The following is a 121896-nucleotide window of genomic DNA, read 5'->3' as shown; positions in this document are numbered from 1 at the left end:
AAGTTGCTGACAGAGGAAACATTTGGAGCAGAACAGTCCTGCCACACTGCAGGCTCATTCAAACGTTCTATCAGCTGCAAAGCCTGCAAGGGTTAGTTCACACTATATAAAACGTACCACATTGTGCCAATGTCATCTTCATGGAGGTAACAGTGGTGGGTTGGCTGTCTAGGAAATGGTTCATGGGTTTCAATCGTGTTCACTTTCTGACCAGGCCAAAGCAACCCAAGTTCAAAGTTTAATCGTAAAATGATAACCTTAGAGCCACCCTATCCAGCCACACTGAAGATGTATGATTTTGCGGTAGGCTTCAGCCTCTACAGTTGCGTTTTAAAAAACAAAATTGGGTGAGTGGGAAAAAAATATTTTAACACCATTTTAATATCATTACAGGTTGTCATGAAGTTAATTTTAAACATAACTGCTTTTTTAATTTCCAGGTTTGCCCAAGACTTTGCATTAGCATTCATTTTTAGTGGCAAAGGTAAATTATTGCATCAACACTGATTTATTATCACTCTGGGAAATAATGCTTATTAAATTCTTTTTAATTACAAATACAGCTCTAAATCTTAGAAAAACACGTCTTATAAAATGCACAGCTGTTAAATCAAAACACATAAAGTGTTCAGTGATTATATGGAAAAAATGCTGTATTGTGAGAGCTTCCTTTTTATCAAATGCTAAATTCATTAATAAGTTTTGGGTCAAACTCAATGTAAATATAGGATTCCTATCTCTATGTTAAAAAATCAAAAGGCTCCAAGGATATATTTTTCTTTTAAAAGTTGTCCTTTTAATTTCCTGTAAGAGTAAATAAACTATGGCTACGACTATGATTTAAATTTTATTTCTCGCCCACATGAAAAGTTTCTGTACACAAATTCTAACAGCAGTATCAGAGAACATTTTGGTTCTAGGTCCTGGTATCTAATACAACTTGAAATATCTGCCATAAAAATCATAAAAATGTGCAAATGAAGCATATGTTTTCTCAAAGTGTCACTTTATTTTGATCACTGGGTTATCATTATTTCCTTAGAATGGCTAAATATTTTACTGATAATACAATGGATTCTTCCTTAATTTTTAAACCAAGTCACTATTTTTAAGGATATGGATGAGTAGATGAGTCTTGCTAGTAAAGATAGATTTTCCTAGGTAAGCTATTTTTCTTTATAAGCCATCAAACTGAATACAACAAACATTTAAAGATTTGTCACACAAAGTAGTAAAGTAGCCTTGGATTTTAAAGGGGTTTTTAAATTTTATACTACTTACTTTTCATTGTAATAACTTATGTGATAATCCAACCTTTTTCTAACTAAATGATAACAGCTTAAAATTAAAACTGTTTGTCAAAAGGTTTTCAGACTTTTAGACAAGAATTTTAATTCTGAATCAATTTTGATGATAAGGAAAATATTGTCATACTTTGAACCTTTTTCATTCAGTGAGTTTATAAAGCAAAGTAATCTTATAAAAACAAGCCCAAAATTGTATCCCTAATTTTTAAGAGAAGGTTATAGAGTATGTTTAATGAAGGGGAGATTACATTCAGCCTAAAGTGCTGAATCATGGACATTCACAGCTTGATTGAGCATGAATAACTCACCTAAGCCCTTCAAAACATTTATTTTACCTGATTTTTTTTCCCTGGACTCAAAAATTGTGAAGCGTAAATTCAGTAAATAGTCCAAACCTCAGTATTTTTTTAAAAAAATGCTTTTTATAAAAATATACTGAATACAAATCCTCAGACTGGAAAACAAAGGAAGAAACCCATTATGAATAGTTAAAACATTCTGGGTTTTTTTTAATAAATATATATACATAGAATCTTACTCTATAGTTAGTAGGTACCCAATTTCTTTTCTGTGAAAAGTGAAAAATGGATATAAAATAGAATTTTTCATAGCAGAAACAGCTTTTAGATATTTTTATAAAGGCACAAAAGCTTAAAATCTTCAGCATTTGCCTAGTCATGCTTCATATTTATAATATACATAAAAATTAAATATATGTCTAAGGTTTAAAGATATTATTATGATTCTGCTGTGTACTCTGAAGATTTCCTATAAGTACTTACAGATCATAGTGGTGTTGTTTCTCAGTGACTTACAGTGTAAGCAGAGTAGAATCATTGATAACAGCTTAATGGACAAACGATAGATTTTTAAGGAAGAAAAAAAGTGTTGCAGTTGAACTTTCTACTTTTTAAATAAATAATTCAGTCATTCTCAAAATGCTAATTTGCTTCTTTCCCATTTAAACACGGGACCACTGATAGTTTTCAACTGGAGGTCTCAAAGTAAATGAACCATTGAGAAATTCTCAACTTTGATAGGTAGCCACAATCCAAAATTTTAAAATACTGGAAACACAGATGTTAACCAGTTTTCAACAGCTCATCAGAAAGCCACTGAGTAGAAACAAATGATGATTACACCTTGTCCAAAAGGATTTACGTTTTTCTTTCTATACATGCCAATACTTTAAAAGACAATTTGGAGAATAATAAAAAACATCTTTACTAAATTTGTGAAAAGTTGCATTATAAAGCATAACTGAGGACTTTTTTATATCCCTGCAGAGTACTACAACTATCCACGGTCAAAAAATCATGTCTGGTGAAAGGAAACTCATTTCATTTATTCAGATTAAATTTTATCCACAGTAATGTTCAGTTCCATTGGCATGAGCAGTCTATAGGCTCCTGAAGGACGTACATAATTTCAGTGCCATTTCCTGAGCAGCGCAGTGGCACAGTCAGATTACGTGTTCCAATTTCTCGACAACATTTACAGAATCTTAAATGGCTATCAATATTGACATTGAAAATTGTTGCAGACGGGCATTTTCCATCACAAGAAGCCACGTTTATCTATGAGTAAAATAAGAACTGAAATTAGACATCTTAAATTTTGTTGCAAAAATATTACATTTCAAACTACTTCGTGATTAAAACCCATTTTTACATTTGAGAAGGACTCTGGTCTAAAAAATTGTTTTAACTTCTAAAATTCATTCATTCTAAGTTTAGCCACGTTTAAAATATTTTTTTTAATTAAAATGTTCTTTATTGTTTAATCATGTGTTCTGTCTCAAGCTTGAGCAAACTGTGCTGTGCATACCAAAATCAAACCCGCAGTTTAAAAATTAGCAACTTCGAAACAGCACAGTTGAATCCATGTCCTTTCCATGTTCACTGATGAAAAGTTAAATTCTTCTAAGGAAAATGAAGGGAAGTCTATCTTTCTCCTTGAAGGTTCAAGAGGAAAAGCATAGCAGTGGAAAAGCTTTCCCCATTCTTATTCCTATTGCTTGTGACTGAGGGCTTTGTTATCACTCTAAGAAATATATCCAAAAAGTAGATGCAGTAACAAATCAGCAAGGGCACAGAATGGCTAGAAAACTATATGTGCTCTAGACTGAAGTCACTTTCTCTCGCTACTACATTATCTGAGGAATTCTCTTATCTGATAATCTGACAGAAAAAAAAATTGTAATTTTAAATTAAAACAAGCAGTGTTAATAGCTGGGAAATTGAGAACAGCTATACTAGATCTAGTTCTTTCTGTGATAGTTTTAGATCTGATTTCTTATGCAGGTGGGGTATATGAAAGATGCTTTGATACACTCTCTTCCAAGCAGCCTGTGATGAAACGTGCCATATCCATACAAACTAGACCAAAAAGTTACTCTGACAGCTTTTGAATTTCCTGAAATTTAACGGGGGTAAAAAAATACTTTGTCCTAAGCACTAATAATTCCAGTTATTAATTAAAGAAATGTAATCATACTCTGCCCTTTCCAAAGTTTGACAGCATTAATCTGGCTAAAGAACGTGTATGTAGTTCCAAACCAGTCACAGCAGATACCACCATCGGATTGGCCAAAATCACGCAACTGAAAAAGAGTGCCAGTAGGGGAGCTGGAGAGGAAAGGAACTGGAGCTAAGGGTATGAATAGGAATTCTGAGGACATGAAAATCTGGAGGTACTTCTGGGCGAAGGGTAAGGGAATCTGGACTGTGCAAAGGGTGTGCAGCCATCAAGGAAATTAGGAGTAAGAAGATACTGGGAGAAGGGGGTTGTAATACAAATAGAAGTGGGATGGTGGTGAGTCTTTTTCAAAGGTGGTTAGAGAGGGAAAGAAATATGTTCTACAATAGAAAGTCATAAAAAGGAAGGGTTCATTTGTTGTGTCATTCAAGACATAACCTGGCCAACATTCTTATTGCTCCTCTCTGAACATTGTAGTTCTGCAGCAACACAGAAGCACCACAGCTCCACAGAGTACTCTCATTAGTACTGCAGCACTGAATTGTAAGATACTCTAGAATGAGTTTGTTTCCACTGCCTATCCATTTCCCTAAATGTTGTAGCTCTTAGTTAGCCTTTCTGTCAGCTGGAAAGCAGAGATTTTCAAAAAACTGGATGACAGGGCAAGGATCTTTTCAACTAGCTTAAAAAACTTTGAGGTTTGACAAAATCTTTCATTTTAATATACTTTATTTAGTTAATATCATGTCTTTATTTTGTCATATTGCTGTCCTTTAACCTAAATTGTACTACAGTTACTAAAGCAACTGTGAAGCTCTCCAGCATCTTCTCTTAACTGGAGAATTACTGTAATTTCATCTATATATTTATACTCACTCTTTACCAACCCTTCTTCTAAAACTAAATAAATACACCACACACTCCTCCTATTAAAATTTGAACATATCACTGTTGAACTTCTATCAGGATGTCTTTTAATATGTGATGATATTTTGCCTCTTCTCTAATGATTGTTTAGGTACTTCAATAGAATCTTACCAGAGGCCTTTTGGAAGCCTTGAGCTACTTCGTCAAATGTTTCTCTTTTAAGTGCTACATGAGAAATACATTTGCTACTTGGAAATATCCATGGTTTTGTAGATGGGGCTACACAAAAGCTGAGAAATAAGATGTCTTAAGTAGACACATAAATAAATGGGATCAAGAATTTATGATATGGAGACCCATGCTATGTGCAGGAGAAGACACATAGAGTGTAAAGGTCTTCAAAGAGGAATGGAGCAGTGTTTCCATCACGTTGTAAGTTGAAACATTCTAGTCCTCTTTTAGAGTGGGATGTTTTTTTGTGCCAGAGAGTTCAATGCTTTCATTAGTCACAAGCAATTATGGTGTGTATTTTTCATTTGAAGCCAGATGTTTTTCCAGTAGGAGGGCTCAGTGTTTCAGTCATAGGAACAGCTAGTTTTACTGCATTTATGAGTAGGATAACATTCCTAAGGTGAAAGGTCTGCTTTTCAGAAGACAGTAGTTTTTTTTGTTGCTTGTTGTTCATTCTAACCAATTTCTTAGTACTTGATTTGGCATGCCACAGGCCCAGCATCAAAACAGCTCTTTTATGCTTACCGGGCTTTGACTTATACAGTCATTTTTTCTTATGGTTGTCCTGATTGTCATTTTCTGGCAAATTCTTTCTTCCTTTTTGCCTGATAAAATACAGAAAATGCATACTGAATCAATACACCTTCGGACTGCATTTGCTACTACAAAAAGTAAAACTATTAACATAATTTAAATAATTATACTTTGTTTTCCTTAATGTACACACAGAAACTATTACTTCCATATCTCTTTTTAAATCTTATATATTATTAAATAGTTCTTGTGCAGAATTATTTGTTTTATAGCTGGCACATATGAGCCATCAAGTGGACCAAATAAGCTATACAGATTTTAGAAATATTAAAATAGGAATATAATTTTAAATTGCACATATGGCAAGACAAATATAAGCAATGAGGAAAAAAGATGTCTCAAATACTTTTGAATAGTATTAGAATTAATTCTGTTTTATTGGGAATGTTGAATGCAAATAGGATTTCAATTCTGCATTTTAGAAAATTTTCAGAACTTAACATTGAGAAGGTGAAGCTGTGAATGTGATTACACTGATGCTATTTTGCAGGTTTAAAAATTAAATATAATTATATAATTTCTATATATTTTTGAAAAATATGTCCTTCAAGGAAGCTTTGAAAGAGAGAGATGCACCCATTTGCTAAATATGGTGCACTTTTTATCACTAGATTTGAAGCATTTAGCACTGACTCAGCATACAGAGCTAGGATTAGGGAAATACTGAATTTTTAGGTACAATCTGGGAGATATTGACAGGAGTTGTTTCCTTCTATTTGAAAAATAAAACCGTAGAGTGCAAAGCCATTTTTAACATATTAAAAATTAAAAATATAATTTTTCATGCTGCACTCCATATCAGACTGTTATTACTATCTGTGTAACAGAAGTTAATTAGATCTCCTATTTCACTTCCCATCAAAATCATGTATCAGTTTTGCTGTGGAACCATTCTGGATATCCAGCATATAAAATAATAAGCACTATTCAGCAGAGTTTCTCAGCCTTCCACACATGCCTTCATGGTTGGGTGTACACAAAAAGAACAACTCTTCTGTTACCCAGAAGTTTGTGAGCACTTTTCTATGATAACTGAGCTCTGAGTAACCAAGATATTCTGTAACCACAGCTCCACTGAGTATTTAAAAATTAGGTTTGCTGCAGAGTACAGCTAGATTTTAATCTGTGCATTCAGAATAAAATAAGATTATGTTACTGAATTAGCAAATTGCTGTATGATTGAAGTTGTTAGCCTGTAATATCTTGCTTTTTCTTCCTCAGAGACACTTAAGAAAAAGTTCTGTGGTATTTCCATTAGAAAGTGTTTGCCAGCATGAGTACATGTAGACAATGCAATCTTTGTATTGCTACAAGTCATGTAGACATACCTATGACATTTCAGCATATAAAGTGCTGATGTCTAATGAAGACTGATGCTATACTTCTCTCTCCCCAACCCTGAACTGTAAAGATCTGCATTCAATATCAGATGTGCTTTGTTACTCATTCCTTATTTCGCAATGAGTTTCTGTGACTTACCTATCCTAAAAAGTTAAGAATTATGAGTGTAATGCAACAGTTTTGTAACATTCTGTATTTTCTGGTGTAAAAAGTATATATTACCAAGTGGTTGCAATTGTATGTTTCCGCCCTACCCTCAACATTTTCCTAACTTTGTAAAGCATATTATTTGTGACAAAGAAGAAATACAGCATAAATCCACATCTGCAAAGGTGAGACCAGACAATAACACGCACTCTTGTTCTATTTTAAGACAAAAAAAAAAATCCATCAATAATTTCAGAAACCTAGGATCAGATTTAGAATCTCTTGGTAACCGTACTCAGAATTATGATTTTTTTTCAGTAACATTTTATAGTACCACTAGCCACTACAGTAAATTCATGTGCTAAAACAAATTTCAGCAAGAGCAGGAGGAATAAGCATAAATGGATGAACCTAATTCTGACAGGTGCTGAGCAGTGAACCTTAACTGGGCTTTACAAAACCACTGATTTGGGAGACCAACAGAGGATCAGCACCTCTCAGTATCAGACCCAGAACCATTAACTGCATGGCAACATTTAATGATGATGACAGCTATGACATATATATCAAGTACTGCTTACAATATTATCAAAAAAAGGAAAATACAGTATTAAAAATAATACCTGGTTCACAATTAATACTATCAGTAGGCACTACTGGATTAATGGCAAAGGGTAATAGACCCAATCCAGAACCTGGCAGAATCATTAGGAATAGAAGATTCTCATGAAATAAAAACATTTCTGTATAAATGACATTTCATTAATTCTTACACTGCCAACTGCAATTTTTCTTTTAATAAAAGATGATAAGCTTTCCTATTAGTCTTCTACAATTTAGAAACTCCGCAGTTGCTTCAAGTCTCACTAAAGATGACCTAAACTTTATTACACTCCTGATTAACACGAAACTGGAATGATGCTTACTTTTAAACCAAACTTTTGCAATGAGTCTCTCTATGGCAAGGTAAGAATTAAATATTTGCACTCACTTTGCATGCATCAAATCAAGGTCTTTCAGAAAAGTTATTTGTCCCCATTAAAACCCCAACGTGTTGCAAGCTCTATTTATAAGTACTCTTCTTAACTGCTTCACCACAGGGCACATGCTTTTAGTTAAAAATAAAACAAAATAAAAATCAAATAGCATATAATTGTTTGAATTATATCTGGGGTTTTTAGCAGCCACCTCAGCAAGTATTTCTGAAGTATAACAATGCCTTTCCTGAGGCCACAGAATATGGCCAAAATTATAAATCTTCCTGATCAAAAGAAAACAAATACTCAATAATTTTTAAGACTAAGTTTCTAAAAAAAACCAACCTAATTTTGAGGGGAAGTTAAATATTTTTCAACACAGCTTATCTCATGAGAGAAAGAATATTGTCATTAAGACTGTAGCACAATTTGGTGTGTTATTTCTCTATGGTGGTTCTCATTAAAAAATGTACTATATTGTATTAAAATACCCTTTATTTTCTACATTTTGTATACAATAGAATATCAATATTTACTGTTCACTTTATAAGACTAGCATAACTTGACATTGCTCTGTATTAGATAAATATCAATATTCTCTTTTTTCACCAAATTATATAAAATACATTGCACTTCAGTCTTATGTAATAACTGTACAATATATGGTTGTGTCTGTGACTTGCTAGTCAATATTAAGTAAACACTTGTCTACAAAAATTCCAAAAACCAATTTTCTTATATATTTTACTCTAATGCTGAAGTCAAAAATGGCCGAAAAAGAGGGGGAGGATTTTCTGAAGTGTTGAACATGTTCTTGCTCTACACAATTAATTTTATACAGCAAGGGGTTTTTATATATAAATAATTATATATCTAGGTAATAAAACTTTTCTTAGTCAAAACTGTAGCAAAAATCTGTTTGTTATCAATCAATTTTTAAAATTGCATAAATTATGAAGTCTTTATGTCAGCCTGAGTCACATTTCATCATATTTTAAAGTTACATAGTCAGAAAATGTGTACGTATTCCCAGTTACTAAGAAGTTGATTTTATATAGGAGTCACTATCTTCAGTATTACTATAACTTTTCCTCATTTGGGATTTTTAAAAAAGTATTCCAGTATTTTGGCCCTAGAAAATACATATTAGGGATACAGAATAAATCAATAGGTTTGAAGACATATTGCAAAATGTTACTGAATTAGGAATCAATTTTAGGGGGGAAAAATCCTTATTTTTTATGGTGAAAATCATATAGGTAATATTTTAGAGCCATCTTAGCAATAAAGAGAATTTGTTCATTATTTTAATTGAGATAACTTTTAATCTCCCTTGGATTATATTTGGAGAGATTTGGTTATACTCCAGAACAATAATGTTAAAAATCACCAAGTCAGCAGCCAAATGAAGCAATACCTTTTAATAAGAGTAGTTAGGGAACTACAACAATTTTTATGTGATTTGCAGGGGGACTGCATGCTTTTTCCTTCTTTATGTCCCAGCAACTGAGGTTAAAAAACAAGCCCTCCAAAATCAAAGCAAAACTAGCACATATTGCAGCCTTCAACACTTACAGGTCTTGCAGCAGCCATCATTATACGTCTGCACAATTCCTCCATTCTAGGAAAATAAAAGGGGAATATAGCAAAAAACACTGTGCCTGATGAAAAGGTAAGACATTCCATGTTTTAAAGATGCTCATCTAATAAAAAGTAGCATCACTGAAATGAAGATAATTACACGGATATGTATCAGCTGAAGCTTTGGTTCACAAATTCTTTACAACCTTTGAAATTGAAACCAAACTCATCACTGCTGAAAGTTCAGTAGTGTTCAGTTGGCATATGATCTAGTCTCCTTTGAATAAATCACTTAGTTTCTGTAAGCATGTTTTTATATCACCCACTACTGTCTATTTCCCCATCACTGAAACTTATTAGGATAGTTTAAAAAAATTCATGTGTGTAGCACAGAACTGCATATCAAGCAGTTAACAGAACAGACGAAAGACATTTTTTAGCTTCTATCTTTTCATGCGAGCATACATTATTTATATCATTGAAGAAAAATCACTGAATAAGTTGTTCAAGAACTTTGGAGCACTTAAACTCAGACACTTAAATCCACATTCCTGAATGATCCTGAGATGCCTGTCAGAAGAGCTTTCTTCTCAGCTACTGGTTCAAGTCTGTGTTCAACATCTCTGAAAAACAGGTCAGACTAACTCAAGAAGTTAATTATAGGGCTCCATTCTTTAAAATCTTAACCATTATTACTAAGGAAAGATCTTAATAGATGGTGTCAAAATGGTTCCAAGGAAGAAACTCAAGCATAAAGTCAAAGTAGTACAGACGCTAATTTTAGATAGTGTACCTTCTTCAGGATTTTTTTAAACAAATGCAATGGATAAGTAGGACTTGTGCTAAATTCATAATCTGTAGTCAGATTAATGGTCAATAATGGTACTTACCCTCTCTACATATATATTTATTATTATTCATAGTTTATATTAAATATATGGTGTACTGCAATGCAAGAATTAAAAGTATTATAAAGTTAGAGAAGTATTAAATTAGAAATTAAACTGTAAACAAATATGCAGTGTATGTGAAGAACAGATGTTCTTCAAAGCAGTTTATATGGGCGTGCCACATTTACATTTTTAGATATATGATGTAGGTAGATACCCTTTCATGTATGATATTTTTTATTATGTTATAAAAAGTTTATTTTAAAAGATAATAAAGTTTTTATATACTCTGTCATCTTCCTAATCTTTGCACAACTTAAGGAATTTTTAATATAGCCAACTTTTATATGCAGCATTTCTGGATTGCTTGGTCTGATTTATTTAGTCTATGTGCACTATGAACTTGGCTAAGTGTTATTCTGAACTAAAGTAGGACACCGTGGTTAGCACTTTATATAGTGGTATGTTAAGCATGATTCCAATTCCACAATATTTTAAAAGCAGTCATCAAGACCCAAACCAAATTTTTATACTGCTCACAGATACTTTGTCAGTTGAAAAGCAAACAGGAGCATAGGAAATAATTGCAAATTGCTAGTTTACATGTTTTTACTTACCACTTTTTTAATTTAAAGGAACTACATGACCTATGCATGCCTTGTCAAGTGTAAGCCAAACTCCAGAGCAGTTATTGTCACTTACCTCACCCTAAGTACAAACCTTTGTACAGTCAGTGTCATTAAACGGGGGGCAGACAACACTCGATCCCAGTATGATAGCCCCTGCAGCAGTCTTAGCACATTTGTAGTTGGTGCAGTTGGAGCTCCAGGTGCTTCCTTCCTGAATATATGAACCAAAGCCATTGTCAGGAAAGCCAAAACATTTCAGCTTTATCTACAACTTCAAATGTCTCTAAAACTGGTGCCCTCATGCTGTAGTACCTACTGAAGTGGAAAGTCTTGCATACCACTCAGAGGTGACAAGGGGAAAGGCCATCCTCTAACTACCAGTGGCTACTCCTCCCTGGAGCCATGGCTCTATTCTCCAGCACGCTGCTCAGCATGGGTGTCCTAATGCAGAATTAAAGGTATCTGTGCCAGTTAGTTTCTTTTGCTCTGAAAGCAGTGGAAAGTATGAACCAAGTTATGGTCACATCCAAATTTCCAAGTATGGGAATGCTGACACACATCATCAAGATCCTAAACCCCAGTGCTTCAATTTGCACTCTTCCTTTCTGTAGTAACCAGAATAAGAAGAGTGGCCCTGAGAAGAGGGGGACATAGGAGTCCTGGTGTGGACTCTGAAGCTCCAAACACATCTAAATCACAGTATATGACTTAGAGTTACAATTTGAACCCTTCCCTGCACTTGGAGCATATCCAATCTTAAATAAATTATGACATTTACTTATCTTTATAGAAAATGTGTCCAAAGACACTTACCTCATACACAATAAGTGTTCCATTCTCTGTATGAAAAGAGCAGGACACATTTTGACACATACCACAACAAGTATGGTGACTGAAGGAAGGAATATATATTTGATGCTGGAAAGAAAGGAAAGAAAAAAAAACAAGCAAGTATTTTTAAACATATAGGATACAGAAATTCTTTGATTTCTAAAACTAAAAATACCAAGAAAAACAATATACAGATGAATGGATGGATGGATGGATGGATGGATGGATGGATGGATGGATGGAAGGATGGTCAGATAGATACATTTACATATGCTGATAGAACCTGCCTCTAAAAATAATCCTGTAGACACAAGGTACACATCATCACTGTTAAGTTCTCATATTCTTGCTGAGTTAACAGGACTAGCAAAAGTTTTCACTAAAACTTTTATCCTAATTGTGCAGCCATGCTCACAAATTGCATCATTCCTGTATTTTAAGAATACTCACAGCTTCACATCGCTGGGAACAGTTCATCATTGTGAAATGCATGGCATTGTATCCTGTGTTCTGATCTTTTTCTTGTAAACACTGTACAGTGTAACAAAGGTCTCCATCGAGGTACTGAATTACTGACTGTCCAGGATTCAGTACTGTGACCTCTTGGAAGATGCACACATCATCCTTCTCTAAAATGAAAAGAAATAAATGGTACCAAAAAATCATCAAACAAATTAAAAGAATCTCTGATAAGACAAAAGTAGGGCAAAGTCCTATGCAAAAGTATTCTAACTTTTAGACTTGACTGTTTGTGGTTTAAATTACCAAAAAAGAGGGGGAGGAAGTATAATTCAACTTAAGAAAATTCTACAAAATGCAAAACTGCCTAAAATTGATAGTGTTCCTACAATGGAAGTAAAAAAAAATGTGTTGTTCTTACTTTTAAAGAGTTCTAATATTTGACATTCAACTATTCTGCACATTGCAAAATGTAGCCTTTTTGTCAATTAAACTAGTATGTCTCCAATTACCTCTAGGCCAGTAATCTGCTCAAGCTGTACCATAAATGTGTGCTTTGCTCCTTGAGACAATTTAGCCTGGGCTACTGTCAGGACTGCAGCATACCTCCAGCACCCCCATGCACAGTGCAGCTGAAATCTAGCTTACCATAGGGTAGCTGGGTGAGAGAAGGGAGCAGAGGTCTGATCTTAAGACTGGCTTCCTACTCTTGTGCTGGCTAAACAGGTTTGTTGCTCTAGTGTGAGATGTTGTCTCATTTGTGCTTGAAAGTGGACTAGGAGCAGTTGCACTGCTCACACACAGCTGCACTTCACAACATGCTTTCCATATGCCCCTTACCAGAGAGACTGTACCTGACTCTGAAAGCACGGGCAGTTTTACAACACTCCTACATCCCACAAGAATTGACACAAAATGGATGGGCTAGCAGACAAAGCCTCATATCCAGAAAAGACAGTATAATAGCATAACTAGGTAGACACACATTAAATCAAGACAAAGGAGCATTTACATTTGAGAAGGTCAGTATGATCCTATTTCTGCTTTCTTTTCATGCCCTTTCTGCTGAAAACTAAAACACAACAACAAGGAATATGAAAAAGTTACCACAAATGTAGTGAGTGCATCCACAAGCACTGGAAACACTATTATCTATTTTTTTAACTTCTCCCTGAGTATAAAAAGATAAAAGTTTGCAAAGTCATGTACAATTAAAGTAGTGCTAAAGCAGACAATTTTTCTCTAAAAATGTAAAATATTACTTTCATCGTTTCCACCCCTGGTTTCATAAAAGAGAAAAAGGTACTCAAGAAACAGCAGCACACTCAGAGTTATTCAATGTATTTATCTCTTTAAACAGAAAAAAACACTTCATTTTCTCTACAAGTGCATAAGAACAGCTGAGTAAATAAAAAACATTTTTTTCTTGAGATACAAAGTTATTTCAATAATACCCATATTAGTAAAAGATTGCCTTCTAAGAATTTACTTCCAAAAAACAAATGAAATTCAAATTTAAAACCCCTGATTAGACTTTATGTTATGCAGTCTTCACATATGGACATTTGATATGGAAAATATCATCACTATGGTTATAATAGGAGTTTGAATATTCATTCGTAACTATTTTCCAGATCACAGTCCCTATTACAACAAACTACACTAGGAGGAAATATTTATGAATTCTCCAAGCAGCTAAATTCAATAATGTTATATCAATGTCATCTAAAGCATAAATAATTAATGAAAAACCAATTTCTCCAGATGATATATATGGTAATAAAACTCATTCCTCATTAATTATTTAAAAAAATGGGAACTATTTCTGTAGAAAACCTTACCAGCATATTGTTTCGTGTCAACATTGAACAGGACAATATTACAGTTGCTTTTCTTCTTTTGACATCTTACAACACAGAAAGTGAAATTTCTCCACAGAATAGTTGACACTTGTTTGAATCATGTTCTTGAGCTGGGGACTGGGAGGCTGTACCACCCTGTCCATGGTCAGTCTCATCACCCTTTGCAACTAATTGAAACAAGGAATATAAAGGGAAGAGCAACAGGGCTGAACACCATTAATAAAAATATCTTAAAAATGCCGCTTACCAATTTACAGGTCAGCATAGTAGTGTTTTCACAATTACATTCTGAGGAGAAAAAAAAAACATGTTAATCAGTTAGATAACTGTTAGCTTTAGTTAACAGCTGTGACTAAGGAATAAAGCAATAATTACCACAGTGCCATTCTGGACAACATTGCCCGAGTATTTTTTCCTTCACGGGTGTCATGTCATCTGTGCAAATCATAGGAGGTTCAGAACAAAGATTTTCATCACAAACTAAATGAGGGGAAAAGATATGTATGAGAATTTACTTAAATTTACTTCATATTTTCCAGCTTACATATCTTTTGATATACTATTTTTTAAATAATGTTATGTTACATAAATTTTACTGTGTTTTTTAAGTAACTGAATTACATTTGGAACTAAAAAAATAAACAAAGATTTACAAAAGTGATTTTAGTTTCCTTAGAACATGTTTAAATTTTCAGAAACATCACACAGGATTCATTTAATATTCTTCCTACTTCAGAATCACTCAACATTATAACCAGTACCAAAGACAATTAAAATCATAGTCTTTGGAAAACACGGGGTTTTTTCTTCTCAGATACAAATGTGCTGTAAAGCACACTCCCATGAGATAACAGGGAGCAAATGCCATCCTAGGATGACCCTAACAAGAAAATGCCTGCCTCTCTTATCAGAAGTGGCTTACTGGGACTTTGAAAGAAGATCATACACTAAGATGTAGATCAAACCTGCCAGAATTTGGCAAAAAACAATGCCAAAGGCTTCTGCAGAAACTTTCACCTGGGCAAAAGTGCTAGGAAAAGGAAAGGACCAAAATACAGAAAGAAATGAAGTAAAAATTACTAAATTCCAAACTTTGTGGAAAACAATTTAATTAATTGAAGCTACCCTGCAAGAGTGCAATAGGACAAGACGGCAGCAGCATAAGAGTCAATTTAAATTAAGCAGTTACACTTGTAGACATTATTTAAGAACATATAGCACAATTTATGTGTTTTATGAGGCTATGAAATGGACAAGGTTACACTGCAAATATTTTTCTTCTGGCTGTTCATTGTTTGAAAAGTAATCAACCCGGCAGTTTTTGGGACCCTTGGTCTACTCCTTCCCCTGAAAGCTAAAAGTGCAAAGAAACTGCCTAAGCATTAATGAATAGTACAACAGAGGTACAACAACAGGAAAGTTGTTTTATTAAATCTGTTTTAATATATGAACAATTGTATACTTACACTCCAAGCATGGGATTCAGTTCTACGTTAATATATCAGTATTTAGATCATCATGAAAATAACTATATTCTGTCTGGTGAACTAAATAACCTCTCCAGACTCCACTGACTAGTCTCATTAGACCACCACTGAGCATACCAAGAACTTTGAATCTACCTCAAATACAGACACCTTCAGTCAGATCTCTTTGTCTATATCTGAAGCCCACCCTAAATGCTGAATCAAAAAAATCTACACACACACACACAGAGTCTGTCATTTTAACTAAATTTGGCAACATATGGAACTGACAACAGTTACACTCACCACAGTAGTAATGAGGACAACAGTAATGTATGGTGTTAAGGTCTACAGTGAGAATTTCCCCTTCATCACACAGAGGAACAGGCTCAATACAGGATTCACAAACTAAATATAAAAAAAAAAATCAGACATTTACAAAGTTGTAAATACTAAAAAGTTAGCACATGTGAATTCATTTAATAGACTAAATAACAAGTAATATTGTGTTTATTACTCATATAACAGAACTTTCATGGACTTTATATAAAAATTTAACAAAATTCAACTACGATGTTCAAAATTATGTTGGAAAGAAAAGATTCTCAAACTCAAAAATAATTATGCTCCAATCAGCCTGATCCATGTGAAGTCTCACTGACCTCTCCAAGAATTCCTGGCTTAAGTTACTTGGTTTGGAATTATTGTCTGGTTTCGTAATTTTTGACTATTCCTTAGTTCTTACCACAGAGATGTGAGAAACAACAGGGATCTTCCTGTTTTGCTTCAACAATAAATTGATCTTCTCTGCAGTCCAGCTGGGAAGCATTGAAACAAACTGAAGGATCACATTCTATAGGATGAGAAACAAACACTATTATAAAAGCAGTCACTGAAAAAATACTAAAAAGATAAAGAAAATGTATTCTTGATCTGCTTAGTAAAATAAAACACCCCGAATTGACTGTAAATCAGAAATGACACAAAACACAAACACAAAAAAAATATTGGAGAATGAGGACAAAAACCATATCTCATTGCCTGGTGCTATTTACGGTGTCCCATTCTGTTAACAGTCAAAACAACTTGTAATGTAAATTTTTTTTCAACATACAATGCAAGTATGGAAGACTTCCCAGTAACTGTGGTTTTGTATTTCCCTTACCACATCGGTACTGTGGACAGCAGGACAGGGGATGGTAGCCTACCACTAATTTTTCAGTGGGTTTGCATGTTGGAATAATGGCATCACACAATGACATGTTACATTCTGTGGAATAAAAAAAACCCAATCAATTTTAGTGTATTTAGACAGACACAATGCAAGTTCTATAGCTCAAGATATTTATACCTTCTAGTACAGCGATCCACTTAATATGAGCAGCCCAAGCCAGCTTAAAGTGCACTCCATACCATCATGTAGACCTTTGAGCTCAACACAAGCAAGCAGCTATATCCCTCCTAAAAGAGGTATTTACTTGCTCTGCTACATAAAGCCAGCTAAAATGTCCCACTGATTTCCCCTAAGCAAATTGACAATACAGCATTGGTTACAGGTATCTAATGAGCAAAAGCACCACATCAGCTGGACCATTTGTTCTCCTTTTCCTTGAAGATGTTAAGAAGAAATAAGTACATTTTGCTTAATGTTTTAGGAGCAATAAGTTTACTTTTTTTTCCTAACAACCATGGCTAGACAGAATATTAGTATGCAGTGATCAGCTCACAGAAAACCCATCTGGAAAACAGCAGTAGATCAGAGGATACTGCTTGTCACACCAAAGCACTAGTAAGGAAAGCAAACAGGGTCTGATGACTGCCCCAATTACCAAGGTACTTCTATCATCAAACATATATCAATTTATTATTGATATATATATATATATTATTGATATATATTATAAATTCCATGCAAGAGCTTAAAAAATAATTTTTAACAGAAGTTTTGTTTAACTGGTAAACTTCTAAGAAAAAATTTATTTCAATGAGTCAATTCTTATATAGAAAAGAAGCCTGACTTCCTGGTCCAGCCAGCCACAAGTACCTGAAAATGACTTCTGAAAAATGTTACCTTGAATCCTGCCTAAAGTTTGTCAGCTGCCAGTGAATGTTAAGCACTTACCTTACACTTCTGTTACTGAAAACAAGTGTGGTACATACCACAAACTTTCTTGGGACAGCAAGCTCTCTCTTCAATGACACTGACAATAACTTCTCCTTGTCTTTCACAGACTGGTGGTGGATCCTCATTGCATTCAGGTTCTACAGCAACAATGCTTCCATTTTCTAAACATCCATGCATACAACAGCCTCTCATGGACCCATTCCAGATCTCCCCAGCAGAGCGGGGTTGTCCTTTACTATCTGTACATGCTGGAAGAATAAACCCATTACATCCCTTCAACAAGTAGACAGCTCCCATTTTCTGTAAGCAACTATGAATTGCATAAAACTATTGCATAAAATAATACATCTGTCAAGCATTATGATAAAGGAATCCAAGGAAGGATGATGACCTTAAAAGCCCAAAGAAACAAATGCTTCACTAGGGATGAAAACGGGTGAAGGTAAGGGACAGAACCTGCCCATACTATTCCTCCCTGAGTACTAGAGGAAGAAAAGCTTGAGAGGTATGGAAGAATGACCGTCATTTTTCCCCAACAGAAGCGCATCAGCACTGGGTCTTAAATTGAACTGAACTGAAAGCACAAACTGCTTTAGCCTGAGACACAGCTAGGTTCTATTTAATGGATCTCTACCAGATTCACACTTACTGAGGACTGGCACAGAACTTAAAGTCTTACACTGAACTGTGGTTAATATCATCATATCTGCAAAACTACTCTGCTCTGATGTACTTACTACATTTTTCTTCTGGTATACAGAGGTCAGAGTCTGTTCTATGCAGAATGGTGCCATTTTTACACACACAGTCTTCCCTCAAATAGGAGCAGGGAGAATCTTCATAGAACCATTTATTTAAGCATGTCTTGGCTTCACAGGGTTGCACACAAGGCTGGTATTCCTTGCCCTCAGGACAACTCAATGCTGCAAGGAATAAAAACAGTGTTTCTGTTATTCTTCCAGTATTTCATTGTATAAATTGGTAGTAAGAACAAATGATTGTATCACAGAAAGTAGGCATTTATACTTTTAACAGTACTTTAGGTAAGCAACTCATTCAATTGAGATTAAACTCATTCATGACACTTTGACTAAAAGAATACATCTTAAGAACTTGTACCCCGATTTACCCACACTGTGATAAAATGAGATAGCACTTACAATAATAATAGAAGCTAATACATTTTTAACTCATCACTAAACACTAAATCACTAAAAAGCCTCATCACTAAAGACATATGGTGTATAGAATATAGATATATGCTTACAACAGTAATCAGCTGTTCTCCATTTAATGCAGATGTTGTGCTTGTTGCACAAAGCTACATATGCAGAAAGTGCATCACATTCATAATTCCAAAAATAAGTACTGTTGATCCACATCTTCTCACAAAATTCCTGTGGTGACACCTAGGAACATATTGCAATTGGGAACTAAAAAGTATAAGGACTTCATGTAATTAAAATAAATCATTAATTACAAGAAATAATACAGCCTCAAGGGGAAAAAAATCACTAGCAGTGCCTAAATTAAAAAACTCCTTTTTTTCTCAGAACACTCATTCTACAAAACTTAAACAACCAGAATTTTTTATGCTCATCAGTAAACACAGAACACAGTCCTAAGGAGATTTTCACACTACTTGCAAGAACTTTTCAGTATAGCCCTGTCAACTAAAATCAACAATCTCAGCTAAACATTTCTGCTATACCTTCCATAAAATCCTGCTGTGAATGAATTATTTATTACTCTCTTTCTATATCTGTAGGATCTGATAGCCTATGTTACTGAGTCTAAATGCAGGTGATGCAACCTTTCTTACTTCTGTTGTTTCCTTTTGCATAAGTTTGTAACATGGTGGAAAAGTCAGATTTTGTTTCAGTCTGCCTATTCACTACTGTGCTGCACTGGTGCTACTCTCCCTTCTTGATTCCAAACTGCTTACCATTGCTCCCTGCCACTAAGTTTCTGCAGCAAATATAGCTCCTTCCTTTCAGAAGAACTCCCTCTCTTTTTTTCTATCTGGGAAAAGTGAGGAGTGGTCTTGGGAATTTGAAGGAAGGGGTTCAGCTGCCTGCAATACTTGTAACAGCATTTGTCTGTGATGAAACCAAAGTGTAACCAACACAAACTAAGGGCAGAAAGGCAGAACAGCAAGAAGTGAATCAGGAATCTGAACATATCTCTGAGAATAAAGATACACTTGAGTAATTAATCCTTTTTATTTTTAATTAAGTGGGGAAAGTCAGTCCCCAGAGATTTGGGATTTCCTCATTTTCTGTTCTGGGAAGCAGCTGTGCTACACTACCCACCTCTAGTGGCAGGCTGCATGCTACAGCTCTATCTCCATTAGAAAGTACAGTTTTCAGAAAAAAATTATAATGATTTCTGTAAAAAATGCTACCAAATTGTCAACATAATAGTTACTGAGTCAGAATTTGTTTAACTGGAAATTTCTATAGTCAGATAAGTCTCAGACTGCATGAGTCACTGTTGTATGCAGCAGAAACATGAGGTTTTCAGTTCCAGTGACCCCAAGCAAGAATTTAATAAAAACAACTCTTTTGGAACGTATTTGTCTTGACATGATGATCTGGTGCTTCTCCTTTGAGAATTTCCTGTTAATTATTTAAAAATAAATAATTTTTAAAACAGCATAATAGCACAGGGATCAATATAAATGCGTGTTTACATTGGACAATGTGACAAAAGTACTAAAGGCAACTTGATGGAGGTATTAAAGCCACCCATTCAGTTGTTCAACTGAAATATGAAAATAAGCAGAACACAAAAAATGTGCATATATCTCTCACTCTTTTCTTAATTATACAACTTTTATTTCAATTGCACCTGCAACTTTTCTGATCTTCGTACTCACTTTTTTGTGACAAGGGATGAAAATGCTTCTGTTTAACAGTTCCATACAGTATGTGCAGTTATCTTCAGTACAGTTTCTTACTGGCCTCCTGGTTGTTACATCAAGTGATTTCTCAACTTCCCAACTCTTAATGAACATTTCAATTTCCTCCATATTTGTAATTATGCTCATGTTTTGCATTTTCAGGTCATCACTAGGATCTCCATTACACACCCCTGGAGACAGAGCATCATATTCAAAGCACAAAAAAACATGCCATATGCCTACTTTTGGGAAAGAAAAGTGCACTTAATAAGGTAAGATTAATATTGCATCAGGCTGACCTGTGCAACTTAGTCACCTGAGTTTATAAATGAAAGCAGTGGTATGTCCACTGTAGTTCCAACCTTCTGCTTGTGACTTTAGTTCTCACCTCAATGGCTAAGTAAAACAAGCAGATCATGCAGTACAGCTAATTATACCTTTCCCAACAATTAATTAACTTTTGAGAAAAACTGCTACCAAAGTGTGGTGTTGAGTGTAGCAAATTCACTGATATGGCACTAGATTCTGATCTCATTCTACTGAACAGTGGTCAACTCCTTGTGAGTAACTGTAGATGGCTTTCAAGTTAACTGCTTGTCACTGATGATTTGACATGTGTTGAAACTTAACTGAACATTCTAAATGCAAGAAGTTGTGAAAAGAATCTTTTGATGAACAAATTGCTTTCTCAAGAGAAAATATGGTTCTTACTCTATTTATTAATACAAAACCACTGGAAAAAAACCCCCACCCAGACCCCTGACATTCACTGGCTATCTGAATTCATTATTGGATGTATTCTGTTGATTCATCAATTAAAATATATGATTCCTATAAGCACATAATAAGTGACTAATGCCAAAACTTTAATCTTTATACTAGTGGTTTACATCTCAGGAACTGATCAGGTAAAGTCCTCTATCTTGCTTCCACTTTCCTTCTGCACCGTTAACCACACACTAAGCCCTTGCCTTTGTGCTTCCAGCCCTGCAGTCTGATGCTCTCCAGGGTCCCTTAACTATTCTTAACTCTTCTGCTTCTTCCTGCAAATCACTAACTGCTGGAGTTAGAATTTGTAGGGTCATATTACAGAATTACAGAATCAATAGAGCTTTTAAAAATAAAGCTGATGTACCAAATAGTTACACAATTTTTTCCATTATGAAAGGAAGAGGATTGAAGAATCCCCATCAGGAATAAACAGCAGAGAATAGGAAAGGAGAGCTAAAGAAGGTTTCAGTTTTTCCTGCAAAATATCAAGTAAAGTAGAACTTTAAAGCGAAGTTTGGATCTGTCTGCAAAGTCTTCCTCTTTGTATCTTCTCATGGCACAAAGAGCAACTCTTCTATAACTATTCTATAATTCTTCCTACATTTGATCTCATCTCATCCCACTCTTTCAGCATGCATAAAGAGGATGGCATGATACTAGAAAAAGATGCAGGGCCAACATTCATATTCTCTCCCTAGATCTAGGAGAACTTTCCTTTTGTTCAATCAGAATATAGCAATCGATTTTAAAGATTTGATTTGTTTATAATTAAAGCATATCTGAATCGCATTGTTTGCGTTTAAAACTAAAAGTGGTTTAAAAGATCATAAAAAGTTCATTTTCCTTTTCAATGTGGGGTAGACTACATAAAATTACAATGCACCAGAAAAGGAATATTTATGACAGAATTAAAGCAATTCTGAAATACCTGCTTACACTTCTCCATATTATTCATTCAGGCAGAGTTATAAAAAGGCTATCAGGGAAGCCTGAAACATGCTAAATTTACCATCATTGTAATTCAAGTCTGAGACAACTCAGCACAGTTTTGGACCCTAGATCCAACCTCAAGAGGTCTAAATTCAGATTCACTATTCTCAGGAGACTTGAGCCCTTCCCAAGATACATCTTTTTTCAGTATTTGCATAGTAATAAGCTGACATTGCTAAAAACAGACAGTTACTCTTTTCTCCATAATCACTGAAATATACTGTCACTACCTGAACTTCTTTAGCAGCCACTTCTCCATTGAAAATTTTTCCCTTTTCTTTACTTGACTTCAACAATATTCTTAAAAACAGGCAGAAATAAGTAAATTTTTTAAAAGCTATTTAGATACAATGTGCTGATCACTACTTGTTCTAAAAAGTACTTTATTAGCATGTAGTGCTTTCAAACAGAATGATTAATTTATTGTTATTAATTAGCAGTATTTCACAAGCCAACATCACATAGGATTGTCATCATAGCTAGTGAGGGTCACAAGGAGAGTTATAAGGACAGCTGGTCACAGACACAAAAGAGAGTTGCAAATTTCAAATGGGAAGTTATTAAATAAGAAAAAAATTGTGACTGTAGCCTCACCACAAAGTCCTTCTGTCTTCATTGATGTGTTAGAGTGTAATCCATACTGTATATCTATTATACCTGTAACATGAGCCCACTTGATGCTAATACCAGCTGGGGTATTAATGACATACATTGCACCAGTATCTTGAATACTCAGTCCTTCTTTTGAAAATGGTAATGGTTGAATTACAGAATCCACTACTACCTAAAATAAACCAAACACATTTTAGGAATAAAAACAGATTGCAATTATCTATTCTATATGTATTCCTATTTAATAAAGTTATTTTTTTACAGCCTCTACCACATACAACAGTCACAGTGGTTGCAACACAGAGCTTCCCATCAGTGCCATTTCCTATAACTGCAAATGAAGTAGGCATGAGAAAAAAAATCTTTTCTAATTAAGGAAGGAATAAATCTTATTTATCATATATTGTATTATAAAACAAAACCTCATTCCAATTATTCAACGTTATCTGTTCTGACTTGTAATTGACTAGCAGGAAAGGCAGATTTAGTGTTTATCCCATCTTGGAATATTTTTTGTTCAGTTTTAGGGTTTCTGAAAATACAGTCTCAAGTATAACTTCTTTTGCAGCTTCTTTAAAATCTCTAAAGAACTTTTAAGTGTTATTTTTGGTAAATAACAGATAAGTGAAGCATGGTATCAGAAATTTATATTGTTTTGCTCCTAGGATACCATAAATTACTGGGAACTTGAACTGCAAAACTAGTCCTAATCCTGTAATATATAATTTTAATTCCGATTTATTACATTCTACAACAGAATAGCTCTCCAGCTATTTTTTAAGTGTACACACTGTTGATATATACTTACTTTTCTTGCTAAGCGATTGATAAGTATTTTACATGTGGGTGTTGTGACATTTAATTTCTTAAAACAGAGCCCTGAAGTGCTCGCAGGTGGAACCTTGAAAGAAAAGTGACAAATAAGTTTAGTTACTATTGTTTTTCTAATTCTGTACCAGTGCTATTGGGAATTTTTATCAATATATGTAACATTAATGCATTTTATAATTAGTAAAATAAAAAAGTACTTACTAGTTTTCTTATTGAATTTGCACTCTGGAAAACATTAAAAAAAATTAGAAGTTCAATGATAATCAACAGCATTTTTATTTATCAAAAATAAGTTGACTATTTTCTTTGTCTTTGAAGTGCTTCTACAATCAGCTAAATAATTACACTAATTTAATATATTCCTTATAAATAATAAAAAATACACACTTCCCAGCTAAAGTAGTGCACATGCTGAAAGGTCCTTTCAAAAAATATTTCTTAAAGAACTACAGCTATAGACTTTTAAAGCTCATCTGCCTATGTGTTCTACATTCCCACCTCTAGACTGTAACCAAGAAACAGTGAAGAGAGCAATCTAATAGAAAACCGTTAAACCAGTGCACGACTGTTGTACTTAACAGTCTTAAAGTTCAAGTATACAGTTGCCCAGTGAGAGTAAATAAAGAGGGATGGGAAGGAAAAGAGCCTGTCGAAGTTCCTCATCAGTAACTTGTTTATCCACAAACCAAGGATGGAAACAAGCCAGTTGGTCAAGGGCTGCATAAATTAGGACTACAGGAAATGCAAAGGAAATGTATTTATAGGTTCTAAGGATGAGACTGACCTGACCTTAACTGGCAGTCTAAAATAAAGTGGCCAGATCCCCTCTGTAGGCAATGCAGAGTCAGACAACTACAAAGAACAACTCACCACAGTAATCCCAATGTCATTAACACATTCCTAAAATAACTACAAAATATCTTTTTGACTATTCAAAATATTTTAGTATTTTGACCACATGGTAAAGTATAAATTCAAGGCCACAAGAAGACTTGTGCGTGGAGAGCCTGAAAGGAGACATGAAGATTCAGAAGTTATGGCACCTCTTCTAATTTAAATGTAACCTACATTTGAATTTCCTTATAACATAACAATTACTATTTAACCTGTGACAAAATACTTTTATCTAGACAGCATGATTAAGCATGCTCCTTGAAAATTAAATAACTTGCCATTTTTCAATGGGTATGGCTTTTATATCTAAGTTTTAATTGACATATTTTTGCAGAATTTCATACCTATAACAAAAAAATTCAAGAAACTATTACAATTATTGCAGAAATGCAAGAATCTTACCTGATTAGCAGGACATTTTTCAATATGAGCAACAATAATTTCTCCTGGTAACTTGACTAAAATGTAGGAAGCCATATTGCAGAGGGCTATGTTGTTTCCATCAAATGTAATAATACTCAGTTCAGACAGTACAGAACATTGACCTAAAAAAGTCATTTAATGAGGTTAACACAAAACCAAATACAGGACATTTCTAAAACCTTTCAGTTCTAACATTATTTTCTTTCACATATGCATTCATATATATATTGATGACCTTGTTCTGCAGACAGCATATTGAGCCATAAGCAGAACCAAGTGTTTAGGTTACTCAGTGGAAATACCTTAACCTACTGTTGTGTACCCAAGATAGGGGAGAATGTTTAAAATTGCAAAAATTTCACTTAAGCCAATGTTTTACAGGCAAGGTCAATGAATCTGTACAGCATGAGATAAAATATATACATTAAAATGTACATATTTTTGAGATACTGATAACAAGGAACTTTTCTGTGCTATCTTGAAAGAAATATAAAGTGTAATATGGGTTTCATTAACCAATTACCATTGGTTAATTACCATTAATCAAGAACTGCAAGGTTTAAATATGACTTCTCTTTAGCCTTTTTTTTCCCCTTGGCAGACACTCATCTGCCAGTTTCTGCAGTTTCTAAGCATGAGTAAAAACTGCTATTAGAGTAACTGAAATTGAGGGGTTCTGTCTTTCAGAAAACGCTAGCAATTTTTTTTTCTTAACAAAATGTTGAAATCTTAACACTTTTACTGATAGAAAAACTGAAATGTCTCAGCTGGAAAACATTGATGTTCATGCAGCAGATGTAATTTCAATGTTTTCATTCAAAACAAAATATTTTGATTCTCTTGAATGTTATAATACAGTGTGGTTGAATTTCAATTCAAATATACCAAACCATTCAGTATATTTGATTCTGTTTTGCTGATGAATAGCTCTTTTAAATTCATTGCAGCATTCAACCTCATATTCCCATTGGAATAAACCCTTAATTTATTACTTGAAATTTACAGATCAAGACACTATATTTTATTAAAAAATAAAACAGTGACTTACAGGGACATTCCCATTCTGGACAACAACTATCAGTGTTAACTTGAACAGGCATTCCTTGAAAACCACAATCTGGCTTCTGCACATCCTTAGGGCAGTTCCTTGAAAGGTTGTATAACATCCAACCCATATTAACACATACATACTGGCTACATTTGTCAACAGATTCAAGGTATCTTGGCTGTCATATAAGGAAAAAAACCAACCAGAATCAGCTCTAAGTTCATTGCCCTTATGAAGTCGAAACAATTACTCGTCCATCCCCCTGCTCTGAGAGAGTATCAGCATATCTACCTGCCCCTCATCAGTTATTTTGGAATTATTTGCATTTGTGTGGTTGTAACAGGTGGCAGCAATACATGTTCCATCTAACAGCACACCTGTCCTGTTCCATCTAACTTTGGTGGAATACCCTACAAAAAGCATTATCCATTGAGGCTATGCATTATAGTCAGCAATAATCTGAAGCATTTTAAGAAATATAAAATCATGCATTCCCATCAGGTTAAACCATATGTCAAAGAAACAAATGGGAAAAGGAAAGACAGAGTGAGATTATGCAGAAACCCAAAAATTCCATGGATTATGGCTTTTTCTGCATCTCAGTAATATATTTAGCTATCTAGAACAAGCACATAGCTTTAAAGCCTTTTTTTTCAGAGCAATACATCCAAGCTGTAGAATATACCAGGACAGTGTAAGAGCAACAATAAAACTATCGTCTAAGAATAACTGGGTATTTAAAAATATACAAATTAAATAGAAAATAGGAACTATTTAAAATCTCTGGTATTGCATACGTAGCATAACAGAATAGACTGAAAAGTAATATACAATTTAACATACAAGTAAAACTGATCATACCACACACTCAGATGATGTAGACATCAGTGTATGCATCATTGTACCAAAGTAAGCCTTGTCAGCTGCAGCTGTTGTTTCTGAAGAGGAAGGTAGAGCTATTCCACCACTAGAATGAGATAAACCTATTTCAGTTCTCTCTGTGGCCTCTGCTAAACTAAAATAATGTTTAATCGGTTTCTGTGTTGGGATTTTGGACCTATCTGATGTAGTTAGACCTGGGACTCCAGAAAGAGAGATATTTTTTACTGAGGTTGTATTTCTTGAAAAAAGCGAACTCTGGACTGCAGTTAATGGCAAATAAGGCAGGGAAGATTTGTCAGTTGTGGTTGCCTTTATCTTGGTAAAATTTCTTTGCTCATATGAAATCTGACCACTTTGTGAAATTTCCACAGTTCTCTCATATGAGGTTGAGTATTTAACTTCTGAAGCTGTATATGAGGTACTCTTCATCTGTGATAATGGACTTGTAGTACCAGTTGTTTTCATTACAATAATTTTTGGAGTTTCTTTAGTGCTCTGGGAAGCTTGAGTTACTGCAGTTGTAAACAAAGATTTGCGTGTTTCTGTGGTGGTAAGAACTGAAGCTGAAGTCGTATAAAAATCCAAATCAGCAACAAAAGGATCAGTGGTTTTTGTAGTAATCCTAGAGGCTAGAGTAGTGCCTGAAGTAACTAATAAACTGGCTGAAGAGCTAGGTGGTATTTTTGCAAAAATATAAGGTACTTTTGAGGATGTGGCATTCACTGTTGTGTTCATGATCACTGGTGTAGTGGATTGAGTGATGATTCCAGCTGATATGGATGATATATTTCCATCTTCTTCTGAAGAACTTACCGAAGAACTCTGCTTTCCTAGAGAAACATTAGAGAAATGAGTGGTCTTAGGAGGAGGTGAAGGCATAGTGGGCTGGCTTTCTAAAGTGGCTTCAGAAATTTTAGGCATTCGTAAAGAGGGCTTTAAAATGGATGATTTTAGTGCTACTGAAAGGTTGGTAGAAGGGCTTATATTTAAAGTGAATTTAGAAAAATCCACACAAGTCAGAACGTCTATAACTGGAATTTTGACGTTCCTTGTGTATCTAGAGATGAAACTGATGCTTGAGTAGCAGTTGTATTTTGTGTTATTGATGAAGTGTTATCTACTGTGGGAATCAATGAAGAACTTGTAGTCTGAAATGTCACATAAGATGGTAGTGATGTTGATGATGAGGTTGTAAATAAAGATAATGACCTTGTAAGAGAAGGATCTTTAGGACTGAAAGTGCCTGAACTTTGAGCCACAGGGTCAGTTCTCAGTTCTGTATCTGAGCTGCTTGGGTACTCTGTAATTTCTGAAGTGGTTACTGATATAGCATTTAGAGGTAATACCAATGTCCTGAGCGGGAAGACTGTAGACATAATGGATTTCACTGGCTTTTTAGAAGTGGATGACACTTAAATCAGTGTGCATTATATACGTATTTTCTCTTGAGGCTTTATGTTGAGAATATGTTGAACAATACAGGACATAACATATTGCTTCAGGCCTGCCTGCACAATCCAGCCTACATGCAGGATGATGAGAACTGTGTGCCTTGAGCAGATTTGTGTCCTTGAGCAGCAGATATGAGAAAGCTGCTAGAGGTAAACAAGAAGAAAGGATGGTATCCAGGGTGTTAGAAACCAGAGGATGGGAGGGCCTGGTAATGTCAGAGTGTGTGCCTTGGATAGGTGAGCCAATAAAGTTATAGCTATAGTGTGTGATAACGGATGTAACCAATAGAGAGTTAGGATAGAGCGTGTGAACCCTGTAGGACCCTATATACTGTGTGTGAATTTTGCAATAAATGGAGCATTGACTATACCTCCATGAGGAAGTGTCTTTGACTCTGGTGCTCCTTTTTCGCATCTTCTCGTTAAAGCTTTACTTACTATAGACACGTCAAAGATTTTGAATTGAGTTGAGGAATGGAAGCTGCAGAAGGCATTTTATAAACACTTTTGGAGGCAACAGTGACAGCTGCCCTAACTTTGGGCTTTAAGGAGGTAATCAAGGAATGCACTGGTAGAGATACTGTGCATATTACAGAAGGAGTTGAAGAAGTGTTTATAGGGATTTGAGAAGCAACTTGAGGTGCAGATACAGTCATTATTGGCAGAACAGCATAAGTACTGCCCCTTTTTAATGGGGATGCCTGCTTGGGAACAGTCATTGAAATTTGCACTGAAGATAAAAATGGCTTTGGAGAAAAACTAGCTGCAGAACTTGCATTTAATGATATCAGAGAAGTTTTAGACAAGGGCTTTGCTGTTTTGAAATATGAAACTGTGATTAATTGAGGAAAACTTGTCTCAGAGCTAGCAAATCTAGTAGTCATAGGAATTTGAGGACCAGTTGAAGTCAGTGCAGAAAACCATGTTGGGTAAACTGCAGTTTGATCAATGCCAGACCTCATTCTAACAGACAAAGTAGATACAGGAGAAGCAGATGTGCTCAATGTCAACCATGGACCTAGAAGAAATACAGGTCTTGTGAAAGTTGCTCTGCCAGCCAGCAAAGCAGACAAAGACACTTAGAGGATATTTCAGCTCCCTTAAAATTACTTACTGAAGGAGTCTTACTCTTCCCAATCCCTGCAGACAGCTCAGAAGTGACAAAAGGTGGGTTGAAAGTTAAAGTTGTTAATGCTGAGGTAGGGGAACTGTTCCTAGCTGAGTGGTTGGTGTTTCAAGTGAAAATGGAACTACCACTAGGGAGGTGGGTGTTAATAACGCAGAATGTGTTGGAATTGGACTTGCACTAAGCAGGGCTGTTGGAGTTGCTATTATAATAGGTAAAATTAAAGATGTATTAGAACTGACAGTATGTGATGTGACTGCTGATGCTTGAAGAAGAGTTGGAAAACGTGTTGAAGAGATGAGTTTGGAAGGGACAGTAGAGCTGGCAGTGCTGTGAAGTACATCAGAAGGGTTCACTGTACTTGGTAATGAAAATGTTGAATAGGTGGCTGCATTAGATGCTTCCAATAAGTAAAAGTCTGTAATGGACTGTGCTGACATATTCATTCCCCTTAAAGTTGTGTTTGCCTCCATGGTTATTTTGTCTGTCACATCGATACGACTTGGTTCATTCCCCAAAGTAACAAATAAAGGAGGTGTCTGAGGAAATCTCTCCATGGTAGCATCCGTGTGAGAGATTAACCATGAAGGTTTTGTTCCAATTTCTGATCCTGTAGGTGTCACAGGTATGCCTAAAAGGAAAAATCCATGTTTCACTGTCATTTATGGATTACTAGTAAAGCAAAACAGCAACATCTATCTCTACTCAAGTCCCATTTAAATATTAGCAAATCAGAGCTTGCCAATGGTTCCAGGTTGCCTGATGACTTTGAGGAACTCAGCTGACTCAATTCTCAAATTTTCTTTGCAAATGAAGTAGTTAATTTTTTATTATTAGAGAAAATCTTGATTTTGCAGAGCAGTTTTGAAACACCAAGGGAATACCATAGAAAATTCAGTAAATTCAAAACAGTAAGATATTTGGAATAATCTTTTTACTAGTAAATATCAAGCACAATGTATTTAATTCAAAGTTTGTAAAATAAAGACATAGCAATAAAATTTAATTTTAATATTAAAAGAATATTTTACCCTCCAAAATAAGCAAGCAATGTGGTATCATTACACACTAGAACTTATGAAATAGATGTTTTGAGTTTGTTAGTAGTGTCCCGCCATCTGAAAAGAATGTACTTTTTGCCACAGCAGTATTTCTTTCATTTGGGATCTTTCTCTTATATGTGTATAATATACTAGCATTATATACTCAAATACAGTTTTCATAAGTATAACATCATGTCTAAAGGTTATATTTAACCCACAATTAGAGAAATTAAAGAATTCAATTTTAAATATAGTTTGTTTGAATGTAGAAGCTGTATTTTGAGAATGGACTGGGAATGGACGGGGAATTGAGTCTATGTCCCACAGAGACAATCTTCAACAGAAAGATGTGCTGATAAAGCACTTAGTTTTAAAAAAATGAACATTTGATTAAGCCTTCCCTGGGATCTCTAGAGTAAGGCATAAGTTTAGACCAGTATAATAAAATATACTTACAGTCTTCTGGATAAACACATCTATGTGTGACCTCATCGAGGATCATGTTTTTGGGACAGTATGGCATGCATCCTTCAACCCTATAAAATATTTTATAGTCAATTCTGAAGCCACAGTGGAAGTATAAATTAATTTTAAATTATTTTATTTGGCAAAAAAAAAAATCAAATGTCTCCCCTATCAGAGCTCTGAGAACTTTCTAATGTACTGGCAAACAGAATTTTGAGGCATTTTAAGGTCAAAATGTTATTGAACAGCACAGTTCTGTTTCTAAATTGTTAATAGTCAATTCTTTTGAATAGGCTGATGAACACGATAGCTGCTTCCACAACCGGCTGGAAGTTTAGACCTCTAAGCAAAAAGGTTTTCCAAAGAATGATGAATGTTCATTTGAAACATTAAAATATTTAGACTGACTCTATAGAAAGTCTTCTGTTGTGTACTTTCAGCATAGGAGGGTGCAGAGAAGTCCATATATTCTCATATTTTTTCATTTGGGGGAACTTTTTGATAAGAAAAGCATGGCATTAACAACCAGTGTGCCCACATGGAAAACGCTAAGAATACAAACACAGAAAATTAGCAATATTATTAATATTGCAAATCATAAACTGCATATGCCTAGGGAGGTAGTCTGAAATTCAAAATGTCCTTTCTTTTCCAACACATTGTGCCTTCAGTTTTTAGTATTTTTTCTTTTAGTTTGTTCTGGTTCCATAGATGCCAAGGAAGAACCGTGGAGACAGGAAATCTTGTCATTAAGACACAAGCTAATATCACCCGTGTAAAATCACTCGCTTCATGGCAATGACTACCTCTTAGTATACAAGTTCCTTGCTCTTACAGAAGAGGGCGCATTACTCCCTTATTTTACCTACAGTTTTTGATCTCTGTCACATAAACACCAGAAAGATGCAGTCATTTTATCATCATGGGATGCTAGTTTAGGATGTAAATATAAATCCACAGAAGGAATTAGCCTTCATTTAATTTTATAGCTTTCTACTTAACCACTACCAGAAGCTAATCCTCTGGGCTAAATACAAACCTTCTTGTGTTGAAATATTGCATATAAACAGAAATATATACCGTGGGAAACAAGAGGCCTATTGCAAATATTTTTATATGACTTGTGAGAGTTTCTCACAAGAGTGAAACTGAAATCTGGATGAGTAAAAATGAATGGATATTGCAAGTACAGTAATCTTCATAGAGCATATGGTATGCATATTACAAAAACAAAACAGTAGCAATGTGAGCACAATTTTACTTACGGAGGAAGGAATCTACATGCTATTCCTTCAGGATCGCTACATGTCTTAAAACAAGGATTAGCACAAGACTCATATCGCCATTCACAGATCCTTCTATAAGGCACAGAAGCACTAAGTTCTGAGAAAGAAGGAAAGGGTATTATTTATTGATTGTATAGTCAATCAACCATAAATTTACAGCCTTTTCTGTATCATACATTGGGATTTTCAGATAAATGAAAAAATGGAAGCCAAATAGACAAATTCTTCAGAACTTTCAAATAGGTGAGATTTTGTTCAATTTCAAGTATTTTAGAATCATTCAAGCTAAAAGACACTTCAAGCTTCAACAATAAAAACAGCTACTCTTACAGTATATTCTGTTTACAAACCTTAAAAATTAGTTGAACATAGTGAAGATACTGTTGGTTGCAGAAGCAATACAATTACCCAATTCATTTAAAAGAATAAATACCTATACATCACTAATGAAATATTAACATGCATCATTTTCTGACGTGAATTTCGTTTTGAAAGTGTAAACAAATGAAAATGTAGTTCAAAGATAAAGTGACCATCATCTGCAAAAATTAAAAAATAATAGCATTTTGAGATGGAATGGAAGACAAAGAAAGAAAGGAATTAAAAACAGGATAACAAAATTTGTTACTGTTGCTGATGAAAGACAAGTGCTCTGAAGGCAAGCAGAAAAAGAATACTTATCCCTGGGGATTATGCATAATTTACCTTCAATGCTAAAGCTACTGAAATGTTTGAATTCTTCTGAATCATTGTACTTTGCCACTTTAACACTGGATGAAGTGAGAATGATGAAAAAGCCTTTTTTACTGTGCACTTCAAAGGCACTGAGCCCTGGACTCCAGAGACCACGGTGGTGGAAGAAGGTGGCTTGTCTCTGAAAGGAGGCACTTGCCTGCCACTGTTCCAACCCAATGGTTTCATTATCATGTATGTACAGAAAGTAGTTTGGTCTTTCAGCAGATTCCAGGGAAACAAGAGAGAGAGCTTCCAGAGAAGAAAAAAATAATAATTATAGTAAGATTTTCACAGAAAACAACTTACAATTGAGATTAAATTCTATATATTGGCTTTTAAGTGGCTCCTTCTAAACACCCGCTTTTCGCAAAAAAATATTTCAACCTTATGTTACACAAAAGACGGTTAGAAATGCAGTGCAGGGTCTAAAAGAGACTGATCATATAATCCAGAACCACCAGGGAGCTAATCAGTTAGATCAAAACTACATTCAATCTACTGCTAACAACCTTCAAAATTATTCATAAGCAGACAGACTGGAACTTGCTCAAATTGGGAGTTTTTTCTCAAGTTTGGACAAATGTCTGACAACTTAGCAGTACCCAAATTTCACTAGTAAATAACATCAAATTGTATGAACATCCTTGACTTCATCTTGAGGTCAGGGGGTTTTTCACATACAGTCATATCCAGCAATACAGTAAGAAAACCTGTTGCCAAATAAGAGACTTGACCCTCTGTTTGCTCTGCCCATGCCAGAAATCAAAAGTGAAGAAAATTCTCTGAAAATGAAAGAACTTGATTTTTAACTTGAATAAAGTCTTAAAGTGTCTTTAATTTACATGAATACTATCGCATTCCTCATGGACATGAAAACTACCCGTGTACTGCACAGATACAATGAATATTTTACTTCCGCATTACATGGGTTGGAGAATTCACAAGACTAAATTAATTCTTTTGTTCTACGTATTTTTCATTTCAAAATCACATCTAAAAACCCAATTTCCCCACTGAAAAAAATTCAAATGTTTTTAAGCTTATTTCACTTTCCTGTGAAGACAGACCTTTTCTACTTTGAGGGTTTGGGAACTTTTTCAACAAACTAAATTATGCGAGAAAACAATAAAAAATCTGTATTGACTTACTTGACACAAATGGCATATATGTGAAGAAAGGAAAATACATACAGAAGGAAAAATATTTAAACGTATTTATTTTTGGTTGTACAGTCTGGGTAAGTCTTTGATAAGTGAAAAATAGAGCTTAGGAATAGCTAAGAAACTATCTTCTACATTGTATGCTTACTAACAATGCAGAAAACAGACTGATCATTCTAAGTTGCACATTTTCTAGTCCAGTGAAAGTAACTAGTAAGAAGAAATCATAAAGTAGAATTGATTTTACTGGAGACAAAAATATCCTGCATTGACCTTCAGTGTTGATAATTGCTATATACATGTGCAAAATTTTCCAGTTTTCCAGTTATACAAACTAATTATTTTTTCATAAAGGTATTTTATTCACTTGTGCTTTTTTTAATATTTCTAAAACAACCTTTGAGAAGTCAGCTTTAAATCTGGCAGTGACGTTTTCTAATATTAAAAAAAATAAAAATTAAATTCCTCAGTTTTGAAGTTGGCCTCTTCATCCTCACTTATTCCAATAACTAAAAATATCTAGACTATTTTGTGAGATTTAGAAGATGCTGCAAAAATCATTCATATAGTTTGAGATGTGTATATTGCCATTAGCAAAACTGCTGAGAACACTTACATAAATCTTTATCTTTGAAAAGACCCGGAGTTATCATGAAACTGAAAATTACATTTCCATATGCCCCGGTTCTAGGCAGAGGAAATATCCTTCTACTGGATACATTAGCCCCGATAATTGTGTCATTTGTTCCAAAACTTGCCAAAATATAGGGTCCTTCACCAAGACCTAAGGGAAGAAAAATCAAATAGAAACACAAAATCCTCATTGCATAACATACAAAACTTAAGTCTTAATTTTCTGCTTGTTTTCATTTGATAGTGGAAACATGCATAATGCTGTCCTTAACTTTAAGCCTGGTAGGCAGCTAAGCACCACAGAGCTGGTCACTGCCTCCACACCTCCGAAGAGAATCAGGGGGGAAGAACTGAAAAAAACTCATGGGTGGAGATAAAGACAGTTTAATTTGGTTTGGTTTTTGTTTTTAATGAAGGAAAGAAAAAGAAACGAAGGAAAACAATAGCAAGAAAAGTGATGCAAAAAACCCAATTCCTCACCACCACCCAATCAATGCCTAGCTGGGCCCTAAGCAACATATGCCCCCGTGTATTGGGTCTGGCTGAGCCGGAGTTCATTTCCCCATAGCAGCCCTCACAGTGCTGTGCTTTGCATTGGTAGCCAGAAGGGTGTTGATAACACACCAGTGTTTTGGCTGCTGCTGAGCACAGCATCAGCACTGTAACATTCCTTCCTCAATGGAGAGCAAGATCCTGGGAGGGGACCCAAGTAGGCCAGCTGATCCAAACTGACCAAAAGGATATTCCAGACCATATGACGACAGCTCAGATATAAAAGCTAAGGCAAGGAGCGGGAAGGCAAGGATTCATTATCTCCAACAGCTGCCTGCTGAGGAACTGTTATGCGTGCTGAAGCCCTGCTTCTTGGGAGTGGCCGACCATCGCTGCTCATGGAAAGTAGAGAATAAACCATGCTGTCTTTCACTTCGCTTCACTTTTGTGCGCACAAGATTCCACCTTGCTTTTGCTTTAAATAAGCTGCCTTATCCCAACCCACGAGTTGTTTTTCCACCTTACTCTCTCCCCTGTTCGGCTGGGAAGGGGAGTGATAGAGTGGCTGAGCGGGCACCTGGCTTCCAGCCAAGGTCAACCCACCACATCCAGAAAACTTCTCTCCCAGTTTTTATTGCTGAGCACAACATCATATGTTCTACAACATCCCTTTCATCATTTGGTGTCAGCTGTCTCAACTGTGTTGCCTCCAACTTCTTGTGCGTCCCCAGAGTGCACACTGGTGGAGCAGCATGAGAAGCAGCAAAAGCCTTGATGCTGTTTAAGTAGTAACTAAAACACCATTTTCATCATGAATATAAAATATATCATCATATTAACTATACAAAGAAAGTTAGCTCTATCCAAGCCAAAACCAGTACTCCTTCCTACTTTTTCAGAGAATTGTAGAATTGTTAAGGTTGGAAAAGACCTTTAAGATCATTAAGTCCAACTGTCAACCTACCCCTATAACGATGTTCACCATTAAACCATGTCCTCAAACATTTTTGAGTAAGCCAAAATTCCCTGCTACAAAGTAATTATGGAAATTCAGTTATACCTAACAAGATCTACATGCTACTACTCTACTGGGCCAGACAGGAGGAGAAAAGAATCATCTTTATATGATGTTCATGATAGGATGTAAGTCGCTAAAAAAGATAAATTAAAATTCACATTCATATCATTGCATTTAGTCAAGTTTCCCTTTCCTTTCAACATCTTGCTCCCTACAAAACGTGCCCAGTATCCAAATATTAGAGGGGATGACACAGGAGTTCATTTTATTAAATCAGTACCACTCTCACTCTAACGTACTGTTCTTTTTACAGTACAGTACTTGTGAGACTCATGCATCCATCCCATAACATATCAATTTCAATATATTGTAGGTCCCAGTTCTGAAATGTACAGTACAAGCATAAGCTAACATCCTCCTAGAGCTTCTCCCTGACTTCAGTGATATGCTATATGGTGGATTAATCCACCCACACATTGAACAAGGTTATTATTTGAGGTATTAGGGCTTACTAAGATCATTCAACACAGCTGGGCCACTGACCTTTACTTATTAAAAATAGAAGCAATGTTAAAACTGCATACATCAAGTCCAAGAGAAAGCCCATAAATTATTTCAACTGAGTTTTTAAGGCAGGAATATCAAATACTACATACCTTGATTGTAATATTCACAGTCATAAGCTAAAAGAAAAAGAAAAAAGTACATTTTTACAAAGTAGCAAGAGAATCCATGCATATTTGCATCCTAAAAAATTTAAAGTTCACTTTCAGCAGTGGAAGTTTCATCTTCCACAAGATATTTCAGCCAGGGATTTTATTTCCTTAGGCTTTTGTTCAATTACATACAGCTGTATTTAAGTAGATGTGCCAGGACAGCAGACCTGAAGCATGAAATATTCTATAGCCAAGAACCCTTCTTGATGTCAATGAAAAGAAGAATGGACTGGATCTCTTTGCAGCCCTGCACAGAGCACTGGATGTACCCCAGATCTGTTACACAGGTGCCTTTCCAGTAGTCTCTGCACTAGTACACCCTGAGCACAGTCACCCCTCTTCAGTAAGGGGTTGTGTAAGGCTAGCACACCTCAGCAGGTTGTGTAAGGCTAGCACAGCTAACACACAGACAGCCTGAAAAATGTGAAGTACGTTTATTATCCACCTACTTCTGTCATATTTGTATAATTGGGCAGCAAAAAGGCCAAAGGCCTCAGAGATGAGCTCTGGTGCATGGCCAGCCCACATACACACCACAGAGCAAAGGAGATCGCCAGTGGATCGCTGCTCCCTGCTGGCAGCACTTGTGGGCATAAGCTGCAATACTGGTACACAAACACTCGCAGTCCCCACCAAGATTGCAGTTGCATGTATCTGTGTGACAATTTTTGATAAAAGAAGTCACGTCAATCTGTAGGGGGATAAAAAAAGGAAGAAAAAAAGAGGTTATTTAAATGCATGAGCTGTTTGAATTTGTGTTGTAGCATTTTCAGCAGGAGTTATACTTCAGGATTGACTGAAAGAATTACACAAAAAAATAAGGTATTTTCCAAAGTTTGGGCATATTCCTACACAAAAAGTACAGTTTAAATGATCAGCTTATACCTATGTACATGTCAAAAGAAAATTTCAGCCCATGACTACCAACAAACTTGTCTGTCTACACACCTGCTGTTCATCAATTTTGGACAGTATATTGAAGATGGAAGTTCTGCTTTTTTTTATATGGCAAATACTGCCATGTATAGTCATCCTGTCAGTTTTGCATGAAAAATAACAAAGTCACAGCTACGGCTATGATTACCAAGTAATTAAAGTAATAATTTGTAGAGAGGGTTTTGCCCAGGGAAAGAAAGCTTAAGCACACTGGTGACATTTCACAAAAAAATACTTCTGCACTTATCAAAATTTTAATATAAACTTCATTAGATCAGAAATCCATATCCTCATTCTGAAATACTATCACATTATTTCATGGTTTTACATGATACACTATTCCTTGAGTTTAAATCATCATTTTTGTAATGTTAAGCAATGTTTCCAAAACAGTGTTCTTACTCAACACATGGAATGTTCAAAGCAGTGCTTTTCTTCAGTTTAGTCTCTGGTCTAGCTCAGCTGTAAAGCACTCAAATGGCACACGTCAGATTACAGAAATACCATCGCAGCAACAAAGCAGCACTTATCTAACACAGAGGCAGCTTCTCAGCTGGCAGCTGCTAGAAGCTGTCAGGGACTCAATCAAGGTTGACTTTCTGCCTTCAGTGGAGAATGATGCCATTTTGCTTTCATTCTTTTCTTATTTTGAAAACAGGGATACTACTGAGAACATGGGGAACACACACGAGCATTAGCTCCACTGAAAACAACTGCAGTAGCTATGCAGGAATCACTAAACAGCAGATTGGCTCCAAAGACCTCAACCTATCTCTTGTGCCTGCAGGACAGCATCTCTCCATGGGTCAGAAATATCCTGCTGTTGTGACAAACTGGGAGTCTTAGGTCAAAGTTCTTACTGAGCTTAGGAATTATAAGGAAGACCTGTTTTCCTGCAAGTGTTGAGGCTCCTTAGACTCTGCTGAATTCAGTGCTTATCTGGGCAACTGCAATCCATCAGTTGCTGCCAGCCAGAAATGCAAGATTTTTGTCTCCCTGAAAACTGGGTTTTCCAGCCTGAGTTGAACTCTGAGGCCACGTGTCCCACAGGCAGGAGCTTGCCTCCGTGCACAGCAGGATCCTCCATCACCTGCAGAGCAGGAGCAACAGTAATAGTCCTGCTCCAAGCACGTCTGAAACCCACATCTATGTTTTCAGTCCTTTCCATGCCCCCAGTGTCAGTCTCTGCTTGGGCTTTTTCCTTGGCACCCAGTTCTCCACCCCTGTAGCTAGCAGTCTACTGTAGATGCCCTTGATAGGAGGTCACTTTATATTACATTTGCAGGAGCTGTATGTTCACATGCTAATAAATTGGTTTTAAAAACACATGAAAGATGCTTGCTTTACAGGCTGTCCCATACAAGATAGATACGTGTGTGTGAAAATACTTGACTATGTTTTGCACCTGACATACATTTTTTAACGTAATTATGCTAAATTTTTGGCACAATGTTTTCAAATTTTCATCACAACATGGATAAGATATAGAAAATGAATGTTCAAGAGAAAACATCTTTCTTTATGAGTTGTGATATTATAGCTTCTTAAAAACTCTCAAAAGGTCCATTTTTATTTATTACTTGTCACTTCTAAAATACACTCATCACTATGTTCTCAGGCACATGCTCAAAAAATTCTTTACATAGTAACTTAAGTCAACACTAATAAATCTCTTGGGTTAAGCTACTGCAACCTCCTACACAGGCAAATGCCTAACCATGTTGATATCAAACTTCAGTTTTGAAAGTCAGGAGGCTCAGCTGCGACATCTAATATTAAGTATTTAGTGTTAACAGTCATAAAGGAAATAAGAGACTGAGACAAAATGTTATAGCGGTTCTTGCTTACCCAGGTGTAAAGAAGTACCTAAATACCTTTGGGAAGCTAAAATCAGAAATAGGGGAAAATTTATAAAGCATGTCTTGCATTGATAAAAGGTGGATTAAAATGGAACTAAAGATTACCACAAAAGCTGTTGTTGTCCCCATCTTGTCTAGACTGACCTAAGGACATTCTTGTAACTCAAGTTCCAGGCTCAGCCAGGTATTGGGAAAAGCAAGGACACCAAGCCTCAGAGTTTTGATAAAAAGCAAATGATGAGCTGTCCACTAATTAAAAATATCAATAGCTCTGAAGCTGAAATCTTGATTTCTCGTATTTCTTTCTATATTGAACAGGACAATTAACAAAATAACACCATTTGAGATAAGCTGTAGGTACATTACACATGTTTAATTCTACATACTTAACTTTAGAATCCTGGAATATATACAAAAGCCTTAAAAATTTAGCTACCTATATAAACAAAAGGTATGAATAAAATCTAAAGAGAACACAACTTTGATTATTCAGTCTACTAACTCACTCCGAGTTATCGCTATTATGTTTAGGCTCCAGTCTTGAAAGGAATGAGGAACTCTGCACAAACATAGCCCACCCACAAAGAGGTACTTGCAGGGCTTTGCTCTGTATCCTCCCTGACATTCAGACTGAAGGGAAAGGCAATAAGAAATTAATTACTGTAATTTTATTATTTTCATAACAGAATATCTTGGATATTTAATAAACTTACCACATTGCGACAAGGTGCAAAAACATCACTGTATAAAACTGAGCATTCCTTTTTGGCATAGGGGAACTTGCTCTGATGTACATCACATGGTCTCAGCGTTTCATTTGGGCTCTTGCACTTGAAAACAAGCAAAAATGCCACAAATATTTTATAGTTAGGTGTGTTTATCACAGACTCAGATACACTGTAGTATCATATAATTCAATACTTGCATAATCAGAAAACAAAAGTTTAAATACTATCTTCTTCATTGTCCTCTTTCCCTGATTTGTTGTTATAACTGAAAGCGTTTTCACAAAAAAAGAATCTTTGTGTTTTGTTTTGAAATACTAAAATGTTCCTGCTGTCTGCTCAGTGCATCAAGACAAAATGTTTTCTTTGTGACACATTATAATCATTACCAGAGCAACCAACTGTAACATCACAAACAAATACATGGTCCAAATCCATCCTGGGTGGTTTTGCGCTGACTTTAAATGGAATCACACTACGGATGGCTTTAGCCCTGTAAGTTCAAATAAAGAAGCAGCAGTAGGAAGGGAGCAACCCATTAAAAAAAAATAGAGTCAAAGATCATCATGATAACTTAAAATGGCTGAGATACAACTCCCTCACTTAAAGTCTCTTCTCAAAAAGAAAACAAATGAACATAAAAGTATAACAAAACGACACTCAGCTCAGAGAACGTGAGTTCATCCATGCTCTCTTGGTGCAGCAGAGAAGCCTAGGAGGGTGTAATGATGAATCCATAGGCATCACTGGGGTGTTTCAAAGCAGCCTTAGCTGCAGTGAAGTTGTCCACCTACACTACCCTTCTGTGCAGTTGCTCAGACACGACTGTGAGGGGATGGGGTGCCACTCCCAGAAGGGAGAAGTCCTGAAAGCATCCCATGCTTCACAGTGCTAATACAAGCATGATTGCCAGTAATAGAACTAGCTTCTAGGCCTCCAGCTATCAAATACTCCTTTACAGTACAGGATACTACAAAGGCCAAAGGTCCTTTTTGAAAAAATCCCTGAGGCCTACTGCAGGGTCAGATGAAGTGTCTGAGCACAGGCTATCAGGGAGGCCAAGGCTGAACTTAGATCCTAAGTGCTCTGGCAGACACTGAGATCAGGAGATTACACAAGATTTAACAAATATATATATATATATGTGTGTATATATATATATGTATATATGGCCACAAAAAGGCAGGTGCAAGTTTGAGCTGCGTAAGCAAAGGTCATAATACCCTAGAAGTTAATGTGCTATGCAAACACTACACACTTTCTTAAAGCAGCCATTGAACTGATAAAATGGTAAAGAAAAATTCGCACACTTCATACACATTTGTTTATCTATGACCTTCTAGATGAGCAATATAAATACCAACACTACACACTTGCCTTGCTTGCTCACACAATTTAAACATTTTATGTAGAACAAAATACAATCAAAGGGAGATATGGAGGCAGAAAAGCCTCAAAATCATTATTCCAAAGCATTCTTTCATGAGGCAAGAGATATTTGTTCATCTTCCTGCTGTGTCAAGGAGACGACAAATTAAAAACTGGTTCTGACAGACATCCAAAGGGAGTGCTTTATAAACACTGATTTTTCAGGAGGTTCACAAGATTATAAAACTTTACATCATTTCAGTACAAATGAAAAAAATACCTATTCTTCTGTGTTATAAAACCCAGTTGCATCATCCACTCTCTACAGCCCCCTTTCTTCCTCTCAGAAACCAAGTTTCCATACTGGGCTGTCTCTGTTCCTGTTCTGAGCCTTTTCCTTACATCCCTTCACCACCTCTGGTTTGTCAGTTTATTTTCTGTTTAGAAACTGCAACTAAACTAAATCATTTTTTTTCAATGTTCAGAAAGAAACTTTTTTCCAGACCTTTTTTCCCAGCATTCAGGTTCAATTTACTTTCAGTATCCTGGTGCCTCTAACACTAGAGAAATTACATTTGTTTCTAAAATTGGGATGAATCAAAAATAACAGAAGCAATGCACCTAACTTTGTAGAAAACTGAAATCCAGACAACTATAATAATTGTCTTACATAGGGGAAAACATATTCTTCCCTGAAGAGATTTTTTGCTTTCATTTAAATTCAATATGTGTTTGCTATAACATAAGACCTTAACACATTTCACATCGACAGACATAAAAATTAAAGTGTCCTCTTCTGCAGTGACCATAAGTTTAGAAAATCATTTGGTTATACTGTGCTCATTTATAAATTAAAATTATCATCTTTTTTCTCTAATGTTTTACTGGACATGGGACTTACCTGTCCTAATACCCAGCTGTCTCCAAACACCTGTGCATTTCTCACCTCCATGTTGTTTGATGTAGTGAGATCATTTGAAGTATATTTGTCAAAATTTCCACACAAACCTGCCAATTTACCCTGGAAGAGAAGAAGAATTTTTTTTCTTATAAACTGACAGTCAATAATTGGTACAATTACACACATGGAATGTAACGTTTTTTAACTGAAAAAGCTGAATGCAACTCTGACTTATACTTTAAAAATATCTGACACTCTGCTATGCTTACGGTTCCATATTGCAAATATCTTATTAAGATAAATCAGTGGATTTCTTCTTGTTTTCCAGAGCCTGTTCTTACTGTCTGCCTGTGAAAATGGACTGGAATCTAGTAATAACTCTTCTGAAAGCTTAGTACTGCATCCAGTACAAAAGTCAAAAGTTCAGGTGAATTACCTCATGATTGTGAAGTCTGCACTAGTTATTGTCATTAATACTTGCTACTTCTAATTTTAGCTCACAATAGCAAGAATATTTGTAATAACAGTTATAAAAGAGACAGCTGCAGATTTCTGGTGTTGGGCATGTGCTGCTGATGAAAAAAGTATATATACATGCATGCATATATAAATATATAGGAAAATAGAAATTTCTGCACAACAGTAAAAAGTAGGGTTGGATTTCTAAAGTGCTGTGGCTTACTCTAATAAATTCTTTTTTCACAAGGTCTGCTGCAGACATTATCTAACTGAACTGCAGCTTCTGGAAGAAACAGTCACTGGAAACAGAAAGAGCTGGAATTATTTGTGTTCCTGCATGCAACCTGTAGAACTGACCTCCCTGCTAGCTCACTGAAAAACAGAAGATTTTTTTTTTTCTTTTCACTCTGTGTATTTATTGATGATAAATCAGCTTGTAGGTGAAGTAAGTATTTTATGACTATTTTGACAAAAGCCTATAATAATTTTGCTTTAATACCACATTAGATGGTCATTATAGCTTTGACTTACACTTTGAAAAATCTGATACTGTACTCTAGCATAGCATGTTTTCTTTTCTTTTGCTGAAAGAGCCCCATCTTCATACATATGCTCATGTTTGAAACAAAAAAGAAATGTAATTCTGAAATGCACATATAAGGTTATTCTGCCAGGACCCAAAGACTGAATTACAGAGACACCAAGATAGATGATGATGTAGGAATGGAAAAGAGAAGAGTGACTGGAAAGAGACGGAGCCTCATATTCTTCCCTGAATCATGGCTGAACCCTGTCTCAATATACTCATTAGGTTTAAATGTCAGTTTTTGTCAAAATCCTTTCCTGTATTTTGTCTTCTTAAATTAAACCCAAGATATAATTACATCTCTTCATCTCAGAAGCCTCTATCACATCTCAGGGTGCAGTCCCATCATCAATCTAATCCAATCTGTGGTATAAACTTGCCGTCTTCCCCCTCACTAGATATGGAATTAAGAAAACATGCAGTGAACTGGGTAACTCAAAACTAACTCTTCCTTCCAGTCCCCAAAGTATCTCTGAGTCAGAGCTGAATCCCTGCCTATCTCCACAGTTGCAACACGTGGAGCAACAGAGTAAACGTGGATGTAGGAACCACTGTTTCTCTTCAGAAGTCACGTTCTCCATCTCTTCTTACCTGGGAAATGCTAGCACCTGAACACCATGATAAACAGCCATATCACTGAGAAAGCTAGTCTTGAAGAAAAGACAATCACAGTTATTCAATAAGAGATCACATTAGTGATATAGAGAAACTACACAAAATCTCAGGTTTTTATTTTGGCTCACCTTCCACTGAGGTCCAACTTTAACATGCATTGTAGTCTTCTTATCCCACAGAATTGTAATGTCCTGTTCTGGAAAGTGTATCACAGTATAATATCCAGCCTTCCAAAGCTGATATTTAGATTTGTTTTCCTGTCCCCTTAAGGTCTTCTGACAGAAAGGAATATTTATTAAGATCTAATAAAGTAATTCTACCAAGGTACACAGCCAGTTATCTACAAAGTGTATATCGAAGAATACTTGATCTTTAGCATATAGCTGAATCAATAATATTACTAGAAATGTTTTTTAATACTTTGATATTTTGTCTTTTCAATTATTCAAGTTTGCTTTGATTTTGTACTTTGGTTTCTCTTTCAAAACCAAGTGGAAAGAAACTCATAAATGCCAATATGTTTCAACTCCTTGAGACTTTTGAGCAGTCTTCTTTGTAGGACAGATAGAACTTGAAAAAAGCAATGAAAAAAAAAGATGTGTCCTGGGACCTGCTGCTTTATTCAGGCATAGACACTTGTATTATATTAACTCAGACTGAGAGATGCTTTCCAAAAACATGCTCCTCTAGAGCTGTAAATTTGCAATGCTTATCTTAAAGGGCAACCCAAAAAAGAAAGAAATTAACTAACCTGCTTCTCAGAAGGTTCACTAAAATAAATCTCAGTGTCTCCAACAGTGATGAAAACATTCTTTGAGCAAACAATATCATTGTCAAAACACTTTTTGTTTTGAGCAATTATAGATATATTTGAGTTATCTGTGCTCTGCAACATTAAGAAGAAATCATGTTACTTACAGATTCAATTGCATTTCACTCCTGCAGATTTATTCTAGGCTTACCATCACAAAAAGATGGATAATTTGGTATTCCCGCATTTTTTAAATAAATTTTAAAAAGTTATCAAACAAGGAAGTGAATTTTTAAATTCAAAGATGAACCCACAAACAACTCAAACTTTGGAGTTAAACACAAAGAGCCATTATGTTCAGCTGTGACTCCTTTTCCTGAGGACTTCACAAACTCAGAGAATCAGCCTACCTCTAAAATAAGAGTCTAGTTTAGGTTTTTAAAATGTGCTTATACATGGAATTGAATATTTATGGCTCAGTGCGGTTGTCAAAATTGAGACATGCTATAAAAAAAGCTTTATTTTTAAACCAAGGTACATGAGATCAAGCTGTTTTCATATTTTTAAAACCAAGAAACCTACCATCTGTCAGTAGTGGATAGAACAGTTTTTGTACCACCACCCATCAAAATTCACAAAACCATGAGTCATACTCAATGTTCTTGGAGGGGGCAAAGGTTTCTGCTGATATTTTTGTTTGTGGGCTGTTGGTTTTTTCTGCATTTAGAAGATTTGAATACTTTGTTGTCTTTTGATTTACTGGTATTTTAGTACCTAAAATTCAAATCTACTGCCTTCCTAACCCCGTATCTCTTGGCTCTCCAGCCTGTATATTAATTTTGAATTCTAGGCACAAAAAATCACTTTTGTACCTTGACTTAATATGTCTGTTTATTCACCTACAGCTTCTGTGGTTCTGTGGTTCTTCTGTCTCCTACACCTTGGTGCAGGGAAACTGTATTTTCAGAGTTGAAAGCACTACCACAACCAAAACCAAGGTTGACTTACTCTTACTATTTCTTAGTTTGTTTTCCAGTTCATTTCTGTACCAATCCTTACAAATCAACAAGAAGCTGTAACTATAGAAACGACTTGAGGGAGTTAACTTCATAACATTAATATGAGCCAATAACAGTGCTTCTGAATCTGGTTTAATTTTTAATGGAATTCAGTCCTACAGTCATCACAAACCTGAAACAGATATGAAATAAAAAAGCTATATATCTCACCCATCGAGTCATCTAGTCTTATATGGAACACTTGGGTAGTGCTGGGAACAAAGATGTTTAAACTCCTCTTCTTACTCCCATGCTCCTTTAGACACTCTCCGAGACTATGATTTGATGAAACTAATTGCAGGTGCTAATAGCCATGGTGGGCAAGATGGGAATTTCCCCAGTCCTGGGAACTCCTCTTGGCTCCCAGCATTCCTCTTGGAGAGCTCCCCTTGGCCATAATGGGAGGGATCCCTTGCCTTGGTTTGTGCCCACAGCATTTCTCCCCAGAGCTTTGTTCCCTCCTGTGGTCAGTGTACTCCTGAAAGGTGCTGGCTATTTACTCCTAACCACTCCTTGCCTGTCTCACATTTGTACCCTTATTTTTTCTTTTTTCATCAGAATTCAAGAGTAAAAAAAAAAAATCAGCAATTTTTCCTCGGTGAGGAGCACTGCAAACAGAAAATACAAGTGCTATAGGAAGCAGTTTGTATGTTTTTTCTTAATAAAGGTCATAGTGACCAAGCTCTCCGAAGAACACTAAAATAAAACCAAACCCAACCCCAGATGATAGAAAGTGTAGAGGTATTTTTTTGCCACACAGAGGAGGTGCTACAGTTTTACTGTCCTTAGTCTAGCATGGCCCACAAGCCAGAGGTTGCTGCTACTTGGCATAGAAAACACGCTACAGCAGGCATGAGCTAATGCAATGAACACAAGGTGTGGAAGACATCCTGCAAGCTCTGTGTTACTCTAATGCCAGGGGTTAAGAAACAGATGATATTTGTCATCAGTAAGCTTGGAAGACAATAGTTACAGTGAGTAGAGTTAGTCACTAACTGCTTAGTAGTAAGAGGGTGTAGGAAATCAGCTCTCCATGATTTAGCAGGGGAATTCAGTTTAAAAGTATTGGAAGCTTCAAGGTAAAGAAAAGTTCATCTGTTCCATTCTGTTGTAAAGTTGTTTTAGGTTGCAGTCAGAATAAAATTGGTCACTACCTTATTGGGAAATACACTGTGTTTTAATTAAGCCAGGCTTGCTGCTTGAGTCAGTACAATAATTATTCCCCTCCAAGTCAGGTAACAGCCCGGAGCATTTTTGGATTTATTGGAGGTGATGTTGTAAATCAAAAAGGAGACAATCTCATTACTTTTGTAGATAGGATACAAGCTGATACATTTTGTATCTGGCCAAATGAAAAGTGAACAAGGAAACTACCTCCCCACCATGACTCAGTACAGCGAAGGACTTTGCTTGCAGTCTCTGGGTCTCTTTGATGTCTAGGACATTGTGGGCTCTTTTCATTGCAGAATTAATTCCTCTTCAGTTAACCTAATCTCAGCAAAAGGGGACACTCTGAGTTAATAGGGAACACTGTCTTCACTGTAAGAAAAGACACGGAGGACTTGATTTTAAATAAGGATAGTTAAATCAGGCTAATTATCCCACAGTAAAAATACACCTTTTTTGGCAATGAAGGCAAGTCCTTGAAGCAGGAGCGGGTTATTAGTTATGCTAATTGAAGCTGCTGCCTGTGCCTGACAGTCCAGGCCAATCCCTTCAGCTGAACAGCATCAACATACTCAAGTCAGAAGTTTTTATGTAAGGTTGGGATTTGAGCCAAGGGCAAAGCTGAGTTATATTTCAAGTTAACTCTGCAATAGAGAGGAGCCTGGAGCCAGGAAGTGTTTTGCTGACCAAAGCCAGAACAAGGAGTCCTGAAGACATGTGAAGTGCTTCCTTACTTGTAGGACTGCGTGATGGTGTAAAATTACTAGAAATTATGCAGGATGGAAATGCAGAGAGACAGTGGTGGTGGTTCAGTATGAGTAAGCCAGACATTAAGAAAAAAGGGCTGTGCTTTAAATCCTAAGTAATCTGTGCTTCCTCTTTTTCTAATTAAACGTTAGACCTAAACTCAAACACAAAAAACATCATTATGGATTATAGATCTCTTACAGCTCAAAGCTTCCACAAAAATATTTGCTCTACATACATACTCTTGCCATTACTTCCATCACAGTCTTTAAGTTATTCTATAACTGCTGCACATGCAGCCTCCTCTTTCAACAAATCAAAAATAAAGTGCAATTGAAATTGAGTACTTAACTACTGCCAATGCAAAAGAAAGGACTATTAGATAAAGTGAGGATCATTTTTTAATGTTTATATAAGACAGTAAAGTCTTAGGCAAATCTCAAGAGTTCTTAGGGAACGTAATAGTATAAATGATAATGATCGAGTTCCATCTCTCCAATCTGCACTGAATTCACACAGATATGAAAACAAGCGTTTGTCACGACCACTAGAAGAAATGTCTGAGTAGACACTAGGAGCAGGTCTAATGAATAACAAGGTGGGGGTTTTGTTGGTTTTGGGTTTTTTTTCTGCACAGCCTTTTTCCAAGGCAGTCACTCTTTACCTTTTTAGGTAAAATGCACCCAACAGGGGATGTACTACAGTTCATCATGTGAAACCTACTTACGCTGACAGAAACTAGAAATAAAATGGTTTTCCCACTGCAAGAGTATCTTCCCACGTAAATTACCATATCCAGCCTGTTCCAACTTAATGTCAGTTTCTTTGTGATAACATGGAGTTGCCAAGCAACAGAAAAGACAAAGTCACAGCTCCGGGCAGTCAGTCAAAAGCTCATTGTCAGTCCCACTTCTCAGGACATTCTTTTTCTAGACTTTGCTGCACTTTTTTTCCATATTTCTTCCTAGTCAAAAAAGCAAAGCACTGCTTTCCTTTTTCCTCTCTCTTTCTTTTTTTTTCTTTCTTTTTTTTTTTGGCAGTGCTTGGGAATGCTAGAGTTTATTTTTATTATGAACCTTCTATTTCAATATCCTGTTAGAAATTTTCTATCCCTTTTAACCAATAACAGTACTGTACAGTGTGCTTACATAGTCAAAATGCAGCCTGGGAGAGGACAATTTAAAAGTGGTTGTATTTATTTCTTTGAAAGTTTCATTAAAGTCTCTAACTGTTCAGCGTAAAGACTCATTCCGTTCTTAATACCCCAATTTACCCATTGTTTTTGGTTTGTTCCCTACAATATACTAACTTGCAAACTAGGTTGGACATAAAGGCATCTAAGGATATACTGGAAATAGATTAGTCCTATCTTCCTTTTGTTTTAATGACACTTTAGATGTTTTCATATCTAGCCACACAAACAAGTGCGAAAAGCTCTAAAAATACAGAAAAAATATACAGTAATATAAAAAGTAGAATTTGCTTTCTCCTTTGTACATATTTCAGAGAGATACCCTTAGCTCTGTTCAGACCTCATATTTCAGATTTTATGGAAAGTCAGAATTAGTTTGGTTGTTGTTTACTGGGCTCTGAATTTCTTCTGAAGGAACTTAACAATTGAAACTATTACATCTAGTAAGCTTGAACCTAGGAGAAGTAAAACATCTTAACACAGATTTAGTGAGCACTTAGACATAAATATTTAAGTGGTTTTGGAGAGCAGGAAAATGCCTTGGCACCTGACATGTACTTGCTGTTAGTTTCTTGTACCATTATATTGGGGACTTGATCGCCAGATAATCAGTAAAAACACATTAATTATGCAAAACTTATTTTAATTTACACCAAGAAGCATCTCTTATTGAAAGACTTCTTTTGTTTTCCTGCTGCACAAATTTCTCCTGTACCTTTTCAAAATTATAAGTATACATTCATGTAATTTTATTTCATCCCTGCTTTTGCATTCTGTACAAATTTGTATCATCAAATGTTCTTTCCCATAGCTATTAAAACAATGGAGCAATATTACTTGGAGTCAACAGATGGCACTGATACACATTGTCTCAGTTTGGGAAGAAATCCACGTGAAAGTTGGGAAAAATACCACAGGATAGTAGGTGATCCTCTTACAGGAGAGGGAAAAGAGAGGAAATGAATAGTAATAATACTTTTTTTTCCCACTGATGTTATGCATTTCTATACAAGTATTAAAAAAGAAAAAACAAACAAACAAAAAAACACATTTAGGACCTAAGAACCCGATGACTAAATTGCTTATGCACATGCACATAAATTTTCTTTTCCTCTGCATCTACATGGCTGCAGATTATTTTCACTTAAAATAGGGCAAGGAAGCTTGCAATACACTTGTAAGACATGACACATTTTTAGCTTTGTAGCACAGTTGAGTAGAAATGGAGGAGTGCAACATGATTGAGTAGATTCACTGATGAAATTTCAAGGGGAGTGAGATTATTCCAGTTACTGACTCATCCTCAAACAACTTCCAGATGTTTGTTAATGCATCCATGATAACTCTTTCCTATTTCTTTAAAAGCAACTTCTGAAAAGGATGTATCTCCAGCAGAAAAAACTGTCAAAAACTCAAGAAAGATGTATTAAAAGCATGTATACATACATATATGTATGTATACAAGCAATAGGAAAAATATATCATTATATCTTTATTATACATAGGTGGTTTTGTAGAAGATTTTATTGCAATATAGAGTTGTTGGATGTTCTGAGTTTTTGTCAACAATGAAATCCAAATAATTTTTTTAAATCTACGGCTAATAATGAAAATAGATGACAGCAAATATTTTATTCTATCTACTTAAAATAGAACCTTGTTCTAACTCAGGGGTTCTCTAATTTTGAAAAAGTTGATTAATCAGATAGAGATCACTGGAAAGGTTTTGTTTTTCTTTTTTATATTTTAAGAGAACCATACTAAAAGTTTTGAGAAAAGGTCATTTAAAGCAAATTTTCTTCTGTTTCATTTACCTAGCTTTGCCTGCTTGTGTATCAGATTTGGTTTTGCACAGGTCACATTACTTCAATTCCTGTCTAATTAAAAATGAGACCGTCTGCGGATTAAAGATTTGGGAACATTTGAATATTTGTTTCCAAGTAACACATTATGTAACATGAGCTGTTCTGAATTACAAATCAGCAGCACAGTTGGTGGTGTTAGTTTTAATATCTAAACATGTATTTTTATGAAACCTGTTAGTGTTGTTTTATTAATAAGTTCAAGACAAATGCCAATATTTTATCATTGTTGGTTGTAAAGATAAAGTACAAGACAACAGGAAAAAAGGATAAGAGCTCCAGGAAATTATGGCAGGACCTAGAAAGCTAGAACTTGCACAAAGCTTTTATGTTTTTCAGTATAAAAAAAGTTAAATATGTTCATTTACACTGCTAAAGCTTCGTTCCTATACATTCAGAAAAAAAAACAAACCTAAACCTCATGTCCTGATCTAAGTCAAAGTAAATTTAATTCACACTTCGCGTAGCTCACTGACAACAACCAGAGACAGAGGCTATAAACTGCTAGGCAGCATCCACAGGTGACTAGCCTGAGCTTCCCACTGCTTCAAACACAAAACAAAGAGCTTTCATTTTACTACTGCCAACACACCATACAGCTTCCTGAAGCAACAGCACATGATGCTGAGTTTTGTTTATCTTTTACTGTGTTGTATCATCAACAGTCCGCAAAGGTATACCTTCCAGAGGCGCTCCAACTCAGGCAGTCATTCTTACAAGGAACTGCCTTTTCAGGCAGCCATCAGAGTAAAACATTTGAGTCAGTATAGCCAAAGGACTGTTTGATGCTGAACACCAATGCAAAATCGGAAATTCAAGGCAAAAGGTTACTTTCTTCAAGCTCTGTGGTCACTAAATGGCAAGGTCCTCAGAAAGAGGATCCAACTTCTGAGTCACACGATGAACACACCGCCTCCAAATTGCCATTGTCATGGTAAGAAACTTTTCTCCAAGCCTTTCCTGGAAGCCCTCCATGCTAATCTGCACAAATTGAAAGAAGTCTTTCCTTTGTTGGAGAATAAAATTGATTCATTCACAGCATAATTTAATGGTCTGGAGAATCAGGTGGGGGAGACAGAAAGGCATGTAGAGGCAATTGAGTCTGAAATCATTGATCTGAAGAAAATGGAACCAGAGCATAAACCCATTGCCAGCTGTAATCAGATCTTTTGCTCACAGAAGGAATAGAGCAAATAGAAAAACAGGTACAGCAAAAGACAAAGATGGAAAGGGTTTGTTATTGACCCTTAGAGAACTTCCAGAGATCCAAGAAAAAAAGAGGACATCCAGAAAGGTTTCCTCTGAAATGATGGGACTGATGAAAAGCAGACTATTTGTATTCTTCACAATTTATTCACAGTAAATAATATTTTCACTGAAGTGTAGTCTCTCTCTTGTTTGGACACAAATTTTCATACAACTTGTCAAGAAACGCATCATTATTTCTACACAGTTATTGTTGCTATAAATTATATGACAAGTGTTTTAGGCGGACATATTTTGGCACATCACTTACTCATGAAACTATTTGCTGGAATGTGGTTTGAGGATCAGATATGTTAATTGAAAAATTTAAGGCATTCTGATTGTAACCCCATGTAACAGTTTTATTTATATAACTTATTTATTTATTATAAAAGATGAAAATTAGAGTCTGATGTCCAATTTTAAACATTTGTAATTTCAAATTCAACATTATTTACTTTCCCATTAAAATTTTCAGAATCTATTAAAAGAAATCATTTGTCTTAACTATGAAGACTCAGCTTGACAATGTTAATTAACCATGAACCTTCAACTTTAATCCTCCATAGGATGACTAACAGCAAGAAGAATGTATTTATTTTACAAATAGCTTATGAGAGAGACTGTGCAAAATAATATTTAATTCTACAGGTTTGCCAATTTAATGGATCTACAGACTGGCTACCTGGCACAAATGATGTTGAAAAAAAGCTGCACAAAAAATAACAGATATAATAAGGGGAGAAGGGATAAAAGCTACTTCTGAATCCTCAGATATGACAAATGAGTAACTGAAAACTTGTTGCTTTGTGTGTGACTGCTCTAACTTATGCCCAGTCGTCATTTAACAAATTTACCGATCAAGATAAATACGTCAGCAAGGAATGGCTAAAATATCATCAATGCATCAACCAACCTCTGTATTAAGCACTCTAATAAAAGTATCATTAACTAAGAGCTTTGAACTTCAAGTTACAAAATAAGGAGAATGCAAGAAACGAGCTGCTTTGCTGTATTCCTCAGGGCAGACCAGGCATCTACCTCTGGGGACTCCTCATCAATAGGATAATCATTTGGGAAACTGTAGCAGTGGTTCCCAAGATCATGTATGTTTTGTTAAATGAACCTCTGCCTTAACAAATGGGCTCTCTTGTGATGTCTCCTGACCCAAAAGAGTTACACCTGCAATTCTAATTAGCATAATGGTTCAATTAGTTGATCAAATAGATCAAACAGTTGTTGCTTTTGTAATCATCCAACAAACTTTGGCTTTAAAAGAGCCTTCATGGTTGCATGAAAAAGATTAAAAAGATGACTTTAAAATTGTCAAACGCCCAATGTCAGGTGCAAAGTGAAAATATTTTTATCGCATCCTTTATGTTAACACTTATCTATAGAATGGGAATACTTGAGGAGGAGGGCTTAGTTTTGCTGACTTCCAACTTTCAGGATACAGGAAAAAAATAGTCCATTATTTTCTCTGCTCTAGGACCTTACTGACAACCTACTAAAGTTAGTGGAAATACTGAATTGGGGGTTTTGTGTTTTTTTAAAAGGTAGATAAGCATTGCAGCAGAACATTGCAACAATTCTGTCTGTCATTTGAGGATATTCTGATGGGTAGACTATCCTTCTACACTCTTCCTTGGAGTCTCCCCCAAAGCAGAGAAAGTATAATTCTGCTTCATGGAAGAGAACACATCTGAGGCACTCCAAGGTCACAGACCCTACAAGCATTAATAAGGACACTGAGCTGCAGGATTGAAAGCCACCACAAAACTAGAAAAATGCCAACACTTGTCATAGAAAGACAGCAATTCTTCTTTAAAAGCAGAAATCTATGAAACAGCAATTGGAAGAAACAGACCACAACTACTAATAACACACAGTAAAAGTTTACCAGAAAAATAGCACCATTTTGTTTGAGAAAGAATGTAGCATCATCAAAGACAAAAAATAAGCAAAAAATAGAAGAAAACAAGATATTTAAATACTTTCAATTAAGAAACTGTCTGACTTTAAAATCATCATTCTTATTTAGATTAGATAAAATGAAGTGTTTTCATGATCTACACTGATAAACAAGTTGGTCTGCTAAGACTTTTTCTTTTTTACCTTTGAAATTACTGAGGTTTTAAAATATTAGAAGTAAATATTGATGTCTTCTCTGCGAATGTCATCTATCTATACAGAGACTTCTTGGTGTGTAACGTAACTCCTAATTCCTTGATAAGGATGATGGTATCATTTCATGAGACATTACTGCCCTAGTTTTCTTAATTGCTGCATTAAATCTTCTTGGTAATTTTCTGAGAGATGGATATATCTGTTGAACGAGTTATAAAGGGCTTTTTCATACACCTGCTGTCATCTTAAACAAAAAGGCCTGACAGATGATACTGATGTTGAAAACAAAGTTTGAAGTTTCATAATTGGCTGGAAGTTGATACTTGATTTTTCTCCCACAAGGGCACAAGAGCTCCTTATTAAAACATAATAAAAGGTAAGGGTGAGTTCTTTGCTTGGTACAGTGCAATACAATGGCAAATCAAATAGTTGTTCTAACATTTGGGGAGGCCAATGGCCAAATCAAACAATAAGGGCTGGTGACATGTATGGGAACCACATATTGTCATGCCACTAGGGACATTAGATTCAGATTGTTGCACTCATTTCTACATCTGGGAAGAGCTAGTATACCAACTAATTTATTGTAGCTATAACTTCCCATATTGCACTGCTACAACACCTTTGTTTAGAGTATATAACTTAGCAGAGACAAAGCTGTCCGCTTCTCACAGGAAAAAGGTTAGTAAAAGTGAAAGGACAAATACAAATATTGTATATACAGTGTTGTATATACAATATTACAGCCACTTCAGCTGCTTCAATTTCAAGTGTCTGGCAAGCATTTCACATGTTATCCATAAAAACCAGCCTTGTAACAGCACTGCAAACTACCATTAAATCAATGGAATATGTACTAGCAGCTATCAAATCTACGATGTTCTGTAGTACCTTACAGGCAGGCAACATGAAGCACACAGCACACACAGCCCCATGGCAGGGGGATTGGACTAGATGATCTTTACCCAAATCATTCTATGATTCTGTGATTGTACTAAAAAAAAAAAAAAAAAAAAAAAGAAAAAGTTGGTTTGTAGAACAGGATGCATGATTTAGGTGCTGCCCTGCTGCTGCCCTGGACAGCTGTGCCTGCCAAGATGTTAGGCAAGGCATTTAAAATTTGCAGCTATATATATATATATTTTCCCACCTTTCATCGAGCTTCCCTGTTTGGATAACAGGCTATAAGAGACAGGGCTCTCTTGCATACCTTCTGAACAAATAGTAGCTCAAAGTAGACTCATTATATTACTCATCAGATACTACTATTAAAAATGTATTCACTCGGCCACAATACAGGGGAAGGAGATTAGAGAGAGAGAGAGAGCGAGAGAAATCAAAACCTCTACTCTAGGAATAAAGAAGTGTATTTCAAACAAGAACAACCTCGTTATGCCATCAAGTCTGCATATAAAATGTAGCTTAACCACATCAGTATGTGGTACAACTGTAGAGTAACTGTGTACATGCAAATAAAAGCATATGTGAAATTGCAGAACAGATGACACCGGATTATCACTCAGGCTGCCACTATGAAGATGTCAATTACATCTGTTTCATTTATTTTTCTCACATAAAATTCTATTCCTGCATAATAGTAGCTAGTTCAGTGCCTATCTTCAGGGTAGTGTAGTTACAAGGGGTGTTTTGTGTTCATTGATTAGCATATTTCACTATTGAATTTCATCTTCCATTTTATTATGTAGTGTTTTCTGCCATAAGATCTTCTGAACCTTTTGTTTCAGCTGTTCAGACTGATTCTTTATCATCAGCATACTCTACCTCAACCCTCACACCACCTTTTCAAAATTGTTTCTGAAGATGCTGAATGCAGGTCTGAGCACAGATCCCTGTGTGATGCCACCAGGATTTTTCTGTTCTAAAAAACAAAGGCCACTTATTCCTATCTTTTAACTTCAGACTATTAATTAGTCTAGCAGAGGGCAACAAAGACCATTAAGGGATTGGATCATCTCTCTTACGAGGAAAGGCTGAGGGAGTTGGGCCTGTTCAGCCTCGAGAAGAGATGACTGAGAGGGGACCTTATAAATGTCTACAAGTATCTGAAGGGAGGATGTCAAGTCAGGCTCTTCTTATGGTGCCAAGCAATAGGAAAAGAGGCAACAGGCAGAAAGTGATGCACAGGAAGTTCCACCTGAATATGAGGAAGAACTTTACTGTGCACTGGAATAGATTGTTCAGAGAGGTTATGGAGTCTCCCTCACTAGAGATATTCAAGACCCATCTGGATGCAATCCTGTGCCATGTGCTTTGGAATGACCCTGCTTGAGCAGGGAGGTTGCACCAGACCCTTCCTGTTAGTCCCTTCCAACCTTACCCATTCTGTGATTCTGTGACTTCATGTCTCAAAGAATCCTCATTTTCATCCTATGAGAAACTAGTCTCTAAAAAATACTCATTGAAATCTTTCTCAAAAAGGTCTTTAAGGTAAAATACACACACATTGACTTGACTATCCTCACCCCTATATTTATTGTTTTTGGAATAACTCAGAAGATTGATCATGCATGAATTTCTTCTTTTATCAAAAAAAAAAAGGGGGGGGGATGCAACTCTTCCTCAATTGCAATTTCTCTTTATTATAATTTATATGAACTTCCTTCATATGTAAATCAGACATATTGGTCTGTTCCTGTCAAATTCAGTCATTAAGTCCTTTTAAAATATTTGGTTATATTGCCATCTTCCATTCCTCTGATTCTAGGATTGCACATCACACAGTTCATCAGTTCTGTGTTTTAGTTCCCTCAAAGCTCTTGGGCATCTGCCATATGATCCCATCCTTTGTTTCTTTTTCTTTTTTTTTTCCCCTAAAAATACTTCAAACATTTCACAGTCAAAAATTAGTCCACAGATACATCACCTGTTCCAGATATAATTATGCCATGCCTAATTTATAATAAAGAGTCCTTTAATATAGATCATGAAAGTTTTCCATATACTAAAGAAGAAAGAAAAATTATGAACAAATTTGGCTACATTTGCTGAGTTTGGGGAAAAAATAAAGCTTGAAAAGCTGAAAAAAGCCCAAGAAGTCTTAAAAGTGATCCATGTAGGCAGCATTTTCATCACTTTTGTCATGTTCACCTGAAGAATGGCCCATTGGCAGTGTGCCACATGCCTTAATTATCTGCCTACCAACTTTATTCTCAGATGACAAATGCTCCCCGTGGTTTGTTTCCAGGTAGGTTTTTTTCTCACACAGTAGAGTGGCAGGTGACATTTGATTGTAAAAGCAAAACATTCCAGTATCACACTAAAGTTTTTAAAAGTAGCATGGATTTGTCTTATAAACCTGTCTGAATGGATAGCATAAGAATTAAGAAATGACAAGCCACCTTTCCATCTCATCATACAGGAAAGAAGATTTTACAGGTAAAGTAATCCCTGTTTTTTACATCTTAGTGGAGGAAGGTTTGTACAAAGGTTCATATACCTCTAAGAGTAAGAGCTCTTTTATATGATACACGCCTGGAGTTTGCTCTGAGGTATTATTATCTTTACCAAACCTCTCTTCTTTTTTTCTTTTTAAACAAACTCAAAAATCTGGAACCAATTTATTTTATTTCACAGCTGTGAATACTCTACTAAAGCATATATGAAATAAACTATTTGTAGTAGTCCTTGTTGAAAAACTGGGCTTTTTTTTAAGGCTAGACAGTCAGGAAAAGGAGTATTCTTCTAAACATATTACTGTAACTGAGAATATAGACTCTTCATCTTAAAAATAGCAACAATGATAATAAACAATAGTGAGTTTAGTAACAGAATATATTTCTAAATGTCAGTAATCGTATTTTTAAACAAAGAAGGCTAGCAATGTACTGTAAATGTGTGCTGTGAGGAACATTAGCATGTAGCTGCCAGACAATTTCAATGATTTCATTGTTGAATTATGAAATCATTGAGTTTGATATTATTATTATACACATAAAATCCAGATCTGATGCAGATCACATTCAAGAAGAATTCCAAGCAGCCAGAGGTCATCAATGACCCTCTGCCAAGCGGGGTTTATAGATAATTATTAAATAAATATAGATTATACCTAGTTTGAACAGTTTCTATAGTGTTATTCTTTGCTCATTGTGATGAAAGCAAGGTTGAGGTAGAATAGAGAACATTGGTTTTTATTTTTTCTAAACCACATAGATATGCAAGAACGCAACCATTTACCATTCTCAAACAGCTGAGCACAAAATGTCATTTACAGATTCTTCCTTCACGTCTTTTCCTACACCTGTTTTCTTAATGTTTCTTTCTATAGGTCAACTCCCAGTGTTCAAAATACTTGTCCTTTCATGGAAACTTTCACTTGGACACACCAAAATGTATGAACAATCCTCTTACCTTTAGCAGGTAAGTTTGGCAGTCACTGACATAATCATATTCCAGTCCATCAAAGGTATAATAATGCCGATCTCCATAAATAGTGCATACAGCAGGACAGGGGTAACTGGTGCAATTGAATATGCCTCTCCGGCAAACACTGTAGGGAAAACTAATAATCATTATCTTCTCATAACAGGATTATTTTCTGTATAATTTCCAAAAAAGATTTCTTGGGTTCTTTATTTCAAATCATGCAGAAATTCATGAACGGAAGAAAATTCTTGAAACAGAGAGCTATTCTCTGGATTACTTTTGAAGTTATTGGTGATGCCATGGCAGAAAAGTGTTGAACATTTACCATCAGTCCATATGTACAGTAAAAATGCATAAGAAATAAATTCAAATCTCAAACTTTTCATGGCTTATGTTAATATTTCCATCACTGCCTCCAGTACAGATAAGACACCATGCCACAACATGCTCGTTCATAAAACATGGATATTATTTTTTTTTCTCAAGGAATTTTGCACATATTTGCACATATTCAAAGCAAAATACTGTAAGATTTTAAGTTATCAGACAAGTATGAAATGAGTTTAAGAAATTAATGCTGATATTTTGCAGGAATACTTTTCCTGTCAGCTAATTCAGTGGTTTACACAAATTTGTATGAACGTAGTATTGGCATCCTCTAGTTTTGCTTGTGTAAGTGTAAATGCTCATTTGATTTGCCAATGCAATTTTTAACTGATTGAAAGCTGTCAAGCCGATCTTTTTTATTCCATTATTAAATGTATACTTAACTGAATATAGATATTTTGGCTAGCAAATTATAATTAATGAAAAACTGTTTTGTGTCAGTATGTATCAGGTAAAGCTCCTTAAAAAGATGCTGTGTGCTAGCTCATTTTTCAATTCTAATGGCCTTTTTTTTTAAGTTACTCACCTTCTTCCTATACAGTCACTCGTGGTAACTGGTAACTTACACTGCAAAGAGTCGAGTTCCCAAATAAGCAGACTATTTACTACTGTCATACATTTAATCTCTCTTTTTTCCTCCTTAGTTGTTTTTCATGATATTCTATTCTCCAGAAGCCAAATGTCTTTTCTTTCAGAGATTAACTAATATGTGTGGAATTAAGCATTTGGATTTGACTGCTTTTTAGCTTGGATATCTTCAGCTTACTTTATAGATCTGAAGAAGCACTACCCCCAACGTCTTCCTACTTATCCAAGTCTATTAGTGAGCCTAATAAAAGATATATCCTGTAACAGTCTATAAGAAAGCATATTTTTGATTTAAAAGTATTCAACAAATTTTCTCTATTAGTTTCACTTTGGGTCTAAGAGATCCAGATGATTTGGAAGTATGCAAAATGAATGTCACTCACCAGGTGTAACATGGTGTAGCTATCACTTCTCCTGACAGAAATTCCCTGTCTTTCCAGGTGCATGGACAACTATCAGGAATATAACATTTCCCTCTATGCTCAGCCATCCTTTAAAATAAAAGAATTAGGAAGACAAAGGAGTAAATTCACAAGCAGATCAACATAACTGAATATGTACTGTATTGTCTAAACACCACTAAGGGCAACCGGTCTTCCATCCAGCCAAGGACAATTGTTTCATCAGCAAAAGTTGTCCAGATCAAGTAATCTCCACTTTGCACAGCTGAAGACCTCACTAGGTCCTTCTATCCTTCTATCTGGAAAGGGGTATGTTGGTGTGGGGCAGCAGCTCCCATGCAGGAGCATAGGTGATGTAGGTACTCCCCCCTGAAAACTGCAGAGCACCTGCGTATCATGCAAGCTGCTGAGGCTGCAGCAACTGTCCTGTTCTGAGTGCAGAACAGCAAGCTGGGCTATGGCAGCTGTTGCAGAGTTAGCAGAACTCTGCCATAGCCAAAGAAACACAGTTTACAAAGGGCCATTTTGGAGGTTACCTGCCTACACCAGGGAAGTTGAAACAACTAACAAGGTTACAACAAAACATTACTGACACTCCCAGTGCTGCTCTCTCTTTAGGGGAACAATTCCTGCAGTTGTCATTGCAGTATATGGCGTAAAGTACAGAGATGATTTTCAAAGTACAATCTTGAGATTTTTTCATTTGAAGTGGAAGTTTAAAGGAATACAGAGTTTAAAGTTTTCTTCACCCCATCACTGGTTCAATAAACAATAATCAGCTCTAAGTAAATGAGTCAAGTATCCAGAAAAGTTACTAAGGATAGGAAAACACCAGAGCAGATAGCTTGGGAAAGTAAGAGTCTCTGTCAACGGAAGTTAAATATCTGTCAAGAATAACATGGGTATTGCTGATGCTGCCTAAGGGCAGGAGAAAAATTTAGCCCCATGGGATCCCTTTCCATATACTTCTACAATTCAATTCAGCCTCTTACATCTCCAGCTCAGTGTAAGGGTGACTTTCAGTGTATCTTTGGATGATAAATTTACAGTCATTCTCAGTTCATTTCCTCATGAAAATCTGTGCTGTTCTATTCAATTTTTAAAGCATACAAGAGACTTTGAGTGTTTCTAATTATTTGTCACCTCTTCAGCTACTGACTAAAAGAACAACAAGCTATCATGTAAGAATTTTAACAATAGAAAATGTAAAACATTTTTCATTTAAGAAGACCATTTTTTGCATACTAGAGTCCATCTTGTCATGGGTTTCCAAAGAAAAGGGTTTCAATACTACGCACAATCTCCTCTACTTTACAAGCACTATAAGTACCCAGGATGCTAGAATAAGGTGCCAGACTCCAGAAGAATTCAAGATTCCGTCCCAAAATGTTAGGTCATTCAGTCAAACAACGGGTAGTGGTAGAAATAAGGTGGGAAAGGAGAAACAATGAGAAGAACAGCATCTCAAGATAATAAAAAATTGACATTACAGTAAAATGTCTCATAACGAGGTTGTCATGACTTGTCCACTTAGATTTAATATCAGGAGGTATATGCTTAACATTTTCTTTTATAAAAATAAAACTTCTGAACCTAATTTTAAGATAATCTGGCTTGCCCCTTCCTAGCTAAAAGCCATACTCACTTCTCAGAACCATGAGCCTAAAAGTCATAATGGGTTCAGAAATACCATTTAACAGTGAAAATATTACTAACTGCACTAAATGTTATACATTTAATTTTCCACCTAATAGCAAAATAAGTGTTTATTCTCTTATGTAATAACTTGGGATTTGGCTTGTCAGTACCCCAGTTATAGTTTATAATTCAGAAAATAATCAAGTAACATTTGATTTGAAATGGTATGACTGTGAGAGTAAGGATTTAAATTTGGGTTTTTAACTTTTATTTTAATTTCTTCAAATTTTTAAATGAACTTTCATGTCAATACTGCTAGTTCAAGTTCATGCAAATATCATGGTGATGTTTCAGTAAAAATTTACTAGTTTACTACTTGTACAGATTCATGTAATTTTTTGTGTCAAAAATAATTGTTCATTCTTATAACACTAATGGTCTTGAAAGCTAACTTCTCAGTTGAGGCAGAAGTTGTAGAGGACTACAGAATACCAGACAAGAACAATTAGTGAAATCTGTCCTTCACCAGTGCTTAGTCATCTAAGAACATCACAAGGTGCTGGAAGGGGAATTCTGGCAGTCTCATTACACTCTAATCTGCACACAACTGAGACCATTGGCTACACCGACAGTGAAATAAAATGGAATGTTGAGAAAAAACAGGGAGCAAGCTGGATATCTAATGGGTTAGTGGAGTCATGGTCTCTGCATGGAGAAACAGTGATACTTCAACTGAGGCAGGATTACAGCATGGAGCCTTACACCAGCAAGAAGGAGAAAAGGGCTCTTGAAGACAAAAGAAAGAGTTAGCCTTTTAACTGTTACTGTATGTTTATAGAACAATAGTTTCAAAATTAGAGGTGTGATACCACTGGAATTTAAAATGAAAAAAAAGCTATGCAGAGTTGAACTGTGGAAAAATTTGTATTTGGCTTGTGTTCCAGGTTGCTCCATCAAAGCTTACCCGGGGGGGCAAATGCAGCCACTTGCACAGGGTGGAGAGGGGACACAGGAGAAGTTCATGGCAAGGTTTGCACAAGAGATCCCACAATTCACACCCGCTGCTGGTAATCCAGGCACAGGAGATCTGCAGTCATAGTAGATTTTTCCATCTGGGCATATGTGAACTTCAAATGCAAAATTCAGGTTAGATGAGATCAACTGCTCTTTTACAGTGAAGGTTTTCTATTTGGTATTGTTCAGAAACTATTTATTTTAATGTACAGTGAGCCTACATTACAGTACACATAAGAATGCAATCTGAACAGAAGTTTACACCAAAATCTATATTACAGAGATATAAAATTAATATTTGTTCTAATGGAAAAACAAAGGCCAAAACATAATATTAAGCATCTGGATCTATGAACCCTGGATCTGATACACAGTTCATTCTTAAAGATGGAACAATTATGCCTTAGGTAGAAAGAATCTTTAGAAGTGGCATAATTTTGAGTGTACTGAAATCCCTTTTAAATTTATTAGAAATGCATTAAAAATTTACTTTCTAGAAATCAAGATCTTAAGGCTTCCTAAACGTGAATAGTGAGCCTAATTATAGGTATTCCCATGAGAACACATTGATCTAGAAGTCACACGCAATTATTTATTTTTTTAATTTCCCATGTGACTAGGTAGTACAATTTGTGCTTCAGAAAAAGAAAAAAAAAGAAAAAAAAAAACAGCTTGTGCTCTTTACTGCCTATTTTAAATAAGTTGTGACGTTAAGTATCTCATAATGAAAATACATATGAGGAGAAAACCAAATGACTATTCAATGTCAAAATCTTTCTCTGTGCAACTTCAATATGGGACAAGACTGTAAATGACCTGTGTTTTCTGTAGTGGCTTCAATACATTTCACTGTTCCGTTCAAACACTGACTGGAAAAGAAAAGGAAACCCAGGTTTATTCAAGGGGAAAATGTTTTGTAGCCACCATGTTTAAAAAGATAGTAGAACTCAACCCAATTTAAACAATAGAAATCAAAAGGAGAAAGAATTTTCCAGGTATCTTGTTAAAATAATCAGGTACATAATCCAATTTATATTAGGCTCCCTTTTACTAAGTGTGTAACAAAAATAAATTCTCAATACAGTAAACCTTCATTCTACATGAAAAAAATTCTCAAGTCTCTTAAAGTGGCATCCAAACTGTAATACACGAAAGATAAAACTCTTGGCACTCAAACCTACCAGGAGCCTGTTGGCGTAGAGAGGATTTCTCCAGGCTGGAGGGCTTTGCCCTTGTAATGACAATGACAGGCAGATCTGTTAAAAGAATATTCATGCATTTAGATACAAAAGCAAGATGAAATGGGATTTAAGGGCCATCCATTTATCAAGCTATTATGATAAGCAGGCCTTATAATTCATTACCTCAATCCTTGTATGTAACCTCAATCTTTCTTTGAAAGACAAAAATTTAATGATGACACTCAAACTGCACTGAAGTCAGTGGCAAAACTCCTATCATCTTCAACGAAGCCAGGATTTTCCTCAATCTCTGTATTATTTATTTGCTGTTTCTGTGTATTAATGTAATTTTTCTTCCCAGTTATGGGAGTAGAATGACAACATGTAGTTCCCATTCAAAGCATTGTCAAAATCATGGGATAGAGCAATTCTCATAGCAAAATCCATTAACTCTGTCTGTGATAAGAGCCAGATGGGTTAAAAGTAGCAATTGAATTACCTAGACACCATGCAAAAACATGTGATTAACAAGTTACCTTGCACTCTTTAATAGTTTGAGACAGTCTTTATCCCTATAGTATGAATTTTACTGTGCTTTCCAAAATATATGCTGCAATGAACAGAAATAACTCTGTACAATCTTGAAATTTATATAAATACCCATTCCAGTTTTTAATTCAGTATCTGAACTGAGTAACTACCCATGGTAGTAAGCTATAAAATTTTGGTACACAACATACAAAAACTATTTCCTCTCATTGATCATTTCCTTCCATTTAACTGAAGGGGTTTCCATTGTGAGACATAAAAAAAGACACTCCTAGCCACTCTTTCCATCCTACCCTTTACTTATGGATTGCTGTTACATAGATTCCTTCCAATTTTTTTCTGAAGTGTAAAAAACAAGGTTTTCATGTGAAAATGCTTTCCCATGAAGTAAAAAAGTTTCATCATTCTTCTCTAAAGCAGTTTGATATATCTGCTCTGAAGTGCAGTAGATTAATGTACACACAGCATCAGATGAGGCCCCGCTATTGATTAGTAAAAAAGAATATGAAATCTTCACGTATTGTTTGCTATCTTCTTTAGGCAGTCTACATCTTGAGGGAAACAGCAGAAAAGCTACTTTAAATCTCACTGGAAAGAGGAAAATGTGCCTATACATATATTCTATTTTCTTATGACTTACATTGATACACAAAAGTTGACCGACTCTTCAAAATATTTCCCATCAGGACAATTACATCCTTCTGCACAGTCATCACCACAGATATTTGCCACAGAAAGTGAAGCACAGGAGTGATTACAAAAAGAAGAGCACTGATGATAAAGCATACCACTGTGACACATTACAGCTGGAGGAGAGAGAGGGAGAGAGAAAGGAGAACAGCATACTCTTAATACATGAAAAATAGAAAACAAAGCGGTATCATGGGAGTGTAAAAAAAGCAAAGCAAAATGGTGTCTTGCTGAACTGGGTTTAGTTGAAAGGTAAGAGGAAAATATGCTGTTCTACTGATTCCTCAAGTTAGAAATGGTTAGATTCAGGTGGTTTTGTGTTAAACAATTCTTTGGCTGGAACTGTCTATTTTGTAAGCAGTGGGTGTCTTATATATGTTAAACAGGGCATCTATCTAGTAACTCAGGCTTCCAAGAAAAATAAAATGGTTCAGTTAAGGTTGAGGCATTACTGTATGGCTTAGAAACTGAAACGCAGGAGTTGGACTTTGATAATCCTTGTGGATCCCTTCCAACTCAGGATATTCTATGAGTCTGTGAAATGCCTTGTTTTAAATCATTACTGTATCCTGTTTGGCAATCACTGCCCAACCTCGGGTACCCCTCCCAGCCCAGCTTGCCTTCCCTTAGGGAACAGCCCCACTCCTGCCACTCCCTGACTACTTCAGCCTAATTGGGGCTTCCATATGACTTAGGGATTCAAAGAAGAAGTTTCAATTCTCTCTGTAACCAACAGAAAGGGAAAACGCTCCCTGTGAGCCAGCTCAGGGGCTCCAACTCAGATGCCTAATGTAAAGGCTATTATCATTCTCCCCGAGTACATCGTTATACCATGGCACAATCCTAGTTTCCAGGAAAAAAGATCAAGTACATTTTGTAGAATAGATATTTGTAGAATTTCAGATATTTCTAAAAGATATTCCATTATGGAAATGTTACTCACCACAGTAAGAAATATGAGATCTGAAGTCAACGATGACCCCATGCTTGCCACAGACGTAAGCATAGTGAGCCAAAGCGTTACACAAACAGCTGCTCCCACATTTGCACGCGTCAAAGCGGCACAGTTGGTAGTACAACCCTGGACTGATGTAGGCATGGCAGGGAGCAAAAACATCTTGATTGATGATATCACAGTGAGATGCATACTCAGCTAAGACAAGATGACATTGTTTTAGCCAGATCCATTTTAATTTAACAGTTAGTCAAATGAATAGCACAGAATATTAAAACCAAATATAGCCGGCTGTGCAATAAAAACGTGCATACAATGTCTTTCTGCAAAATTCTATAGTTTAAAACTGATATTGTAAGCAACTCCCTCAACAATAAACTCCACTTAAGATAAAAATAACTATACTAAAACAATTATGCATTCCTCTAATAGTACAGGAAATTTAAATGCCAAAATAATATATTTCAAAAGAGTAGTTAGAAGAGTCCTTCAAAGTTTGGAATATGTTTCTTTGTACTTGACATTTCATTTAGCTTTAAAATCAACAATGGCCATATACTTTTTAGCATGTGGACTCAGGAAGTATTACAAACTAGAGCTCGAGGGCACGCAAATCCCAAGTTGGCCATATATTTTCTAGGACCAGCAAACCCTCCTCTGAACACTGAGGTGCACTACCATCACAAGTGGTGGAATATCTAAGGAACACCACTAGTGTGGATCATATTTAAGCCACTTTGCTGCTAAAATAGTGTCCCTACCCTTCAGACTCTCTGTTCATTTCCACATACACACAATGGCACAAGGATTTCACATTTTATAGAGTCTCTCAGAAAACTAGATCCAAGGACTGAACTTGACTTGGTTGAAAATTAACCAGACAAAAGAAGTAAACACACAAACAATCATTGATTTTTAGTTTCATCAGATCAAGATCATCATAGACCTGGAAAAGATGCTTGTGCTTGTAGCATGGGGCAGATCACGTTATTCTCTACTGCTTTTTCCCAGTGATTGTTACAGAATTGTCGGGAAATTCAGGCTGGAAAGGACCCTCAGAAGGTCATGTTGTCAACCCTCCTGCTCTAAGCAGTTTACATTTATGTCAAACTCCACTTTCACTGAGGCAGCACATAACTGAAGGTGAGGCATAAAGGATCTTGGAAAGAGCTAACTTAGCTGAGACATACTGCTTTAGAAGACAGACAATGTGGAAGGCATAAAAAGTCTTAGAATGCCCCACATTGTTGGAGGTTTAGGGTTATTCTAGGCTTGCTCCCATAGGCTCTAAATATGGATAAATCACACATCTTTAGGAAGGTCTTATGTCTGAAACATTAAAAACATTAGACTACATTCTGTCAGAATTGGCCACTACAGCCTACCCATTGTCTTCATTAATTGAAAAGGACAGCAATGCAAAAAGGAGACAGTGAAAGTTCAACAGAAACCATAGGCATGCCAACCAGCCAAAACTAAATCTTTACTCAAGAATTTGAACAAATCCAAGGCTCTCAGTTTATTGCTTCAGTTTTTCTCAGAGAACATAGATGGAGGATAAGGAAACTTTTAATGCAACAAGCATGGAGAAGCCAAAGACAGGACTTTCAATCTGAACACTTTCTCCTGTACTTTCTTGTTGATCTACAAACATGCATCTACAAATATCTTTCCTCTTGACTGGCATAATTTACATAATTCTGTCTAGCACTCTGCATGTGTATTAGACAGCAGAATTTAGTAATCGCAGCCAGTACACTCAGCACTAAATTATCAACTAGCTTGTACTTATCAAGTACTTGCTTCATTTTACATGCCATATGTATGGGAAGAATTGTCTTTGGAAAATAAAAAAAAAGGAGAGAGAAATGGTGCACATCTAAACCTGAAGTTGAAATACATGTATGTGCAACTTCTCCACAGAGAAAACATAAAATGTCCCATAATAATAAGATACACCTAATTCCAGACTCCCATGTGAAAACATACCATTTTGCTGATTAACGTTACAGGGATCAACCACAGGAATATTGATAGGCACGGAGCAAGCTGAGGAAACTTTCCATGCATTGGCATGAAGTTGTGGGGTCCCTTCAATCATCCCTGCTGGAGACCTGAAAGGAAAAGATCAACACTACAAGCATCCTGCTGGCCTTGGGGACTACATGGGCAAGAATGCAAGAACATTAAAAAGGCTTAGATGCATAGTCACATTGAAAAATCAGCACACCAAAAGAATTTCCACCTGTGAGGTATAAAAGAAGAGAGGGCATGTGAAACTTCTTCCTCAATATTTTAGTCATGTGAAAACAATCTTACACGAAAAGTCTGCCTTCACTTAGGCTTAATTTAAGTACTCTGAAATTAGTTGGAGGAGACATTAATGAGAGGAGATTTGGCCTTTATTCAAGCATGTAAATGGGGTGACCTGTTAGCCAATTTTGGTGTTCTATAGCAGGGCTGTTTGCATTTTGATGCTGGCTTGCACCAAGTATTTCAAAAGCATTTATTATTGCTAGACAAGATTTGTGACATTATAGCTTGAGGAACTTTGGAGGAAATAAGGTAAAAGAATAAGAAAAGTGTGCTCTTCTAATTAAAATATTTCTGTAGTTCAGAATTACATTTTTTTTACATTATAAATTGACGTGGAGGAAAAATATCAAGCAGAAGTAAGTGTGAACTATGTGAGGATGATACAAGTAGTATCACCCACTCTTTTTGCCAGTGCTCATGTATTTGCTCTGAAGATAAGGGAGCATCCAGGAAGGGAAAAGTGCGTTAAAGCAATATCATCAACCCATACTTTCTATAAATAATACAGTAGCTTTCTATAATTACTTAGCAAAACATCTTAGAATGCCTGAATGCATGACTTTCAGATTTTAAAAAGTGACAACCATTTTAGTTAAGAGATTTTTTTATGGGTTAGTTTAATAATGTTTGAGCATGTCAATGAAATTAAATAATCGGATGATTATGTTCAAAAAACTTTTCATTTAGACACAATCTAAATGCACAACATGCAACTTACAGAAAATCATCTCTTAAATTCCCATTGTACGTTCCACATAGCCCTAATGTTCTTCTTTTCCATCTGACATCAACTTGAACATAGATCCTCTCTCCATCTTTAGCAAACAGTATCTTCAAACCAAAACTAGTTTTCAGTTGAACAAAGAAAGAGGATATATTCTGAATTTCAATAGCCCCTGAACACAGCAAAAGAAAAAGAAAAACAAAGTCACTGAAATCTAACATCCAGGTTGCAATGGTTTACTCATTAAACAAAAAAGATTTTGAAAACTCAGAAATAAAATGAGAAACTATGTACAACCTCATCATCAGCCAAATATCCGTACCCACTCTCTATCTGAGCTTATTTCCATTAACAACAGAAATCAGGAATTGCAATTACTGTCAACAATAAAAAATGTCTCATCTTTCTGTACCTGTGAGCCTGTGAGTTATCTAGGAACCACACTTGCTTTTTTTTTTTTTTTAATTTTAGAAGAAAACACTGCAACTGCAAGCCTCTGGTTCATTTCTTAGTCTCCATGGATATTATAAAGTTAATTAACAGGTATCTGTGAAGTGTAATCTTTAGATAGAAGGTTCTCTCTACCTCTATTGATATGACATCAGTATAGCTCCTTACTTGGACTGTATGAGCCCCTATCAAATTCCCAGCTTTCCTTCCCAGCAAATCCATTATGTGAGGAAATGGAAATTTCACAGTCACAGCATTCATTTGCTATCATTGTTGGGCTACTTGCAGCTGTAGGCTAAAAGTGGATCTACCTTCACAAGCAGCCTCTATGCACACACACATACATCCTTAGGTGCATAAACTGAGAAAAGGAAGATAAAATGCTTAAGGATGTTCTTAGTCAATAAGACTTACTGGATACACACAATTATCAAGCATGTGACACCAAAAGATTTGTCATAGATTATATTTGTTGCAGACTGTGGAGACAGAGAAGAAAGTAAGTAGGGACTGATTCAAAAGAAATAAAATGAAATTACCAAAGAAATTAGGAAGCAGAACTATCAACATAACAGAAGGCATAATAAGCTATTTAACTCATTGCCATAGGAAGCCTTGAATGCCAAAAGCAGCACTGTGGTTGTAAAAATTCAACGAAGAAAGAACATAGCTGCAACCAACAGCACAAACTCCCTAAACTCTGTTTTTCTGGAGTCTGGAGAAGGGCTTTAATCCCACTTTACTTTTTCAGAAAGAGACTAAAAATCCAGTAACTGGTTCACTATAATTTACAAAATTTAACAATATTATTTTTACCTTCAGTGCCTAATATTATAACATGTTTTTAAGGCTGATTTATTTTACTATCCTTTTCAAAAGGGTGAAGTAACCTATCTGAAATCACAATATAAGTCAGCACTGATATCCATGTAGATCCCATGAAGCACATGGATTCTATTCCATGCTATTTATTCTAAAAAGCTTTAAACAAGCTAGACCTTAACATCAGCATCTCTTCAACTTCTCTCTTTTTCTTACCTCCTTCTCCCTAAACACAAACAAAATGAGTGGAAATTCTAGGTACTATGCAAGATAAGATGCAAAGAAATAAAGGCATAATGGACTGTTTCACAGATTTTAAAATTACATTTCTATAATTATTACTAAAGTTCTAAGAAGTGATTGTACACTTCATAAGTTAGGTTTGAAGAATTCCCTTTTCATAGACAGATTTTATTTAAAAGTTTTGGAGAATATGAGAGACAGATTGTGAACCATGGTAAAATTCTTCTCTATGCACTTCTTACCATTGACGTTTAAAACTTGATTAGGGACAGTTTGGACTTGACCATATCTTGTGAGAGTTACTTGTTTCCTCACATCATCTTCAAGAACTAGTGTTATAGACTCAATGCAGGTGTGGTCAAAGTTCTAAGTAGAAACAAGTTTCACCATCAGAAACAGGCAGTGAAATTAATACTACCGTGGAAAATAAAACCAAACAAACAGGGGGAAAAAAACATTTGTATAGACAGAACTGTCATTAGGTAAATCAGTTGTAAACTATCACTCAAAGCATTAAACATTTTAGCTACTGTGGCAGTCTAGTAGTAAGTGGACAGAGGTCTCTAAGTACTATTACTGCATTCAACATGCCATACTTGCATGGCCACCCAGGGTACGGCTCATTGGTGGGTTAACCAGTGTTTGAGCCAGAGTCTGATCCCATCTATATCAAGCTGGTGCAATCAGACCACAAATTCAGCAATGCAGGAAAAAAAACTCTTGCATACATGAAGGTGCTTCCCATCTAGAAATGTAGTGATGATCTCTGAATGTAGACCAGAAGGATATAAATTCTCCAGAATTATATTACAATAATTGATAAATATCTATCTACATCATTTTAGCGTGCAATCCAAGAAAAATTTATGAACCTAAATACAGGACAAAAGGTGACATATAATCAGCTTAAACTAACTGTCTTACGCTCCCCAGGGGCCCCTCTGTTTTCATCCAAAAACTTTTCAAGGTGCCTAGAGTTGTGCAAAGTGTTGTTTCCAGTGGCACCCTTGTCTCTCAGTGGCTACCTAACTAACCATTCCATGCTTGAGGCCACCTGAAATGCAGAAACAGTAGTCTCAACATCTATGCAGAAGAAGGAGGTGCTTACAAAAAAGGCAGAGACATCAGCTCATAGTCTAGCTTTTGAAAGGAAACAAGAGACAGCCCCATAGCAGGGCAGCTTCCATGCATTGCTCCCTGCCGATGAGTTCAGACATGCCTGCCCTCAGCACACGGGAGCTGTGAGTCACAGTCTCAGAGGCCCTTCTCCTGAGAGTCTAAGTGACTAACAGCATCATTAAATCCACTCTCACAAATATGTACTTTTTATAAGCACCTTTACTCCCAAAGCATATTGTTGGATGCCTGTCAAAATACTTTCAAACAAATACATGTGGTGGCTTATCTCATTGATAGTTTTCTAAAAGGCACTGTTTCAACAAATTAAATATGTTATAATGTATCAAATAAAAATCTAAAGCTACCAAAAAAAAATCTCTTGCCTAACTAGTAGTGTATTAAACCTGCTCAGTGCTGCTAGCAGAAGCTTTTCCAAAGCCTAAGACTTTTTTGGTACCATAACTGAAGATATTTATAGTTTTTTAATGTGCCTAAATTAATTACTCTTTAGACTTTAACCCTCTAAAGATGCAGTTGATTTTACAAAGGGCAATACAACTTGTAGCAATACAAATACTACCAAAAAAAAAAGCTGATTGTTTCAGTTTACGTTTGCTATTAAACATAACCAGTAGTTTACAGTAGAACTTACACAAAATTACCTGAAATATGGATATATCCATTTGTTTCAACATTTCAAGAAAAATGTGGCTTACCTGCCCACAGGGTGCTTTCTGTAAAGTAATTGTGAATTTGTTTTTCCCACTGCCTTTTACCAAAATGTACTGGCAAATCCCAAGAAAGGTAAAATGACGCCCATCAAATGTTGTGAAATGAGAGCTACCTGTGATGGAGCACTCAGCTTGAAAGAGAAAGAATAAACAAGAATGTTCACTTCCATAAGAATGTATCATTATTCTTTAAATTATGTAAGAGAGATAAAAAATAAACTTTCTCCTTACTTCTAAGAACATAATCCAGGTTAACTTTAATCTGTCTAGCTATAATGGCATTTAAAAACTAAGTATGCTAGAGACATCTACTTCCATCAGATACCATCTCATATTGCACACTCCAATGTGCAGCATCTTTTGGCTCTAACTAGGTGAGATGCCTTTGAGTTACAAGTTCTCTAAAATACAAGAGATTTTTCCCTTTATTACAATTCAGAAATATCCTAGAATCTTCCTCTCAGCATCTTTTTCCACGACTGAGCGTGAAAGAGGACAAGCTTCTTTCTCCATCCTTCTAGGTACTATGGCACTGCTTGTTACCACAGGTATGAAGAAGCTGCAGGTGTCTCTCATAAGGGGACATTTTTTTTTTCTAGCTCAAATCAGGAATGCACTGCTGAAGCAAGTCTCCAGCTCAACCCCCCTTACTGCACTTCTATTTATGCCACAGGGAAGCATCAAAGCACGTGAACTAGATTTACTTTGGCTGCAGCTACTGCAGGAGGTGCTCTGTGGGAGCACATTTAACCTGCTTCTGCTACTAACATCAATTCAGTACCAGGCTAGAGTAGTCATAATTAACCCCCCCCACCATGCACACACAACACACACGAGACATATGAAGTCGTTCTCGATGTCAACTGTTTTACACTACAGATCCATACTGTCAAGCCTTGCTTAGCAATTGTTAAGTCTTACTACTTCATACAGAGAGGGATCCTTAATTTGTAAAAAAAATATCTTTTTCACACATTTCATAGTATAATCTTGTCTAAGACACAGAACTGTCAAGGGAGTTTCATTCCCTCACTGCTGCATGTTCCTCTGTGTAACTCATTAGAGAGAATGCTATCTTTAAAGATAAGAATCATTATCCAAACATAAACTGCTGTTACAAGAGAGAAAATGCAGCACACTGAGCATCAGAATGATACTTTTCTTATTACTTGCATTAAAGTTGCACCTAGAAGTGAGGAGATCCTTATACCTGGCCTAGGTACTGCACATGCAGTAGAAATATACCACCTGTGACAAAGAACATTGAGCATACCACAGGAGATAGAAAACAAGAAGTGGATGTAGCACATTGAGGTAGGGCTCCAAGTGGGAAAAAGTAGGATAAGTATGGTCAGGCTTCCCTTTAGTCGGCCCGCTGCTACTCTCAATATCCATCTGCTTAATCTTCCTTCTTAAAGTAGCAGCCCAAACCCTTGTATCACATTTGGTTCTGTTGTCTTCTGAAAAGTTTATCCTTTTTGTTGTGAGGAGAGAAAAGTATAATGAAATACAAATACCTGGGCAATCATGATCGGTGCAGTTCCAAATGCCACCAACACAAATACTAAAAAGAAAAATCACAAAACAGAATTTCAGTGTTCTGATCTTTAGCAAAAGAAGTAGTTTGAGTTAATATGCCTTGAATTCCCACTTTCCATAGAATAGCCTGCTTATTTTAGTGATATACAGGGCTCAGACTGTAAAACATAGATACTATTATTTAAAATGGAAATGTGACTATGATGTTAAACTATGGACAGCAGTCACAGAGAGATGAAGCACAAAGGCTTTCACATACCAGTTGCTACATTCTTGTTCAATTTTTGAGCCTACAGGGAAAGCAGTTCCATGATAAGTACAAGGACAATTCGACAAAGAGATACAAGTTCCATTTTCCATAATGAGACCTATTGGGAGAGAAGTGAATAAATGAGATAAAAAACAAACTAACAAACTCCAGATCACTGCTCTTCCCCTATCTGACATTTAAATCTGCCAGAAGGTGATCTCACCAGTCTTAGACAAGAACCAGCAAAAACAGTCGCCCAGCGAGTGCAGAGAGCTCAGAGTGATGACCTCAGAGTGAAGTTCTCTAAAAAGCAGTTGTCACTGTGAATCGTTGCTTTATGAAAAATGTCTGCTTTAAGCATGTAAAACTGTACAGGCTCAAAAATTAAAAGATTCTGAAATCTCATTATCTTTAGTCCTTCTAAATAGGACTGTTCATAGTCTAGTCAATAATTTTTGTTGAGTACAGATCTCAGAAAGTTTCATGTCTTGTACTAAGCAAGACAAATTCTGTTTAAGCAAAATTTCTATAGATTTTGGAATAATTCAAATAAAGTGGACTAAATCTATGCAACATCTTATTGTAGGAAGCATTAGTAATGGCTCCAGATTGTAACTGATATTGCAAGCTGACACATCTTTGTATTCTAGAGAAATGTTTAGCATGCAATGAAAGGAAGAATTACAGTGACAATAATAACAGCTAGGGCAGAATTTACAATATTCGTATTTTCAGGATTCAATTTTAAGCACGGTCTATTTAGACTTTATGATGATGTTGGGTACCAGATTTACATTATTTTTTCATGTAACATTGACAGTATTTACCATCTGGACAGTAACAGCCATCTAAACAGTGCAAGTTGCTGCCAAGACAATCTTTTTCAAATGTGCAGGTTGGTGGACAACAACTGATACAGTCACGGTGAACAAAGCTGTCTTCACATTTCTCAGCTAGAAAAAAACCCCATGGTATATTGAACATTAGTGCAATTTTTTCTTTCCATGCTGGAAAACCCCCCTCTGTCAAAGAAACAGTTGTGCAGTGCTTCTGGTATAGGTAGTTAATCAGATAAAGTACAATGGATGTTTTGGAGGAGTTTTAACTGATTACCTATGGTGAACCTCTCAACAGTATTTAAGCCTTTCTTTATCAAATTCTTATACCACCCCTCCAAAATAAGTTAGAATTTCTGTGACAGAGGAATATGTGCTCATATCTCAGCTAGCTCAAAGCCCTGTGCAGGAGTTGCATAACTGAGCTGCAGTTGATGGGTGGTGGTGATAATTAGAAGGAGCTGGATTAACTAAGTTAATTCTGTTATAGGGCCAGTAGAGGCTGAAAGGTCTTCTGGGACAAGGAGCAATAACAGATCTCCACAGATGTTTGTTCTTCGTCCTAGAATATTATCAGCACACATGACTTTTCTAGTAATCTGCACAAACAAGAATTTTGTATGGATGTAAATCATATCACAATGGAGTTAAAATATTCTTCTAGCAAGTCATTGACTTCATTGTTTGCCACCAATAGTGAAACTGGTGATCAACTTCAGTATCAGGTCTGAGTCCTATAGTGACAAATGTTAGCAAGGTGGAATTATTTTAAATTAATACATGTGATATCTCAAAATTCACATAGTATGCTTTATTAAAGAGTCTTACTACAGGCAGGAAAGTCATCCCTCCAGTCCCGCACCGGGGACCCAGCGTGAGAGCATGCTCTAGCGTACTCTGTCACTGCCCTGCAGTATGTTTCATCATCATCCACTCTGAAATGATAAAATAACAGAGTAATCACGGAACTCAAATCCCATCTACAAATTTCTGCCATGGGACATTGCACAGGATATTTCACACATAGCTGACACCACTCAGTCATAATGGTACACAGCGAAAATATAAAAAGGAACGAGCTGTACTGAATACACTGTTGTGTTTTTATCATTTGATCTCACAAAAAGTTGTTTCATTTTAATATTACAACAATGAGCAAAAACACTAATCTATTATAAAAACAAAAAAATAAAAAATGCTGTTTATGATGAAAGAGAAACAGGACCTCTTCTTGAAGACAATGGACAACTCAACAGTCTCAAGATCCCCATGTCAGGCTCTCTCCCTCTTGCATGATGTAGAAACTCTGACCTACACTGACAAAAGACATTCTGATCCAGGAACTTCAAATTTCCAATTACCTGTAAGATGGTTGACTTAGGTGAGAACCCTGTTGGTGGACTCCTGACCTTGTGCTGAAGTGCTCAGAACCAGAAGCATTATCCACTGAATACTGTGCACAGGCTCAGGTATTTACAACACAACACAACACAACAAAGTCAATATCTCTGCCTTAGTCTGTACAGAAGAAGTTTACAGTGCACTTTTACTAGGATCAGGTAAAGAGACATTCATTAAGGTTTAGGTAAGTTCAGAATGTATTCAGATGTAAGTCCAATACAGTGAAATATCACCAACCTTTTGTTACTGTGAAAGTCCAACAACTCACATCACTTACTGTGGGGGATTTGATGCCAAAATAGACTAGTCATAACATGACATTTCTGTTATAAGCATGACTGAGACAGATCAACTGAGTTTGCCTGTCAGCATACAAGATCATGATTCCAAAATTAATGGTCTTAAGAATATGTTATATTGTGTTTGTATTCTGCTTTCAACACATCTGTTATCAAATCAAACAGCACTATACTCTTTGTTACAGTAATCAGTCTCTCCAGCTCTCCTTATCTAATCCAATTAAATGGGTCTTAGTAGAAAGAATACTTGGCATATACTATGGCCCCACAAAAAACTTCATAAACTGACTAAGCCACAAGAAGAGAGGTCTCTTTTACAAACAAAATAAGCCTAAATTAATGAGACACAGAAACTTCAAGGTTTTTAACATCCACACAGTTGACATCAACACACAGCAGCATTTTGACAAAAAAATCCAATCCCTCTTAACATCACCGCACTGATTCAATATCCTATTTAAAATTTGAAAATTTGCTTTTCATTATTCTTCAAAAGCCACAGTAAACTCCTGAGTTACAAAGAAACCATATAGAAGGAACTCTTCTCCAAGTGAAATCAATGTACGGATCATAAACATTAGGAAGGACACTTTGGATATTTGCCTACAAATACAAAGTCTTCCATCTTGAATCTATGGTACCTCAGAATCCATCAAAAATGAACTAACAAGTTGTAATGGATTATACTGAGACATCTTTATGTTTAGACTTGTGATCCTTTCTGTATGTTTTTGATTAAATTGTTAATACTCTGAGAGGGTCATAATAGTATCTCGTAAAAATCCTGCTATTTATGACAATTACTTCTTAATTTGAAAACCTTACTGCAAAGGAAGTGGTACACTGCTCAGTTACCTATTCAATTACTGGACTACAAATTTAACTTGAATGACACAACCTAATCACGAGTCTGGAGAGCTAAGGGAAAAATAACAGGTTGCATACAATGCTAGCAGCTGAGGGGGTGTGACTCCCACCAAAGCAAATGCGAGTTGAATTTCTTTTGACAACTCTGAATTTACATATGTAAAACCATTTTGTTAAAATTCTACTTGTTTGAACCATAGTGATTACTCATAAAAAACAGTCCAACTGCATCAGACAGATGGTCCAGCTCCTCCAGTATTGTTGTTATGTCTCAGTAGTATCATCATGTATTTTTGTTTTGGGCCCTCCAGATACAGATTTCAGGTTTTTTGTGATTAGCAGTTCATCTTTTGTCATTAGTTATTCTCCATGGATTTATCTTCCATTTATTTGTCTAGTATTCCTTGAATACATGTAAGCCCTTAGCAATTAAAATATCCCTTGGCGGGCTGGTTCTGTGCCCTTTGTTTCCACACTAAATCACCCCCTGAGAAAGCCCATCTCTTTCTTTTTGAACTTGGTTCTTCTTAACTGCCCTCAGCGTTGTTCCATTCTGGTCTCACGCAAAAGCATTGGCATTCATTTCACGTGTCAAAACTAAATATACAAGAACTCCAGCCTTACCTGCAAAGATCATTCATACAGCTTGAAATATAAGAATACGGATCTATACTTTCATGACAGCTGAGAAAAGGAAACTGTAGGAATATTTGGCACTTGAGGAATATGTCCTGTGCATTAAGAAGAATCGGTAAACGACAGTTAGCCAATACTTTCTGTACAGGCATAATTCTCTTTAGCTTTGTTTCCCTAATATAGGATCCTTTATATCCCCATTAAACTTTGAGAATCTTGCAGTCTCAGTTTATTATTTTATCTCTTTTATTACTCTTCCTAAAATTTGCCCTCTCTGCCTAGGCATGCTGCTCCTAAACTATCTGGGATGAAAGAGTGTGAAATGAGAAAAAGAAGCATTTTGTGTCACTGCAGGAGCTGACCATGCTATTTTGCAGTATTTCACAATTGCCAAAATAATGAGGTGTAAGATGCCAGGACTGGAAACTGAACCCAAGTTTAATGTAGTAATGAAGAGCTCTGCCAGCAGACTGGTGCCACTTGGCACATCCTGTCTGAGCCTTTGTACTTTTAAGCTAAATATATGAAGAACTCCCTACCAACAGCCCTGATCTGAGTCTTTGCTTTCTCAAAGCCTCAATGCATTTAAGCTTTTTTCAACATGGTGTATATTGCTAGATTCTTGTACCATCACTAGGCAGCAAATATTAAGAATATATGTATATGTATATGTATGTATATATATAAAGTATGATTAATTTACCTCAGTGGATTCTCCATTAGCTGAGCAAGGACTGAAAAAATCTGAGGCAGTAGGTACACAAGCTACATCACCTGAGGATTGCACAGCCCAACTATTTGCAAATTCAGCAATGTCTTCTGTATAATCACCTACTGCATGAAAACATTGGGAGAACAACAATGAAAAAGTTGTCAACACAAATACAAAAGACGTCTTTGAAATTTCTAATCATTTTTCAATGTGTTCATAATCTCAATTACAAATGTTTTCAGAGTATGAATGGTGAAGAAAAACGTTATTTTTCTTTTTTTATTTCAGATTGCATTTTATAATACATTTACATAAAAACATTAAAAAACATGACAAGGTGTTGGTTTGGGTTTTTGTAAGTGCCATTACCGATAATTTTATAACAAATATATAAATTGTATATTTGTTATAAAACAAATATACAAGTATATTTGTATAACAAATATAACTTGTATAACTTGTATAACAAATATACAAGTGTAATGCATTGAATACTTAAGAAAAAATACATTTCTTTGAAACATTTAAGGCTTTCATCATGTTTCACAGAGGTTAGTTAGTGCTATTATCTCCCTCCTTTTCCCTTGTTGCAGAAAAGCCCTACAACAAACATACCACAACACACCCAGCTCTCCTCACAGCATAAGCATAGGAGAACTAATAAACAAGATGCATGACTAGAAGTCATGGCAACAGGTTAAGATACATGGACATACAAGAAGGTTGGCAGCAAAGAAACAGACCCAAATTTCCCATATATTTGCAGCAAGAACTAAATATTGCATTTTCTCTACATTCTTTATTATGTTAAAAAGGGTATATTGCCTCCACCTTGAAGAACCTTATAGTAATTAGTATCTGTGCTATGGTTATTTATGTCTATGAATGGTTAGGAGCTAGGATATTGAAATGAAATCAGCTAGAGGGTTTTTTTCACAGAGCTGTACTACTAGCTGTACTTCTAGCACAAGAAGTACAGAGTTGGACACTGCAGTGTGGAAAGCCAGAAAACATACTAATCAGATATGTATCCTTAGATCTCCACAAATAAACAAAGATAAGATCCTAACCAGCTGTTTTACTTAAGAGTCAGAGAGCCTTAAAATATTTCTCCCTCTCTGTCAGAGTAGTTCTTTATGCAGAAAACCCTTCCCAAACATAAAAAGTTGGAGTTTGATCTAGAGGTAAATCTATTGACATAGCTCTGCTTCTACAAACACATTAAAATTATTTTATTTACATTTTGACATGGCTTGAAAAAAACTTCTAAGTCTTCAAGAAATACCACAAAATAAAATCATGGTCTTTGAAATAATTCTGTACACAGATACAGTCTTGCAATACAAAGATGGCATTAAAAATTAAGATAAGGAAACAGAAAAGGAGTTTGTTTTTAAACCATTCTTTGAAATGGAGCATTACGTGCCTTTCAGCAACTTATTTATTACGTATAAAGATCATTTGAACTCTGGAAGACTCAGGATAGATGTAAGAGCTTCCTTAATACTACTAGGGGAAGTAGTTTAGCTGGAAGAGATAAATCATCATAGCAAATGATTGATAAGATTTAGAAACTCTTAGAAAAATGTTGCAGCTTGGAATTAATTTGAATTAGCAATGTATTCTTTTGCAAACCTCAGGACTTCATGCTTTGTATTTGCAGAGGCAAGGCACCGTGTGATACAACTGGCTCAAGATTAATATGATTCATGTGGCTCTCAATTGTACGCTACAATAATGCTATCATTTCTGATACAGAAAAAAGCAAGAAGAAATGATCATGGCAGAGAAATGTAGCTCTGAAAATGAAGTAAGGTAAGAACTACAAGTCTTTTACAACAGATAATATATTTAAAGATCCTGAAATTACTATTTTTAGAGATCATGTGAATTCATTAATTCCACCAAATACCATTTTTCTCTATTATTAAACATCACCAGTTTAAACTGGTTATTAAACATACCATAGTCTGGTGTGCAGAAGTTAATACACAAAACTTATTGCTCTGATTGCAGAAGAAGTATGAGAAATTTATACTGGGCAGCTTTCTAAAGATTATGCAAAGATATGTACACTGAGTCTTCCTTCACTAAGAAAGTTAAAAAGCTCCACTATCAATCATAAAAAATGGTGAAAAAAGTTAATGAGACAAATTTTGAGACTTAAGAACAAGGAAAGCCATGGGACTAGGTTCTCCTTGCAGTTAATGGTAACAGTAAAATAGTCATATCTTGTTTTTATAAGAGACTGAGAAAAATATTAGTCATATTCTCAAACTTGTTCTTTTTCTTTTTTCTCACATTAGTTGCAAGTAGGAAAAAAGTCCCTATGGAGTATTCCCTACATGGACTACAGAATACGAGTTTAACTCATCTCTGCCTCAGACACAGCATTGGGCAGCTCCTCATTCTACAGCTTAGTTGGAGGACCATAGGACACCACATCAACAAGGAGATACAAGGAACTCCCTGGCAACAGTTTGGAAATTTACAGATTTCAACTAGTATTTTTATGATGCTGATATAAAAGAATGACTTGAGATGGCGCTTTTCCCTTCATCTTTAAACACATATAAAACCACAAACATTTGTTTATTCATTTATTATTTGAAGGCACTTTCATCAGCTAAGATAAACATAGCCCAAGTGCTCTGTTGAGCAAGAAAATGCTTAAATGCACAAATAAATTATTTTCTGAACTAGAACCTTTTCCATTTGAATTTTGAATGACAAGGAGAAGCAAAAGTAGAGCAGATACACTATTTTACTGAAATAACTGAAAGAAGACTCTGCCTTTTTACATCATTATATTTAAACAGCATTATATTCAAAGTTAACATAGAAGTTGTTCACACAAGTTAAGGGTAAGCTATTTACTTACTATTTTGCAGTATCAGGTCATCATGTATATTGCCATTAAAATTTCCACAAAGACCACAAGGTTTTCTCTTATGATCTTCTGTCAGCTTAATATAAATACCAGAGTTTCCATCCCAAGCAAGAGAAAAACCAAAGGTAGTCTTCACCAGAATATAGTCAGCCAGTCTCTCAAGAAAAGCATTTCCAACTGTCTGAGGCAACATTAATCTGGAAAAAAATAGTCTGCTTCAAAGATCTCAGATGAGATGAGGTTCTTGCTAGAAAAATACCACATAAAACATCACCACCTAACTCACTAAACCCTTTTTCTCTGGTGTATGCAGTCACTCCATTCAATTCTTCATTGTGTTTTTATTATCTTTTCTTCTGTTTACTTCTCTATATCAACCATCAAAAATAAATGCTTTACTGCTGTATACACCTATCAGTTGTACCAATGACAAGCCTGAAAGAATAGTGAATCTTCACTTTCAAAGCCCAGTTCAGCACACTGAGGAATACTTGACTTCACGAGCATGCTGCATTGGGCAAGGAGCTGTATGATGCTATGACCTTCTGGGCACTGGGTCATCACTGGGTTAGTCATCTGCAAATGGAGAAACTTACAGTACAGAAAATACTATTGACAAAAAAGTTGTATCTCTTCCTCCCTTGATCAAAGACCACTGGACAACAATAAGCACAGATCTAATGCTAGTCTTCCAAAGTTGTTTTTGTTGGGTTGAACAGTATCACTGTAGCTATCAGTCTCAGACACTAATATGCACAAAAACACCTTAGCTCTCTGCATTTTCTGTAATTTATCAACTAGTAAAATAAACTTTTGATAGCCTTGAGCTCATCTTTTTACTTATTAAAAAAAAAGAAAAAAACAAGGTAAATTTTGGGGTTTGATGTGCCTCAGAGAAGTTTTGTGAAGTTTGTGCCTCAAAGGGGCTTAGAATCTTTGTTTTAACCAATTCAGACTCATCTGGAAGAAGATCATGTCTTGTACTAGCTATAGCTATCAAGAATAAACAATGACTGTCTTGTTCAAAATGGTATCAGGATGCACCAAGGATTAGCTAGGGCTGCCTGACACAGACTTTATCTGAACAAAGTATTAATGAATAATTGTTAGGTTACAGCTGAGAAGCTGAACACAAGGTTAATGCGGGGAGTGTGTTCTATTCTCTCCCAGGTATTACATCAGTACTGTTACATGTGCTCACACTAGAACTCTGTCAGCCCCAATATAAAACAGCAAGGGATCAATACAGACATAGATCGAATTATTTTATCTGGATGGTGTAAAAAGCATCAATTTCTCTAGCTCCACATCCTTTTTTTGCAATAAAATACTAAACCTCACCATTAGAACACTTACCTGATTCCATTTTTTCTTACTTCATGGCCTGAAATAATTATTTCTTCCTGGTTTGAAAAAAATAAGCTGATGGACCTCTGACAAGTATATACAGAACCATAACAGTGGGGACTGTTATGAACCTTAGATGGGAAAAATATGCACACAATAAGAATAACTGTTTGTTCTTAATAATTTCACAGCATTTTTCATAAATTCATATATGATATTTTACATTTCTATGCTCCAGTTACTGAAAGAGCTTTACAAATAAATACCTAGAATATTAAAAAGTCACAATTACAAAGATATGCAAAACCAGGAGTTCATGCTAGCCAATACTACTGAGAAATACAGCAACCATTTAATACCACAAAGCATCATAGGACAGTGACTTAAATACTGGACGAAATAGGTATTTTACGCTAATGAACTTCAGGTACACTGTAGTAAGCTAGCTTATAGCTGCCAAAGTAGGAGTTCCTTATTTGCAAACACCCCTCTTGTTCTGTTTCTAGACATCTGGTCTATAAGACAGGACTACAAACCAGTACAAAACTTCAGCATAATACCAGCACTCTCCCTGCCAGCTGAGACTCGTACCAACTGAACTACAACATGCCTTCCTGAACCACTCAGGATATTTTGAGATTTTGGAGTGCTCCCACAGACTACTGCAGGTATTTAATTTACATGGATCTGTTAAAATCCATTTTGCACTGGCTTTCCAGCCCTGATAATGGAGAAAGGTAGACTTTTCTGAAGTGCACTTCTCCCCATTATACATATATAGTATAGTGAGGAAGGGGATTGGTTTTATATCAGTTTCTCTATCTTGAATACAGTACTCTGGGGGCTTGAAAACAGTGTGGTTTTGCTTGAGCAAAACTTCGGTAGCTTTTATTAATCTCTGTGGGGTTGAGCCTCCCGAACCTGCGGGATGTACTATAGTGCTTCAAAAGCCTGTGAGTTTATTTTAGACACCACTGAAGAGACAAGGGAATGTGTTTTGAATCTTAGATGCCTATTATTACCTAAATGAAAATGTAGATAGAGTTTAGATAACTCAAATATGACTTACATTACTGTGTGTGTCACCATCCTTTGAGAAGGATGGGAATTGCATTACCAGTTTACTTGACAGTACTGTGAAGCTAAATAAATTCGTAATTGGGAACATTTTACCAATGTAGCAATGGAAGAAGTAAAAATACCTTTTGTAGAAAATATCTGTGTGTCACATACAGTGCTAACACATACTTGAATTAATCTTCCTTAACTGACACTTAATCCTGGAAGTAAGAACCAATTACTGCTTCTTTGAGTGAAATAAACCAAACCCGGAAAAGCATTAAGTGTTTTTACATGTATAAAAATAATCATAATTAAAGACAACATAAACGTTACTAGTACTGACAGATGGCTTCTCTGTAAACCCAGCCTAAGACAGAAACACAATCAAGGAAAATCCAAATAATTTTTGTGGTTTTTTCTCCTCTTGAGAGGTGGATTATTGAAGCCAGAAGGACCTCAATGTGAGGATTTGGCAAGGTTTTTGGCTCTTCATTGCCCAGTCTGTAGAGACTGCAGTCTCACATTACTTACGAATTTGCTGAGTAAACATTTTCAGTTTTTAGTAAAACATGACATTTGTTCCAGCAATTGAATGGAAGCTTCTCTCTTTCCAGAGCAACTGGAATCCACTGAAATATTGATTCTAGATTTTAATATAATATTGGACTTTGCTACAGCAATTTCTGAAAACTCCTAACAGTTCACAACTGCATATAGAATCCAAAGAATTAAAATTATATTGTGGAAGGTAGGTGTAACAGCATCTCTCTATATCTTCAGTAAATAGAAATGGCAGTTTAAATGGTAGATTTATCTTCACTAAGTGCTGTTATCTGAGGGAAGAGGAGATCATCTGTTTATAAATGAAAAAAGTCCTCAGAGCAGAAGTCAGCATGTAGATCTACCCTCATCCCTGCAAGCACTGTACCCACCAAGGCTCAGAATTAGGACCCCTCTTGTCCCCTTTTCCCTGCCCAGTCAGCACTAAATTCCAACCATTGTGTATGAAGTAATATAATGAGCTTGTATCCTCTCCCCACAGTAACTAACAGCCTGACAAACAGGGCATCTTTCTTCAAACAGGGTATAGGTTTGAACTCTCCCTGATCCAAAGTCATTAACTACGGATACCCAGCAACTTGAAGAAATTACTAAAAAGAGTGCCTTCCATACACAGGTCAAGATGAAGGCTTTTGAGCTGTTAATCTTCTCGGCATGACTTAGAGGTAATCCAAAATTAGAACGCAAATCCCCAGAGGGGACAGGATGGGAGAGCAAATCCCATCGGCCAGGGAGGCAGATCCTCACAGTGTGTCAGAGGCTGTGAATTGGGGCCCAGTATGCTCAGGTGCCTGGCAAGTGATAGCTGTTTGCACTTTACTCAGCAAATCAGTTTTTCTTACAATCTGATAGCTTCAGTTCATTGAAGTTTCCAAGGTTTGCTTTGAGATCCATAGTATCTCCAAGAAAGGAGACATCAAAAATCTCATTAAGGATAGGAGGAGTAAGAAATACTATTTTTAATATCCTGACTCTGTTGATTATAATTTCACCAGTATTTTGAGTTACTGTACATATGTTTAAACATTTCCAGAAAATAATTTTACGTCTAAGTAAGCAATGAGCAGTTCGGTACATTTGCTGTTTCTCTACTTATTTTACTTACTCATTTACTTCTATATTTACTTACATACTTACTTCTAGTGTATGTTCACATACTTACCCAAACAGTGTACTGGGGTTCTGGAGTACTGCAATCTTTTGCAAAAATATAGGAGCAATTTCCTGGGAAGTAGTAGTAGATGCCATCAAATGTTTCAAAATTATACTGTCCCCACGACTTGCAAATCCCATCTCGGTCCTTACCAGTGTTAGGTACTGGAGAGAGCACAGTGAGTTTACAACAAGCACTTTCATAAAAAATTGACAGGTGTCACAGGCATCTATGAAAGTAGGAGCTTGGAAAGGAAATAAGAGCTTAAAAGGAAATACATAGCAAGTACAAAAGATAAACTTATTTCTTCAACTTTAAATAAAGTCAGTACTTTTTCTTAATCTTTAGTCTGTAGTTTTAACCATGTGCAACCATCATTTTTTATTTGCTTCAGTGGAGACATTCTAATTACAAATTGAGGCCAGGGATTTCGATATCCTCCCAATCCTGGAAGACAATTCTTGTTGATCCCTACAAACAGCAAATTACAGAAACTAGTGCACTGAAATAGTTGGTAATTTTATTTGCAGTAACTCATTGTTAGAAAAAAGGCAATGGCTTTTTGGTTGTTCAGCTAACTATAAAAAATCTGGTTGACTATGGATGCACTAGACAGTGATCTGTCTATTATGATATCTGTGCATTGTTACAGCCCAAGTGCTAAGACATGGGCATTCCTGCTCTCTATACATCCCTAACACTCCTAGGTACTTGTCGAATGACAGTCTTACTACAGAGAAATCACAAATATACTGCTAACAGTATTGTTTTCAAAACCTGCATCTCCCCTGAAGATGAAACTAAACCCTTTGGCCCAAAACTTACCAATTTGGCACCTGTTTCCTTGAGCCTGAAATAACTGACAGTCACAATCACCTGCCTCTGTGCAGGCTGCTCCATTAAGGCACTCCTGAGGACATGAACCTGTAAGCAAGCACAGCAGCCTTTTAGTACATACAGTATTTTGCAAACAGGCTGCAAGATCCCCACAAAATCTGTTTATTGTTAAATCATAAGCAGCTATATTAGCTGAGAAAATTAACAAACAACAATCTCCATTTTTTAACATTTACTTAATTTTATCCTTTGTGTTCCTTGGTTAAAAGAGAAACAAGGTTCTCCCCGTTTTGGTTTGAGACTTGTAAACTAACAAAGGAGCAAAAGGTCAACCTCCTCCCAGCAAACAAAAGGTCAAGTTCCCATGTAAAGAAATCAAATCCCAGTCCTGCTGATCTCAAAATATGCAGGACACAGATTATTCTAATTGACTAAATTCAGCATAATTTATACATATGTTCAGCTCCTCCCTCCTAAGCATTACAGCAAAGGGTACATTCAGTTTATGATTAGTCCAGAATATATAATTTACAGAGTCAAAACTAGTCATAAACAACCTTTCCCACATGCTAAAAAAGTCAGTTAAAAGCCTTTTTCTGCTTAAGAGGTGACTGGAGTCAGAGACTTTAGATTCCATGGGAATGGCTTGTTTTATAATTAGTAATTGTTTCCAAAAGCAGTTACATTAAAGGGTTTTATAGTGTGGACTAATCATTCGTTGGGGGGGGTCTAAATCATAATTCCCCAAAAGTGGAGAAGAAAAGTAGTCCCAAAGCAAAACTTCATCAGGTTTTGCAGATAGTTGTTTTCCTTCTTGGAGTAGGATGAAAACCTTACATACAAAAGCTTTCAATGTTGCTGATGGAGATTAAAAAAGCATCGCAAAAAGCAGGAAGTAAAGCTGCTAGTGATCTTGAATGGGAACAAAATGGGACCTATACATTAAAGGTACACAGAAGCTACCAATTATTATGAACGTCATCCTTCATTGTGAAAATTCCTTTGCATGCTTAGTTTTGAATTTTTTCCATTAAAGAAGTGCTTTCCAAATATACACAGATACTCTGAAAATACAGACAAAGCAGAAAATATTGCTTCTAGAACAGCACTAACGTGGAAAACTTCTTTGTTGTTGTTAGAATTGTGAGTTGCAAAATTGCATATATCCTTTTACATAGAAAAATGCAACAGAAAGGACCTGCCCAGATATTTTCCAAGAAGGATACCAAAATTCCAACCCAAGTTGAATACATTGAACTTTACTGTAAAACAACTTCTGTAACCTGGGCCTCCTTTACATGGTTGTGCAATGCTTAAAACTCTCCAGGAGCAGATGCGTGTTCATTGCCTGAGCACCCCCGTCCCTTTGCACAACCAGTTACTTGTCTCTCTGACATACCTACATCCTCTGCCAAGGCCAGAAAAAAAGTGGCAGAAAAATTGCAACAGACCTAAATTTAAAAAAAAAAAAAACAATATCAAAGTATTGGCTTAGTTGGCTGTTCAGATTTGGTTGTAAGGCCTTATTTTGAAAGTACAATTTTAATAGGATTTTTTCTTAATTTAACATGGATAAAATGAGAAAATGAGACAGGGCAGGGTTTTGTAGGGGACATAAGGAAGAGGGGTTCCACAGCCCATGGTAACACAGGGGAGCTGGTAGGAAGGCAGTATTTTCAGGACTCTCTCCTCCCACGGGTGAGGAGCACAGCACTCACCTCCTGGTGGACTCTGCACCTGGGTCCCATGAAGGTGCAACAAAGAGGCAGCTTGAACCTGTCAGAGAAACGTAAAAGCAAAATCAGGGTGTTTGTGGTTTACAAATGAGCTGATAAGAGCCTGAGGCCTTGCGCCCAAACATTGGGTTGGGACTTTTAGTACAGAACAGCAATTTCCATCTCAGCCAGCAAAGTAGAGTCGTGGGTGCTGCAGGAGGGATTGGTAGGCTGGGGAGGAGAAGCATGGGTTTTGAGGGGACGGGAATGGACACAGCTGCGCTGTGAGATCACTGCTTGCTTTCTCTCATGCCCTCCAGTTCCAGTGAACCATTGGGGCTCCACCTGGGAAGTTCTGCATTTACATTTAGAAGGAAAAGTGAGGGGACAGAGAACAATCTGCCGTTTTCACTTCAGTCAAATACCCATAGGTGGTGAGCTTGAAGATGTGACATCCCTTATTTCATCCTCTCCCCTGACTCATGCTCTGTGCTGCACCCTGATCATCCCACTGTAGCCACTCTAGCTGCAATAGATTTCATGTCCTCCTTGAGGACCTTCGGAATTGCATTTTGGTTCATCCTAAACAAAAGAGAAAGTGGATCTGCCTGAGCTGCTTCCCATTTAGGAACAAGGGAGCATCAGATTATGAGGAAGCCCTGGATCTGACCAAGCACTCTGCTACTGCAGCTTGTCACATCACATTGTTCCTTCCAAGAACTGATCCTATTCCAGGCTGAAAGTAATCTGGGGCTTTTGCCCCCAACTAGTCTGACTGAAAAGTTTAGCAGGGTGAAGTGCTGAGTAGTTACATATTTCCCATTTATATTTATTCATGGCCAGTTTAAATCCCCTCTTTTATAAATCTGGGGCCTTTTGCTTAAATAGCTACTCTTTCCTCTGTTTTTTAATTATTTCCTATTTGATATTCTATGAGAAAAACAGTTACCCTTCTGTGCTTCCCACAGACATAAGCACCAGCCTTCGGCTACACAACTAAGTACAAAAATTGTTTTAATCTTTGCTTGTAAGCTAATTTCTTTCTTCCCTCTTGACACCAGTCATTCTCCATGTCTGGAGTTTGAACTGATGGATCTGAAAGTGAACGGTGCCATGCAAGGAACATGTTAGGTTAAGTCTTGCTAATGCCTCTTACAGTGACATAAAGACTTCCCTTTTCCAAATGGAAATGCTTTGTGGGATGCATCCAAGTAGCATGACCTGTCTAAAATCAACTTGAAATAGATTTTATCAAATCACCACCTGGAAGGCCCCCATATCAAAACTATTCCTGGTTCCCATGGCCCGTTGCTAGCTGGAAGGTGTCCCTTCCCTCCCTGCACAAGACTCATTTTCATTTTCCATGATAGCTACTCTAAACTGACTGCCTCAGGAAAGTGGCTTTTGGCCTTTGTGTTATTTTGGGGCAGTAAAGCGTCCTTGGTGCAACAGCACTTCCATGCTGAGGCCCCCTCCAAGGATACCAGCAGTCCGCTTGTCTCAGAGGCTCGGTTGGTTTTAGCACAGCATTTCACACCCACTGCCTTCTGACTCAGTCAGGGGCACAGAGATCTCAAAGGGACTTGGAGTCAATCAGCCCTGGTTCGGCTGCAGGCTCCTCACAAAGACCCTGAGGAGAGACAGTCTCCGGCTTCCTGCCTACCCCCATCAAACGGGGTTATAACCCTCGGCTGGGGTCCATAACCCAAGCGTGTACCAGTGGGGGAATGAGATTTCTCCGTTTACTATTAAATTTCAGAGCAGCATTGCCGGGCTGCAACACTGAGGAAGCAGGGAGCCAGGGCAATAGGAACCAGGGCTGTGCTGGATCCACCATTGCACCACGTGCGTGAGGGAGCCTTGCCAACGGCGCCGCCATTGTGCCTCTCACCAAACACAAGCAGCTTTCCAGGACGTTCTGTTCACCCTCACAAAAGACAGAGAGAGACATGGCGGGTTTATTTCCCATGGTGTGCGTCAGTCAGCTCATCAGGGAAGGTTGCCCACCGGGTGCTCTGCTGAGAGTGAATGAAGGCATGAGGCCCTGGGTCAGTCGGGGCTGGGCAGATGGGGACTAGCCGCTCCTGTCCTCACTGTCCTCCTGTTACCGCAGCCCTTCTCCCCACAAAGGCTCATTTGTAAGGATGGCAAAGGCCCAGAGCAGAAAAGGGAGGAGGTTTTTCCCTCCCTCCCACTTTTGGAGGTATAACCTACCTCGGCTGTTACAAGATCTCTTTTCTGTCGAGTTGCATTAAACTCATTTCTGGAAGAAAACAAAAAGGATCTTGTATTATCAAAGGTCCCTGGAGCAACCTGAATAAGCAACTCCCTTGAGAGAAGTGTTTCTCTCTGATTACCATAACTTTATCAAAGAGGTCTTTCTTGGATTAACATTTAAAAAGGTGATTATTTTTTTCTTTTTTTTTTTTTGTCGTTGTCTCATTTTACCAAATTGGGCAGCACTCTGATCTCTGCTTGGACAGGGAGGTACCTGGAGCCTGTGGGGAAACGTAAATAGGCAAAACAGGCTTACACAACAGGATACAAAACTGTAAAGCCACTTCATATTTAGTTGATGCTATGTGTGAGTGGCTGTAAGTTCCCCTGAGTGTTGCTTGAATATACTATGATGGTACTTGTAATAGCAGGAGATGACTCTCCAGCTGGAGCCAACTTAAATTTGTGATTAAGTTTCAAAACAAGGGCATCAAACTATAAAACACGCTTAGTCTATCAATACTCCAAGATGGCATACCATTTGATGTGCATGTGTGTTCACTAGATGCATTAGAGGTCCTTAGACATTTGAAGCTACGTCCAATTGGATGCTTCCATTGAAATGGATGGCATAGTTCCCATTTAATTCAATGGGATCAGGAACATTCCCTAGTTTGGGTTTTGTTTGGATTTCAGCTTCTACATGAAGATTTGTATTGAAAATGTTTATTTTAAGGTTATACAGCACTTATTTCTCTGTGCTTCAAATAGCAGCTAGGATTTTATCATGCTATTAAGACTGAAGAAGGATACTCATTTAATGTATTTTTCCAGTCATGAAATCATGATCTCATGCTGGTTTCATTCCATTATTCCTCTAAGCATTCTCAAGACCATAGAAGTATCGTTTTTCATAAGGAAGTCCATTTTTCAAATGAATGACCCATGCCTATTATGTAAATACTTTGAAAAGAGTTGTAAACATTCTGAAAGTGTGTAGATGTACATCTACATGTAGATGACATTTTACATGTTGAATTCAAGGCTATATTTTACTTTCTAACTTGCACTGCGTCACACTTACTCATTCTTTTTCTGTTAGGACTTGACAAATAAGGAATAAAACCTTACCTCAAAGTTCTTCTCAAAGGAGAAAGCTTGCAATAAGATCCTGCAGATTAAAAAGTCATCAAGTTAAACATTTTTTCCTACAGCATCGCTCTGTCCTTGGCAAGTAATGCGAAGTTTAAAACAACACTACCAAATTTTGTTTTTCAATGATCCTGAGTTTTACAGAGCATCTTTGCACAAAATTTTTCTGTTTCCAAGGAATGTAGCATTACATGCTTTCCTTCCTGAGGACTTGATTCTCTCAAGCATTATTCACCTGCAAGTTTTCATGGTCTCAGTTCTGGTACATGCTCCCATGAAAGAGGGAAAAGAGTTCATAGTTCTTCAGAGGCTCAGAACAAAACTGATAAAATACAAGACGTGCTCAGAGATTTCCAGAATCAAACTTCTAGGGTTATAATAATTTTCTGAGTGTTACTTGTAAGATTCAATTGTAAATAATTTTAAATCAGTCCATGCTTAAAACAAGGAAACAAACAAACAAACAAAAACAGACACACAAAACAACAAAACAATTTCTCTTATTGCCTTAGAAATCTTTATAATTGCTGCATGAAAACTATCTGCAAGATCCAGTTGCACTACATAGAAAATAACATCATTTCTGTAACTAGAAGAGCAATTATTTACCCTATCAGCCTAAAAATTTTAAACTGCAGGTGCAGTCTGTTCAGACAAAATCATATCCTGCTGAAAATGCTTATTCATCTGACAAAAATAGCACGAAATACAAGAAACTTAGATTTTGTTCATAAGTAATTGTTTTGCAACAAATTCAGACATATAAAAATGTATCTTAAAAAAAAAAGTTATATTTTAGTTTCTACACCTGTGAGAGAGAATGGTGATATATATTTGTTTAATTTGCATTTATAAATTCCAGCAAGGTCAAAAAATATAATGATAGAAAAACATTTAGAGAAATCTTTGTAAAAGTTAAAAGAAATGGAATAAAATTCTTACCTTGCAAAGAGGACAGCAGTGAATGAAGCAAGAATATACTCCATGGTATCATTAAACTGAGCTTTCCTACAATGTTCATTTCAGTATAAGTTAGGAATAGGGAATTTATCCAAATTAATGGCTTTGATTACATGACATCTTAGAACAATGTATTTCTACAGTGTGTTTAAATCCTTTAAAAATTAGTTAATTGGATGTATTATTGAAAACAATGCAATGCAAAAATAGGAAAATAAAAGGAGACATCAAGCTTAGTAGCTACATACAGCTTCAGGAGCTTTGTGAGTGTTGCATACAACTTCCTGGCTGCATGTCCCTCATTAGTAATGCATGGTAACTCCTCAGCAGGGTCTGTATTAGTTACACTTGCATCAGACCTGCGAGTATTACTCCTCTGTTGAATTGAATCGGTCCTTTATAACATAGCAGACAATGACATACAAATGTTGCCATGTCATGGTGGTTTGAGAGATCTTTCAGTCATCACACACCTTTGTGTGCTTTGAGGCTTGAGCTGAGTGCTGCTCTTTACAGCTTAGTATAGCAAAATACTTTTGCAAGACCCTGAAATGATACTACCATATAAATTATAACCAGATGGTTTTAGAAATTAACATATTATTATTTCTTATCTGTCCTCAAAGGGGAGACGTGAACTTCTATTAAATAATACACTTGGATTTTTAAGAATATTTTAGATGTATTTCTGTGTATAGTTTGCTTATATCATAAAAGAAGGTTTCTCAGAGGATAATTATATTTAATTTTTAATAAAACATTATTAAAATTTTGTATTAGCAAAGAGGAGAAAGAATTCAACAGACCAATGAGTTTCATTTCTAATTTTCATTAAAATAGAAAAATATAATTTCACCAAAATTAAAAATTATGTTTTAAAATGAAAAACTTTTACCTGCTTTATCATAATTTTAAATTTTAAAAATAAATAATGATTTACTGTAAACAGAATCATTAAAAAGAACAGTTTTAAAGACACATATAATGCTCCTTGAAATTGCTACTGTTTATTTTATTTTGCAAAGACTGTCTTTTGCCTAGCCCTCTGCTCTTCGCAGGACATGCTTTGTGAGACCTTCTGAGGGTGGGTTTGGACCCAAATAAAATTTAGAAGTTGATGGCCTCTCTCAGGTAAAACATTCTCCATAATTTTTCTAGACTTTTCTCTTTCCTGCTCCCCAGCTGGACAAGAACAGAAAGCAAATGAAAACACTCGGCCTCTCCAACCACAGACAAGGACAAAACCCTGTATCCACATAGCAGCCAAGAGTAAGTACTTGTGCAAGTTTGGGATCACTGGTGGCACAAGGATACTTATTGCAACCTGTTGGATCTGAGAAGCTGACATTCCAATAATTGCATATCCAGAGGGTTTTTTGCTTTGTTTTTACTTTCGACTGGCTATGGCCTGGTCCCATGGATCGGCTGCTTGTGTGCAGCCAGACTGCATCTCCCAGCTTAGTTGTAACTGCTCCGTGTGGTCCAAAATCACTCCAGACTGCAAACAGAAGCAAAAGAAGTGAGTTCCTAAGCCAAACTGACTCATTGATATAGTCACTCTTTTAACTCTTATGTGGGAACTTAGAGGAAATATACTTTCACTGAAGGTTGCTCTCGAGATGAAATCAAGCATTAGATCTTCAAATTTCCAACACCAGCCTCCATGTTATCTTACTGTCAAGTCTGGTTTCGAAACTGTTCCAAGTTCCTCTGAGAAATCTGATCTGGGATTCCTCCCTTCCCCAAGACTGTATTTCCCACCATGCTTCATATGTAATTTCACAAATAAATATTTCCATTAATATAACGTTAATAGAAATGAACTATTTTGGTTTAACAGAAACTATCCAAAATAGATAATTTTTTTCAATTTTTCTATAGCAGAGTTGAGTGAATATTTGGTTAGTATTTCACATTTGTTTAAATTCTAATATTTAAAAAATAGGCCAAGCCTCATCAGCTGCAAAGGAACTTTTTAAGAGTTAGAACAATAGGCTTCATTAGGTTTGGACATCTCTGCCCAAGGCAGGGTAGGAAAAAGCACAGTTCCAAGCACATTAAGGATGTCAGCTAAGGAAAAAGAATTATTCAGCCAAGTACACTGAACTGTAACTCAGATGACTATATTAAGAAAGAGATGAAAAAAACTGAATCAAATTGTATCAAGGCAACAACACAGATTATCTACACACGTATTAGAATACTCACAGATTGGCGCTTCCAAAAAATCTGAACAGAAAAAAGGCATTAGAAAATAATCTCTTTTGGAAGGAAACAAGCATAATACAGAACACATTTGTCTGCACTTTAAAAACGCTAGTGTTACATCTTTAAGTTATAGATTTCTCTTTAAAAATAAAATTTAAACATTTCAATGTTTATATATTTGTATATTACAGACAAAATTAATTTTCTCCAAATTTTCCAACATGACATTTGAGAGGACTTAAATTTATATACAGGTCACACTGTTTATCAGGATTATAAACAATGGGTGAAAAAAATAACTGCCTTCCATGCCATGGGCATAAACTTGCCCTGGTTTGGAACTGGATCCACTGCCGTTAACAAAACTTGGTATTTTCAATGAAGAATTCAAATGAGGCCACATTTTATTGTGCACACCTGATCTTCCTAAGGATTAGCATTGGTGAAACTAATGAAAGAGCTGGATGATAGGAGGTCAGGAACATTTCTTTTTTTCCGAGAACCACATCCACAGCTGCTCAAGATCCTCACTAAGGGTTTGAAGATCAAACAGGTTTCCTCCTTACACCTTCAAACTTTACAGTGGTTCTGTTTCCTCAATGAAGTTAAGCCCTCTAGTGGGTGATCAATAAGAAACCTCTTAGGATAAAAATGTTCAGCCACCCAGGCAGACACCAGCCTAATGCCACAAACATCTCTCATTCAGAAAGCAAGTGTATAGGAATGATATCACTCTACAGGATTAATGGGGCATTTTTATGGGATCAGAGTTCAGTTCAGAAAGCATTTGTATTATGCTAAGAGTATTCTGGTTGAGGAAACGACATGCAGATATCATCTCCGGATATATTGGTAGCAATGCAAGTTTTATTTTCAGCCTTTCTTTAAAAGAACAGTAAAACAAAAATCCACAATTGTTACAACCTGTTCTGTGGGCAGAAAAATGGATCCATCAGGTTTCTTCATAACTGTGAAATCTACCCTGAAGGTTACTGGCATCCGGTATTGCATCTCCCCCCGCCTCCCTGATTTTCACACACTGCAACTTTGCATCATGTCTTTTCTCCTTCATCCCACTAATATAACAGCTAGGCAAGAATCAGTTTTGGACTAGCCTCAGATGTGCCAACTGGCAGGCCAGTACACGTTTCCTAAGCAATGAGTGAACCGCTGCTTTTCAGTCATCACAAGAGCCAAACAACTGAAAGGCTTATTTTTCCTCCGCTGAAGCTCATTACCATCTATCAAGATGCCAGTTTTCACAAAACTCACAGGAACTCAAGCAATCAAATTCTAAGTTAGGTCTGCATAGCATCTTTTCCTTGGAAAGCCAGGCTAGGAGGCTGAGCATCACAGTTTTCAGCAGCCCAAGAGCTTAGAGTGCAGAAAGGGAGGACTGAGAAAAGCAGACCGTGCATCTTGCCAGAGACAGCTAGAGTCTGGAATAGAATATCTCATTCACTTAGTGTAAAACCAAAAAATTCTTGTGTGTAACTTGGTGATAGAATATACAACAGTCCCCTCCACTTCAATATGAGCATACTACTTCTATTAGAGTCATGGAATGCAGTTATTTTGTGGCAGACACTGACAGCTAAAATGGGAGATGGATGGAGAATTCCTTTTCAGAAGGCATTTGTTTAAGTTACACGTTTAACTCTTAAATAACTACACTTTAGTGAGGATGCCTTTAATACTTTTGTACCAAAAAAGCAAACATCATGACAAATGATAACATTTATAAAAAGCCACAAGCACCTGTTTTCCCAAACTAGAGCAAAAGGGCAGAATTTTACTATTCTTTCCACTTCCCCAACCCAACCCACAAAGGAAGCTAGTTTAACTTTGTGTTGACTTGAGTACACTGAAATATCCTCCCATTAAGTAAATGAGAGAAGAAATACCATGCTGAGAAAGCCCAATTAAAAAAAAAATCTCAAGTAACAAGGTGTTCCTATGACAATTTCAGTATTGACACAAAAAGCATACAAGAAACACTCAAATACCAGGCTTAGAGAGCAATACAGCAGTTGGGCTCTCAGTGTCTTGGTCTCCAGTTTTTTCCAGTTCCTCTCCAAACTGGTTTTCAAACAGGAAACAGCTCAGAGGTGTGGCCATACCTGTTGGGTCAGCTTGTATCCAAGGCCTCACTCCATTATGTGCAACTCTATTAAAGGACTGAGAGCCTTTTCAACAGTCTCTTGTTGGTGCATCCCATATCTACTCAAAACTCTATGTTTTTGTGTCCCTGGATCAATGGAAGAGAAACTGAAACTTCTCCAACATTTAATACACACATCCTCTAGCTAGATTTTTGAAAATTGTCACGTTTTTCCCCCCTTTCTTCCTCTAAGGCCTTCAAATTGCCTCACCTAACTCATAACAAGCAGTTTTCTGACTTCCAAAGGGATTTTCCTTTTTTAATAAAATTATTTAATGTTCATCACCAGGTCTACATCCCTGTGCTTGTACCATGTGAACATGTGGTTGAAGAATGAATCATTCAGATCCAATCTTGCAACACAAAATTCTTGTTTTACATTTACTAAAGACTATTTTTTAACCGAATACATGGAGCTTGTTATTTTAAGTTTCCTACATTTAGACATACTAAGCCAGAAAACTCCATCTTTGTATTATCTAGTAATACAAGAGCTCAACAAACCTCTGTCCCCTTCCCCGGGTAATTACTTTGGTTTTGACAATGTTAATTGTACCAGAAAGGCGAAGACTGAACTCTGCTTTCATGAGCCACTATGTTGTTCCGTGTACCTGTAAAACCTAGGATGTGAGCCATTATGTTCTGATAACCACACACTGATCAACAGAAGAAAGGTTTTTTTATTCCCAAGACCCTCCCTATCCAGACTTACTATGAATGGATAAAAGAGAATTGCTATCAGTTCTCTAATTTTACTTTAATACCTATCAATTTGTGTATTAATTTCAAGTTAACACTGGAGGAAAAAAAAATCTATTTACCCACACAGAAAAACACAATTTAGAAACACAAAAATTATCAAATTCTTTATGTTTATTGACTTCTCATGACAGTAGAACAATTTTAACGGTAAGACTTCTGGTAGCGTGCACGAGCACCAGGTCCTCCAAATTTCTTGGATTCACAACGGCGAGGATCTGCAACCAGTAGAGTCCTATCATACTGGATTAGAATATCCTTGATCTCTTTCTTGGAAGCTTCATCAACATCTGTTTAAAAAAATCATCAGTTTAAGCAGTTTCGCAAGGAACATCAATATTAACACTTTTTGCAATCAAACTACCAAAAGCCATACGTTTCCACTTAAAGCTAATACAACAGTCAAAATTACTTACATTTCTGATAGTAAGCCACCAAAGCTTTGGAAATAGCTTGACGGATAGCTGTTAAAAGAAGGTAAAGGATCGGTAAGGATTGCAAATCTATTTAAAATTTAAATACATGGTTCCAGTTATCTGAGAAACTGTGTATCTTGTTTACTGCCAATTTGTCCTTTCCCTCCCTACTACTCCACGTGACCTTTGGCAAATCTGAAGAAACTTGTGCCAAGAGGCCACCCACAGTTCATCTGTGACTTGACAACTGCCAGCTAACCAAGAAATTGTACAAGGGCAGTTTGATCACCCTATCTCCCCAGTACTAACACAGATCCATCTCCTGATGGACGGTTCTCTGAAACGTCTATACTTTTCAACAAGGACAAAACTGAGCAGTGTGTTGAAAGACTAAGGAGGCAAAACGGACAACAAGAGGGTATGAGTGCTAGCACATGTCATGAGCAAACCCCTACAGCACAGTAACCAGAACTCAAATCAGAAGCAGAAGACTTAACTGTCACGATGTTACACTGTTATTTGTCAAACCATCAACACCAGGATTTTGATGAAAATATGAATGGTCTGAAAAACAAATGTGATCAACCCTGAGCCTGAAACTTGCCTCTGCCCTTTATGCAGTCTCAGCTCCACTTCACTACCCTATATTCACTTCACTACCCTAAAAGAGCAGAACGAATCCATTATTTGCAAAGATGAACTTTTATTAACAGCTAATGCAAGTATGTTCTCAACCTTCTCTGCAAGGGTAAAACTGCCTTGCTTTGCTTATCAGCTGAAAGATGCTTCTGAACAACATGGAAATCTAGAACTAAGATTTAATTTCTAATGATAAACACCATTCTTCCCCTCCCAAAATCCTTGTGCTCAGCTGCATTTCAACTGCCCTGTCACACTGCACCATGTAAAGATAGTTTCCTCACATTTCCTCAAAACTTCATCAATTTACTTTACTCACCTTACTCTAGATGTTACAGCTTTGCACATAAAACATAACTAATAAGCCCTTATGAAAAACTACATTTGCACAGTGGAAAAACAAACAGAACATCGAGTTTGGCAAGTCACTATTCTGAACTCAGCCTCTTAAACATATGGCCACATCGGGTCTGGCTGAGATGGAGGTAATTTTCCTGTGACAGCTCTCACACGGTGCGTACTCTGGCTACAGCTGAGCGGCGCTCCCACAGCATCAAGGCTGTGCCTCCAACATTGCCCCCCACCACTACACTGGGATTGGGCAAGATCTTGGAGGGAACACAACCAGGACAGCTGACCCAAAGGGATATTCCATACCATATGATGTCTGGTCAGCAATAAAAGCAAAGAGGAAAGAGAAGCAACTGCTATAGGTATTGAGGCTGTACTTCCCGGCAAGTGACTTAACATCACCTCCTCATGGAAGCCTCTTGTTTTCCTTCCTTCCATCCAGAGCTTTTGCTATCGTTTCATTCAACTGCCTTCATCTTGACCCACAGGTCTTTCTTATCTTATTTTCTCTCCTTCCCCATCCAGATAAGGAGAATGACAGAGCAGCTTGGTGGGCTCCTGGCATCCAGCCAGTGCCAACTCACTAGAATGGCTTAACCCAATCTACTCCACACCAGAGACCCCACCAAAAATCGTACCATAGATTTGTGCTACATGGCCACCACCCTTCACACGGACTCTGATGTCAACACCAGCAAACCTTTCCTTCCCCAGGAGGAGGACGGGTTCAAGCAGCTGGGAAGCAAAACATAAAGAGTATTCATTTGTGATCAGGATGAGAGCTTGCAGTGCATTTACAAAATGTGACGTTACGGAATATTTTGAAAAATGGAGCCTTTATTTTAGAAGCATACATCTAGTTTAAATACACCTCCTTGCAGAGTTCTTTGACATCTACCAGTGCTGTCATAAGATAAATAAACTCAAGACTTCAATAAATATAAGTTTCAAATATCTTAATAGCAAAGCTTATGGGAATTAAGAGCAAGGCAATAGTTTAAGTAGAATGCCATAACTACATGCAAAAAATAAATCAAGTTTATAAAAACTGAAAACCTGAAGTGATTTGCTGGTAGTTTTCTTCACTGTTTATTACACTCAGCAGGCATTTCATAAAGTTCTAAACAACCTTTTTAAAAGGAAAGCTTTGAGCCATTTAAAAATGCAGAATGGCAGAAAATACTTCACGTAATTACACTGACATATGTGAGTTCAGCAAAACCCCAAATCACAGAAGTGCAGTTTTCTAAATTTTCATAACAGTATCTACATTTTAGGTAATCAAGTAACAACAAAAAATTCAGTACTGTCAGTAAGACAAGCAACTCATCTCCATTGTCAAGTAATGAGGTGTATAAAGGTATTTTAACGCCCAAGGGGAGAAAGGCAGAGACTGTGTGGGTGCTTACTTTATACTGCAGAGTTCTGGGCTCAATCATTTCCAGAGGTCTTCCATTCACTTTAATGAGGCCATTCCCTCTCTTGCAGTGGGCAACAGCCGTTGCGGTTTTCTAAAAATACAAATATGTATTAGTACAGCATTTCATTTTTGCACAAGCAGTGTGAACTTCCACTTAAGCTTAAAATCTAATAGTCTTAGTCTAATGCCTAAAGTTACCATTTTGCACTAAACAAAACAATACTACTACTTACACTTTCAGATACTGACATTAAAGCAGAGTCTTAATATAAGTGTGCTTGTAGTTCCAAGATGTAGCTGTATACAAAGGAAAGACTCTCTTCCTTTCGTAACACCGTATTTGTGTGGCTCATTTTCTCACAAGAGCACCTTACCCTGAATTTTTCGAGACGCTAGATTCCAGCAGTGAGAACCTTACCCTCCCGCCACCACCTCACAACGTGGCCCTCGGACACCGGCACCGATAAGCCAGGCCCCTGTGGCTTGCAGACGGCAGCGGCGGCCGCTCCCGAAGTCCGGAGAAAGAGACCCCAGACCCACTCCCTCGAGAACAAATCCCCTCTGGCCCCCTAATTCCGCCCCGGGCACAGGCCGCGCTCCGGCACCCCTGGAGCGGGACACGTGGGCTGCAAGCGGGCCCAGCCCCGCAGGCCCTGCCGCGGCCCGGCTCCGCCGCACAGCCCCGGCGAGGAGCTGCGGCCGAGAGACCCCGAGCGCGAACGGCCCGAGGGCGCGGCGCGGCCCAGGAGGGCGGAACACGCGGTGCGGGCCGCCGTGCCCGCGCCTCACCTTTCGCCCGAACACCTGGACGCTCTGCAGGGGGCCCTTGGCCGGCATGGCTGCTCCTAAAAGAGAGGGAGAGAATGAGATCAGGGCCGCCGAGGGCCGGGCGGGGCTCGGCGCGGCCAGAGCGGCCGGAGCGGCACGGACACACACCCGGGCTCGGCGGCGGCGGCTGCGCGGAAAGGCCGCTCGGGGCTGCCCGGCCCGCCAGCAGGGGCGCGTGCCGCAAAGCGCAGTGCCGTAACTTCCACCAGTGCGACAAAACACTCACACTGCTGTGCCCCGCCTGGCGCGCTTTGCGGCAGCACCGCGCCGCTGTGGCCCCGCCCCTCGCATGTGGCGACAGGGCGGGCCGGAGGGGGGTTGCTAGGGGCGGCCGCGCGGGAGCAGGACCGGGAGTGGGAGCGTGCCCCAGCCTGGGCTGAGCTCTAGGTCCGAGACTGGGCCGAGCCCTGGGCCCGAGACTGGGCCACTCCTACTGCCCTGCTCCCACCGGGCAGCACGGGCTGCAGGTCCCGCCCCCCGCATGGCCGGGGCGCGTGAGCGGGCGGCAGCTGGAGCAGCACGGCCGGGGCTCAGCGGGGGAGGCCACTCCCTGCCCGAGCTTTGACAGGGATTACAGCAGCTTGAAAGAGTTCTTGCGAGGGATAGAGAGGATCTGCAGCCTGCGAGAGGGTTTTTCTACTGTGGACACCACAGTGCTCTTTCTGTTCGGTGACCCGGTCAGAAAGCAGAGCCTAGATGGGCTTCTGCTGTAAAGAGAACCAATGATGCCCCACCTGAAAAGCTCACAGTCACTCTTTGAACCTCCTTGAGATGCAGCAATACAAACTACATAGTTTTTACAGTTTTAAAGTCTAGTAAAGTGACTTCTAGAGAAGATGAAGCATTAAACCCTGTATTCTCCTCTAGCACTGTACACTGAGGCCCATTTGGGCAGTGCCTTATACCCACTTAAATATTTAGCAACTATATTTTAAGATCAACTCAAGGAGTTCTCCTTAGATTCAGCACATTCAGGGAGCCCCATCAAATTTAGCTTCTACCTCCGTTTTTTCTTGTTTAATATGTCATATGATATGGAATTGCAGTCACTTCCAGACTGAAAATATTTTACTTCTAATGCTTTATTTAGTATGCAAAATTTTCTAGAAGGACAAAAGCAGAATCTGTCGATGAAGCAAGGTCATGCTTCTTAGATATTTTAAATGATAGAGGTTTAAATTACTATGATGAATTAGAAAGTTGAATTCTCAAATGAAACAATCAGTTCCTTTGTCTTTGGACAGGATTTTAAATACTGAACATTAGTCATCAGTCATGTGAGGAATTAAACAAGCACTTAGCTTTATGCAATTCGAGTGATTAGTTCTATTCAAGTGAATAGTACTGTGCAGAACTTGTAAGATTTAGCACATCTCAAACCCTCAATTGTACAAAGCTTTAACATGTGATCCAAAAAGTGATTTATTTTTTTAAGGCTGTTTCCTAAGGAACAGTGTTTAAGCAGTCACACGTGTCTACCATCCAGTCTTTCCCCATCATCGGAGGAAGCGGAATGGTCATCCCCTTGTTGGCCAATTTCAGTTAGTTTTCACAGATGAATGAACATTTCAGACACAATTTAGCTTGTACATATTTGGTGAAAATAGGTGGCCCCATATAAGAGAGATTTTTAAGTTGCACAATGAAAGTAGCTGCAGGAGCTGAAATATTAAGACATTATAAAACCTTTATCTAGGTGAGAAAGGGAAAATATAATACCTAATTAACCCAGTTAGACAAAAAGGTTCAGCTAAGACTTACGATCAACCCAAAGGTGAGCCATTAGTAACCGAGTTTTGTTGGGTGTTTATGGCACTTTTAAAGCAAAAGAAAGCAAATCTAAATGTGTTCACTATGTGGGCATTATCTGAGGTCTGCTCCTGCAGACCTGTGTTTTAAAATAAAGTATATCATTAAAAAGGGTGTTTTCAAATGTGTAAAGCTTACATTTTGGGAGCATGCTTTCTTAGGCCCTTTAAAATTCATCCTCATTTGGGTGTTCATCTGCTGCATGCTCTTCCTGGAACTAAAAGCAATCAACATAGAGGAGCCTGTTTGTAAAAACAGGGATATGCCTACATACATATATTTTTCTGTCTTCTATTTTCAAAATAAGAAGATAACCAACATATAGTGATAGTGTTGCATGGAAGATAAAGGTAAAGGCTTTGCCCTGCTTGTTCCCTTTGCTTTCTAGCAAAAAACAGGAATAGGAGCTAAAAGGTATTTAGAAATCACGTAGCACGGAAATTCATCTGTAACATTGTAAAAGTGAATTAGATCATAAATATCACCATTCAAAAGAGGCAAAAAGAAAGGTACCAGAACGGAAAAAAACCCTCAGGTAAGATACTATACTTTTACAAAAAGTCCAAGCATTAACAATATCCCTATTTAGTTTTACTGAGCATAGAGTACTTCAAAATGGTAATGTACCTCAGACTTCAAAAGGAATACATGGTAAGAATTTCCAAGCACCACCTACAAACTCTTCTGTTCACTTCCTTTTTATTTGTGAAATAATTGCACCTGTGGAATGTAAGCATTTGCTTGGTGGACTTTTTTTAACCTTATTTTGCACCAGTGTAAAGAGTTATACAGCACATAAAGCAGTGAGTAATCAGGCCCAGAGAAATTAAAGCGTGTTTACTGGTAAACCACTATTAGCAGAAAGAGCATCTCATTAAGCTGGCATGTTTGTACCCATCTAGATAGGGCATTTTCATTATTTCCTAACAGGAGAATAACTGCTTGGATTTTACTCAAGTGTAAGTCCTTCCTTTCACAGTGATTCTGCATTCTACTAACAGATGATCTGTTGTGTATCTTTGTAGCAACAAGTATCTTAAAACTACTAAATCTTTTACATGAGCATTTAGTGAGGCTTTAAGGGATTGAGAGTCTCGCTGCCTGACCTCCTCCACTGGAGCTGCTCTGATCTTATTGCAGGCTGTGATGTAAGATGCTGCTGTGACCTGCTCATCTCCCACAGACTAGCCACACGCACTGTTGCTCTCTCAGCTTTCTGGGAGCAGCAAGGGTATGGCAGCAGGGCATGGCACTGTAAGGGAATGTCACCGGCAATGTCTCCAGCTGTTTCCTCAGTTTGTGACAGGAGCACTGCTCACCAATACTGTCAGGCTGATATAGTGCAACTCACAAATTTTAAATTTATATTTATTTGTTACTTGAATGCTAACAGATTTTATTTGGCATCCCCATGCAGGAGTCAAATCTATTGAAGATTTTTGTGATTTATATGTTTCTGTGGGATGTCCTTTTTTGTGGGATTTTATGTAGTTTGGAATTTAAAACAGCAAGTAACTGGACTTCATGTGAAATCATGATGTTGGTTCTCCACTTGTATCTCATAAACTTTCAAATGAAATTCTCATGTAATTTCAAAAGGTAAACATTCAAAGAGGATGGCGTTTTAGCTTCCACTTAGCACAGAAGTATATAGCTGCTGAGAGCATAAGGCAACGAAGAGTCAAGGTCAACATGTTAACAAGGCCAGCTGTAATGTGACTCTAAATTTCCTCCTATTTTAAAAGGAGAGAAAATGCTCTCAGTGTAAAAATAATGGGAGAATTAGTGAGATTATCTTCCTCATGTATTATCTGAAACATTAATAGAAAGGTGAGAGCTATAGCAAAATACAGTCAGTTACTTCTACATATATTGTCTTAGAAAATAAAATTATTATGAAAGTAAAGGAGTATTCAGGGGAAATATGAAGAATATTCTTCTACATAGTCCATAATAATATTTTAAAAATCCACACTTTCTACCAAAATGTCTCAATTTGCAATTTAATTGTACATTGTAGAATTATTTTTTTTTTAGCAGAATGGATAATTTTAACCAGGGAACAGATTTGTTCATATTTCATGCATGATAAACAAAGCATATTCTCTAAAGTTGTTACTTCTGATAGCAGAATCATCTCTAAACACTTCAGAAGGCAATGTTAGTCTTGTACAGTTTTGTATCTTTTGAAAATTAGTGGATTCCTTCACAGAGAAATTTGAAGTATTTCAGGAAAGAAGAAACTGATGTGCTTTTTTAATGGCAGCTCTTACATTCTGAAAGGTCTGGGATACCAGAATATACTGCTCATATTGCATGTTTGGTGATAAAGTGTAATTAGCTAATGGATCTCATTATTTCTGAGGCTTGCTTTTCACAGATCATATTCATGCAGGCAGCAGCTGAAGAGTTTTCTAAACTCAATTAGTGCAAGAATGCTGTGGCCAATGGAAAAATGTTTGATGCATGCCAGAAAACAAATCTTCCCAGCTCTTGGAAATATGTTCTGAAAACAAATAAGGATCACACAAGATTTTCATAGCCATAAATATTTTTTCCTAAGAAAATATTTAAAATCTAAAGCAAAATTTTTATGTAATTATCCTTCTCTAAGGAAGCTCTATAGCATAAGAAGCTCTGAAACATAAGGATATGGATTATCCTGACTGGTGTGAATACTGACTCCCATTTACAGGTTATAAATGTTAATGTCACACTGAGATTGAAAACACAAGCCAATGTAGAAATCGACACAGTGATAGGCTTGTTTACACTAAAATTCAATGCATGGAAATAATTAGCAATACAATCGTTAACTCAGGACCCATGTTTAGCATTGCTACTTGAGAAAAATCACAATTAATGATTGTCTTGACTTTCATTTTGAATGAATAGGCTAGCTCTCTCAGTACAATAAATAAAAGAAATACAAAGCCCATCTTGTATCTGAACGTACAGACAGACATTAAGGCTCATTGTTTTAGCTCTGTTACCTGGCTTGTTGCTGAAGTCTGAAAAAAGCGATGACTTAAATGTGCAACAAGCATCCTATTTACAGTGGCTGGAAATAAGTATTATCAGTTAATATAATTCAGCTGGAAAGTTATAGCTCGTTTTAGAATCTGTCCCTATATTAAAAGCTAATATCCAATGATCTAGGACTTAGCCTTGGAATAGGACTTCATCTGTCCTTTTGCAACGTACAAAGCTTTAGTGAAATCTATTGATTAGAATTACTTAAAAGTCTTCTCCTGTATGTTCACAGAAGCTGCTCTTAAGTATGTGTGCGTGAGCTCATGCACTCACACTTGTGTATGTCAACAGTAATCAAAACTGTAAGAAGCTGACCAGGCAACAGCCCAGTACCCCCAAGCTACACAAATAAGCTAAGAAGTAAATAGAATCACGTACATGAAAACATTTTTTTTTTTTTTTAGAACAGAACGGCATCTCCAAGCTTCCTGCTGTATTTTGCTGCCCCTGGAGGGTGCTTCTCAGTTTAGTTCCCATTTTTAGAAACTAAACACAGCAGGGTCCAGTGGGATCCAGCTGCCCTCTCTCAACTCTTATGCAGAGAGAGAAGTCCTGGGTCTTAGCTTCCACAGAGATCCTTTCTAGTTTTTTATGTTAAAGAAATAGGGGGAAGAGTGGCCACAGAAATGGACAGCTATTTTGCACCTAAAATATAGGCTTTTTGCCCCAGTTGGCTTAGTTATGTTCAGATTGCAAATACGGCACTGCACTCCATGATCTGTAGGTCTACATTTCTCTTTAAATCACACTTTTGATGTAATACAGAAAGTTACTGACTTCTAGGTAGATTAAAAGGTGCAATTAGTGTTGAAAAAGACTTAAACATGCACATTCTACTGAAACATCAATCATGGTGGTTTAGAGCAGAAAGAGATAGGTTTCTGTGAAGTTATATTAAACTCTACTGAGGTAATTTCTATTTCTGATTTTGAATCTGTTTGTTGTTTCAAGTGAAACATTTTCCATTGCCTGTGGTAAGAGAGCAGATTAGGAAGAAGTATCAGAGCTCGTGAACTGTTGTGTACTTACTGACCTACCAGAGAGACATTTTCTCTAGAAACTGGAGCAGTTGAACTCTAAAGGAGAATGAACTCTTTTGGTAAGGCTTGGTTTTTATTAAGCAGAGAGAGCGAGAAGAAATGTAATGACTATCCAGCTTGTAGAATTAAGGGAAAATAATAACACATCCACACAGGGCTGAATACAGCTAGGTTATCTGGATGCTGCATGCTGCCAGGCATCATGGAACTGACAAACCCAGAACAGTACCTGTCTGGTGTAGGGTCTTGAACTGAAACAGAGGTCAGTTCTAGGAGCCTTGTTACATGTTAATAGCTGATGCATTTTGAAGTAATCTATCCACCTTCACCTAGCCCTTTGTTCAGGGACAGCAGAGAAGAAGTCATAGAGTCTGGTATGTCCAAATGACTCTTCTGTAGTTCTTTCCACCACTGTTCCCAAGAGAATCTAGCCCATAATATCTACACACTAGGAGATCTGCACAGTTCACAGAAACACAAACACAGGCAGTATTACAACACACGTATTAAAATGACATTTTTTTACAAGATCAAAAACAGATAGAAAAAATAAAGTGCTGTGGGAAAGATTTTACCAAATAGAAATGTCTGTGGAGGCTTGATCATATGTGGGCCTGTGAATAACACTCAGGAGACTATAAACTTCAGATAAACCAGATGGTTAGACAGCAAACCAGATGCTTTTTTTAATGCAGACAAAGTTCACATTTTGCAAGGTACTTTATTCTTCTAGAGAAGGTTTCATACACAAAGTAAAAGAATTATATACCTGTCGTATAATGATGGACTGGAACATTCATACAAATTAAGTCTCATCCAGTAGTCTGTTGTTCTTTCGATAGAAATACTATCATAATTGCATCATTGGAATACACTTAAGCATGGGGTTTCTTCTTTTTATTCCAGTAGCATCCAAAGGCTTTAGTGAGGATTATGAGCAGCTTTTGTTATGTCATAAAATTGCACTCAGTCCTTGCTCAGAAGAATTTAAGTCTAAGGAAGACAAAATGTAACACAGGAGTTGAGCAATGGTAGAGGAAAATAAGAGAAAGACTATAGGCTGTTACTGGTGGGTTTCAACTAGAAACTAACTCTCTGTTTCAGTATCTATGCAGTTAACCACACTGATCTTCTAGTGCTTTGGTTTTAGTTTTACTGCAAACTCAGAAAGTACATTTGTCTTAACTATAAAATATATGCATACCAACTTTTCCTTCTCTCATAGAAGCTGCTTCGTCAAAAACTTTTAAAATCTCAAGGTCCCTTGAAATGCCCTGTTTTGTGAATTGTCATCTGCACTCATTCAGTTGTGCTTCAGCCACTCCAAGAAACTGTTGCCCTGTCTGGTGGGAGTCAGTTTTCTGAGAGCATGGCAAACAACAGCTGTATTCTAGATTATGTCAATGTAAAGTCAACATCTTAGGCTAAAAATCTTAGCCCTACTGCTCAGACAGTAGCCTCAAGGAACACAGCAGTCATAGCAGCTGATTGTCTATAATGTCTTAACTTTTTTTGAGTGGTTTTGATTGTCATAATTTCACAGGAGCTTTTGACCTTTTTATATATTTTCTGGTGATACTACCTATTGCTTCTTGATGATCTTAGAAAAAGTATTTCTGGAACATGTATTTCCACAATTTTAACACAGGTATGGCATAGTGACACAAATTGTAATTCGTGGATTAAGGAGCAGAAGAAATTGGTTTGATGACTTTCCTAATGTAGTTTAAAAATAATAGATGCATGAACTTTTACCACCTATTCCTTTAGTAGAATCAGACCTAAATTGTGAACACCTCTTCAACAGAGATTGTTCTGGACCCTCTTCCTATTTACATTCCATTCAAATTTCAGCTTTTCTGAAAATTTTGTCTTATCCATATCCTTATTCAGCTGTTGGTTTTACAAAGTGTTCTTTAAGGGTTATGACTGCTCAGTAGAGCTATGGAGATTCAGAAAACAGAGCACACAAAATATTTTACTGGTAGCAAAAGCATCAGACTGATCTAAACTTTAGGAAGACCACCTCCTGATTTTTCCTGGGAATTATCATCTTTCCAAAATAAATATAATCCTAGCATTGCATCAATAAACTACAACAAAAGGAAAATATGTATTTTTAAAAATTTAAATTGCTTAATTAATTTTATGTTAATCAAAATCAAGGAAAAAGTACAGTATCTCAACATGAGAAAGAACTGAGCTGGAAAAAAAATCAGGGTACATTAACATAGAAATTATAGTTCCCCTACAGAACAGGAGAGCCACAGAGCCATATGCATTTCAAATTGTAAAATAAAGTAAGTAGGATTTTCCTCTAGTTACTGAATCCAGACATTGAATGAAAACTGGAGAAATAATAACGCCTTGCCAAAGGAAGACACCTCTCACAGTGTGAGATATGCATGCTTTGTACATGACCCTTCATGCTCTAACATGCACCTTAGATGTTGTTTCACTTCTGTAGGTCAGATGATGCTTTGGGCTCCATGGGAATCCCTGAGTTTGGAACGTTTTCTTCATAAGGAATAAAAATGCATGTATCAACCATGCAGTATCAAACAAAAATATTACAACAGTGAGCAATAATCCTCCCACAGTGGTCATCATTGCACCTTGCGTTTGGTTTTGGGCCCCTCACTACAAGAAAGACATTGAGGTGCTGGAGTGTGTCCAGAAAGGGTGATGAAGCTGGTGAAGGGTCTAGAGAGTAAGTCCTATGAGGACTGGCTGAGGGAACTGGAGTTCTTCTCCCAAGTAACAAGCAATAGGACGAGAGGAAATGGCATCAAGTTGTGCCGGGGTGGTTAAAATTGGATATTAGGAAATATTTCTTCACTGGAAAGGCTGTGAGACTCTGGAACAGGCTGCCCAGGGAAGTGGTGGAGTCACCATCCCTGGAGGTATTTAAAAGATGTGTAGATGTGATGCTTAGGGACATGGTTTAGTGTTGGACTCAGCAGTACTAGGTTTACAGTTGGACTCAATGATTTTAAAGGTCTTTTCCAACATGAATGATTCTGTGATTCCATGATTGTTGTCTCTCATCTTACATAGTGGAAGACACTTGATGCAAGCTTGAAAAGTCTTGTCAAATGAAGGAGTTTGGAGAATAATATAAGTATAGAAATGCAAACTCTGGTGATTTTATACCCCTCAGAAATCAGTAGTTAGATGGGAAATAAACCCCAAATTTCAAAAATGTTTGAAATTTATATGGCATTTAGGTGCCTAACTCTGCAAGGAATACAAAACCTCTGCCTTTAAGTTAACTTAGGAGCCTGAGTTCTGTTTACAGAATGATATGGTTTATATCTAATTGAACGTTAATTGGATTAGACTTTTTAAAGTATCTGACTTTTAAAATTAGGACTTCTGTTCATTATAACTGGAAGTCTTTGGAACATCTATTTTCCATCTAGTATGCTGTCTGTATCAAGGGGAGTTGGCCTTTCTGTTCTAGGAATCCACTATTTTGTGGAGTCTGAAAACAAACAGGTCAAGTATCTCACAGACAGACTAGGGTTGTGCTTGGGACAAATACAGCAGAGTATTAAGGACTTAAAGAATGTATTCCACTGGATTTCAATATGCTCTGAACTGTTATTCTTACATAAACACTTTTCCCTTTTTTTTTTTTTTTAGATTGGGGTTAAAAGCTCTTCAAGTCTGTTTATTATGCATTCTGGACTCAGTTGCTAGTCGTTTATTTTAAGAGTTAAAGTATTTTGAAAAAAAAGTCCCATATAATCTCTACCATGTAATTCCATTCTGTGGTTAACAGCATTTTAGATAGATAAGCTATGAACATAATTTTTCACAATCTTCCATCATCCCCAAATCAGTTTAATGGTAATTATATATTTTTGCCATATCATATGGAACTGATATAAATATTATTTTATCCACAGACAGCATCAGATTTCAGATGTGTTGGTGTTCGATTTTAATATATTTGGTGTTTATACCTTTTTAACTAAAGTCATAGAAAACTTGAGATTTTCTGTGTTGCATTACTTTTTAAAATATCATTAATACAGTTCACATGAAATAGAAATAATATTAATCATGCTTTAATAAAATATTAAAATGTGATATAGTGATTTATCATTTTGAACATAATTTTCTGCATTTAGTTGTATCTCATGAGCTTCATAGATATTTGCCTTTCAACAGCACAAAAAGTCAAACCGTCATTTGTGCAAAAAGAAAAAAAGACCATCTCTGTGTGATCTCAGGCTATGCATACATGAATTTCCCCTATGCAGTGATCAAATCCTCTGAATACAAAGACTTAAACAAACTAACCAATAGTTGTGACTGAACATTCACAGAGTCCTTGCCTTCAGCATCAGGAGCTGCAGTTTTAATTTAATGATTTAATTCAGTGCCTTTATTGATTGCTTGCAATGAGGCCATTTGGAAACCGTAGCAACTGAAATCTTGCTTTATATAAACAGTGTTAGTGCAAACTTGTCTGCTTAGAGTTTGAAATGCACATTTTATCTAAATTCTCTATATTCCTTTTAATGTCATCATGTTTGGATTTCAAATTTTGTTGGCATATGTTCCTAAGTAATCATGTGACAACTGTTCAATAGGTAGGTCTAGTCCAAACAATATAACTCTGCTCTAAAGGATGTATTGTTATTCTTTCCCAAACATCCAAAAGAAACAACCACTTAATGGGATCCTCTGAGAATGAGAAAGTAATCTTGAAATGCACTTTCTGTCTGCTATTCCTGCATTAACTCTTTGGAGGAAAGGCTGGGCAGAGGGTTAACTCAAGCTAAACTGTAAGGACCAATTGATGATTTCACATTGTTGCATAACCACCTAGTGATCAGACCTCCAGCCCTTCTATCTAATCTAGATTTGAGATCACTTAAAGTGACCTTTGCAACTTCTGTCAAGTTTGGAGTCCTATAGAAGTGCTTGTTACTGAAGGCTACCTCAAACACAACTGAAAACTGCAGTCAGTGATTTATTCAAGCCTTTTCCACTCCACATATGTATTCCTTCCATCTCTCCCCTCCTTGCTAATTCTCTCCTTAGCCTTTATCCCTTTGCCTCTCTTTACTTTGTCAGAGGGTTGTGACAAGCCTGGAACAGACTCAGTGCTGATCTAAATGGGTGTGGGTAGCAGGAAATGGGGAGAGCAAAGCCAGCTAGTGTGCAGCCCAACGTAGCTGTGAGTGTCTTTGTGACATGGAAGGAGGATCACACTGGGTCAGCATTAATACCAGATGCCATGAGGGTGAATGCTAGAGCTCCCATAGCTTCTCCATCACCACCTAGCAAAAGCCGCACCTCATACATAGTGGATAAGCTACAGTGAAGTGTGTTTGCACTAACTCAAATTTGTTGCTTCTAAACCCTACTAAAGAATGACTAGAAATCAGCTGATTTACATTAGCTCCACAAACTCAAAAGTAATGCATGAAAAAATACTGCAGTACACTTCGATGTGGATCCCAAAAGCAATGCTTTTCAGGCTGCCTTTGTCAGGAAGCAGGAGGAGTGGGGCAGCTCCTCGAGGTGGGATGAGCTGAGAGCTTAGGGTAACTGTAGCACAGGTAGTGCTTTACCAAAGAGGCACCACCCCATGGAGGCTGAGCTGGGGGCTGGTGTTGGTGTCCATTTCACAATTTTATATGACTTTGTTTTTGCAAGCATGGCTTGCTTTTTTATTTGTCTGTTTCTGTGAAAATCCTGCAAACCCTGCACACCACCTACTTACCTGCCTTGAACTGTTGACAGTTTAGTATAAAACTATTGTGAATTGATTAACTCTTTGTGAGCTTCAGCCCTTTTGAACTCCTTCGTGGCTCCCCCAGCTGCTGCAGCTGGCAGTTTGAGCAGCACCACTCTAGCCAATAGTTTACATTGTCAGAAGACTTCTTTGTTAAATTAAAAAAAAGTATTAACCTGGAAGTAATCAGGTATCTTTCTTGAACATGAAGCCCCTTTTACTGAGATGTCTACTGGCATTAAAGATAACTGTAGAATTTATAAGTAGTGAAATCGTCTCTAGAGGCCTCCACCACCCTAAAGTGTTTGCTGTCCCTCTCTCTTTAGGCACATGTATCTGGTGTCACCTCACAACCAAGAGGTTTGAAAAGAAACAGGAACCTGCCAGTGGTGGGAGGGGAGAAAAGTTGTGGGGCTTCCAAAGGGACCTGGTAAAGGACAAGCAGGCGATGAGAGGCAGAGCTGGTCTGAGTCCTCACCTACTGCTGCCTTCACTCCATTCCCCACTACAGTTTAGATTCCTCCATTTGCAAATCATTGTGGATGCTTTTTTTTTTCCCCTTTTCCTGTGATTCGTTCTCAGAAGGTTGCTTCTGCTGCCCCAGGAGAGTGGAAGGAAGCCCCAGCTGCTCTGTGTTTTCCCTCCACCTTACAGCCCTGACAGAGCCCTGACTGTGCCAGCTTTACTTGCACACCAGGAGCTCCCTCTGCCCTCTTGTAAAGACAAGAGGAGGGATTAGAGATCTCTCTTGTAGCTCATTCAACAACATGGAAACATGTGCCTTCCTGTACAAAGCTATACCCACTTCTCTATTTAGGATACTTTAGCCCACGTATTTAATGTTTTTCTGGCACACACTTAAAAATAATGCGTGTCCTGGTTTTGACACAATAATGATCCAGCTTCACTAGTTTGCTCGATCTGCTTTGTAGCACTTTAACACTGCAGAGCAACTGTAAAGCCTGCTTAATTGAGCAATTAAACTTTATGACTGCTCTGCATCCCTGAAGCAGTAAAAGGCAGCCAGAATGTACTCAGAAATCTCGCCCATCAGTTGGAAAAACTAAGGAAGCACAAATACCTTCTCAGACCAGCCCTTGCCCCATGTGGAGAGGCTTAGCACGACTTCTGGTCCAGCCAGGCTGCGCAGGATCTCCAGATGACAGGCGTGTGCAGAGGTTAGGCAGAGTTTACCTTTGTAGAAATGCAGACACAGCCCCTTCTTCTTTAAAATGTACTTTTCATTGATTATAATGCAACTCCACTAAAGATAAGGGTGTTTGACATGTAAAAATTCCACCTTGATCTCATGAAACCCTTAGACTGTGCATGAGCAGAAGACTTCCTGAAATCTGTGGTGATATTTATAGGATCAAATCTTATTTTTCAGGATCACTGCTGATGTAAAATTTTGTCTTTACTTCTAGTAACCTATCTGGAAATAGAAGAATAACTTTACTGCTAGTAAATGGTCTCATCACCATTTTGTTAGTCTTCCTTGGAGACTGTTGCAGTCACTATTTTCTATATGAAAATAACAGAAGTAGCCCAAGCCCAGGAGGCAGGACCAGGAGCATTGCTGATCCCAGTCTCTGCTCTGAGTCTGCTTCTTACTCACTGGCTGACCTTGAACCAAAGTCTCAGGTCTGAGCACTACCTCCTTTGGGAAAACTGAGATCCGGTTTTGAAGCTTGCATTTTAGACCTACCCCTTCAAATGTTTTCTGTAACTATTTGCTTGAAACATCTCTTCCAAAGATGAGGTGTTAAATATTCCAGGAAGGGGTTAAGTGGGTCTGGCTGTTTGATTCCCTAAGGAAATGGTAGCTACTTTGTAGAGAAATAAGGGACATGGGCTGTGCATGGTTCTGAACTTCCCACAGAAAGGCTCGAGATGAAATACATAGAGATTGTAACTAGAATACGAAGTTATTGCTTATACATTTATCAGCAAAAACATCTCTAGGAAGAAGAATAGTTTTTATTCTCAAGCAGGAAGATTTATTTTAAGATTATGTAAGTAAAGCACCCACACAAAACCTGCTATTCCTTTTTCTCACTCCATTCACATTAACAAGTATACTTGTTCTGTTATAAAAGACTTGCTTTGCACTTCGTCTTAGCAGTGCAAGTCTCTTTTAAATTTTGTGGCTGCTTAGTTACCACAGCTTCTTGCTATCCAAATAGACTCTCTCTGTCAGGGCTGCAAGATGGAGAGAGATAAACACAGGGAGCAATTGTGGCTTCCTGCCACCAGCCCTGCTCAGAAAGCAAGAAAGCAATAGCAGATGAACCGTTGCTGCAGCGGCACCAGGAAGCTGTGGCTTTACAGGAATAGGGCAAAAAACCCCAACCAAATATCCTGAGAGCAGGATAAGTAATGTCAAATAATGTGCTCTCTTCTAGTCCTGCGTTGCTTAGTCAATAGTTTTAAGGGAGCCTCTGCCAGGAGATAGTCCATGCAGATTTGCATAGAAAGTATTGGGTTTGATGTAATGCAGTGGGATACTCTATATGCAAAACTTACTATGGCAGCAGCCAAATTAAAAATTGTGTAGTATAGCTATTTATCAGCTGCAATTGTTGCATCAGGTGTTGAGTTTTGTTACCTGACCATGTATTTTCCTTGTTTATTCAGTTTTGGAAACTGTGACCAGAAAGGAATAAAAAAGAAAACTACGTGATGGGAAAGAAAATGAGATAAATGGAAAAAAACTCCAAACTATAAAGTTGAAAGTCAAGAGCTCCAGTGGTGGGAAAGAGGTGAGATCCAAAACACAAACAGCTCTTAGGCAAACCACCCTTTGCATTCACTTTGGTGGGACATGGAGCAGGCAGTTTTCCTATCAGAAACTTCAGGACTCATTTCTTCTGTTGTAGGGCTTTTAACAGGAGTTTAATCAGACACACTTTTGCAGAGGGAGGAAAATAACATCATCTGTTTGTTGTTTCTTTAACTTTCATTGGGGTTGCATGGGGTGCAGTTAACTGATGCTAGCAGTAGCTAAGCCCAGACGTGTTTCACACTAAAGGAAGGTTACACAATACTGTGGGTGGCAGAGTATTTCTGGGAGGCACACTTCTCTGCGGACTTTGCTTGCATCACTTCCTGAAATAGATTGACTGATGTGATATGTTCTTATTTTTATTCTACTTTTTTTTTTTCAAACCACATGTTACACTTGCATGCTGTTTGTAGAGTTAGGTTTTGAAGAGAGATCATAAAGGTTCAGATCAAGGTGCACTGTATTTTAACATGAGTTCTCTCTGACTTCTCCCTTTTTTTTCCTGTTTTTCTGGTGTTTCAGAATGAAAACTCTGCCAAAGCACTGAATAAAAAGGGAATTATATTCTTTGCAATATTTGTCATAATTTTAATTCACTTTAATTTGACCTGTCCTCAACTTGTGCTTTCTTAATGTGCTACAGATTTCCAAGTTGACAGTGAGTAACTGTGAGAAGCCAGGATGCAACTGGAGCTTTAACTCTCAGGAAAGTGTAGGAGGTAGTTTAGAATTTAAGTGATGTTGTTGGGGATTTTTTTCCATGGGAAAAAGATACCTCTTCTCTGTCTCCTCTGCATGGGAGAAATGTGAAAAGGGGAGGTCTGGCAATTTCCTGCCTTCCTACTTAGCAAACCCATGACAGTGACTGTCAGCATCCTACCCTTTAGCCTACTATTTCCCACTGTCAGTGTATTTTTGATGAAATGATTAGCAGAAACAGATTTAAATATGGTATATTGCACTCTCAAATTCAATCTCTACCAGGACTAGAGGGGAATGCAACTCTAGAAAGTAGTGTTTTGATTTGTTTGGTGTTTCTGTATAACTTTATTTAATCAAAACCCATTTGTTTCGTCAAATTACTCTTGATTATGTTTTTTGCTATTAATATGAACTAGCTTTGAGAATTAAAAGGTATTCTTTCTTGTGCTACAACAGAGAAGGATATGGGATGACAATCAAAAATAGACATGGTTGATCATTCAAAATTGACAGCTCGTCAGCTGTGCAGTGTGAGCACTCTTACCTGTAATGAAAATACAAATGTGCTTTTTCTGTAGTGGTTTAAATCCATATCATTAACTTCTTATTTTCAACTCATGCATAGCTATTTCCAACAGTAGGAAACAAAAAAATTAGCTCTTCCTCCAATATAAACTACATATGGATTACCCTGTTTTATTGGCAGCATTGGACCTAGACTCCATTAATTTCTCTCACCTATTTTTCTTAGCTCATTTGAACATTTTAGTCCAAAGCCTGCCGTTCATTTAATTCTACATTAAGTAAAATAGAATAAATCTATTTGTTTTCCGTTTGTTCTCTACCAATTTCATTTCATTCATGGCCCTTATTGTAAGAAATAATTCTATTCCTCTTTTTGATCCCAACCAAGATTGTTTTGTAGGTACCCAGCATATCTTTTTCACTTGCATTGTTCCCAAGGTTAAAAATTTGATCCATACAGTGTTCCCACACAGGAGCTGGCTTACCAAAACTGATCACAGTATTTACATTTGGATTATGGTGGCACAGTCATATTTTTTTTATTTTATTTGGCTTTTGACCATTGCAGGCATTTCTAGCTTAATATCTGCTAGGCATTTTTTAGATTACCTTTAGAGATCCATGCATCTCCCTGTGTCCTAAAGTGGACACCTGTCTTCCACACATGGGTTTGTATTGCACACTGATACCAGGTCCCAAATCTCATAGTGCCTGCCCTGAAATCAGTACGTATTCAGAGGATGGAATAGTGATCTTCAGTTTAGGGAACAGTGGATCACTAGTAATATTTCTGACAGCAAAAACCCATCTGCATTAAAAGTTAACCTGTCTGGGTCTTGTGCTCCTCTGCTCCTTAATGTGTTGTTTCCACAAAGGCTATGAGCCATTGGAAAACATAGCTGGTAGACAATGATATGTATTAATAAAAATTATGACCTTGAACTTAATTATTATGGTCTTTTATATCATCATTGAGGCACAACATTATAATGTGTAATTTAATGTAGTGAAAATCCCAGATCTACAACAAGGCATACTAAGCTGCATTCTGGTTTTTTTCTGCTTGGTGGTGGTCCTCATTGATCCCTACTGTAGTTACTGCCTATAAAAGGAAACTCTAAATGAGCAGCACCTGGGAAAGTCAAAGAATGACTCTTTGAAAACTCTTGTTCAAATATACCAACAAGAAGCAGGGAGAAGTTACTGTAGCACTAGCAGAGGAATATGTAAGAGTTAAGGAAGGCTGGCTGTAGCCATATTGGGGTTGTGGAAAAGGCATAATTTTGCTCCTTCAGTATTGATTGTATCTGTAGGATCCTGATTCCTTTTGTTTTCCTGCACACGTCTTCTACAGATTAGATGGATACCTGTTTAAACTGAAAAGGGTTCTTTTTTCCTACCTTAGCTCCTTGTTTATCCTGCACAATAACAGCTGCTAAAGGAAAACATACATTGTTGATGGAATCTGTTTTATTCCAAATAAAATGATAAATCATGGGGCCGTGGCAAATTTCCATGCTTTAATAGAGCCTTTCTTCAGACAGTTGTGTTCAGTTTGTTGTGTTATGCGGGGACTCATTACTCAATACCTCTTAGTTTTAATGAAAGCTCCTTTTGTCTGGGATCAGTAGCTGGAATGCCAAAACACTATCTCGTCCCACAGGAATAGGTAGGGGGCTGTGCAGCCACCAGCCTCTCTCTGCTTTAAATCAAGACCTGTTGAAGTAAGTACACCTCTCTTACATGCTTCCTTGCTCTGTGGTTTCTGAGCAAAATCCTTATCAACCTGTGACTTTGCCTTTCAAAAATGCTGTGTGTCTTTCCAATGATGGACAAAATGGTTTTGTATGGCATCCCTGGGCCATACTTTGCCTCATCTTTGCTGAGAATGGTGCAAGTTTCATTTGCAAAGTGTTCCTGAAAATAAACAAGCAAAAATCTGAAAATATTTAATGCTACCGTTGCACATCCACATATGCAAACAGTTTATGGCATATTAGAAATAATTTTTGCTTCTGCTTAGTATTTTAATTTCAAGTATCTTCTTTTCATAAAAATATTGATACAGTTTCATTTTCATCAGATAAATTATTCTGAAAAGTATGCTTTTGCACTTAAAAATATTCACCCAAATTTTGCTCAGAGTTTTGGAGATGTCAGTCCATGTTTTGAATATAATTCTTTTTCAACCAAGAAAATGAAGAGCGGGAGATAAAAATACTGCTTTGTCTCCTCTTTTAAATATCTTCTGTGGTTTTTCACCTTGCCCACGAAGACAGGAAAGTAAATAAGGCATAATAGTCCTTCATTTCCTCCACTGTTATTCATCTTTCCCTAGCTCTGAACTATGCTTGTACAGGTCTGTTTGCACCAATAGTTTGGTATTTTGTTGTTTTTCGTAATTTTTTATTTGTTTGTTAAGCATTTAGGGAGTATGAATCACTCAAAAAGACAGTGAAGCTAAATAAAGCTAATGCTAAAACACTATTATTTGTGTTTTACAGTCTACATTTTATAAGACCCCTGCACATGATCAGTAATAATGGGGCTTTTTAAGAACACACTCTGCTTCTTATAAAGCCAACAAAATAAGACATGGTAATCTTAAGCATAACAATAATATGGATATAAACAATTTGAAATATTCCTCCCAATTTTGATTACTGAGATTAAACTTAAAATACTGAATATCTTCTTTTGCTCCATACTTGCAGTTGTAGCTAAAATCCACCAATGAGTTCAAGGAATTATCCATTTGTTTCATTGGAATGGGGGTGAGATCCTTTAAATTATTTTGCAGTTTTGAAGAGAATCAAAATGAAAGTACAAACAACTTCTTTAAAAGCTGTCTGCCATTTTCATGTTTCCAACAGATTGCTCAATTACACTGCAAGACCTGAGAGTTGTATTTATGTTTATCTTTGAACTGTGAGTATATTGCACTTACTTGGTCTTATATTTTTTAAAAATAAAAGAAATTTTCTGACCTCTTCTATGCTAATATATCAGTGCGCAACTGTTTCAGCACACAAAAGCAAGAGACACGAAGCTTATTTTTATTTCTGAGTGCTTTTACAGTTCTACATCCAAAGGACAGGAGTGGTAATGAAGTGCTTTAAGTACTTAGAAAAATAATACATTAGGATTTACTGTTCAAAAAGTTTAGAGATCGTGATGGGGACAGCCTGGGCTGTTTCTGAAGTTGTGGAGTTCCCTATTTCCTGTGAAGAGGAACAATGTGAGGCAATAGATACTCAAAATAAGCAGATTTAACCAGCTTCAGAGGCTAATAGGTAAAGTCAGAGGGAAACAAGTAAGTTAGGAGACCAGAGGACAGGAGTGCAAGCCACTGCTGCAGAAGGCTCTGTTACCCAGGCAGGTGCAGAACACTGAAAACCCCAGCACGGCTGCAACCGCAAGAGAGCAACATGCTGTTAGGGAGGGAACAACATAAAGGCTATGCCTGTAAGGAGCAACAGGAAATCCTTCTGTAATTGCACTAATAGTAAGAGGAAGGCTGAGAAAGCTTTGGTCTGCTGTGTTGAGGGGAGGAAAGATCTAAACAGATGATGCTGAGAAGGCTAAAGTGTTTAATGCCTTTTTGCTGGAGAACTCTGCAGAGGACATCTGCTACCAGATGCTGGCACAAATCACCCAAGTGACAAAGGACTAGGGTAAAGCACTTAAGTAAGTTTAAGATTCCCAAATCAGCTAGTGAGAACATTTCCTGATAAATTTCGTCCTGAAGCATTAGACAGAGTAAGCCTAGATCTGCTATGGGGGATTACCTCATTTAAATGTAGCCAACTGAAAGTTTGGCATCCATTGCAAACCATTTCTTTACTTTAGGGGTCCCTGATCCCTCCCCAGTGCTTCCCCTACCCTGCCCACAGGCCAAGACTCCATTTTAGGCCCCTGGGACTACCAGTCCCTGCTCTGGTGACACTGCATCAGAGCTGGTCTCCAGGTCCCCACAGCC

The 121896-nt window shown here is 36.9% G+C and overlaps 2 protein-coding genes across 2 annotated transcripts; both read right to left on the bottom strand.

Moving 5' to 3' along the window:
* Nucleotides 1-1931: 1931 nt before the first annotated feature.
* Nucleotides 1932-91171, bottom strand: OTOGL (otogelin like). Its single transcript, XM_027680368.1, has 57 exons — nucleotides 91052-91171; nucleotides 89164-89221; nucleotides 87434-87532; nucleotides 86618-86772; nucleotides 83842-83963; nucleotides 82477-82682; nucleotides 79587-79717; nucleotides 78872-78978; nucleotides 76509-76615; nucleotides 75672-75797; nucleotides 74854-74962; nucleotides 74573-74619; nucleotides 73041-73186; nucleotides 71448-71571; nucleotides 69685-69862; nucleotides 68640-68764; nucleotides 66639-66848; nucleotides 65646-65811; nucleotides 64457-64531; nucleotides 64092-64144; nucleotides 63226-63388; nucleotides 60606-60713; nucleotides 59233-59371; nucleotides 45464-45598; nucleotides 44841-44987; nucleotides 43053-43172; nucleotides 40772-40888; nucleotides 37798-37954; nucleotides 37204-37230; nucleotides 35021-35188; nucleotides 33215-33493; nucleotides 32489-32606; nucleotides 31215-31294; nucleotides 30077-30346; nucleotides 27118-27968; nucleotides 26257-26434; nucleotides 25188-25330; nucleotides 24093-24116; nucleotides 23869-23961; nucleotides 23043-23232; nucleotides 20664-20878; nucleotides 19053-19194; nucleotides 18523-18708; nucleotides 17821-18033; nucleotides 16826-16930; nucleotides 16406-16513; nucleotides 15967-16068; nucleotides 14570-14674; nucleotides 14442-14482; nucleotides 13440-13503; nucleotides 12324-12502; nucleotides 11856-11960; nucleotides 11134-11253; nucleotides 9518-9563; nucleotides 7589-7660; nucleotides 5409-5488; nucleotides 1932-2884 (listed from the first exon to the last, which is right to left on the bottom strand). The coding sequence occupies exons 1-57, from the start codon at nucleotides 91127-91129 to the stop codon at nucleotides 2684-2686; spliced, it is 8013 nt and encodes a 2670-aa protein (XP_027536169.1). The 5' UTR covers nucleotides 91130-91171; the 3' UTR covers nucleotides 1932-2683.
* Nucleotides 91172-98711: 7540 nt separating this feature from the next.
* RPS16 (ribosomal protein S16) lies at nucleotides 98712-102446 on the bottom strand. Its single transcript, XM_027679781.1, has 6 exons — nucleotides 102380-102446; nucleotides 102233-102288; nucleotides 101433-101534; nucleotides 100662-100758; nucleotides 99034-99081; nucleotides 98712-98907 (listed from the first exon to the last, which is right to left on the bottom strand). The coding sequence occupies exons 2-6, from the start codon at nucleotides 102278-102280 to the stop codon at nucleotides 98762-98764; spliced, it is 441 nt and encodes a 146-aa protein (XP_027535582.1). The 5' UTR covers nucleotides 102281-102288; nucleotides 102380-102446; the 3' UTR covers nucleotides 98712-98761.
* Between the last annotated feature and the right edge of the window lie 19450 nt (nucleotides 102447-121896).

Source organism: Neopelma chrysocephalum, unplaced genomic scaffold, assembly GCF_003984885.1.
Source record: "Neopelma chrysocephalum unplaced genomic scaffold, ASM398488v2 Primary Assembly neopelma1_59, whole genome shotgun sequence".
In the NCBI taxonomy this organism is placed as follows: Eukaryota; Metazoa; Chordata; class Aves; order Passeriformes; family Pipridae; genus Neopelma; species Neopelma chrysocephalum.
This window is presented reverse-complemented; position numbering and strand designations above follow the sequence as displayed.

What these genes read in the sequence shown, in the direction of transcription:
- OTOGL (XM_027680368.1), bottom strand. Translation starts at nt 91,129, where the DNA reads ATGGGAAATAAACCCGCCATGTCTCTCTCTGTCTTTTGTGAGGGTGAA. An exon ending in GTCAACTTTTGTGTATCAAT is followed by an intron (nt 64,532 to 65,645) that starts GTAAGTCATAAG and finishes TTCTTTTAACAG; the next exon opens with ATCTGCCTGTCATTGTCATT. An exon ending in CAAATTCAATAAGAAAACTA is followed by an intron (nt 23,962 to 24,092) that starts GTAAGTACTTTT and finishes TTTTCTTTCAAG; the next exon opens with GTTCCACCTGCGAGCACTTC.
- RPS16 (XM_027679781.1), bottom strand. Translation starts at nt 102,280, where the DNA reads ATGCCGGCCAAGGGCCCCCTGCAGAGCGTCCAGGTGTTCGGGCGAAAG. An exon ending in CCAGAACTCTGCAGTATAAA is followed by an intron (nt 100,759 to 101,432) that starts GTAAGCACCCAC and finishes TTTGCTTCCCAG; the next exon opens with CTGCTTGAACCCGTCCTCCT. An exon ending in CCATGTAGCACAAATCTATG is followed by an intron (nt 99,082 to 100,661) that starts GTACGATTTTTG and finishes TTCTTTTAACAG; the next exon opens with CTATCCGTCAAGCTATTTCC.